General features: G+C 41.0%; 2 protein-coding genes across 2 annotated transcripts in view; both read right to left on the bottom strand.

The window, feature by feature from the left end:
- Nucleotides 1–58307, bottom strand: part of AXDND1 (axonemal dynein light chain domain containing 1) — a 161920-nt gene extending 103613 nt beyond the window's left edge. Inside the window, exons 1-11 of the mRNA XM_030936362.1 lie at nucleotides 58214–58307; nucleotides 55861–56033; nucleotides 54206–54309; nucleotides 44808–44928; nucleotides 44099–44184; nucleotides 40746–40802; nucleotides 39971–40073; nucleotides 38147–38268; nucleotides 29204–29344; nucleotides 28037–28141; nucleotides 17370–17490 (exon numbers count right to left, since the gene is read on the bottom strand). Coding sequence (XP_030792222.1) covers nucleotides 17370–17490; nucleotides 28037–28141; nucleotides 29204–29344; nucleotides 38147–38268; nucleotides 39971–40073; nucleotides 40746–40802; nucleotides 44099–44184; nucleotides 44808–44928; nucleotides 54206–54309; nucleotides 55861–56033; nucleotides 58214–58307 — 1227 coding nt within the window. The remainder of the gene's footprint in view (nucleotides 1–17369; nucleotides 17491–28036; nucleotides 28142–29203; nucleotides 29345–38146; nucleotides 38269–39970; nucleotides 40074–40745; nucleotides 40803–44098; nucleotides 44185–44807; nucleotides 44929–54205; nucleotides 54310–55860; nucleotides 56034–58213) is intronic.
- Nucleotides 58308–70263: 11956 nt separating this feature from the next.
- Nucleotides 70264–133567, bottom strand: SOAT1 (sterol O-acyltransferase 1). The gene is made up of 16 exons (XM_010375680.2): nucleotides 133338–133567; nucleotides 124115–124240; nucleotides 103616–103674; nucleotides 91663–91814; nucleotides 89082–89141; nucleotides 87424–87531; nucleotides 85345–85627; nucleotides 84448–84526; nucleotides 83720–83801; nucleotides 83009–83054; nucleotides 81368–81497; nucleotides 78770–78867; nucleotides 77541–77639; nucleotides 75419–75554; nucleotides 74274–74419; nucleotides 70264–71959 (listed from the first exon to the last, which is right to left on the bottom strand). Exons 2-16 carry the CDS (start codon nucleotides 124230–124232, stop codon nucleotides 71903–71905), a joined length of 1653 nt encoding a protein of 550 aa, XP_010373982.1. The 5' UTR covers nucleotides 124233–124240; nucleotides 133338–133567; the 3' UTR covers nucleotides 70264–71902.
- Between the last annotated feature and the right edge of the window lie 10612 nt (nucleotides 133568–144179).

Below are 144179 nucleotides of genomic sequence, written 5' to 3'. Positions count from 1 at the left end.
TAAAAAACTAGCCGGGCAAGGTGGCGGGCGCCTGTAGTCCCAGCTACTCCGGAGGCTGAGGCAGGAGAATGGCGTAAACCCGGGAGGCGGAGCTTGCAGTGAGCTGAGATCTGGCCACTGCACTCCAGCCCGGGTGACAGAGCGAGACTCCGTCTCAAAAAAAAAAAAAAAAAAAAAATTGGACTTGTATAGTAAGGACATCAACTGACCTTCCTCAGACTGAGGACTGTTCCCAGTATATACATCAAGTCACTGAGGTAGGACAAAAGATTGCTACAGTCCTATTATTATTATAAGTGTACCAGAACTCTAAAAGAAACTTGTTTGTATAATGCTATTCTATCCAAGGTATGTAGCCCAGTCTCTACATGTTATGTTTGTGAAAGAACTATAATAGGAGATCAATGGCCATAAGAAGCCCAAGAATTAGTGCCTACAGACCCAGTTCCTGATGAATTCCTGGCCCAAAAGAATCACCCTGATCATTTCTAGGTTCTAAAAGTCTCAATTGTTAGACAATATTGCATAGCTAAAAAAAGGAAAGAATTCACTCATTCTGTAGGATGACTTAGTTGCCTAGGACAAAAACTGTATAATGGTACCACAAAAACAGTTACATGGTGGAGTTCAAACCATACAGATAAAAATCCATTCAGTAAATTTCCAAAGTTGCAGACCATTTAAGCCCACCCAGAATCGCACCAGGACTAGATGGCCCCCGACTAGGCTATACTGGATAAGTGGACACAGAACCTCTACTAAGCTGCCTGACCAGTGGACCGGTAGTTGTGTTATTGGCACTATTAAACCATCTTTCTTCCTACTGCCCATAAAAACAGGCGAAATCCTGGGCTTCCCTGTCTATGCTTCCTACAAAAAGAAAAGCATAGCTATAAAAAATTGAAAAATAATGAATAGCCCCCTAAGAGAATCATACAATATTATAGGCCTGCTACTTAGGCACAAGACAGCTCATGGGGATACCAGACCCCCATTTACATGCTCAACTGAATCATACAGTTGCAAGCTGTTATAGAAATCATCATTAATAAAACCAGTCAAGCCTTGACTATTCTAGCCCAGCAACAAACTCAGATGAGGAATGCTATCTATCAAAATAGACTAGCTCTCAGCTACTTGCTAGCAACTGAAGGAAGGGTTTGTGAAAAATTTAATCTTACTAATTGCTGTCTACACATAGATGATCAGGGGCAAGTAGTTGAAGACATAAAGATATAACAAAACTGGCACATGTGCCCATGCAAGTGTAGCACGGATTTGATCCTAAGGCCTTGTTTAGAAATTTGTTCCCAGCACTAGGAAGATTTAAAACTATGATAATAGGAGTTATAATAGTAATAGGAACCTGCTTACTGCTCCCTGTTTGCTACCTGTACTTCTTCAAATGATAAAAGCCTCATCGCTACCTTAGTTCACCAGAATGCTTCAGCACAAGTGTACTATATGACTCACTATCAATCTATTGCACGAGAAGACAAAAATAGTGAAAATAAGAGAGAGAACTCCCACATATAGAAAGTGAGAGTCTCAAAGAGGGGAAATGAGGGAAGAGAGAGACCCTCTTATATTGTTGTATATAGTTTTACACTCAGAAAAGGAAAGAGAAGCGAAACTAAAGGCAGGTAGCCCGGTGCCTAGGAACCAGACCCGAAACCAGGCCTGGGCCTACCGGACCTAAGCCTGGCAGTTAAAGATCAACCCCTGACCTAGCAACTGTTGTTATCTATAGAATCCAGACATTATATGGAAAGACACTGTGAAACCTCCCATTCTGTTCTATTTCACTCTGACCACTGGTGCTCACAGCCCCTGTCACGTACCCCCGGCTTTCTCAATCAATCACAACCCTCTCACACAGACCGCCTTAGAGTTGTGAGCCCTTAAAAGGGACAGAAGTTGAGCACCTGACGAGCTCAGATTTTAAGACGCTAGCCTGCCAATGCTCCCAGCTGATTAAAGTCACTCCCTTCACTATCTCAGTGTCTGAAGGGTTTTGTCCGCAGCTCGTCCTGCTACAACCCCAGCACTTTGGGAGGCCGAGGCAGGTGGATCACCTGAGATCAGGAGTTTGAGATCAGCCCAGCTAACATGGTGAAACCCGTTTCTACTAAAAATACAAAAAACAGCCAGGTGTGGTGGCACATACCTGTAATCCCAACTACTCAGGAGACTAAGGCAGGAGAATCGCTTGAACCTGGGAAGCAGAGGTTGCAGTGAGCTGAGATTGCACCATTGCACTCCAGCTTGGGCAACAAGAGCAAAACTCCATCTCAAAAAAAAAAAAGAAGGAAAGAAAGAAACAAGAATCACTTACAAGATGTAGAAAGTTACCTCAAATGACCAAATCTAAGAATTACTGGTGTTGCAAGAGCAAGGGATGGAAAGTTTATTAAAATAAATTATAGGCTGGGCACGGTGGTTCACACCTGTAATCCCAGCATTTTAGGAGGCCAAGGCGGGTGAATCGCTTGAGGTCAGGAGTTTGAGACCAGCCTGGCCAACATGGTGAAACCCCGTCTCTACTAAAAATACAAAAAAATTTGCTGGGCATGGTGGCATGTGCCGGTAGTCCCAGCTACTCAGGAGACTGGGGCAGGAGAATCACTTGAACCCAGGAGGCAGAGATTGCAGTGAGCCAAGATCGTGCCACTGCACTCCAGCCCGGGTGTCAGAGCCAGACTCCTTCTCAAAAAACAAAACCAAAAAATGAAATGATAATAGAAAACTTTCAAAAATTTAAGATATGAATGTCCAGTTGTTATAGGAAGGTCTGAGAGCACCAAACGGATGTTACCCAAACAAGACCATCCAAGGCATACGATAATCAAACTCTCAAAGGCCAAGAACAAAAAGATGATCCTAAAAGTAGCAAGAGTACAGAAATAAATAACATGTTAAGGAACTCCAAGTTGCCTGGCAACAGACTTCTCAGTGGAAACCATACAGGGCAGGAAGGAGAGAAATGACATTTTCAAAGTGCTGCAAGAAAACAAACAAACAAACAAAAAAAAACCCTGCTATCCAAGAATACTATATCCAGCAAAGTTATTCTTTAAATATGAAGGAGAGATAGTCTTTCCCAAACACAAACTGAGAGAATTTACCATCACCAGACCTGTCTTACAAGAAATGCTAACGGGAGTTATTCAATCTAAAAGAAAAAACACCAATATGTAAAAAAAACTTTGAAGATATAAAACCCACTGGTAAAATGATCGACACAGATGAATCTAGAATATGCTAATACTGTAACTGTGGTGTGCAATCCACTCATAACTCTAGTATGAAGCCTAAAAGACAAATCTATCAAAAACAACAATAGCTACAGCAACTTGTTAAGAGATGGGTAACGTATAAATATGTAAATGCAAATAACTAAAAGTCAAAATATTGAGGAGAATAGGGTTAAAGTGTATTTTTTCATTTTTTTATTTGCTTCTATTCTCTTTTTGTAATCTAAGATGAATTGTCATCTTTTTTGAAAAAAAAAACTGTTATATCTATACAATGTTTTTTGTAAGCTTCATGGTAACCACAATGCAAAAACCTATAATAGATTTACTTTAAAAAAAGGCAACAAATTAAAACATACTATCAGAGATAATCACTTAATCACAAAGGAAAACAGTAAGAAAGGAAAAGAAGAGTTGTAAAACCAGATAAAAAGCAACAAAATGTGAGTAGTAAATCCTTACTTATCAATAATAACATTGAATGTAAATGAACTCAATTATCCAATTAAAAGGCACAGAATGGACTGGGCGCGGTGGCTCACGCCTGTAATCCCAGCACTTTGGGAGGCCAAGGCGGGCGGATCAAAAGGTCAGGAGATTGAGACCATCCTGGCTAACATGGTGAAACCCCGTCTCTACTAAAAATACAAAAAAATTAGCCGGGCGCAGTGGCAGGTGCCTGTAGTCCCAGCTACTCAGGAGGCTGAGGCAGGAGAATGGCATGATCCCGGGAGGCGGAGCTTGCAGTGAGCCATGATCGTGCCACTGCACTCCAGCCAGGGGGACAGAGCGAGACTCCGTCTCAAAAAAAAAAAAAAAAAAAAAAGGCACAGAATGGCTGAATGGATAAAGAAACAAGACCCAAGAATATCTGTCTACACAAAATCCACTCAACTATAATAACACATATATACTGAAAGTTAATGGGTAGAAAAAGATATTCCATGCAATTGGAAACCAAAAGAGAGCAGAAGTAGCTGTACTTATATCAGATAAAATAAGTTACAAATCAAAGTCTTTTTAAAAAAAAAAAGATTACTATATAATTATAAAGGATTCAATTCAGCAAAAAGATATAACAATTATAAAGAAGATGTAACTGTTTGGACGAACGGAGGCAAGATGGCGCACTTCCAGGTTCCTCATCACCAACTTTTCCCATGCGCGCGAAAATGCAGCCGGCGCCCGGGAAGGTGCAGATCAACCAGGCATGCGCCAGGTGACGTCAATCTGAAGAGACCAAGATTTACCTGGTCGCACCTACGGAACGCCCCCCGACACACCTGTGCCCCCCGCCTATTGCCCTCCCACTCCCAGAAAAGCCGCTCCCAGTGAGTGCGCCGCATGAACTTCCTCAGCCCCCACTCCTGTCGGGACTGGATCAGGAACTTCGTCCGAGAGCTCCACCAGGCGACTCTCTCGGCCTCCTTTGCCGGAGGCCGACAGACCTCAACCTCCACACCTTCTTCCCTGAAGCTGGGTGACCAAAAATAAATTTGCAGTTTTGCTCCTAGCCTTGCCTACTCGCTGGTTCTTTTGTGCTCGCTCTGGTGGTCTTAGAAAAACAAATCAGTTGGTGCCGAAAACCCAGGAGGAGACCCCTCCTCAGGCCTCTAAGGGTTGAGGAACCTCCTCCTGCTTCCACGCCACGGACGGACCAGGACCTGAGACCCATTTCCCTCACTCTCACGGTCTCTCTGGGGTAAGTCCCCTTGTCTCCTCTTTACCTCCCTCGGCCAAAAATTCTGCGCAGGTCCGAGGCCCACTTTTGAGCCACCAATCGGGAGACCCGTTCAGGATGGAGACGTCCGCCTGAGGTAATCTCCACCTTGGCTCCAAGAGCCTCCAGTCTGTCTCTGGTGGTTCCAAAGGACGCTTTGAAGCCAGGCAGAGATCCACTTCCATTTCCATTGTGTAAGTAAAGAGGAAACAAATGGGAAACCCCCAGTCCAAATTTCCAAAGAGCATCTCCTTAGGGTGCCTCTAGCCAATTTAAAAACCTTACAGCTCGAACAAGACCTTAGGAGGAAGCGGTTAATTTTCCTTGCCACTGTGGCGTGGCCCCAGTACAAACTAGACAATCAGTCTCAGTGGCCACCAGAGGGCACCCTGAACCGCAATGTTCTGATCGACCTCAGCAATTTCTGCCAGCGGCTAGGCAAGTGGTCCGAAATTAATTACATACAAGGCTTTTGGGCCTTACGCTCTCATCCCGACCTGTGTAGCCGGTGCTCTTGGGCCCAAGTTATGCTAGCCAAGGACGCCGGCTCACAGAAACCCGAAAAAGAGGAGTCTTCATTCCTTTATGTTCAGCCGGAGGACCTAGGGTTTCCTTTCGCCTCCGCACCCTCACTCCTGCCCTACACTCCTCCTCCTCCCCCCGTCCAGACTCCTCCTTCCTCCTCCTTATCTACTAGTAATCCACTCGGTCCTGTGCCTCCTTTGGGGCCCCCAACTGGCTGTCTTGAGTCCCCTATCTCTGCCCACACCCGCTCTAAGTGCCCTGCTGATGCCCCCACTCCTGCCCCACACCCTCCTACAGTGTTAGCGCCTTTGTGAGAGGTAGCTGGAGCAGAGGGGGTAGTCAGAGTACATGTCCCTTTTTCACTGGCCGATCTTTCCAAAATTGAGAAGCATTTAGGTGATTTCTCAGCTAATCCTACAATATACATAAAGGAATTTAGATACCTTTGTCAGGCCTATGACTTAACTTGACATGACCTCCAGGTTATCCTAACCTCTACCCTAAACCCTGAGGAGCAAGAGCGCATCCTAGCAGCCGCCAGGCAGCACGCCAACCAACTACATTTAACTGACGCCGCAATTCCACTAGGGGAGCAAGCAGTCCCCTCGGCAGACCCAGACTGGAACTACCAAGTAGGCCAGCCTAGGCGCCGTAGGCGAGACGTAATGGTCCAGTGTTTGTTGGCTGGTATGCAAGCAGCCTCAAACAAAACTGTAAATTTTAACAAATTAAAAGAAATTATTCAAAATCCAGAAGAAAATCCAGCCGCATTCTTAAATAGGCTGACTGAGGTTCTAACCCAATATACCGGGTTAGCTCCGGCCTCCCCCACAGGGGCCACCATTTTGGCATCTTATTTCATTTCTCAATCAGCTCCTGACATTCGCAAAAAACTTCAAAAGGTAGAGGATGGTCCTCAGACACCAATACAAGACCTAGTTAAATTAGCCTTTAAGGTCTATAACTCCAGAGAGGAGACGGCTGAGGCACAGACAGCTGAAAAAGGAGGCACTTGTCTCTTCCTTGGAGAAGAGTGCTGCTATTATGTTAACGAGTCAGGCCTAGTAGACACTAACATTCAAACCCTCAATAAAATAAAAACTGAAATACAGAACCTTAATACCCCAACCTTGCCAGGACCATCCTTCTGGGTTTTGCCCACATTCCAACAAATGCTTCCATTCCTCATTCCTATACTAATACTGTACCTTATTTTATGTTTCGCCCCCATTTTGATCAAATTTCTCCGTGCCAAGATTCAAGAAATCACTCGCGTCACCTTCAACCAAATGCTTCTTCATCCGTACGTCCAAATACCAACCATAGGCCCCGACCTTAACGACGCCCCTTAACAGCAGGAAGTAGCCAGACAGACCACGGCGCCCCTTATCACTATTATCAATAAAAGGTTGGACTGTTTGGACGAACGGAGGCAAGATGGCGCACTTCCGGGTTCTTCATCACCAACTTTTCCCGCGCGCGCGAAAATGCAGCCGGCGCCCGGGAAGGTGCAGATCAACCGGGCATGCGCCAGGTGACGTCAATCCGAAGAGACCAAGATTTACCTGGTCGCACCTACGGAACGCCCCCCCCGACACACCCGTGCCCGGCCTATTGCCCTCCCACTCCCAGAAAAGCCGCTCCCGGCGAGCGCGCCGCGTGAACTTCCTCAGCTCCCACTCCTGTCAGGACTGCATCAGGAACTTCGTCCGAGAGCTCCACCGGGCGACTCTCTTCGGGCTCCTTTGCCGGAGGCCGACAGACCTCACCCTCTACACCTTCTTCCCTGAAGCTGGGTGACCAAAAATAAATTTGCAGTTTTGCTCCTAGCCTTGCCTACTCTCTGGTTCTTTTGTGCTTGCTCTGGTGGTCTTAGAAAAACAAATCAGTAACAATTATACACCCAACACTGGAGCTCCAAACTATATAAAGCAAACATTAACAGATACAAAGGGAGACATGGCCAGGCACACTGGCTCACGCCTGTAATCCCAGCACTTTGGGACTGAGGTGGGCAGATTACTTGAGGTCAGGAGTTCGAGACCAGCCTGGCCAACATGGTGAAACCCTGTCTCTACTAAAAATACAAAAATTAGCCAGGTGTGGTGGCAGGTACGTGTAATCCCAGCTGCTAGGGAGACTGAGGCAGGAGAATTATTTGAACCCAGGAGGCGGAGATTGCAGTGAGCCGAGACTGCACCACTGCACTCCAGCCTGGGCAACGGAGTGAGACTTCATCTCAAAGAAAAAAAAAGGGGGGGGAGAGACAAAATGTAATATAATAATAGTAAGGGATTTTAACACCCTTTTCAGTAATGGACAGACAAGAAATCAACAAAAAAAAAAATGGAGTTGAACGACACACTGGACCTAATAGGCCTAACTGACATTTACAGAACATTTCACCTATCTGTTAAGGAATATACATTCTTTTTGTTAGCCGATGAAACATTCTCTAGAATATACCATATCTTAGGCCACAAAACAAGTCTGAAGAAATTCAAAAAGTAGAAATCATATCAAGTATTTTTTCTGACCACAATGATGGAATAAAACTTGAAATCGATAACAAGAGGAATCTTGGACACTTCATAAATACATGGAAATTAAATAACATTTTCCAGAATGACCAATGGTCAATGTAGAAATCAAGAACAAAATGGAAAATTGTCTTGAAATAAATGAAAATGTAAATCCAGCATACAAAAATCTATGAGATACAGTAAAGGCAGTATGAAGAGATAAGTTTATAACAATAAATTCCTATATCAAAATGATAGAAAGATGGGAAATAATCTAACAATGCACCCCAAGGAACTAGAAAAGCAAGAACAAACCAAACCTAAAATTAGTAGGAAGGAAAGAATACAGATAACAGCAAAAACAAATAAAATTGAGATAATAAATACAAAGAATCAATGAAATGAAAAGTTAGTGGGTTTTTTTTTTTTTTTTTTTTTGATGGAATTTCGTTCTTGTTGCCCAGGCTGGAGTGCAATGGCGCAATCTTGGCTCACTGCAACCTCTGCCTCCCAGATTCAAGTGATTCTCCTGCCTCAGCTTCCCAAGTAGCCGGGATTACAGGCACCTGCCACCATGCCTGGCTAATTTTTTGTATTTTTAGTAGAAACAGAGTTTTACCATGTTGGCCAGGCTGGTCTCGAACTCCTGACCTCAGGTGATCCACCTACCCTGACCTCCCAAAGTGCTAGGTTAACAGGCGTGAGCCACTACACCCAACTAAAAAGTTGGTTTTTTGAAAAGATAAGCAAAATCAATAAAGCTTTAGCTAGACTAAATAAGAAAAAAGATAAAGGGCCAGGCACAGTGGCCCACACCTGTAATTTGCAGGCCGAGGTGGGTAGATCACTTGAGGCCAAGAGTTTAAGACCAGCCTGGCCAACATGGTAAAATCCCATCTCTACTAAAAATACAAAAATTAGCCAGGCATGGTGGTGCACATCTGTATGCCCAGCTACTCAGGAAGCTGCGGCTGCAGTGAGCTGAGATCACACCACCCCACTACACTACAGCCTGGATGACAGAGTGAGACTCTATCTCAAAAAAAAAAAAAAGAATAAAGAAGGAAGGAAGGAAGGAAGGAAGGAAGGAAGGAAGGAAGGAAGGAAGGAAGGAAGGAAGGAAGAAAGGGAGGGAGGGAGGGAGGGAGGGAGGGAAGGAGGGAGGGAGGAAGGAAGGAAGGAAGGAAGGAAGGATACCCAAATAAAGTAAGAAATGAAAAAGGAGATGTAACAACTGAGACCACAGGAATACAAAGAAACATTAGAGACTTATAAACAACTATACATGAATAAATTGGAAAACCTAGGGCTAGACATGGTGGCTCATGCCTGTAATCCCAGCACCTTGGGAGGCTGAGGCAGGCAGATCACTTAAGGTCAGGAGTTCAAGACCAGCCTGGCTAACATGGTGAAACCCTGTCTCTACTAAAAATACAAAAATTCATCGGGTGTGGTGACGGGCACCTGTAATCCCAGCAACTCAGGAGGCTGAGATACGAAAATTGCTTGAACCTGGGAAATGGAGGTTGCAGTGAGCCAAGACTGCACCACTATACTCCAGACTGGGGGAAAATGGAAAAAAAAAAAGAAAAAAGAAAAAAAGAAAACCTCAATATACCAATAACAAGTAATACGATCAAAGGCATAACACAAAGTCTCCCATCAAAGAAAATCCCAGGACCTAATGGCTTCATAGTTGAATTCCACCAAATATTTGAAGAAGAACTAATATTAATTCAACATAAACTCTTCAAAAAATTTGAACAGGAAGGAATACTTCCAAACTCATGAGGCATTACCCTGATATCAAAACCAGACAAGAGCACAACAAAAAAAAAGAAAACTACAGGCCAATATCATGGATGAACATAGATGTAAAAATCCTTAACAAAATATAAGCAAACCAAATTCAACAACACGTTTAAGAAGATCATTCACCATGATCAAGTGGGATTCATCTCAGGGATATGAGGATGGTTCAACATGTGCACATCAACAAATGTCATACATCACATTAACAGAACCAAGAACAAGAAGCACAGCATCATTTCAATAGAAGCTGAAAAAGCACTTAACACTCAACATCCCTTTATGATAAAAAAAAAAAAAACCCTCATCAAATTTAGTATAGAAGAAACATACCTCAAAATAAAAGAAAGCCATATATGGCAAACCCACAGTTAACATTGTACTGAATGGGGAAAAATTAAAGGCCTTTCCTCTAAGATCTAGAATAAGACAAGGATGCCCATTTTCACCACTTTTACTCCTGGAAGTCCTGGGCAGAGCAATTAGGCAAGAGAAAGAAATAACAGGCGTGCAAATTGAAAATAAAGAAATCAAATTAGCCCTGTTCACAAAAGAGATAATCTTATACTTTAAAAAACCTAAAGACTCCACCAAAAAAGCTGTTAGAAATGAAAGACAAATTCAATAAATTTCAAGGATACAAAATCATACAAAAATCAGTAGGATTTATATATACCAACTGCAAACACTCTGGAGATGAAATCAAGAAGGCAGTTTTATTTAAAATAGCCATAAATAATATAAAATACCTAAATTTGGAAAAGAAGTAAAAAGATCTATACAAGGAACACTATAAAACTCTGATTAAGAAAAGACATAAAAAATGGAAATATATTCCATGCTTACGGATTGGAAGAACTAATATTGTTAAATGGCAATATGACCCAAAGAAATTTGCAGATTCAATGCAAGTCCTCTTAAAATACCAATGACATTCTTCACAGAATTTTTTTTAACCCTAAAATCTATATGGAACCACAAAAGGCCCCAAATAACCAAAGCAATCTTGTGCAAAAAGAACAAAGCAGGAGGCATCACACTACCTGACTTCAAAATTTACTAAAAAGCCATAGTAAACAAATCAGCATGGTAATGGCATAAAAGCAGACATACAGACCAACGCAACAATAAAACTAGGCCCCCTATTTCTCATCATATACAAAAATCAAAGCAAAATGGATTAAAGACTTAAATCTAAGACCTGAAACTAAAACTCCTTGAAGAAAACATTGGGGAAAACACGCTAGGATGTTGGTTTTGGCAAAGATTTTCCATGTAAGACCTCAAAAGCACAGGCAACCAAAGCAAAAAGAAAGAAAAAGCAATTACATCAAGCTACAAACCTTCTGCACAGTAAAGGAAACAATCAACAAAGTGAAGAGAAAACCCACAGAGATAGAGAAAATATTTGCAAACTACCCATCTGACAAGGGAGTTATAACCAGAATTTATAAGCAGCTAACAAAAAAAAAAAAAAAAAAGGAGATAATCTGATTTTAAAATGGGCAAAAGCTCTGGATATTTCTCCAAAGAAGACATACAAATGGCCAACAGGTATGTGAAAAACTGCTCAACTATCAGTAATCACCAAAGAAATGCAAATCAAAACTATGATGAGATATCATCTCACCCCAGTTAAAATGGATTGTATTAAAAAACAGGCAACACAGATGCTTGCAAAGATGTGGAGAAAGGAGAACTGTTCTATAAAAGGGCCGTATATGCAAGGAAGTTTCCAAATGCTGAAGGAGCTGAGAAACCAAAAACCAAGGCAGACAAATTCAGTTTGGTGGGTAAAGGGTGTTTTATTGGGGAAACTAACAGAAGCATGGTCTTGGGGAGCCACAAGACAGGTAGATCTCTGCACTGTTACTCCCCAGGCTCAAGGCTTATATATCTTTTATTTATTTATTTTTTTGAGATGGAGTCTCGCTCTGTCGCCCAGGCTGGAGTGCAGTGGCCGGATCTCAGCTCACTGCAAGCTCTGCCTCCCAGGTTCACGCCATTCTCCTGCCTCAGCCTCCCGAGTGGCTGGGACTACAGGCGCCTGCCACCTCACCCGGCTAGTTTTTTGTATTTTTTAGTAGAGACGGGGTTTCACCGTGTTCGCCAGGATGATCTCGATCTCCTGACCTCGTGATCCGCCCGTCTCGGCCTCCCAAAGTGCTGGGATTACAGGCTTGAGCCACCGCGCCCGGCCAAGGCTTATATATCATAAAGAAAGGGTATGCTTGTTTTGTGCAACATGAAAGCAACCCTCCAGAACAGGCAAGAATACTGTAAGCATCACGGCCTTATAATTTGTGTGATAACATCAAGATTGTTTTGTTCTTACACTGAGAAAAGTAAATAGAAATCAGGAGGCATCACTTGACTGGGGCTAATCAGAAGTCAACATGGCACATTAGCATTCAACATGTAGTCACTTTTGTCTCCACTTGTACACTGTTGGTGGGAATGTAAATTAGTATAGCCACTGTGGAGAACATTATGGAGATTCCTCAAAAAACTAAAACTAGAACTACCATATAATCCAGCAATTAATTCCACTACTGGGTACATATCCCAAAGAAAGAAAATCAATATATCAAAAGATACCAGCACTATTCACAATACCCAATATATGAAATCAACCTAAGTGCCCACCAACAAATGAACGAATAAAGAAAACACAGTATATAAACCCAATGCAATATTATTCAGCCACTGAAAAAGAATAAAATCCTATCATTTGCAGCCACATGGATGAAACTGAGGTCATTTTGTTAAGTGAAATAAGCCATATCACAGAAAGACAAATATTGCAAGTACCCACATGTGGGAGCTAAAAGAGTGAATCACATGAAGATAGAGAGTAGAGTCATGGTTACCAGAGGCCAGGAAGGGTAGGAGAGAGAGAAGATAAAGAGAGGTTGATTAATGCGTACAAGTATACGATTTAACAGAAGAAATAAGTCCTAGTGTTAGATAGGTAGACTGACTACAGTTTTCAACAATCTATTGCACATTCTAAAATAGCTAGAAAAGGGTAAATCGAATGTATCTACCATAAAGAAAAGACAAATATTTTAGACGATGTCTATCCTAAGTACACATATGTGATCTTTACAAATTATATGAATGCATTAAATTCTAAGATGTACCCTGGATAGGAAAGAAAGTACATTAATGATTACGTAAGTTGAATGGGTTGCGGGTAATGAGAAGCGACTGCTAAAATGTACGGAGTTTCTTTTGAGGGTGATGAAGAAGTTTTCAGATTGGTTGTGGTGATGGTTTCACAGTTCTGTGAACATGCTAAAAAACATATAATTTTACACTTTAATTGGGTGAATTATATGTCACTAAAGCTACTATTTTTTTGAAAATTCTCATGTAATTTCTTCTGTTTATAATTACATTGTTTTTAACATTTAATTATTCCCTTCTGGGATTTACTTTTTAGGTATCTTTTTAATGAGGTAGGGATCTAAATTTGTTTTGTTTTGTTTTTTGAGATGAAGTCTCACTGTTGCCCAGGCTGGAGTGCAATGGTGTGACCTCGGCTCACTGCAACCTCCACCTCCCAGGTTCAAGTGATTCTCGTGCCTCAGCCTCCTGAGTAGATGGGATTACAGGCACCCGCCAACATGCCCAGTGAACTTTTGTATTTTTGGTAGAGACTGGGTTCCACCATGTTGGCCAGGCTGGTCTCGAGCTCCTGACTTCAAGTGATTCACTTGCCTTGGCCTCCCAAAGTGCTGGGATTATAGACATTGGCCATCACGCCCAGCCGAGATCTAAATTTTTTAACAATTGAATAATCAATTGTGCCAACCCAATTTGAATATCCCATATTTAGGTGAGTCTATTTCTGACCTTTCTATTCTGTTCTGTTGTATTTATCTATTCTAACACAAGTAACACATTTTCTCAGTTACTTTGACTTTATAATACATTCTGATGTCTAAAAGTACAAGTTATTTTTATTAACCTTCTTTTAAAATGTTCTATTATTCTCATATTCAGATTCTTCCAAATGGGTTTTATAATCAACTTGCCAATTCCTAAAAATAAAATTGTTATTGAGATTTTCAGTGGAATTATATCAAATTTAAAGATTAATTTGGAGAGAATTGACATCTATTGATTATCGTTCTCAACCAGTGATATGCTGTACAGCTCTCCTTTTAGTTTTCAAGGTCTTTAGTATGGTTTTAGCATTTTCAAGATATAGGTCTTATCCCTTTTATAAAATTTATTCCCTCTTTGCATTTCTAATGCTTATTATTGGTATATAGGTAACATGTTGGGTTTTTTTGTATTTATCTTGTATTCATCAACCTTATTAAAGGCTAAATAATTCAAATAATGTTTAAATTTATTTTTTTCTGGGTAGAAAATTGCATTATTTGCCCAATGTTTGTTAAAAAATTATATATTTATCTTATATTCGCAACATTATTAAAGGCTAATTAATTCAAATAATATTTAAATTTAACTTTGCTGGGTAGATAATTGCATTATCAGGAAATAATAGTGATTTTGACCATAATGAGATACCATCTCACACCAGTCAGAATGGCCATTATTAAAAAGTAAAAAATAAAAACAGATGTTGGTGAGGATGCAGAGAAAAGGGAGCGTTTATATACTGATGGTGGGGATGTAAATTAGTTCAACCCTATGGAAAACAGTATGGAGATTTCTCAAAGAACTAAATATGAAACTACCATTTGACCCAACAATCCCACTAGTGGTTATATACCCAAAGGAAAAGAAATCATTTAATCAAAAAGACACCTGCACTTACATGTTTATTCCAGCACTATTTATAATAGCAAAATCATGGAATCAACAAAAGTGTCCTTCAATGATTAACTGGATAAAGAAAATGTGGTATATACCATGGAATATTATGCAGCCATAAAAGAGAATGAAACGATGTACTTTGCAGAACATGGATGGAGCTGGAGGCCATTATCTTAAGTGAAAAAACTCAGAAACAGAAAATCAAATACTGCATGTTCTCACTAGTAAGTGGGAACTAAACAATGGGTAAACATGGACACAGGATGAAAATAATAGACACTGGTGACTCCAAAAGTGGGGAGGGTAGGAAAGGACCAACAGTTGACTATTTACATATTGGATACAATGTTCACTATTTGGGTGATGGGCTCACTGGAAGCCCAAACCTTATGATTTACACAGTATATCCATGTAGCTATCCTGCACATGTACCCCTGAATCTAAAATAAAATTTAAAATTAATTAATTAATAAAATAAATATAAACAGTTAATGTGGATATGTTTATTACCTTGATTGTCATGAGGGTATCATGAGTGTATGTAAATGTTCAGTGTCAAACTGAATATAGTAAACATGTGTGGATTTGTTTTTTCTGTATATCAATTGTACTTCAATAAAAGTGTTAAAAACAATGTAATATGTTAATAAAGTAAAAGGAAATCAAGATGTAGTAATCTCAATTGACACAGAAAATATCTTTGACTAAATACACCACCTATTTATGATTAAACTCTAAACAAATGAAAAATTGAAGGGAACTTCCACAACCCAATAAAGGGTATGTATGAAAGCCTACAGTAAATGTTGTACTTAATGGTGAAAGCAGAATGTCTTCCCCGTAAGACTGAGAACAGGAATATTCACTTTTACCACTTCTATTCAACAATGTACTGGGAATTTTTGCTAAAGAAATCAGTGGGAAAAACTCTTTTAAAGAGATTTTGCTGCTTCCTATAAGTAGTTATATCTCTCGATTTTATTTGCATGTTATTACTGAATTAGGGCCTCCGGTGACAGCAGAAATGCTTTCTCCTCTCTTGAATGGAAATGCCTCTAGCATGTCCCCAGTAATGATCTAGATTTCTAATAATTACCTCTAGTAAGCAAATGAACTTTCCTAAATAAACAAGTCTTGATTACACCATCTAGTGTATTAGCTTTCTCTCCAGCTTTAGGACACTTGACAGAGATGCGTTCTACATTTTCTTCCAAATAACTGACAAACTACTACATATGGCAGGCTTAATACAGAGCTCCGATCAGATGTATTAATGCATTAATGCAGTATATCTCCATGGAGAACCCTGTGACCTGCCACCAGTAGACCAGTGAACCAATTTAACTAAACTCATTTTTTAATCTTTTGAGGATCAAAATTTACTGTACCTAGAAGTCCCAGTTGTCAGAATAGGCAACCAACAAGTAAACATTTTAGAAATATCATGTGACTGTTATTTCCCTAAAGTATTACTATAATGGCCCACAGAGTACCATATTTGAATTCATTTGTCATCTTGTGTACCAAATAACAGAATCAGGCACAGTGGCTCATGCATGTAATCCCAGCACTTTGAGAGGTTGAGGCAGGAGGATGATTTAAGCCTAGGAGTTCAAGACTAGCCAGGGCAACACAGAGAAATCCCATCTCTACAAAAAATTAAAAATTAGCCAGGAGTGGTGGTGCACACCTGTAGTCCCAGCTACTCAAGAGGCTGAGGTGGGAGAATTGCTTGAGCCCAGGAGGTTGAGGCTACAGTGAGTTGTGATTGCACCACTTACCACTACACTCCAGCCTGGGCAACAGAGTGAGACCCTGTTTGGTTTTTTTGTTTTTTTTTTTAAAAAAAAGAATCAGAGTGTGATATCCAGTGATCCAAATATGGTCATCTTGTATGAAAAGAAGAACCTCCTTTCCTACTTTATTATTAGTATAAATTGAAGTTGAAATTTTTTTTTTTTTTTTTTTTTTTAGACGGAGTCTTGCTCTGTCACCCAGGCTGGAGTGCGGTGGCCGGATCTCAGCTCACTGCAAGCTCCGCCTCCCGGGTTCACGCCATTCTCCTGCCTCAGCCTCCCGAGTAGCTGGGACTACAGGCGCCCGCCACCTCGCCCGGCTAGTTTTTTGTATTTTTAGTAGGGATGGGGTTTCACCGTGTTAGCCAGGATGGTCTCGATCTCCTGACCTCGTGATCCGCCCGTCTCGGCCTCCCAAAGTGCTGGGATTACAGGCTTGAGCCACCACGCCCGGCCTGAAGTTGAAATTTTTAAACATGTTCCCAAACAACAGAAAAAGAACACTTGTTCATATTTCATAGATTCTGGCCTTAAAAAAAAAAAAAAAAAAGACCCCTTAATTGTGTAATAGCTAGGTACCCAACAAATGCAAGAATAAAAAGAAGAAATCAACTTTTCCTTTTCAAAGCCCACAAAAGTTACATTATACATCAATAAATATACATCCTCATTTTTTTGAGTCTTTGTCTAGATTATTGAAAACAGCAAAACGGGCCAGGCATGGTAGCTCATTCCTGTAATTCCAGCTACTCAGGAGGCTGAGGAGGGAGTACTGCTTGAATCCAAGAGGCAGAGGTTGCAGTGAGCCACGATCACACCACTGCACTCCAGCCTAGGCAACAGAGTGAGTAAGACTCTGTTTAAAAAAACAAAAACAAAAACAAATTTTAAAACTGTAGAATGTATCTTTAGTCAAAAAAGAAGTGTGAGTTGTGAATCCAGATGAACTAACCTTTAGGGCCAATTCATATGTGGCTGAGCTCCAGATATCTCTTTCTGCCATTAACTGTTTCATATCATTCTCCATCCTTTCTCTTTGTAATGTATATAAGTCATGATATTCTTCTACCATTCTATAAAAACAATTAAGAAACAGCTTCATTTAATTTGTACTAACAATATAGACACATATATAATACTATGCAGCCATAAAAAAGGATGAGTTCATGTCCTTTGCAGGGACATGGATGAAGCTGGAAACCATCATTTTCAGCAAACTAACACAAGAACAGAAAACCAAATACCGCATGTTTTCATTCATAAGTGGGAGTTGAACAGTGTAAACACATGGACACGGGAAGGGGAACATCACATATCGGGCCTGTTGGGGGTTGGGAGGCAAAGGGAGGGAGAACATTATGACAAATACCTAATCCAAGCGTGTAGGGAGACCCCCTGAAACTATTGCTATGGAATAAAAGATGAAATGCTCCTGATTATTGTAAATACAAAATTGCATGCAGGATTGTGTAAAGACAATGCCAGGTTGGACTGCCAGAATGAGCCAACGGTGCATGATGTGCTTCCCCCCGCAGAGAGCCTATGAATGGACGTGCAGTCAGGGAGGTTTCACAGTACCAAGATTCCTATCCCAGAAGAGCAGATGTTCATAGTTTTGGGAATGGAATGTGACCCTCGTGGAGAGCCTATAAATGGACGCATAGGGGGGCACCTGTCCATATGGATAAGATAGGGCTACAAACACCCTCATCTTGCCATGGCCTCTTCTAGATCTCTTTAGGGTTAAGGCATACTCCCTTCTGAGAATTTCTGGTCTAACCAGTTGTCTAGTTTCATGTCCTGTTTCTATGGATTGTTTGTAACCAGCTTTTGCTGTAACTGTGACTGCTGATTAATATCTTGCTAATCATAAGTTATGGAAAGACTGTGTTTCTGTTTTAAGGCTCTGTTAGAAATTACTGAGGCACACACTATATTGTAAATTTTTACCCCTGTATACTGTACTTCTGCATACAGATGTTATGTTAAAGACTTACTTCATCCCCATGTGACCCTCTCACCTCATAATCAAATGACCCTAAATCCCTCATTAACCTATCCCCGCCCTCACTAAACTTAATAATAAATGCTTGTATATCCAGTGCATTGGCGGCACTGGGGGACTAGAAGGCGGTGACCCCCCTGGACCCAGCTTTCACTATCTGTGTGTCTATTATTTCCAGACCTGCCAATCCGCCTGGGAACAAAGAGCCCCTGCGCATTGCGGACTGCTGGCCAGATCCTGCAATACATGCAGGACTTGAAACCTAGATGATGGATTAATGAGTGCAGTAAATCACCAAGGCACATGTATGTCTTGAAACAAATGAAGCACAAGGCCTATGGGATAATGCAAACACAGTGCTAAGAGGGAAGTATAGCTATTTAACAAACCTGCATGTTCTGCACATGTATCCCAGAACTTAAAGTATAATTTAAAAAACAGTCTCCCAACAAAGCAAAGCCCAAGACCAAATGGCTTTACTGCTGAATTGTACACAACTTAGAAAGAATAAACACCAATTCTTCTCAAATGATTCCAAAAAATTGAAGAGGAGGGAATTCTTCTTAACTGATTCTGCAAGGCCAACATTATTTTGATATCAAAACCAGACAAAGACACAACAACAAAAAAGAAAACTATAAGCCAATATCATGGATGAACATAGATGCAAAAATCCCAACAAAATACTAGCAAAGCAAATCCAACAACATATCAAAAAGATAATACACCATGATTAAGTGGGACTTATCCTGGGGATGCAAGGATTTTGTTCAATAAACATATTTGAACATTTTTTGGAGATTTGTGACAACTTGAAAAAGCTAAGCCAGGTGTGGGGGCTCACACCTATAATCACAGCACTTTGGAAGGCCGAGGCAGGGGGATCATCCGAGGTGGGAGCTCGAGACCAGCCTGGCCAATATGGTGGAACCTCATCTCTACTAAAAATACAAAAATTAGCTGGGCGTGGTGACGGATGCCTATACTCCCAGTTACTCAGGAGGCTGAGGCAGGAGAATTGCTTGAACCCAGGAGGTGGAGGTTGCAGTGAGCCGAGATTATGCCACTGCACTCCAGCCTGGGCAACAGAGAGAGACTCTATCTCAAAAAAAGAAAAAAAAAAAAAAAAAGACCAAAAGCTCACAGATGAACATAGCCTAGAAACATCAAAAAATGAAGAAAAGTTAGCAATGTCATGAATAGATAAAATACATGTAGATACTGGTCTATTTTATCATTTACTACCATAAAATGTATACTAATTTATTATAAAAAGTTAAAATTTATCAAAACTTACACAAACGCTTACAGACCACACATGGCACATCCATAGTCAAGAGTAATGTAAACAGTATTATATCATAGTTGCATAAAATTAACTATAGTACGTACTGTATTACTGTAATACTTTTGTAGCCACCTTCTGCTGCTATTGCAGTGAGCTCAAGTATCCACTTAAAACACCATGTAGGCTGGGGGCGGTGGCTCATGCCTGTAATCCCAGCACTTTGGGAGGCTGAGGCAGGTGGATCACATGAGGTCAGATGTGGTGGCACATGCCTGTAATCCCAGCTACTCTGGAGGCTGAGGCAGCAATATCGCTTGAACTCGGGAGGCAGAGGCTGCAGTGAGCCAAGATTGCACCACTGCACTCCAGCCTGGGCAACAGAGCGAGACTCTGTCTCAAAAAATAAAATACCATGTAATGTAATCATCACTGCATGAGTACTTTGTCCCTCCAGTCAATTGTGTATTGTAGTAAAAAGTGATCTCTCCCAGTTTTCCTGTAATTTTCATCATGTTTAGTACAGTAACATAAACCTTGAATAACACCATGGTACCTATACAAAGTGTCAGTGGTGATGCTGAAAGTACTCCCAAGAAGCAGAGAAGAATCATGATGTCACAAGAAAAATTAAACACTTGATATGTACTATAGATTCAGGTCTGCAGTTGTGGTTGCCCACCATTTTAGACAGACAGTTCGTCTCGTAAACAGATGATGTAAATGTACAGTATCAATAAATACAGTACAGTACTATAAATGTATTTTTTTCTTATGATTTTCTTAGTATTTTCTTTTCTCTAGCTTACTTTATTGTGAGAATATATTATATAATATATATATAACATGCAAAATATGTGTAAATTGACTGTTTATCGGTAAGGTTTCCAGCCAACCATAGACTACTAATGGTTAAGTTTTGGAGGCATCAAAATTTATACGTAGGTTTTTGACTGTGGGTTTTGGTGTCTCTAACCCCTACATTGTTTAACAGTTGACCATATACTGAAAGACACTGTTTCAAGTAAGATTAACTGGTCCATTGTGACAAATGCTGCTAGTAAGGCAAGTGAAATGAGAATTGACCATTGGATTTAGCAATATGAAGGTCAGAGGTGACTTTGTCAAGTGCCATTTAGTGCCATGGTAGGGATGAGACACAAGTGATAATGGCAAGAGAAGAAACAACGAAGACAATTAGTATGACAACTTTTTGTAGAGATTTCCTGTAAGGAGAGCAGAGAAAAAGGACCATAGCAGGAAGGGAATGTGTAGTTCTAAGAAACCTGGGACATTTTTGTTTGTGTTTTTTAAGATGGGAGTAATTATAGCATATTTGCATACTGATGGGATTAATCAGCTAGAGAGGGAAAAATTAATGATGTAAAAAAGAGAAGGAACGTTTGCTGAAAGTTTCTCAAGTAAGTAACAGGGTATATGAAAGTATACAAACAAGAGATTGGCCTTAGAAAGGAGCAGACCATAGTTAACAAAAAGGAAAATAGAATATATAAGCACAGATGCCAGGTGGGTGGACAGATGTGGGGGTGACGGCTTAAGTTCTCTTCTGTTTGCTTCTACTTTTTAGAAAGCAAGATCATCAGCTTATAATGAGGGTGGAAAGTAGGATTGAAGGTATAAGGATAGAAGACTAAGTATAGAAGTCACCTTGAAAAATAAAAAAGTTATAATACAGAAAAAAGTAGTATATAGAATAGGCAAAAATTGAATAAAGTATCTCATGTTATGTATTAGTCCATTTTCATGCTGCTGATAAAGACATACCCAATACTGTGTATACTGGGTAATTTTTTTTTTTTTTTTTTTTTTTTTTTGAGACAAGAGTCTTGCTCTGTCGCCAGGCTGGAGTGCAGTGGCATGATGTTGGCTCACTGCAACCTCCGCCTCCCAGGTTCTAGCCATTCTCCTGATTCAGCCTCTTGAGTAGCTGGGACTACAGGTGCACACCACCACGCCCAGTTAATTTTTGTATTTTTAGTAGAGATGGGGTTTCACCACATTGGCCAGGATGGTCTCTATCTCTTGACCTCCTGATCTGCCTGCCTCAGCCTCCCAAAGTGCTGGGATTACAGGCGTGAGCCACCTCACCCAGCCCCAAGACTGAATAATTTATAAAGGAAAAGAGGCTTAATGGACTCACAGTTCCATGTGGCTGGGGAAGCCTCACAATCATGGTGGAAGGTGAAAGGCATGTCTTACATAGGGGCAGGCAAAGAGAGAATGGAAGCCAAGCAAAAGGGTTTTCCCCTTATTAAACAATCAGGTCTCTTGAGACTTAATCACTACCACAAGAACAGTACAGGGAAACCACTCCCACGATTCAATTATTTCCCACCAGGTCCCTCCCACAACATGTGGGAATTATGGGAGCTAATATTTAAGATGAGATTTGGGTGGGGACACAGCCAAATCATATTATACTAATAAAGAATAAAATAGAATAAAAGTAAAAATATATTTTTGAATTTCGATTTTGGGCACTTTTGGTTTTTCTTGACATTTAAAAAATTCACTCTTCAAACAGTTTTTTAGAAAGCACAGGAATAGGCTGTATTAACAGAGACATAAAAAAAGATGTAATGTGTGTTCTTAGATTAGATACTGGTTTGGCTACCCAACTGTGAAATATATTTTGGAAAAACTTGGGAAAATTTTAATATCTAGCTAATCTATGAAGTAAAAATTTACTGAAATAGGCAGACATTCTTCTTTTTTTTTTTTGAGACAGAGTTTTGCTTTTGTTGCCCAGGCTGGAGTGCAATGGTGCAATCTCAGCTCGCCACAACCTCTGCCTCCCAGGTTCAAGCGATTCTCCTACCTCAGCCTCCCAAGTAGCTGGGATTACAGGCATGTGGCACCACACGCGGCTAATTTTGTATTTTTAGTAGAGAAAGTGTTTCTCCATGTTGGTCAGGCTGGTCTCGAACTCCCGACCTCAGGTGATCCACCTGCCTTGGCCTCCCGAAGTGCTGAGATTACAGGTGTGAGTCACCGCGCCTGGCCATAAACATTCTTTTTATCATTTGTTTCTGTGTCTTCTCTTTTTTTATTTTTATTATTTACTTATTTATTTCCTAATTTTTATTTTATTTTATTTTTCCATAAGTTATTGGGGTACAGGTGACATCTGGTTACATACGTAAGTTCTTTAGTGGTGATTTGTGAGATTTTGGTGCACCCATCACCCAAGTAGTATACACTGCACCATATTTGTGGTCTTTTATCCCTCATCCCCCTCCTACTCTTTCCCTGAAGTCCCCAAAGTGTATTATTCTTATGCCTTTGCATCCTCATAGCTTAACTCCCATGTATCAGTGAGAACATACAATGTTTGGTTTTCCATTCCTGAGTTACTTCACTTAGAATAATGATCTCCAGTCTCATCCAGGTTACTGCAAATACCATTAATTCATTCCTTTTTATGACTGAGTAGTATTCCATCATATACATATATATAGAGAGAGAGAGAGAGCGCACAGTTTTTTGTATACACTCGTTGATTGATGGGCATTTGGGTTGGTGCTACGATTTTGCAATTGTGAATTGTGCTGCTATGAACATGCGTGTGCAAGTATCTTTTTTGAATAATGACTTCTTTTCCTCTGGGTAGATACCCAGTAGTGGAATTGCTGGATCAAATGGTAGTTCTACTTTTGGTTCTTTAAGGAACCTCTGCACTGTTTTCCATAGAGGCTGTATTAGTTTACATTCCCACCAGCAGTGTAGAGTGTTTCCCAATCACCGCATCCATGGCAACATCTGATTTTGATTTTTTGATTATGGCCATTCTTGCAGGAGTAAGGTAGGTATTGCATTGTGGTTTTGATTTGCATTTCCCTGATCAGTAGTGATGTTGAGCATTTTTTCATATGTCTGTTGCCGATTTGTATATCTTCTTTTGAGAACTGTCTATTCGTGTCCTTTGCCCACTTTTTGATGGGATTGTTTGTTTTTTTCTTACCGATTTGTTTGAGTTCATTGTAGATTCTGGATATTAGTCCTTTGTCAGATGTATAGATTGTAAAGATTTTATCCCACTCTGTGGGTTGTCTGTTTACTCTGCTGACTGTTCCTTTTGCTGTGCAAACACTCTTTAGTTTAATTAGGTCCCAGATATTTATCTTTGCTTTTATTGCATTTGCTTTTGGGTTCTTGGTCATGAAATCCTTGCCTAAGCCAATGTCTAGAAGGATTTTTCCAATGTTATCTTCTATAATTTTTTAGTATAGGTCTTAGGTTTAAGTCCTTAATCCATCTTGAATTGATTTTTGTATAAGGTGAGATATGAGGATCCAGTTTCATTCTCCTACATGTGTCTAGCCAATGATCCCAGCACCATTTATTGAAAAGGGTGTCCTTTCCCCACTTTATGTTTTTGTTTGCTTTGTTGAAGATCAATTGGCTATAAGTATTTGGGTTTATTTCGGGATTCTCTATTCTGTTCCACTGGTCTACATGCCTATTTTTATACCAGTACCATGCTGTTTTGGTGACTATGGCCTGAAATAGGTTGACATTCTTTTTTTTTTTTTTTTTTTGAGACGGAGTCTCGCTCTGTCGCCCAGGCTGGAGTGCAGTGGCCGGATCTCAGCTCACTGCAAGCTCCGCCTCCTGGGTTCACGCCATTCTCCTGCCTCAGCCTCCCACGTAGCTGGGACTACAGGCGCCCGCCACCTCACCCGGCTAGTTTTTTGTATTTTTTAGTAGAGACGGGGTTTCACCGTGTTAGCCAGGATGGACTCGATTTCCTGACCTCAGTGATCCGCCCGTCTCGGCCTCCCAAAGTGCTGGGATTACAGGCTTGAGCCACTGCGCCCGGCCAGGTTGACATTCTTAACTGAAAAAATACTGATTGTAGAATAGTGCATACAGTACAATTTTGGTTTTAACTATACATACACATGTGAGTACATGTACACAGAAACAAGACCCATAGCACCAGCCTGCCTGCTCCCTCCCAATACTGCAGCTTCCCCCAGGCCCATGGCAACACCCCACAGCACTCTGCTGGCCCATGTGTGTGCAGGCAGGTTTTGCTTTCCCTGCCTCACCAGCATGCATGTGTGCATGCACCCTGCCCTGCCACTGATGTGACAGTAGTGCATTCTGCCCTTCCACACCCTCCCCATAGCCCCTGCCACAAGGTTTTGATCCATTACAGTCAGAGCCTTGGTGGGCAGACACCCAGCCAGTCCCACCCCCACCAGTGCCCTGCCCTTAGTGGCAACACTCCCCCAAAAGTAAAACTAAGCTCAGAGAACAGTGTTCTCTCCCCTTCCTTCAAGGAAGCTATGAATCACAATAAAATGATAAATGACAGACAAAATAGCCAGTATAGAAAAGACTGTAACTGACCTGATAGAGCTGAAAAAATGTACTACAAGAACTTCATAATGCAATTACAAGTATTAATAGCAGAATAAACCAAGTTGAAGAAAGAATCTCAGAACTTGAAGACTGGTTTTCTGAAATAAGAGAGTCAGACAAGAATAGAAACAAAAGAATGAAAAGGAATGAACAAAACCTTGAAGAAATGTGGGATTATGTAAAGAGACCAAAATGACTCATTGATGTCCCTGAAAGAGATAAGGTGAGTGTAAGCAACTTGGAGAAGATACTTTAGGGTATTATCCATGAGGACTTCCCCAACCTAACCAGAGAGACCAACATTCAAATTCAAAAAATGCAGAAAACCAAAATACAATACTTTACAAGAAGATCATTCTCAAGGCACATAATCATCAGATTCTCAAAAGTTGAAATAAAAGAAAAAATGTTAAAGGCATCTAGAAAGAAAAGTCAGGTCACCTCCAAAAGGAAGCCCATCAGACTAACAGTGGACCTCTCAGCAGAAACCCTACAAACTAGAAGAGACTGGAAGTCAATATTCAACATTCTTAAAAAAAGAAATCCCAACCCAGAATTTTATATATGTCTAAATTAAGCTTCATAAGTAAAGGAGAAATAAGATCCTTTATAGACAAGCAAGTGCTGAGAAAATTCATTCCCACCAGATCTGCCTTAAAAGAGCTCCTGAAGGAAGCACTAAATATGGAAAGGAAAGACCATTACCAGCCGCTATTAAAACACACATAAGTGGCCGGGTGCGGTGGCTCAAGCCTGTAATCCTAGCACTTTGGGAGGCCGAGACGGGCGGATCACGAGGTCAGGAGATCAAGACCATCCTGGCTAACACGGTGAAACCCCGTCTCTACTAAAAAATACAAAAAAAAAACGAGCCAGGCGTGGTGGCGGGCGCCTGTAGTCCCAGCTACTCGGGAGGCTGAGGCAGGAGAATGGCGTGAACCTGGGAGGCAGAGCTTGCAGTGAGCTGAGATCCGGCCACTGCACTCCAGTCTGGGAGACAGAGCGAGACTCCGTCTCAAAAAAAAAAAAACACACATAAGTACACAGATCAGTGACACTATGAAGCAACCACACAAACAAGTCTACATTATAACCAGCTAACATGATGACAGGATCAAATCTATATATATCTTTACTGGTTTACCTTAAATGTAAATGGACTAAATGTCCTGATTAAAAGGCATAGCGTTGCAGGCTGGATAAAGAAACAAGACCCATTGGTATGCTGTCTTCAAGAGACTCATCTCACATACAATGACACCCATATGTTCAAAATAAAGGGATGGAGAAAAATCTACCAGGCAAATGGAAAAATCCATTCTGAATAATTGATACATAAATTAGATATTTAATGCATAAATTATAATTTAGTCATATAGCTAATATTACAGTGCAGTAAAAATTAATTTGTTCTATATGCATCATAATGAGAAGATCTCAAAAGAATAGTATTTAGTTAGTAAAAGCAAAAAAAAAAATTTTTCTTTTTGAGATGGAGTCCTGCTCTGTCATCCAGGCTGGAATGCAGTGGTGCAATCTCAGCTTACTGCAGCCTCCGCCTCCTGGGTTCAAGCAATTCTCCTGCCTCAGCTCCCAAGTAGCTGGGACTACAGGTGCCACCACCACTCTAGCTAATTTTTTGTATTTTTAGTAGAGACAGGGTTTCACCATGTTAGCCAGGATGGTCTCGATCCCCTGACCTCGTGATCCGCCCACCTCAGCCTCCCAAAATGCTGAGATTACAGGTGTGAACCACTGTGCCGGCCACATATTTTTTTTATATGTAACTATGTATTATAGTAAAATATAAAAACATGGATAGGAAAGTTACATACCAACTATAGATTAGTGATTAACTCTAGGGAGGGAATAAGCAGAATGGAGAAATATAGAGATATAGACATAGATATAGATGCATTTTTTTAAATCTCCAAATATTTTTCTTTTTTCTTTTTTTTTTTTCTTTTTTTCTTTTTGAGACAGAATCTTGCTCTGTCACCCAGGCTGGAGTGCAGTGGCACAAACTCAGCTCACTGCAACCTCTGCCTCCCGGGTTCAAGCGATTCTCATGCCTCAGCTTTCCAAGTAGCTAGGATTACAGGCAAGCATCTCCACACCCAGGTAATTTTTGTATTTTTAGTAGAGATGGGGTTTCGCCATGTTGGCCAGGCTAGTCTCAAACTCCCAACCTCAGGTGATCCACCCACCTCAGTCTCCTAAAGTGCTGGGATTACAGGCATGAACCACCATGCCTGGCCTAAATCTCCAAATATTTTTATAAAATTTTGTTCCCTAAAAATGAGGTGTAAAGCAAGTATGACATAATGGCTGACATTTGGTAATTCATGAAAGGTAAATGAGTACTCACTATAATGCTTCCTTTTTCTGAATGTTTGAAATATTTCATGACATAAAATTTCATTACAAGCTACCAGAATAAGAATATTTCATATTGTCACAGCACTGACTATATGCCAAGCACCATTCTAAGTGCTTTACTTATATTACTTCCTTTAATATTTGTAATAACCCTATGAGGTAGGTAATATTATTATCCCAGTTTTACATATGGGCAAACTAAGGCCCAGAAAAGTTAAGTGACTTCCCCAAGGTCACACAGCAAATAGCATGGTTCCAGAATCTATGCTATCTATGCACACTGCCTCTTTACACTTTCTTGTAGAAAACCAAAAAGTAACAGCCTGCAATCCTGACTCAACAAAATTGATTAATGCTGAAAGCAACAGTATATCTCCAAGAGAAAAAATCATGTTTTACCTTCTTTCCACCCAGAATGAGAAATCAACTAAATTCAGATAAAGTAAGCTATCTATATGTGCTTTTAGAATTCAAAAAATTAGTATCATATATATTATTTCAGAAGTTATATAAGCTTCTTCCCTTTCCCCTATATATGCTACACAAACTCTAAGCAACTCACTTGGCATTCTTTTCCGCATCTAAAAGAGCTTGTGCCAAATCCTTGTGAGCCTTTTCTGTTTCCTTTGTTAATTTTACATCATGTGCCCGAACTAGACACAGTTCCCTGAAATAAAGCAAAGAAATTTTTAATTCATATTTGGAGACTTCCAAAAAGTTTCTACCAAGAAAATCAGATTTCTACTCAGGTATCTTCTCAGTTATCATGTGTACCTCCCTTCCCAGTTTTTCCACCTTATAAACCAAATCAAGAAATTGAGTGTACATTCTAGATGGAATCTTGCCAGGTTTGGAAATGGAATCAGGCTGGCAGGAAACAGGCAGAAAGAAGATGTAGGGGAGATCCTTTAGAATGGAGGGAGGCAGATGCTGACATGCAAGGCCTCCGTGCTGGTCTACCCCACTTTCTGATACGACTATCCTATCTTCTTTATTCTCACCACTAACCATCTTGCTTCAAGGTTAGAAGTTAGATGATCACTAACTTTGATGGCTATATGATACTTACTCTATTTGCGATGTTAACATCCATAATGTTAACATCCATAATTACAGCACTGTTCTATAAATCTGATTAAGGTAAACATCTGTATTTATTTTATTTTATTTTATTTTTGTTTTCTGAGACAGAGTCTCACTCTGCCACCCAGGCTAGAGTGCAGTGGCATGATCTCGGCTCACTACAACCTCCACCTCCCGGGTTCAAGTGATTCTCCTGCCTCAACCTTCCCAGTAGTTGGGATTACAGGCATGTGCCACCACGCTCAGCTAATTATTTGTACTTTTGGTAGAGATGGGGTTTTACTATGTTGGCCAGGCTGGTCTCAAACTCCTGACCTCAAGTGATCCTCCACCTCAGCCTCCTGAAGTGCTGGGATTATAGGTGTGAGCCACCATGCCCAGCAACATCTATATTTCAGAAGAAAGAGCAAGTCTTTTCCATGTCAAATATATACAGAATCTCCATTTTTATGTGAACTTGCATAACCCATTTATCTATATCTATATCTACAATGACATCTAGTTATTTTTGTTCTCTTGCTAAACATGAAAAGGAAACAGAAGAACCTTGGCCTTTAACCATTCCACTTTCCCTAAATATTTTTTACTCCCTTTAGAGACATGACATTGACTTTTGTTTTGTGTTTAAGATAATCACAGTTTTTACCTGGTCAATTCTTCAATAACATGCTTGAAATTATACAATTCTTCTAAAATGCGCTGGTCCATCACTCGCTGAGTTACCAAGTCTTTGTAGAAATCAATCATCTGCCGGGCAGTCTGGTCAAGCATTTGCACATACCTCTCTCTGCATGAAAAACAACCAACAAGCTCCTAGGTCTGATAAATGAATTCAGTAAATTCTCAGGTTACAAAATCAATGTACACAAATCAGTAGCACTGCTATACACCAAGAAAACCAAGCTGAGAATCAAATCAAGAAATCAAGCCCTTTTACAACAGCTGCAAAAAAAAAAAAAAAAAAGAAAAGACTTAGGAATATACTTAACCAAGGAGATGAAAGATCTCTACAAGGAAAACTACAAAACACTGTTGAAAAAAACATTGCATGTGACACAAACAAATGGAAACACACCCCATGTTCATGGATGGGTAGAATCAATATTGTGAAAATGACCATACTGCCAAACTCAATCTACAGATTCCATGCAATTCCTGTCAAAAATACCATCATCATTCTCCACAGAACTGTGAAAAAAAAATCCTAAAATTCATATGTAACCAAAAAAGAGCCCACAAAGCCAAAGAAATACTAAGCAAAAAGAACAAATCTGGAAACATCACATTACCTGACTTCAAACTATACTACAAGGTTATAGTTACCAAAACAGCAAGGTATGGTTATAAAAATAGGCACATAGACCAATGGAACAGACTAGAGAATCCACAAATAAAGTCAGATACTTACAACCAACTGATCTGCAACAGAGCATACAAAAACATAATGTGTGGAAAGGACACCCTTTTCAACAAATGTTGCTGGGATAACTGGCAAGCCATATGTAGAAGAATGAAACTGGATTCTCATCTCTCACCCTATACAAAAGTCAACTCAAGATGGATCAAAGACTTAAAGACCTGAAACCATAAAAATTCTAGAAGATAACACCAGAAAAACTCTTCTAGACATTGGCGTAGGCAAAGAATTCATGTCCAAGAACCCAAAAGCAAATGCAACAAAAACAAAAATAAATAGATGGGACCTAATTAAACTAAAGAGCTTCTGCACAGCAAAAGAAATAATCAGCAAGGTAAACAGACAACCCACAGAGAGAGAGAAAATATTCATAAACTATGCATCTGGCAAAGGACTAGTACCCAGAATCTATGACGAACTCCAACAAATCAGCAAGAAAAAAACAAATAATTTCACCAAAATGTGGGCAAAGGACATTAATAGACAATCCTCAAAAGAAGATATACAAACAGCTAACAAACATGAAAAAATTCTCATCACTAATTATCAGGAAAATGCAATTTAAAACTACAGTGAAATATCACCCTACCATTGCAAGAATGGCCATAATTTAAAAAATCAAAAATAAATGTGGTGAAAAGAGAACACTTTACACTGCTGGTGGGAATGTAAACTAGTACAACCACCATGGAAAACGGTATGGAGATTCTTCAAAGAACTAAGAGTAGAACTACCATTCAATCTAGCAATCCCAATACTGGGTATCTACCCACAGGAAAATAAGTCATTATATGAAAAAAACACATGCACATGCATGTTTATAGTAGCACAATTTGCAATTGCAAAAATATGGAGCCAACTTAAATGCCCATCAAGCAATGACTGGTTAAAGAAAATGTGGTATATACACACTATGGTATACTACTTAGCTATAAGATGAAATGAAATAAAGGCATTTGCAGCAACTTGGATGGAGTTCGAGACCATTATTTCAAGTGAAGTAACTCAGGAATGGAAAACCAAATATCGTATGTTCTCACTTATAAATAGGAGCTAAGCTATGAGGATGCCAAGGCATAAGAATGATATAATGGACTCTGGGGACTGAGGGGGAAGATTAGGAGGGGGATGAGGAATAAAGACTACATAATGAGTACAGTGTACACTGCTCAGCAGGTGATGGGTTGTATTAGTCCATTCTCACACTGCTATAAGGATATACCTGAGACTGGGTAATTTATAAAGGAAAGAGATTTAATTGACTCACAGTTCCACAGAGCTGGGGAGGCCTCAGGAAACTTACAGTCATGGCAGAAGGGAAAGCAAACATGTCCTTCTTCACACGGCAGTAGGAAGGAGAAGAATGAAAGCCCAGCAAAGGGAGAAGCCCTTTATAAAACCATTAGATCTCTGGCCAGGCACAATGACTCATGCCTGTAATCCCAGCACTTTGGGAAGCCGAGACAGGCCAATCACCTGAGGTCAGGAGTTTGAGACTAGCCTGGCCAAATGGTGAAACCCTGTCTCTACTAAAACTATAAAAAATGAGCTGGGAATGGTAGTGCATACCTTTAATTCCAGCTACTTGGGAGGCTAAGGCAGGAGAATCCCTTGAACCCAGGAGCCGGAGGTGGCAGTAAGCTGAGATTGCACCATTGCACTTCAGCCTGAGCAACAGAGTGAGACTCCATCTCAAAAATAAATAAATAAATAAATAAAATCATCAGATCTCATGAGGACCAATTCACTATCACAAGAACAGAATGAGGGAAACAGCTCTCATGACTCAACCATCTCAACCCAGTCCCTCCCATGACATATGGGGATTATGGCAACTACAATTCATGATGAGATTTGGTTGGGGACACAGCCAACCATATCACGAGTACACCAAAACTCTCAGAAATCATCATTGAAGAACTTTTCCGTGTAACCAAAAACTATCTGTTCTCCAAAAACTATTGAAATAAAATAAGAGAAGCAAGGTATCATGCAGAAGGAAAGGAAAAAAAGACAGAAAATATGCAAGAAAGAAAATAATGTTAGAGAATAAAATAGTAAACAGACATTCCAAAAGTTTTGTGAGACGAACAATATATTTAAAAAAAAAAAAAAAAAAAGAAGAAGAAGGCGGGTTGCAGTGGCTTACGCCTGTAATCCCAGCACTTTGGGGGCCCGAGGCGGGTGGATCACCTGAGGTAGGGAGTTCGAAACCAGCCTGACCAAGATGGATAAACCCCGTCTCTACTAAAAATACAAAATTAGCTGGGTGTGGTGGTGCATGCCCGTAATCCCAGCTACTCGGAAGGCTGAGACAGGAGAATCACTTGAACCTGGGAGGCAGATGTTGCAGGGAGCCAAGATCGCGCCATTGCGCTCCAGCCTGGGCAACAAGATCAAAACTCCATCTCAAAAAATAAATAAAAAACAAAAAGCACAGAAGCAGAATGCTTGTGGCTCCATTAAAAAAGAAAAAAGAAAAAACAGGAATCTAGGCTGTTTTCCTGCCATGCCATACAAGTGAGTGAACAATTATAGAGAATTGTAACCAAAGCCCTAATTATCTGGTATATCATATGTGAGATGTAAAACAAAAATAAAAACTTGTTTTATTCCTTCTTCTAGATATAAGTTCTATGAGACTAGAAACCATTTCTTACATATTTGTATTTTTACATCTAACAGCATGACTTACATATAGTGACAGTCTTATGAATAGTTAAATTCATGAATAAAACCACTTTTTTCAAATTGACAACATGTAAAATGACATCAACTATTTAAACATAAACAAAAATCTTTAATACAAAGAAGTCATTTCTTTTGCTTCCAAACAAAACCAAACAAAATATTTGGAAGTGATCACAGATGATAAATTATAAATACCATAACTGAATAGTATTCATTTATATTAACAGTGATATAGGCCAGGCGTGATGGTTCACACCTGTAACCTCAGCACTCTGGGAGGCTGAGGCAAGCAGATCACTTGAGGCCAGGAGTTCAAGACCAGCCTAGCCAACATGGCAAAACCTTGTCTCTACCAAAAATACAAAAATTAGCATGGCATGGTGGCACATGCCTATAATCCCAGCTACTTGGGTGGCTGAGACACAAGAATCACTTGAGCCTGGGAGGCAGAGGTTGCAGTGAGCAGAGATCGCACCACTGCACTCCAGCCTGGGTGACAGAGCAAGACTGTCTTAAAAAAAAAAAAAAAAAAAACTGATCTAGGTGTTATACCATAAGCCTGAGGTCCTAGATTTGTAATATGTCTGAGCTGGACTAGTCATTTAATCTTTCGTCCATTGACAGAAAGAATTATCCAGCCCTTGCTAAAAGGCTGAAAGTGACAGAGAGTTTATCACCTCAAGATGCAGCTCATATATTGGAAAGTATCCATTTAAAAAACATCGTCTTTAGGATTTCCCCCTCCTGACAACATAGGAACTAAATACCCATTACAATCCAACTAGATCCATAAAAGAACACACTTTTCAAAGCATTACTGAGTTTGCGGAAAGAAACAGAAGATTCTAGGGATGAAAAACAAGAACAAACAAAAAATAGTAAGTTAGAAATGGAGTGGGAGTTGTGAGCAGTAAGCAAACCTAAGGTCAGGGTGGTCCCCAGGAAAATACCAACACTGAGAACCAGAGACTAAGTCAGGCTCACTTCAAAGTGGGAGGCATGGGCAAGTGTAGGACTACTGCATGAATCCCAGATTCCAGAAGGGAGCACATGCAAATCTTCTTTTCCAGAAAGCATCCTGGATTCATGCCCTGAGGATCCTATGGCCAAGGTCAGTGAAATATTAGCTCCACAAGCAAAGGCTGCAAAATACTAATGTAAATAAACCACCATGAATGAGACTCAGAAGAAACAACCAATAGCAGATTTTATAAGACTATGCATGAAATGTTTGAGAAATAAAAGATAGAATCTAAAAATGGGCTGGGCACAGTGGGCTCACACCTATAATCCCAGCAGTTTGGGGGGCTGAGGTGGGCAGATCACCTGAAATTAGGAGTTCGAGACCAGCCTGGCCAACATAGGGAAACCCCATCTCTACTACAAATGCAAAATTAGCCAGGCGTGGTGTAGCATGCCTGTAATCCCAGCTACTCAGGAGGCTGAGGTGGGAGAATCACTTGAATGTGGAGGTGGAGCTTGCAGTGAGCTGAGATCGTGCCATTGCACTCTAGCCTGAGTGACAAGAGTGAAACCCCATCTCAAAAAAAAAAAAAAAGAAAAAGAATCTAAAAATGAATAAGCAATAAAATTATTATATACAATGATTCAGATGTGGAAACAAACCAATAGAACTCTTAAGGGAGGCCAGGCACAGTGGCTCACGCTTGTAATCCCAGCACTCTGGGAGGCTCAGATGGGCGGATCGCTTGAGGCCAGGAGTTCGAGACTAGCCTGGCCAATATGGCAAACCCTTTCTCTACTAAAAATACAAAAAAAAAAAAAAAAAAATAGCCGGGCATGGTGGCATGTGCCTGTAGTCCCAGCTACTTGGGAGACTATGGCACAAGAATTACTTGAACCCAAGAGTCAGAAGTTGCAGTGAGCCAAGATTGTGCCACTGCACTGCAGCCTGGGCCACAGCGAGATCCTATCTCAAACAAACCAAAACAAAACAAAACAAAAAAACTCTTAGAGGAAAAATATAATTGTTGAGTGAATAATAGATGGGTTATAGCAGAATAGACACACCTAAAGAAGGTAGTAATGTCCTAGAACAAATTACCCAAAATGTAGGACACAGACAAGAGGGAAACTATGAAAAAGAGATTAAGAGACAAAGAAAATAGAATGAGAGTATCTAGGATATATCTAATCAAAGCTCCAGAAAGAGAAGACAGAATGCAGTACAGACACAAGTCAAAGATCATCACTGATAATTTCCCAAAACTTCTGAAAGATATTAATCTATATAGAGAATTATGGTATAGATATAGGTACAGGAAATATAAAAAGAAATCCAGAGGAACTAAATTTACTTTCCTACCTGAAGTAACAACAACAAAACAAGGACAAAGAATATGAAACAATTTTTAAGACATTGGATATCAGGCAATGAAAGTAAGTGATCCCTGAGAGACCAGAAATAAAGCAAACCCTACAATTATGCCAGCCCAATGCCTTGGGAGAGTTTTCCAGGCCATAGCACACAGAGAGGGAATCCAGGAAGACCCCAGTTGACTCTCTGAGTTAAGGAGACAGAGCTAACAGTCTAGAGATGAAAGCAGCTGGAGTTCAGAGGGCAGAGTAGCAGAGAGAACAGTTACACAGGATATGCAGAAGATCTCCCTCAAGTGTTCAGCTAAGCACTGATCAGAGCATAAATATGAGAAAACTACCCAAGACCAAGGAAAGAACTACCCAAAAGGATCAGAGGTAAGAGTGCTGGAACTCGCATAGAAGTAGTACCAGTTCCAACTAACCAGACTGAAAACTTACGATTCATGGGACATTGGATATGGTACACAGAAAAGTTTTGCCTTGGTATCCAGAAATAATTAGCCCTAAACTGGGCACTGCTCTTGTCCCACCTAAAGACCTAACAGGATCAAATTTTTTTTTTTGAGACGGAGTCTCGCTTTGTTGCCCAGACTGGAGTGCAGTGGCCAGATCTCCGCTCACTGCAAGCTCTGCCTCCTGGGTTTATGCCATTCTCCTGCCTCAGCCTCCCGAGTAGCTGGGACTACAGGCGCCCGCCACCTCACCCGGCTAGTTTTTTGTATTTTTTAGTAGAGACGGGGTTTCACCGTGTTAGCCAGGATGGTCTCAATCTCCTGACCTCGTGATCTGCCCGTCTCGGCCTCCCAAAGTGCTGGGATTACAGGCTTGAGCCACCACGCCCGGCCCAGGATCAAATTTTTTAAAAATAACTTAATTGTGTCCCACAACAAAGCTAAGGAATATTTGTATGAATACAAAAGTATACAGATCCGAATAAGGCATAATTCATGTCTGCCATCCAATCAAAATTACTGCTAGGTTTAAATGTTTGTCCCCTCATAACTGGTGTTGAAATTTAATTGTTGTTATAACAGTATTAAGAGGTGGACCTCTGCCCTGATAAATGAACTAATGCCATTATTGTAGGAGTGGGTTCATTATCGCATGAGTGGACTCACTCCCTCTTTCTCTCTCTCTCACCCTCTCACTTTCTGTCATATTACGATTACCACAAGAAGGTTCTCACCAGATGCTGGCACCTTCATATATTGCACTTCCCAGCTTCCCAAACTGTGAGCCAATAAATTTCTGCTCATTATAAATTACCCCCTGTCTGTGATATTCTGCTAGAGCAGCACAAGGCAGACTAAGACAATTACTAAACATGTAAAGAAGCAGGAAAACACGCCTATGAGGAGAAAAATCAATGAATCAAAACTGACCCAGACCAAAATAGATGTTAGAATTAACAGACAAAACCACTAAAAGTTATCTAACTACATTCTGTATGTTCAAAAAGTTAAGTAGAGACATGGAAGATATTTAAAAGACCCAAATTGACCTTCTAGAGATGAAAGCAAAAATGTCTGAGATGAAAATATACACTAGATAGGATTAAAGTGAGATCCTGTCTCTACAAAAAAATACAAAAAAAATCAGCTGGGTGTGGTGGCACACACTTATAGCCCTAGCTACTTAGGAGGCTGAGGTAGGAGGATCACTTGAGCCCAGGAGGTCGAGGTTGTAATGAGCCAAGATCATGCCAGTGCACTCCAGCCTGGGTAACAGAGCAAGACTCTACGTCAAAAATAATAATAGTAATAATAATTAGATAGGATTAAAAGCAGATTAGATATTATGGGAAAAAAAGATTAATGAACTTGAAGGTATAGCAATAGAAACTATCCAAAATGAACACAAATAGAAAAGAGCAAAAATGTGTACAACATTAGTGATCTGTGGGACAACTTCAGTACTAGTGGCCTAATACACGTGTAAGCAAATTCCCTCAAAAGGGGTGGAGGGACAAAAAAAACACTTAAAGAAATAGCCAAAAATTTTTCATATTTGATGAAAACTATAAAGCCACAGATCAAAATGCTTAATAAGCACCAAGCACAAGAAACGTAAAAAAAACTACACCAAGGCATAGCATAGTGAAATTGCTCAAAAGCAACAGTAAAGAAAAAATCCTAAGGCCAGGCTTGGTGGCTCACGCCTGTAATCCCAGCACTTTGGGAGGCCAAGGCGGGCAGATCACAAGGTCAGGAGTTTGAGACCAGCCTGACCAACATGGTGAAACCCCGTCTCTACTAAAATACAAAATTAGCCAGGCATGGTGGCAGGCACCTGTAGTCCCAGCTACTCAGGAGGCTGAGGCAGGAGAATCGCTTGAACCCTGGAGGCAGAGGTTGCAGTGAGCCGAGATCGCGCCATTGCACTCCAGCCTGGGTGACAGAGCGAGACTCTGTCTCAAAAAAAAAAGAAGGAAAAAAAGAAAGAAAAAAATCCTAAACTCAGCTCCAGGAAAAAGACACATTACATTTGGAGGAATAAAGACAAGGATGGCAGCAGATTTCTCATTGGAAACAATGCAAATAAGAAGAGAGTAGGGCAACAACATATTTAAAGTACTAAATTTAAAAATTGTCTATATCCAGCAAAAATATCCTTCAAAAATTCTCTTATTGCCCCAAGGCCAGGTACCAAACAACCAGGGACAACCCCTATGATGAAGTGCCCAGTGACATTATCCAAACAATCCAATCCTAAGCCTACTTAACCTGCCTCACCTATTCCTTCCCAAGGAAACCACAATAGAGGTGCCTCCCTACAGGTTCCCTCCCTCTCTTTACCTCATGACTGACTTCGTGTCTTCCCTGAATGGCCCTGTATGGCATGCTGCTTCTCCCTAGGGAGCTGTGAGTATAACAAAACTATAAAACTCTTTCTGGGTTATTTCTCTTGATCTGCATCAGGTTTCACTGTATCTCACCCAAGATAATATGGCTAAAATAAAATGAAAGCTATAGGCCCTTTCCATATATTAACAAAAAAAGAAAAAGAAAAAAATGCAATTAGATTACTTATGATCAGTAGAATAGAGAAGTGCACTTTTGTGGCATTCTCAAAAGTAGATATAAAGACAAATCTAATATAAAAATCAAAAGGAAACTAGACCATTCCAATAATAGCACTAACCTGACTTTAGACAGAAGTTCTCCTCTGTCTGCACAGTCCACACTGACTTGTCGGATAAGTTCATGAAATATCGTGTTGTAAATGGTCTGTTCTTTCTTCAACATATGTAGTAGTTTGTGCATCTGTCAGAAGGTAAGTAACATAATCAGTACTTACTACAGTCTTAGTAAAAAACGTTTTAGGAAGTTAACACCCTAAATGTAAATAAGTTTTAGAAACATGTTGATTAATTTATTTCACTTACATTTTCATTTATATATATACATACAAAAGTGATATTTGATTTTTAAAAGTTGGTCTGCCTAGGCGCAGTGGCTCACACCTGTAATCCCAACACTTTGGGAGGCCAAGGTGGGCAGATGGCTTGAGGCAAGGAACTTGAGACCAGCCTGGGCAATATGGTGAGACCCTGTCTGTACAAAAAATATAAAAATTAGCCAGCCATGGTGGCACATGCCTGTAGTCCCAGCTACTCGGGAAGCTGAGGTGGGAGGATCACCTGAGCTCAGGGAGGTTGCAGCTGCAGTGAGCCATGATCACAGTGTACTCCAGCCTGGGTGACAGAGTAAGACTTTGTCTCAAAAAAAAAAAAATTGGTTTAATCACATGCCTCTTTATCTGATGCACTGAAAAGGTCACAATGTCACTTCTATGTTATACCTGCCAAAAATAAAAAACCTCAATCTAAAATCATGACTATACATACATCTGACAAACCAAAATTGAAGAACATTCTACAGAGTAACTGGCTTGTGTTCTTCAAAACAACAAGGTCAAGAAAAACAAAGAAAGGCTGAGAAACTGTTTCAGATTAAAGTTGTCTAAAGAAACATGACAACTAAAAGAACTGTGTGATCCTTGGATTCTGGACTAGGAGGAAAAAATAGCTATTTTTAAAAGTCATTATAGAGACAATTGATAAAATATAAAATTTAAATGTGGTCTGTGTTAGATAATACTATCATATCAACATTAAATTTCCTGATAACTATATTATGGATATATAAGAGAATGTCCTTGTTTGTAGGAAATATATCCTGAATATCTGGATGTTAAAAAGGCTTGATATCTCCAACTCACTCTAAACGGTTCAGAACAAAACGATGCATATGTAGACAGAGAAGGAGAGAGAAGGAGAAAGCAAATAGGGCACAATGTAAATAACTAGATGGAGAATCTGGGTAAAGGTTACATAGCATTGTCTTGTATTGAACTTTTTCTGTAAGTTTCCAATTCTATACAAATGAAATATATAAAACAAAAAAGAAATAGCCCTGATAAAGAAAAAAGTCTCTATCTATGTAAGACTAAAAGAGTTCTTTCTTAAGTAGAAAATAAAAATTACAAGTGGTGGGCCGGTGCGGTGGTTCATGCCTGTAATCCCAGCACTTTGGGAGGGTGAGGTGGGCAGATCACTTGAGGTCAGGAGTTTGAGAACAGCCTGGCCAAGTGAAACCCCATCTCTACTAAAAATATACCTGGCAGTGTTTTTTAGTGTTACATAAAATAATAAGGGTCTTACAATCAATGATACCTTATATTTGGTGAAATAATAATACTAACAATTAATTATACAGTGTCTATCACATGCCAGGAACTGTTCTAAGCACTTTACATTTATTATGTCATTTCATCTCCACAAAAACCGTATGAGGTGACATTATTATCTCCAATGTTCAGATGAGGAAACTGAGGTACAAATACATTAAATGACTTGTCCAAGGCTACCAGCAAATATACAGCAGGGTCAGAATTCTAACCCAGGCAATCTGCCTCCTGAGTGTATGCTGTTAGCCACCAGGTTGCATTCAGCTTTTCAATTACCTTAGTTGGTCCTGTATATTCCTGATTTTCCACACCAGCCCTCTCTAGCATAGTATCCATGACATCATTCAGCTGGGCCACTTCTACTCTTTTATTAGGTTTCCTAAAAAATTGAGGTGGCAGACTTATGCAATTAACATTGCAACAAGTAATTCTCAAATGGCAAAAAGAATATAATATGTGTAAAGAGAATATATACGCTCTCTGGGATATTAATGGCATTTTGAGCATTGGACCTAATCTATTGGGAGACCAATAATACAGTAGAAAAAAGCAAGAAAAATGCAAATAGTATGATTCTCCTCTTCATAAAAGAAAATAATGCTTCCCCCAAAAAAATTCTATATACCTATCACATAGGAGTGTAAGAACATAGCAAAAGAAAAAATGTGGGGAGATAAACATCAAATTTTTAACATTGGTTACCTCACAATGTGAGAGAAGAAAGGGACAAAGAAAAGGAAAAAAAAAGACTATAGCAAAATAGAGAAATACTAATGGTTAAACATACAATATAAAAGTACTTTATAGTATTTAAATATTATGCTGTATATGTAAACATGTAAAATTGAATATGCAATTAGACAAATGAAATTCATAAATATTGTATATACAATTGTAAAAACGAAAACACTGATTAGATGATGAAATTGTAGGCAATTATTGTCTTGGGTTGCTGCTATAATTTTAATAATTTTGTTTAATAAAGTACCAAGAAATATGTATGTATATAGCTATTCTTCCTAGAAAGATTTGAGAAAATAAATGTACTTACATGGACGGGAAGAGCAATAGCCTGTTTTCACTATCTGTGAGGAGAGTAGTGTATTTGCTACAATAAATAAGATAGGTAAATGTTATTTTAAGAAAATTTTCTAGCCTGTTTATCAATTAGCACAACTAACCCCCATAATCTTGGTTTCTAAGTACCATTCTCCACTAAAAGGAATCAGTACTCCTTGGAGAAGTGACTCACCACCCATTCCAGGGCTGGAGTTGGAAAATACAAGACGAACCTGGAAATCTTATCGAGCCAGAAAATAAGTGTTCAAATAATCATGGGGACATGTGCAAAGAACACAAGAGACAACTCAAAGGAGCGGCGTTTGGCCATGGGCCAAATCTGGAAAAATTTGAGCATCAAAATAATGGGCTGGGCACGGTGGCTCACACTTGTAATCCTAACACTTTGGGAGGCTGAGGCAGGCAGATCACTTGAGGTCAGGAGTTTGAAATCAGCCTGGTCAACATGGTGAACCCCCCTCTTTACTAAAAATAAAAATAAAAATAAAAAAATTAGCCAGGAATGGTCGCGTGTGCCTGTAATCCCAGCTACTCGGGAAGCTGAGGCAGGAGAATCACTTGAAACCAGGAAGTGGAGGTTGCAGTGAGCTGAGATCACGCCACTGCACTCCAGCCTGGGCAATAACAGCAAAACTCTATCTCCAAAAAATAACATAACATAACATAACATAACATAACATAACATAACATAACATAAAGATAGTAAAGAATTAAAATCCATCAAATAAAATAGAAATCCATTATTCCATATGGTAAAAAGGCCAACTAACAAATTGGCAGAAGAAATAATGATCATACAGAAGAAATGATGAAAATTTTTAAAATTCATCAAGACTGGGTGCAGTGGCTCACATCTGTAATCTCAGCACTTTGGGAGGCCAAGGTGGGTGGGTCACCTGAGGTCAGGAGTTCGAGACCAACCTGGCCAAAATGGCAAAACCCCATCTCTACTAAAAATACAAAAATTAGCTGGGCGTGGTGGCGGGCATCTGCAGTTACAGCTACTCGGGAGGCTGAGGCATGAGAATTGCTTGAACCCCAGGGGCAGAAGTTGCAGTGAGCCAAGATCACACCACTTCATTCCAGCCTGAGTGACAAAGCAAGACTTCGTCCCAAAAAAAAAAAAAAAAAAAAAAAATCAGCCATGCACGGTGGCTCATGCCTATAATTCCAGCACTTTGGGAGGCCAAGGTGGGCAGATCACCTGAGGTCAGGAATTCAAGACCAGCTTGGCTAACATGGTGAAATCCTGTTTCTACTAAAAATTCAAAAAACTAGCCGGGCATGGTGGTGCCTGCCTATAATCCCAGCTATTCAGGAGGGTGAGGCAGGAGAATTGCTTGAACCTGGGAGGCGGAGGTTGCGGTGAGCCAAGATCGTGCCACTGCACTCCAGCTTGGGCAACAAGAGCAAAACTCTGTCTCAAAAAAAAAAAAAAGTCATCAAAAGATCTAAAACCAATGGGTTGTTAGGAAATACACACTGAAGTATTTGGTGGTAAAAGTATTTTGAAAATATTCAAAATACTTGAAGTATTTGGTGGTAGTTTGAAAATATGTATGCATGATTGTGTATGTTTAAGAGCAAATGAGACAAAGTGTAAACAACCAGTGACTCAAGGTAGAGGAGGTAGGTATTCCTTTTCCCATTTTTGCAACTTTTTGTGCCTGAAATTACATTAAAATAAAAGGTTACCCAAAAAATGGGCAAAATATCGTTCTGAAGCATACCATCACAATGAAATGCAATGTATTATAACATACATATTGGAAAAGACAATATCAAAAGAGTGATAGCCGCTGGATATTTTATCATAAAATCTTAGTCCAAAGTTCTTGTTTTCTAAACTACAAAACATTCAAGTGTTGTTTCAGAAAATAAAAGCAAGATCCTATTTTCAATCCCATAAACAGGAATCAAAGACGACAAGATAATGAGTCTGCAATGTGGAGCCAAGCCCTGGAGCATGGATTATGAGATGCTGGCTCAGAGGGCTACTTTCCTTTGTCTCCATGATCATTGCTCAAAATCATTCCTAAACGGCATAGTCACGCATTCAAAACAAAGTCCCATTTTTAAAAAAATTCAAAATTAAATGGCAGGAAAAAAATATGAATAATATCACTAACATCCCAAACTCTTTTAAGTACTTTTAGTTTTTTTTTTTTTAATTTGTATCTTTCTTTTTAAAATTATTTATTTATTTATTTATTTTATTTTTTATTTTTATTATTTATTTTTTTTTTTTTTTGAGACGGAGTCTCGCTCTGTCACCCAAGCTGGAGTGCTGTGGCCGGATCTCAGCTCACTGCAAGCTCCGCCTCCCAGGTTCCCGCCATTCTCCTGCCTCAGCCTCCCGAGTAGCTGAGACTACAGGCGCCGCCACCTCGCCCGGCTAGTTTTTTGTAGTTTTTAGTAGAGACGGGGTTTCACCGTGTTAGCCAGGATGGTCTCGATCTCCTGACCTCGTGATCCGCCCGTCTCGGCCTCCCAAAGTGCTGGGATTACAGGCTTGAGCCACCGCGCCCGGCCTAAAAATTATTTATTTATTTATTTATTGAGATGGAGTCTGGCACTGTCGCCCAGGCTGGAGTGCAGTGGCTCAATCTCGGCTCACTGCAAGCTGCCCCTGCAGTGTTCACGCCATTCTCCCACCTCTGCCTCCAGAGTAGCTGGGACTACAGGCGCCCGCCACCACGCCTGGCTATTTTTTTGTATTTTTTGTATTTTTAGTAGAGACACAGTTTCACTGTGTTAGCCAGGATAGTCTTGATCTCCTGACCTCCTGATCTGCCTGCCTCGGCCTCCCAAAGTGCTGGGATTACAGGTGTAAGCCACTGGCCCCAGCCAATTTGTATCTTTCTTAATTGTATTAGGATGGCTGGCTCAAATGTTTCCTCATTTCAGTTTATATATTGCTCAGGAATATGAGTGTACTATTCTCAGGTTCTTCTATATATGAGAAGGAGGAAACAGTTCAACTTGTCAGGTATTCTTTCTTGTTTTTGTTGAGATGGAGTTTCACTCTTGTTGCCCAGGCTGGAGTGTAATGGCACAATCTTGGCTCACTGCAACCTCTGCCTCCCAGGTTCAAATGATTCTCCTGCCTCAGCCTTCCCAGTAGCTGGGATTACAGGCACCCGTCACCACGCCCAGCTAATATTTTTACATTTTTAGTAGAGATGGGGTTTCACCATGTTGACCAGGCTGGTCTTGAACTCCTGACCTCAGATGATCCACCCGCCTTGGCCTTACAAAGTGCTGGGATTACAGGCATGGGCCACCGAGCCGGGGCAGGTATTCTTTACATATCATAGTACTCACTCATCATAACACTCCAAACCTGAAACTCCCGTACTTGACACAATATGAAATTCTTCAGGAATCAAAGTATCTGTTAGTGTCTTTGGCTTAAAAGAAAAGAAAAACAAACAAAAAAAGAATGAATACATTAATAGAGAAAAAATTCACTTGCACAAATCCTAATTCCTAACCCAAAGAGATACTATGTTTTAAGATGAGAAATTTTGACTGGAGAAATAACAATATTAGTAATGTGGGTCACAGCAAATGACAAAAACTAACCAGAGCACACATCTCTAAAATAACCATAAATTAAAGAATAACCTTGGTACTAGTATTAGTCACATGTGTCCCATATATTCAGAAGTTTATTGATTCTTTTCCTTTAAATTCAGCAGGGAATTTAAAATTCAACTTAGCAAGATACCAAAGATAAGAATCCTACAACTTTATATGTGGATTTCTAGGGGAAAAAAACAATCTAATCTCCCACGCTGTGTTTTTTAGATTAAAACAGATTAACTGTGGTTTGCAAAATGGCTTAGAATAAGATATTTTGATCTTTTCCTGCTAAATACCCTTTTCCTGTTTCAAGAAGTAATTTCAAAATGCTATGAAGATTGGTGAGCAATGCAGGTTGTTATAGTATGACATTGTCTTATATTTTGGAGAAATGATTTTTAAAAGTAGACAGAGGGAGAGAAGATTATTTGTCAAATACTTTACTTACCTTATGCGGCACAATGACACCATCATGTGACTGTAATGAACGGGCCAAATGTGGGGGACAAACTGCCTTCTCCCTAGTCTGTCCTTTGGTATATTTAACATCATACAGAAAAGAAATATCCCTACAAAGTAAGAAAAATATATTCAAAAAACAAGTTTTCTATCTGGATACCACATAACAGCAGGTGAGATCTGCACAGATCCATCTAATGGGTAAGATGGTCCTCTGTGTCAGCAAAACTGATCTCCTTAAGTAACACTTTACTAAGCCTGAGGCATTAAACATGAATTTTCCCAAATTCTTTCTCTTCTCCACCTGAAACTTCTCATTCATATCACAAACTCTTTCCTTCAGTATCAGGTTAAAATATATTCTCTTTCCTGTGGTTATTCCCTCCACTTAGGTGCTTGATTCCATCTTTGCCCATATCCTCAGGAGTCACATTCCATCAGTCCTAACTTCTGTGTATCTCCAACTCTACTGGAACATCCCATTTGATCTATAATAAACTTTTTCCCCTTATAAAAATCTCTCCTTGAACATGCATTGCTGTCATGTTGTGATTATTATTATCATTATTACTATTACTATTATTATTATTATTTTGACACAGAGTCTCACTCTGTCGCCCAGGCTGGAGTGCAATGGCGCAAAATCTCAGTTTGCTACAACCTCTGCCTCCCGGATTCAAGCAATTCTCCTGCCTCAGCCTCCTAAGTAGCTGGGATTACAAGCACGTACCACCATGCCTGGCTAATTTTTTGCATTTTTTAGTAGAGATGGGGTTTTGCCATGTTGGCCATGCTGGTCTCGAACTCCTGGCCTCAGGTAAGCCACCCGCCTCAGCCTCCCAAAGTGCTGGGATTACAGGCGCCACTATGCCTGGCCACTGTCATGTCATTATGATCTATCAATGGATCAATCGATCGATCATCGCTCACTTGTGTTAAACATCAGACTTTCTGAAATTGTCGTGCAATCTGATTTCCACCCATACCTCTCTTCTGAAACAATTTTCTAGAAAGCTGATGATGACCACCACTGCCAAGTTAAACACTCTCTTAGCAGTTATCTTCTACCACACTTCCCTGGAATGTTTTCCAGGGTTGATCACATTTGCAACTTTTCTGTGAGACTTTAAATTATTTCAAAATAAGAAGTTTAATAAAACAAAATAAAGAAAAGTGGAGAAAAAAATCCTCTGGTAACCAACATGTGGGCAAGTGGTCTAAGCTAGGCCAAATATACTCTCCCAGGAGACTGAATTCTGAGTCATTGACTCTTTTAAGATTTCCAAGACAGAAAACAATAGGCATAAACATCACCACAATGGTACCCTGAAATGATTGTCCACTATATCTTTCTATAAACTCCAAATGTATTTACTGGTTTACATAGTAAAGAATAATTCAGCATCTACTACATACCAGGCACTATTCTGGGAGCTAAGAACATTAATAGTGAAAAAAGCAAATAAAAAGTTCCTACCTTCATGGAACTGATTCTAGTGGTGAAGAATGACAATAGAGAAATATTACAATTTCAAGGTCAGGTGCAGTGGCTCATGCCTATAATACCAGCACTTTGGGAGGCTGAGGCGGGCAGATCACTTGAGGTCAGGAGTTCGAGACCACCCTGACCATGATGGCGAAACCCCTTCTCTACTAGAAATACAAAAATTAGCCAGGCAGGGTGGTACATGCCTGTAGTCCCAGCTACTTGGGAGGCTGAGGCAGGAGAATCACTTGAACCTGGGAAGCGAAGATTGCAGTGAGCTGAGATCATGCCACTGTACTCCAGCCTGGGCGACAGAGTGAGACTCCATCTCAAAAAATAAAAATAAAAAACTACATTATTAAATTTGGGTGCCCTGGGTTCTAGGATTGTTCATGAACGTGCCTAAAAGTCATTAATTTGCTCAGCAAATATTTATTAACCATATTATAAGTGATAGAAAATATGCTAGATGAAAGGAATATAGAACTATTTCTTAAAATAGACACAGTCCCTACCACGGGGGAGCCTTCAATACAGCGGGGAAGATTCGAAAACCAAAGAAAAGTATAATATGAAGACTACTGTAACAAAGAATAGAATATTATTGGAACAACTAATAACAACACCTCAATACAGTTTAGATCAAGTCAGGGTAAACCTCAGGAGGCAGTAACAATTAGTAAGAACAAAAAACTGATTTGGATTTAGGTAAGCAACCAAAAAGTGTAGAGAACAGCATATGCATAGGTCCTGAGACACAACAGCACATGGTGACTTCGGCGAACTGAAAATTTAGTATAGTTGGCCCTTGAACAACACAGCCTTGAACTGCCTGGGTCTGCTTATACACAAATTTTTTCAACCAAACACTGACTGAAAATACAGTATTCACTGGATACGAAACCCTCATATAGAGGGCCAACTTTCCATATACATACATGAGTTTCTGACTCATATATGGCTGACTGCAGAAATTGAATATACAAAGATTCTGGTATCTGCCAGTGTCTGGGAACCAATCCCCCACATATCCCTCAGTATGAGGGATGACTGAATATACGGTTGAAGTATGAAGAATAAAATTATTGAAATTAGAGAACTAAACACAGAAAGCCTTGCAAATCATGCTTAACATGTTGGGCTTTAGTCTAAGAGAAGCCAGAAAGGTTTTATAAATGAAATGAAATTTTAAATTATTTTAGAATGACTATAATGGTTGCAATATTGTGAAATGGTGGTGTGCTTTGAGGGCAGTGTCATTTGGCAGCTGATGTGGCATATGAGGTTGGTGGAAACAGGCCAGTTCTGGTGTCCCAGGAAGATCCTGAAATATACAACATTGACCATAACGATTTTTAAACATATATATTGGTAGCAAAAGACATCAAGCTATTGATGTTCTGCACTGTGATATTCTGGTTCTATTGGACATGTCCAAGGGAGAAATGTTAGAGCTTTATTTTCCAATCCTCCGGATTCTTTCTCTGTTCCACCCTCTTACAGGCTTTAGATAGTCACAAAGATCTGAATGAGCTGCTCTCAGGATGATGCAACAGCAGTTCCTATCACATCAATAAATACTGGAGCAGTTGGCCATTACAATTGTTTTGTTAGCTAAAAATGATGAATTCTTCATGTATATATATGTATCTGTGTGTATGTATATTATATATTATATACATATATGTACATATATGTATGTACATATATATGCACAGTATATAGGTATATACATATATATGCACAGTATATAGGTATATACATATATAATGCATATGTATGCATCATACATTGTTATACATTACATATTTTATATAATTATACGTATATTATACACACAATATTTTATGCATATATACACACACATATAATTATCTAAAGAATATGTTGGGGCCGGGCACGGTGGCTCACGCCTACAATCCTAGTATTGTAGGGGCCCAAGATGGGCAGATCACCTGAAACCAAGCGTTCGAAACCAGCCTAGCCAACAATGGTGAAACCCCATTGCTACTAAAAATAAAATTAAAAAACTAGCCAGGTGTGGTGGCTGGCACCTGCAATCTCAGCTACTCAGGAGGCTGAGGCAGGAGAATTGCTTGAACCTGGGAGGCAGAGGTTGCAGTGAGCCGAGATTGCACCATGACACTCCAGGCCGGGTGACAGAACAAGACTCCATGTCAAAAAAAAAAAATTTTTTTTAATAAATAAAGAATACTTTAATTTAGTAATCATCACTCAAATTTCCTCAAGAAGCTACTTTAGGAGACTTTTGTATTTCTTTTTCTATTTTTTAATTAATTAATTAATTTTTAAATTATACTTGAAGTTCTAGAGTACATGTGCACAATGTGCAGGTTTGTTACATATGTATACATGTGCCATGTTGGTGTGCTGCACCCATTAACTCATCATTTACATTAGGTATTCCTCCTGATGCTATCTCTTCTCCCTCCCCCAACCTCATGACAGGCCCCAGTATGTGATGTTCCCCACCCTGTGTCCAAGTGTTCTCATTGTTCATTTCCCACCTATGAGTGAGAACATGCAGTGTTTGATTTTCTCTCATTGCAATAGTTTGCTCAGAATGAGAACATGCAGTGTTTGGTTTTCTGTCCTTGTGATAGTTTGCTCAGAATGAGAACATGCAGTGTTTGGTTTTCTGTCCTTGTGATAGTTTGCTCAGAATGATGGTTTCCAGCTTCATCCATGTCCCTCCCTACAAAGGACATGAACTCATCCCTTTTTATGGCTGCATAGTATTCCATGTGTATATGTGCCACATTTTCTTAATCCAGTCTGTCACTGATGGACATTTGGGTTGGTTCCAAGTCTTTGCTATTGTGAATAGTGCCGCAGTAAACACACGTGTGCATGTGTCTTTATAGCAGCATGATTTATAATCCTTTGGGTATATACCCAGTAATGGGATTGCTGGGTCAAATGGTATTTCTAATTCTAGATCCTTGAGGAATTGCCACACTGTCTTCCACAATGGTTGAACTGGCTTACACTCCCACCAACAGTGTAAAAGTGTTCCTATTTCTCCACATCCTCTCCAGCACCTGTTGCTTCCTAACTTTTTAATGATCGCCATTCTAACTGGTGTGAGATGGTATCTCACTGTAGTTTTGATTTGCATTTCTCTGATGGCCAGTGATGATGACCATTTTTTCATGTGTCTGTGGGCTGCATAAATGTCTTCTTTTGAGAAGTGTCTGTTCATATCTTTTGCCCACTTTTTGATAGGGTTTTTTTTTTTTTTTTTTTTTTTTGAGATGGAGTCTCGCTCTGTTGCCCAGGCTGGAGTGCAGTGGCCGGATCTCAGCTCACTGCAAGCTCCGCCTCCCGGGTTTACACCATTCTCCTGCCTCAGCCTCCTGAGTAGCTGGGACTACAGGCGCCCACCACCTCGCCCGGCTAGTTTTTTGTATTTTTTAATAGAGACGGGGTTTCACCGGGTTAGCCAGGATGGTCTCGATCTCCTGACCTTGTGATCCGCCCATCTCGGCCTCCCAAAGTGCTGGGATTACAGGCTTGAGCCACCGCACCCGGCCGGGGTTGTTTTTTTCTTGTAAATTTGTTTAAGTTATTTGTAGATTCTGGATATTAGCCCTTTGTCGGACAGTAGATTGCAAAAATTTTCTCCCATTCTGTAGGTTGCCTGTTCACTCTGATGGTAACTTTTTGCTGTGCAGAAGCTCTTTAGTTTAATTAGATCTCATTCGTCTATTTTGGCTTTTGTTGCCATTGTTTTTGGTGTTTTAGTCATGAAGTCCTTGCCCATGACTATGTCCTGAATGGTATCACCTAGGTTTTCTTCTAGGGTTTTTACAGTTTTAAGTCTAACATTTAAGTCTTTAATCCATCTCGAATTAATTTTTGCATAAGGTGTAAGGAAGGGATCCAGTTTCAGCTTTCTACATATGGTTAGCCAATTTTCCCAGCACCATTTATTAAATAGGGAATCCTTTCCCCATTTCTTGTTTTTGTCAGGTTTGCCAAGGATCAGATGGTTGTAGATGTGTGGTATTATTTCTGAGGGCTCTGTTCTGTTCCATTGGTCTATATCTCTGCTTTGGTACCAGTACCATGTGGTTTTGGTTACTGTAGCCTTGCAGTATAGTTTGAAGTCAGGTAGCGTGATGCCTCCAGCTTTGTTCTTTTTGCTTAGGATTGTCTTGGCAATGCGGGTTCTTTTTTGGTTCCATGTGAACTTTAAAGTAGTTTTTTCCAATTCTGTGAAGAAAGCCAGTGGTAGCCTGATGGGGATGGCATTGAATCTATAAATTACCTTGGGCAGTATGGCCATTTTCACAATATTGATTCTTCCTGTCCATGAGCATGGAATGTTCTTCCGTTTGTTTGTGTCCTCCTTTATTTCGTTAAGCAGTGGTTTGTAGTTTTCCTTGAAGAGGTCCTTCACGTCCCTTATAAGTTGGATTCCCTAGGTATTTTATTCTCTTTGAAGAAATTGTGAATGGGAGTTCACTCATGATTTGGAGGAGCCTTTTGTATTTCTATGCATTATTAAAGTATTGGGTATTGCTATGGTTTGAATGTGTCCCTTAGAAATTCATGTGTTGGAAACGTAATTGCCATTTTAATAGTATCATTATGAAGTGGAACCTTTAAGAGGTGATTAGGTTATTTTTTTTTAGAAGAAGCCTGTTTTATTTATTTGTTGAAATATAATTTTTTATTAAAAATAATTAGAGGGCCAGGCACAGTGGCTAACGCCTATAATCCCTGCACTGTGAGAGGCCGAGGCTGGTGGATCACCTGAGGTTGGGAGTTTGAGACCAGCCTGATCAACATGGAGAAACCCTGTCTCTACTAAAAATACAAAATTAGCTGGGCATGGTGGCGCATGCCTGTAATCCCAGCTACTCGGGAAGCTGAGGCAGGAGAATCACTTGAACCCGGGAGGCGGAGGTTGTGGTAAGCCGAGATCCTGCCATTGCACTCCAGCCTGAGCAACAAGAGTGAAACTCCGTCTCTCAAAAACAATGATAATAATAATTAGAGATATGCTTTGTTTCTTCATAAAATTCTGTGGTAAAACACCAGCTTCCACCCTTCTGAAAAATCTATTTTTATTTAAAAATAAAAACAAACAACAACAAAAAAACAACTTTGATTCTTAACCATAACATAATAACTGGATTTTATTTATCTGACTTTAAGAAATCCTCCAACTCATTCTTCAGCCCCCAGATTATTAAACTGAGCTCATAATTCACACTTTTCTGCAAATCATCATTGGTTATGTGTATATATAAAATGTCTTTTATCTGAAGTTGTCAATTTCACCCTGTTCTGGGAGTTATTCCCACAGGCACTTCTTCATACCAGCTCCTTTAACCCTTCCAACAATTTTGTAAATACCCAATGTTCTGCATTTGATTCTTTCCTGCTTAAAATATCTAGACTGATTTATTTTCTGCACTGAACTCTGCTGAAAGAGTTGTCGAAAAATATGACTCAGAGAATATTTGCTTGCTTTGTTGTTTATATTTTACTGCTGGGTTCTGGGTGATTGAGGTTGCTGGACAAGTTATCTCGTTATGAACATGATTAGTTGTCCATTAGTGCATTAGTTTTCTATTGGTGCCATAACAAATTACCACAAATTTAGCATCTTAAATAGCACAAATTTATTATCTTACTGCTCCATAGGTTAGAAGTCCAACAGGGTCTCCAAGGGCTAAAATCGAGGCGTTGGCAGGGCTGTTTCTTTCTGGATGCTCTAGAGGAAGATCCATTTCCACGCTCATTTGGATTGCTAACAGAATTCAATTCCTTAAAGTTGTAAGACTGCGATCCCTGTTTCCTTGAGAGTTGGTGGCTGAGCTGTCATTAGAATTCCTAGCTTCTATAGCCAAATTCATTTATTGACTGCTTTTCCCCTTCCTCCATCTTCAAAGCCAGCAATGGCAGGCTGAACTCCTCTCACACTTCAAATCTGTCCTCTTCCTTTCTCATCTCTCTGACCCACTTGACCACCTTCCTTTTCCACTTTTAAAGATTCAGGTGTCAGGTTGGGCCCACCCTGACAATCTAGGATAATCTATCCATCTCAATGTCCTTAACTTACATCATATCTGCAAAGCCCCTTTTGCCAGGTTAGGTATATATTCACAGGTTCTGAGATTAGAGTGAAAATGTTTTAGTGGGGTTGAGGGGGCATTATCCTGTCAACCTGACTTCACACTTAAAAAACTCCAACTCAGAGTCATTTGACATTAAAACTTTATTTTTTTGTTTTGTTTTGTTTTGAGAGGGAGTCTCACTGGATCACCCAGGCTGGAGTGCAATGGCATAATTTCGGCTCACTGCAATCTCCACCTGCCGGGTTCAAGCAATTATCCTGCATCAGCCTCCCGAGTAGCTGGGATTACAAGTGTGCGCCACCATGCCTCTCTAATTTTTGTATTTTTTGTAGTGACAGGGTTTCACCATGTTGCCCAGGCTAGGCTTGAACTCCTGACCTCAAGTGATCTGCCCACCTCGGCCTCCCAAAGTGCTGGGATTACAGGAATGAGCCACTGCACCTGGCCAACATTAAAACTATAATGTCAGCTTATTGCCACATTGAGATATAGCTAATTAATTTTCAAAGTACTTCAAACAACTCATAATACTAATTATTGCTACTAATAATTATAACCATGATCTGGAGGCATAGAATAAAATATAAAGCCTCAGGACATAAAAGTCAATAGGACGGCCGGGCGCGGTGGCTCAAGCCTGTAATCCCAGCACTTTGAGAGGCCGAGACGGGCGGATCACGAGGTCAGGAGATCGAGATCATCCTGGCTAACACGGTGAAACCCGTCTCTACTAAAAAATACAAAAAAACTAGCCGGGCGCGGTGGCAGGCGCCTGTAGTCCCAACTACTGGGGAGGCTGAGGCAGGAGAATGGCGTGAACCCAGGAGGCAGAGCTTGCAGTGAGCTGAGATTGCACCACTGCACTCCAGCCTGGGCGACAGAGCGAGACTCCGTCTCAACAAAAAAAAAAAAAAAAAAAAAAAGTCAATAGGACAAGTTTCTACCAGTTTTTCTTGCACTGAAGCATAGCTGAGTAATAGCATATAGTTTTACAAGTGCTCTTGCATCCATTATCTTATTTGTGCTTTTCAATATCCCTGGGAGACACACAAAACTGGGCAAGTCTATTATTCCCTTTTTACATATGAGAAAATGGGGCTTCAGAAAGACTACATAACCTACTCAAGTATGTAAAGTGTAAACATTTCTTTCAAAAGAAGTGACATTTAAGTGAGGGGACATGCATGGAATAAATTGGTAAGTGGACAATACATAGAAAACCAGCAGGTCTCAATCTTCACGAGGAAAATGTTGACATTTAGAATATTTGTAGGAATGAGACAAAAACAAATAGTATTTGCTGACTTGATCTGAAACAGTATAAAGATGAAGGGCTCCCTTTGGAGAGATACAGAAATTAAGCTTTTGTTTTTCAAGGTTTTCCACATCATGAAGCTGTTACCTAGTTCTTTCTTCTAAAGATGTCCACAAGGAAGACATACACACAGATAAAAGGGGCACTAAAGGCATTCTGCCTGTTGGATCTTGTCCCTTTTACTAGGGTACAACAGGGAATAGGAGAGTATAGGGACAAGTATACAAAGGCATGCAAAAAACAAATTTAAACCAAAAGTATGTAAAGCCAGCACCTATTTCCATCCTACTGATAATAATTATACACAAAAAGATGGTCTTTGGCCCTTCTGGATTGTATTCTGATTCAAAGATACTGTAAATTTTATCATCTATGATTCAGTGATTTTTCTAATGCTGCCCCTCCCAAGGTAATCATACCAAATGAGAAAACCAACTCTATTTATCAGCATCTACCCTACTATCTTCCTTCTTTACCTTCCAGCTCCCGTGAGGGAGACGGGATGGTCAATCAGGTATTTGAATTTATTCCTTCGAACAGGGTGATGCCAGACATGGTCTACAAGGCGTGGAAGAGTGCCCTGGGAAAAAGCAAATATACAATCTAATCAAATAAAATTTATTAATAGTTTTGAGTAAGTACTGTATTTACATTACTGTATTTACACTAAGGTCACTTGGGTACTCTAAGGAAAAAAGAAAGAGCAGAATTCTTATTAAATAACATAAAGACTAAAACTAGAATAATTCTATAGTGAGTGAAAAACATTAAGGGTAGTAATGATCATTTTAGTAAATCCACATAAAAACAGGTCAATGGAAATACTCAAGCCTTGGAAACAATTTATACAAAAGACTGGAGTTTTCTTTTTTTTTTTTTTTTTTTTTTTTTTTTTTTTGAGACGGAGTCTCGCTCTGTCGCCCAGGCTGGAGTGCAGTGGCCGGATCTCAGCTCACTGCAAGCTTCCGCCTCCCGGGTTCACGCCATTCTCCTGCCTCAGCCTCCCGAGTAGCTGGGACTACAGGCGCCCGCCACCTCACCCGGCTAGTTTTTTGTATTTTTTAGTAGAGACGGGGTTTCACCGTGTTAGCCAGGATGGTCTCGATCTCCTGACCTCCTGATCCGCCTGTCTCGGCCTCCCAAAGTGCTGGGATTACACGCTTGAGCCACCGCGCCCGGCCAAGACTGGAGTTTTCAATCTAAGAAATTACTTTAAATTTTTTTTTTTTTTTTTTTTTGGAGACAGAGTCTCGCTGTCTCGTCCAGGCTGGAGGGCAATGACACAACCTCGGCTTACAGCAACCTCTGCCTCCTGGGTTCAAGGGATTCTCCTGCCTCAGCCTCCCGAGTAGCAGGGACTATAGGCACGTGCCACCATGCCCAGCTCATTTTTGTGTTTTGTTTTTGCTTTTGTTTTTTTTTTTTGAGGGGGAGTCTCACTCTTGTCACCCAGGCTGGCATGCAGTGGCGCGATCTCGGCTCACTGCAAACTCTTCCTCCCAGGTTCCCACCATTCTCCTGTCTCAGCCTCCCAAGTAGCTGGGACTACAGGCGCCTGCCACCTCGCCCGGCTAATTTTTTGTATTTTTAATAGAGACGGGGTTTCACCATGTTAGCCAGGATGGTCTTGATCTTCTGACCTCGTGATATGCCCACCTCAGCCTCGCACAGTTCTGGGATTACAGACGTGAGCCACCGCGCCCGGCCTAAAAAATGTTCTTAAGGCCAGTCATGTTGACTCACTCTTGAAATTCCAGCACTTTGGGAGGCTAAGGCAGGTAGATTGCTTGAGCCCAGGAATTTGAGACCAGTATAGGCAACATGGCGAAACTTCGGATCTACAAAAAATTCAAAAATTAGCCAGGCGTGGTGGCACAGACCTGTAGTCCCAGCTACTCAGGAAGCTGAGGTGGGAGGATCACCTGAGCCAGGGTAGTCAAGGCTGCAGTGAGCAATGATCAGGCCACTACACTCCAGCCTGGGCCACAGTAGTAAGACCCTGTCTCCATCAATCAATCTTAAAATTTTTAAGGCTATCTGGAATATATAATATGTGCACAATAAATACTTAAAGAATAATCAGATTCCAAAAAATAATGTTCCCCATTACTCTACATATGTACATACAAACCTTCAGGGTTTTAATTTTCTTAGGAGGCAGTAAGTTTTCAGGACAAGGACCAGCATTGGCCGCATAGGTCAGAGAAAGAAGAACTTCTTTAGGAATGAACTCATTCAGAAGGGAAGTAGGAAGGGATTTTGAATGATCCACCATGTTTTTTTTCTCCTTTAGCTCAGGAAGTCCTAAGTAAGTAGTGGAAAAGAAAAGTTCTTACTATATATATATTTTTTAAGCTAGATGGAGCTTCTCAGACTGCCTCATCAATCCCATCTATTTGTTTCTAACAGGGAGAAACATTGCTTCTATTTGACAAGGATAGTAACAAATAATATTTAAAACAGTGAACATCATCTAGTCAAGGAAAATAACACTCATCTTGCCTACCCTACTCACATTACATCAAACACAGTTTCAAAAACTCAGGTACTAAGATGAACCTGCATGATTCTCAATTCAAAGTTGAAAACTAAACTCATTTCACTTGCTCAGATAACTGGAAGAGCCTTAAGAAGATAGGAATGAATGTCTATCTTCCCTTTCATATTAAAATCACAAATCTCTCCCTGCAAGCTGTTAAATTATTTAGTAATTTTTTTCTTACATGAATTCAAAGGTGAGAATAATTACATTAAATCCAGGCATTTATAGAGTGGAAAGGGTCTGGGTTGGGCTTCAAAGTAAAAATGGAACTGGGATTGTTGCAAATGAGAGTGGAACAATCTGAGCTGACAAATCTGTGGAATGGGAACTATAAAAAGAATGTTACCCTGCTTGACTAGGGCAGGGGAGTAATACAGGCAGGTAGTTGGGCTTATATATAGGAAAAGCCCTCCTATGAAGTCAGGTAGAGTTGAGTTTTTATTATTCTTAATCTATGCCCCTAACATGGTATGGTTTACATTTATTTCTATAAGGAGGTATCATGCTTTGATTACTGTCAAAAGTTGTTAGGGTTTACATTACCAAATCTCCCAAGAGCTTGAGATCAAAAGAAACAGAAAAAAAAAAAAAAAAAAAAGTTGGGTGGGGCTTGGGGCTTTAGGACAAGGGGCAGGTGAGATGGGAAAAGCTTTAACAGAACAGAGGGTAAGGATAACACTAGCTGACTCTAGTACAGATCCGCATATGAATGAAAATCTTAAGGAATTACTCTAATTTACAAAAATTACTAAAAGCTAATACAAATTGGCACGTTGTATTAAATTGTGTTTCTCTTATCTCTGCTATTGCTTTTTATTGTTTTATTTATTTATTTGAGACTCAGTCTAACTCTGTTGTCCAGGCTGGAGTGCAGTGGCAAGATCTTGGCTCACTGCAACCTCTGCCTCCAGGGTTCAAACAATTCTCCTGCATCAACCTCCCAAGTAGCTGGGATTACAGGAGCGTACCACCACACCTGGCTAATTTTTGTATTTTAAGTAGAGACAGGGTTTCACCATGTTGATCAGGCTGGTCTCGAACTCCTGATCTCGTAATTTGAGACGGAGTCTCCTTCTGTCTCCAGGCTGGAGTGCAGTGGTGCAATCTCGGCTCACTGCAACCTCCGCCTCCCGGGTTCAAGTGATTCTCTCCTGCCTCAGCCTCCCGAGTAGCCCTACAGGCGCGCACCACCAAGCCCAGCTAATTTTTATATTTTTAGTAAACAAGAGTTTCACCATGTTGGCCAGCATGGTCTCAAACTCTTGACCTCGTAATCCGCCAGCCTCGGACTCCCAAATGGGATTACAGGTGTGAGCCACCGCGCCCGGCCTATTTATTTATTTTGAGATGGAGTCTTGCTCTGTCTCCCGGACTGGAATGCAATGGCACGATCATGGCTCACTGCAACCTCACCTCCTGGGTTCAAGCGATTCTCCTGCCTCAGCCTCCGGAGTAAGCTGGGACTACAGGTGAGAGCCACCATGCTCGGCTAATTATGGTATTTCTAGTAATGACGGGGTTTCATCATATTGTCCAGGCTGGTCTCAAACTCCTGACCTCAAGTGATCCGCCCACCTCGGCCTCCCAAAGTGCTGGGATGACAGGTGTGAGCTACCGCGCCTAACCTCACTATTACTTTTTCAAAGTTCCTTAAAGCCAAAGACCAGGAACCTATTGATATTTAAAATAGGGTGAATTGAAAACCATATATAAATCAACATTTGAAAAAAGTTATAAACAGTATTTAGATGGAGTAGTGAAACAGGACTCTGACTCAAAATACTGTAAAAGGAATGACTTCTTGCTTTATTTAAGCAAGCGTGTTAGAAAAATGTAGCCAATCAAGGTATTCTGAGTATCCGATTTAAAAAACCAGTGAATGGAAGGTGATTTCAGTCTTACGGCCATGGCTGTTTATGACTTCAGAATCATCGAAGTTTACCTCTCGTCCCTTCCTTGGCTACAGACACTAACTTTTTGCTCTCAGACGTTGATGCAGAGTTTAGCGGGGTGGAGGGCGTTTTCGGGAGAGACATAATAAACAATGCCTCCTATCTCTTTAGTAATTTGAAATAGGCCTCCGGAAAGCTAATTTAGACACAAATCAGCGCCGCACTGGGACTTGCAGGCTGCCACATAATCCTGCAGGGAGAGGAAAAAAGAAAAAAAGATGACACCCATTGAGTACTTAGGTTCAGATCGCAGTTTAGAATTCATCTAGCATGGTTTTCCTTCTTCGGGGCGACCTCTATGTTCTGGGGTTATCTGTCGCGACTGAGAGGCCTCAGTGAACCGTCAGGTCAGGGTCAGGGAGCAAGGCAGGACCCCGCAGACCGCCGGCACCCCTGGTGGGCGACACTCGCTGCAAGCGGCTCGGCTGGGGACCCCGACCTTCCACACAGGCAGCGTTCTCGCGCGCCAGTTCCACAAACTCGGGAGTTGGGCAGGCCTCGCACTGTTTCTTGGTTAAAAATGACTGCAAAGGGACACCCGCTATCCTACCCACACATTGCGTACCCGCCCAGCATCCGGTCACTACCTCCTTTGCTGGAACGCCTGTTTGTCGTCATAGAAACCCAGGACCCCGAGGTTTAGCGCCCTCGATAGGGGCTGCCTTCAGCGGTGCCGGCGGAGGAGGCAGACAGCTAAAACAATCCCTACAGCCTCTCGGAGTTTCTTGTGTTCTAAATCACAGCATAGATTCAGTAGCAAAGGAGAAGAAAAACGTTTAATCCGGCCGTTTGTCACGGAATCCGAAACTGTCTCACCCCGGGGCTTCCTGCTGAGGGCCAGGCCAGTAAGCAGGGGCCGGCGGGGGTTAGCCCGAGGGGTCGACACCTGTAGCCCGTGATGCACGCGGGTTAAGTAAGGGTCTTCTAAGAGTTGTTTCCATCTTTCTAGGTCTCTTTTATGTTGCTTTGCATATTTTTCTCGTTCTTTTTCCTTCCATCTTTCCTGCCTTCCTTCCTTTTCCCTTTTTCCTAAGACGGAGTTTCGCTCTTGTCGCCCAGGCTGGAGTTCAATGGCGCCACTCACTGCAACCTCGACCTCCTGGGTTCAAGCAGTTCTCCTGCCTCAGCCTCCCAAGTAGCTGGGACTACAGGCACACGCCACCATGCGCGGTTAATTTTGTATTTTGTTTTTTTGTTTTCGTTTTTGTTTTGTTTTGTTTTGAGACGGAGTCTCGCTCTGTCGCCCAGGCTGGAGTGCAGTGGTGCGATCTCGGCTCACTGCAACCTCCGCCTCCCAGGTTCAAGCGATTCTCCTGCCTCAGCCTCCGGAGGGACTACAGGTGCGCGCCGCCATGCCCGGCTAATTTTTGTATTTTTAGTAGAGACGGGGTTTCACCATGTTGACCAGGCTGGTCTCAAACTCCTAACCTTGTGATGCGCCCGCCTAGGCTTCCCAAAGTGCTGGGATTATAGGCGTGAGCCCCCGCACCCGGACGCTTTGCATATTTTTCTAAAAGCCAGACTCAGGGGGTATGTTGGATAATAAGAAACTCTGGGTCCCTTATTGGGTAAGCCGTTCGGTGCTTTACATTTCGGTCATGTCTTCCTTGGACCCTTAAACGCCTCCCTTCAGAGCACAAGGAAGGTCTCCTGGGTCCAGATTTTTCACCGCCTTGGGGCCGGGAAGGAGGATTGAGGTTAGGTGGAACCAGCTCAGGTATAATTGTCGGGGCTTCTGGCGTAAAAACCTGCCCTCAGGAAAGAATACCATCAGCGGCCTGGCGCGGTGACGCCTGTAATCCCAGCACTTTGGTAGGCCGAGGCGGGTGGATCACGAGGTCAGGAGTTCGAGATCAGACTGACCAACATGGTGAAACCCCGTCTCTACTAAAAATACAAAAATTAGCCAAGAGTCATGGCACGCGCCTGTAATCCCAGCTACTCAGGAGGCTGAGGCAGGAAAATCGCTTGAACCCAGGAGGCAGGGGTTGCAGTGAGCCGAGCTGGCGCCACTGCACTCCAGCCTGGGCAACAGAACGAGACTCCGTCTCAAAAAAAAAAAAAAAAAAAAAAGAATAACATCAGCGCCTTCGCAGTGAACTGAGGCTCGGTTCGGTGAGGAATCGTTTCATTTTTTTTTTTTTTTTAGGACGGAGTTTCACTCTTGTTGCCCAGGAATAACCATAGTTCCTTAGCACCAAGTGCCTGGACAAACATGAAAATCGGTTGGACAGTTCTCTTTTGTGTTGACAGAATTGTGCTGTGGTATGGTGATCATAGATAATGTCAGAGGAGTTTGAACCACAGCAACTCCATCTTGAATAGGAGCTGGGTAAAATAAGGCTGAAACCTACTTGGCTGCATTCCCAGACGGTTAAGGCATTCTAAATCACGGGATTAGATAGCAGGTCATAAAGACCTTGCTGATAAAACAGATCGCAGTAAAGAAGCTGGCTAAAACCCACCAAAACCTAGATGGCCATGAGAGTGACCTCTGGTCGTCCTTTTGCTATACTCCCACCAGCGCCATGACAGTTTACAAATACTATGAGAATGTCAGGAAGTTACCCTATATGGTCTAAAAAGGGGAGGAATGAATAATCCACCCGTTGTTTAGCATATCAAGAAAGAACCATAAAAATGGGCAACCAGCGACCCTCAGGGCTGCTCTATGGAGTAGTCATTCTTTATTCCTTTATTTTCCTAATGAACTTGCTTTGCACTGTGGACTCACCCTGAATTCTTTCTGTGCGAGATCCAGGAACCCTCTCTTGGGGTCTGAATCTGAACCCCCTTTCCTGTAACAATACCATTTACTGAGACTGGAAACAAAGGAGGAAGACCAGATTTGGAGGAGGACTTTGGAGAAGGCTCCGTTTAGTACTTGTGAATATATTAAGTTTGCAGTAAGATTGAGATATCTGGGTGGAAATGATAAGTAACTATTTGATTATACATTAATACATGGGTCTGAAGCTCTCAGCAAAGGCCTGTGTTAAAGTTGAACAGATGAGGTAAGGCATGGTGGCTCATGTCTGTAATCCCAGCACTTTGGGAGGCTGAGGTGGGTGGATCATTTGAGGTCAGAGACCAGCCTGATCAACATGGTGAAACCCTGTCTCTACCAAATACAAAGACCAAATACAAAAATTAGCCCAGCGTGGTGGCACATGCCTGTAGTCCCAGCTACTCAGGTGGTTGAGGCAGGAGAATCGCTTGAACCTGGGAGGTGGAGGTTGCAGCGCCATCACATTACAGTCTGGGCGACAAGAGTGAAACTCCCTCTCAGGAAAAAAAAAAAAGTTGGATGAGTGGCTGGGTGTGGTGGCTCATGCCTGAGTAATCCCAGCACTTTGAGAGGCTTAGGCTAGAGGATGGCTTGAGGCCAGGAATTCGAGACCAGCTTGGACAGCATGGCCATCTCTACAAAACAAAATGAAAAAAGTTGAATAGATGAGGCATAAACCAAAACAGTACAATAAGACTATCACTATCAAAAAATACAGTTGCTACTCATAGGGTAACTCCTCTCCTAATTTTTAATTATACCATGAGAATCTTAAAATGGAGTAATACTATTAAGGTCTTTGATGGACAATACCATAGCAAAATGTAAGCTGAGTAGGTAAGAATCTTCCTAAACAGAAAACCTCAAGATGTGTAAAAGTGATGGTCAGAGTCAATTTTTTTTTTTTTTTTTTTTTTTTTTTTTTGAGATGGAGTCTGGCTGTCGCCCAGGCTGGAGTGCAGTGGCGTGATTTTGGCTCACTGCAACCTCTACCTCCTGGGTTCAAACGATTCTCTGGAGCCTCGGCCTCCTGAATAGCTGGGATTACAGGCACCTGCCACCATGCCAGCTATTTTTTGTATTTTTAGTAGAGAGGGGATTTCATCACGTTGGCCAGGCTTGTCTCGACCTCCTGACCTCAGGTGATCTGCCCGCCTTGGCTTCCCAAAGTGATGGGAATACAGGCATGAGCCACCACACCTGGCCTATCAATTCATTTTCTAAGTGCGTGGGCAGGGATTTATACACACATCTGCAGGCACTCAGAACATGCAAAGCTCCCTAAAGGAATCTGCAGGGGAAGTGAGCCAGTGTTTGTATTTAACGTAGCTAAAAAAAGAAGGTACCAGTTAGAAACTTTCATTTTTTTCTTATTATTTTTGACACTGTCACTCAGGCTGGAGTGCAGTGGTGCAATCTAGGCTCACCACCTCCCAGATTCAAGCAATTCTCCTGCCTCAGCCTCCCGAATAGCTGGGATTACAGGCACGTGCCACTATGCCCTGCTAATTTTTATATTTTTAGTAGACATGGGGTTTCACCAGGTTGGCCAGGCTGGTCTCAAACTCCTGACCTCAAGTGATAAGCCCACCTCGGCCTCCCAAAATGCTGGGATCACAGGTGTGAGCCACCACACGGGGCCTCCAATTAGCAACTTTTAAAAGCAGACACAGAAGGAAATCTAGGCATTACTCAAACACTTTCCAAGGGAAAGAGTAGCTTCTAGTATTGCTTCCACACAAGAAGGGCATCCCTAAAATTGAATGATGTCTGACTTTATCATTCAGTTCACACATGGGCGTGCCTACAGGAAGAAATATGCTTTTGTCTTGTTCATATGTCCTCAGTACATACATAGCACAGTATCTGACAAACGATTATGCAGTCTGTGAAAATCAATTCATCTTCCTCATTGTATACTAAGTTGGGCCTTTACAGAGAGCAAATTCAATGATTATGCCAACCTTGAGTATGCTACTCTGAGTGATTTCTCAGTAACTTTACCAAGTTACATGTTTTATAAATCAGATGCATGAATTTGGTTGAGTTCAAATGATAGCCATCCAAGCCTAAAGTGACAAAACTCTAAGCTTTCATAAATTCATCAGAAAAAATTCCAACACTATTGCTTTGCTTCTAGCAGCAATGAACAACAGCCACTGGGTCCAAGAAACAGGGGCAGAGTTAACTTCTGAAAGGATTTCCCCCTTCCCACTCCTTTGGCATTGCAGAGCCAGGTGGGTATAGCTAGGTCATCAAGAGTAACTAGACAGTATTCCTTGACTGTTGCTATCATATGTGCTTCCACCAACAAAATGTTGCAATGTCAAGTATTCCTCATAATAGGTTCCTATTATGAGTAGATTCTTCGGAGAAAGGGTGTCTTCATCTGAGCTGCCATAACAGAATACCCGGGACTGCGTAATTTATAAAGAAGAGAAATTTGGCTGGGTGCAGGGGCTCATGCCTATAATCCCAGCACTTTGGCAGGCCGAGGCGGGTTGATCACTTGAGGTCAGGAGTTCAAGACCATACTGGCTGACATGGTGAAACTCCGTCTCTATTAAAAATAGCCTGGGCGACAGAACAAGACCCTGTCTCCAAAAAATAGGCTCTGCCTGAATAACAGCACATTGGCAATACCTGAATTTTGGAGAAGACATATTCAAACGATAGCAGGGGGAAGCAACCCTATCTTGCTCCAAAACTGGTTTCCCTTAGTCTTAAAAGGCTTATCTTCTAGCCAACCGCTTTCACCTTTTGTCATGCGCGTCCCTGTGAAGAGACCACCAAACAGGCTTTGTGTGAGCAATAAAGCTTTTTAATCACCTGGGTGCAGACGGGCTGAGTCCGAAAAGAGAGTCAGTGAAGGGAGATAAGGGTGGGGCCATTTTATAGGATTTGGGTAGGTATAGGAAAATTCCAGTCATAGGGGGTTGTTCTCTGGTGGGCAGGAGTGGGGGGTCACAAGGTGCTCAGTGGGGGAGCTTTTTGAGCCAGGATGAGCCAGGAAAAGGAATTTCACAAAATAATGTCATCACTTAAGGCAAGGACCGACCATTTTCACTTCTTTTGTGGTGGAATGTCATCAGTTAAGGCGGGGCAGTGTATTTTTCACTTCTTTTGTGATTCTTCAGTTACTTCAGGCCATCTGGGCGTACACGTGCAAGTCACAGGGGATGCGATGGCTTGACATGGGCTCAGAGGCCTGACACCTTTCATTAAAAACCTAAAGTTCCTTTCTACCCATCAGAGGTAGAGCAATGCTTTCTTAGATACCATCACAGGGTTTTGTTTTGTTTTTGAGACGGAGTCTCACTCTGTCACCCAGGCTGGAGTGCAGAAGCATGATCACGGCTCACTGTAACCTCTGCCTCCTAGATTCAAGCAATTCTCATGCCTCTGCCACCTAAGCAGCTGGGATTACAGGTGTGTGCCACCGAGCCCAGCTGATTTTTGTATTTTTAATAGAGACATGGTTTCACCATGTTGGCCAGGCTGGTCTCGAACACCCCACCTCAAGAGATCCAACTGCCTCAGCCTCCCAAAGTGCTGGGATTACAGGCATGAGCCACCGTGCCCGGCCCCTTCACAGGTTTTACAAGGCCAAGAGCAAAAGGAATTAAGCAACATATAACGGCCTCAAGAAAGAGAGGCAGCAGAAGAATCACTGTCACTGCTTTTCTTGAGGTAAATACGAAGTCACAATTGAGCCCCACAATTGATTTGTAACCTTTAACACAGTCCCCTTCATTAGCCTGAACAAGAAAGTCCTGGTCAGTTGTTTGCCTTCTCTTTTGGCTATATTCAGCATATAAAGTTGCCTGGTATCAAGATGAACAGCATTTATGAACATGAACCATAGAGTTTATACTGAATACACTCGAAGTTGCTTTTAAAACAGACTTCTGGCCAAGTGCAGTGGCTCATGCCTGTAATCCCAGCACTTTGGGAGGCCAAGGCAGGCGAATGACCTGAGGTCAGGAGTTCGAGTCCAGCCTGGGCAATATGGTGAAACTCCATCTCTACTAAAAAATACAAAAATTAGCCAGACATGGTGACACATGCCTGTAATCCCAGCTGCTGGGGAGGCTGAGGGAGGAGAATCGCTTGAACCTAGGAGGCGGAGTTTGCAGTAAGCTGAGATCACACCACTGTACTCTGGCCTGAAATGAGACTCGGGCAACAGAATGAGACTCTGTCTCAAAGATATAAAAAATAAAAAATAAACTAGGTTTCTTCCAAATATATTTACCACATTCGCATGTGCAGTATTTTGCCGTTTTTGTATAGTTTTAAATTTTAAAATGTTTAAGTTAATGCTAATACAACTCATACTAAAAGTATTGGTACCAGTGATCAGACAAGGACTTGCAGGGGGGGAGGTGGGAATAGGAATTCAGGAAAATAACATACAAGAATGAATCAGAAAAGACATCTTTAACTATAGAAAAACCTTTAATAACAACTTCAGATTTACATGACCCTTCCGCTGCTCAGAACACTATGGATTAACACACACACTGGAAAGATACAGACACAGGAATCTGCTACACTACCCCAAATGGCAGAGTCTTGACTGGGGCTTCAGCTCCTTTCCCAATCCAAAACTGGCACCTTTACCCATGGAAATTCAAACTGCATCTCTAAATGATGGGGTGCATGAACTGTCTGCTTCAAAGGTATTTAAAAACAAACAGGAAGTACAGCTACCATTTCATTAAGCAAACACTACCACAAATGGTGCAGTATCTACTAGCTCAAAGTTTATCACTCCATTAGGGCTTATTGGCAGCAGAAATGTGAATGTAGTCATGTAGAAATAAGGAAGAGTGCACTGAGGAAAAAAATAGTACATAGTAAGTTTTAGAGTTTTTTAAACTTTAATAATATGCTTGACTAATATAGTCAAAAGTGATATGCGCTCGTGAAATTAACCCATTTTCTCAAGTCCAAATTAGCTATTAAAGTCTTTATATTTTACCAAAAACATATAAGGATTTAGTATACTATATAGATTACATGGTTTTCCTACCAACCTAAAGCTTATCAACTTTATTATGGTCTACTGACTTTCTACTAGGCATTAAATTGAGGGTGGGAAAGAAGTGATACACTCTGTTTCAACTAGGGTAGTTGCATGTTATCCTCTCTTCAAACCGGGCTTATACGTAAGTTTTTGTTTTTGTTTTTGTTTTTTTTTTTTTTTTTTTTTTTTTTTTTGAGACGGAGTCTTGCTCTGTTGCCCGGGCTGGAGTGCAGTGGCCGGTTCTCAGCTCACTGCAAGCTCCGCCTCCCGGGTTTATGCCATTCTCCTGCCTCAGCCTCCGAGTAGCTGGGACTACAGGCGCCCACCACCTCGCCCGGCTAGTTTTTTGTGTTTTTTTTAGTAGAGACGGGGTTTCACCGGGTTAGCCAGGATGGTCTCGATCTCCTGACCTCGTGATCCGCCCATCTCGGCCTCCCAAAGTGCTGGGATTACAGGCTTGAGCCACCGCGCCCGGCTGTTTTTTGTTTTTTTAAAGACAGGGTCTCACTCTGTCATCCATGGCTCTGAAATGGAGGGAACTGGGACATAAATGTTTTGAGGAATAAAATGATGTGATCACAGGTCACAAGTCACTGAAGCCTCCATCTCCTGGCTTGAAGCTATCTTTCCACCACAGCCAACTGAGTAGCTGGGACTACAGGCGTGCACCATCATGCCCGGCTAATTTTTGTATTTTTTGTAGTGACAGAGTTTTGCCATGTTGCCCAGGCTGGTCTCAAACTTCTGGCCTCAAGCAATCGTCCTGCCTTGGCCTCCCAAAGTATTAGGATTAAAGGCATGTGCCACTACACGCGCTATATGTAACTTTATTTCAACAAAGGACCCCAACACTGTATTACCTGATAGAAACTTTAATGATGTTAAAAAAAAAAAAAAAAAGTCAATTCCTTATATAAACTTCACCCAAAACATTCACTTTGGCCAGGCACATGGCTCATGCCTGTAATCCCAGCACTTTGGGAGGCTGACGCTGGCAGATCATGAGGTCAGGAGTTCCAGACCAGCCTGACCATCATGGTAAAATCCCATCTCTACTAAAAACACAAAAATTAGCCGGGCGTGGTGGCAGGCAACTGGAATGCCAGCTACTCGGGAGGCTGAGGCAGAATTGCTTGAACCCAGGAGGCAGCGGTTGCAGTGATCCGAGATCACACCACTGCACTCCACCCTGGTGACAGAGCAAGACTCCATCTCAAAAAACAAACAAACAAACCAACACTTTATTCCTCAGAACATTTATGTCCAGTTCCCTCCATTTCAGAGGCATAAAGCCCAGAGATAAGATACATGAAACAACAACCAGAACAGACCTTTGTGTGTATACAGTGTACGTATACATACCATATGTAGCATGGGTTATGTAGGACTACATAAATTAGATGAAATTTTGCATAATATTAGTAAGCAAGTCACTGAAACTTTATTAACAAAAGTATGGGCCTGGCCTGGTGGCTCATGCCTGTAATCCCAAAGCTTTCAGCAGTGGGACGTTTGCTTGAGGTGAGGAGTTGGAGACAAGCCTGGTCAACATGGTGAGACCCCATCTCTACAAAAAAACAAATCAATTAGCTGGGTGTGGTGGTAGGCACTTGTAGTTCTAGGTACTCCAGAGCACTATTTGAGTCCAGGAGTTTGAGACTGCAGCGAGCTATGATCATGCTACTACCCTCCAGGCTGGGCAACAGAGTGAGACCCTGTCTCTTTAAAAACAAAAACAAGGGGCCGGGCGCGGTGCCTGAAGCCTATAATCCCAGCACTTTGGGAGGTCGAGACGGGCGGATCACGAGGTCAGGAGATCGAGACCATCCTGGCTAACACGGTGAAACCCCGTCTCTACTAAAAAATACAAAAAACTAGCCGGGCGAGGTGGCGGGCGCCTGTAATCCCAGCTACTCGGGAGGCTGAGGCAGGAGAATGGCGTAAACCCGGGAGGCGGAGCTTGCAGTGAGCTGAGATCCGGCCACTGCACTCCAGCCTGGGCGACAGAGCGAGACTCCGTCTCAAAAAAAAAAAAAAAAAAATACAAAAAACTAGCCGGGCGAGGTGGTGGGCGCCTGTAGTCCCAGCTACTCGGGAGGCTGAGGCAGGAGAATGGCGTGAACCCGGGAGGCGGAGCTTGCAGTGAGCTGAGATCCGGCCACTGCACTCCAGCCTGGGCCACAGAGCCAGACTCCGTCTCAAAAAAACAGAACAAAACAAAACAAAAAGTATGAACTATCTTCCATTAAAATACTGATTCTGGAGCCAGGAGCCAGGAGCTGTGGTTCACAACTGTAATTTCAGCACTTTGAGAGGCTGAGGCAAATAGATCCCTTGAGTCCAGGAGTTTGAGAACAGCCTGGGCAACATGGTGAAACCCCATCTGTACGAGACAAAAAAAAAACTGGCCTGGGTGACAGAGCAAGACTCTGTCTCAAAAAAAAAAAAAAAAAAAAAAAAAAAAAAATTAAGGCAGCCTCAGTTTTCTAATTAAATTCTAACATGAGGCAAGCAACTTTACCTGGACAGTTTTAGTACATGAATCTACCAACAAACAAAACAAAACTCCATTTTGCATCATTATCCAAGATAGAGAATAAAAGGATCTAACAAATTTATCCTCATACATAAAGGTACTAGAAGATCAAGTTAGAGATCTAATGAGAAAGTGAAATACATACTACATAGTTGTTCTGTTGGTTAATATGCCCAAAATAATAGTTACTATCATTACATCTTACAGAAACAAAAGCTTTAAGCTTATTACTTTAAAATAAATCTTCCTGAAACATTAGCAAGAGATTTTAGTTTTTATTTCTTTAAACAGAATGGAGGTGGTTTCTTTTTTTTTTTTTTTTTTGAGACGGAGTCTTGCTCTGTCGCCCGGGCTGGAGTGCAGTGGCCGGATCTCAGCTCACTGCAAGCTCCGCCTCCCGGGTTTACGCCATTCTCCTGCCTCAGCCTCCGGAGTAGCTGGGACTACAGGCGCCCGCCACCTCGCCCGGCTAGTTTTTTGCATTTAGTAGAGACGGGGTTTCACCGTGTTAGCCAGGATGGTCTCGATCTCCTGACCTCGTGATCCGCCCGTCTCGGCCTCCCAAAGTGCTGGGATTACAGGCTTGAGCCACCGCGCCCGGCCGGAGGTGGTTTCAAGAAAAGACTTTTGCTAAAAGTAGCTGGCAATAAGATTATGGCTATCAAATCAGTTTCTTTCACAGAAAGTGACCATTCCTTGAAGTGCTACTGTTTTTGAAAGTTTCTTAGAACAGTCTCAGCATTCTAAACAGTCTATATAGTTCTACATATTTGTTGTCGCAATCTTGGGCAGAAAAATCACTAATAACCGGAAACAGAAGCCGGGCACGGTGGCTAACGCTTGTATTCCCAGCACTTTGGGAGGCTGAGGCGGGCAGATCACAAAGTCAGGAGTTTGAGACCAGCCTGACCAACATGGTGAAACCCCATCTCTACTAAAAATACAAAACTTAGCCGGGCGTGGTAGCGTGGGCCTGTAATCCCAGCTACTCAGGAGGCTGAGGCAGGAGAATCGCTTGAACCAGGGAGGCAGAGGTTGTAGTGAGCCGAGATCACGCCATTGCACTCCAGCCTGGGCAACAGAGCAAGACTTCGTCTCAAAAACAAACAAACAAACAAACAAACAGGAAGCAGAGAGCTTTTTGAAAAATAGCCTTGATCAATCCAACAAATACAGTATTCAGAAACACTACAGAGCAACAAAGTCTTCTCATAAGAGTCATATTTGGCCGGGCGCGGTGGCTCAAGCCTGTAACCTGTAATCCCAGCACTTTGGGAGGCCGAGACGGGCGGATCACGAGGTCAGGAGTTCGAGACCATCCTGGCTAACACAGTGAAACCCCGTCTCTACTAAAAAATACAAAAAAAGCTAGCCGGGCAAGGTGGCTGGCGCCTGTAGTCCCAGCTACTCGGGAGGCTGAGGCAGGAGAATGGCGTAAACCCGGGAGGCAGAGCTTGCCGTGAGCTGAGATCCGGCCACTGCACTCCAGCCTGGGCGACAGAGCAAGACTCCGTCTCAGAAAAAAAAAAAAAAAAAAAAAAAAAAAAAAAAAAAAAAAGAGTCATATTTATAGTATTTCTTAACAGAAATATAAACCTAAGAATTCCATTCTCTAGATTCAAAAGATTGGCTTGCTCATAACCAGGTCTTAGAGCAATCTGTTCCCAATATATTTAAAATGCAGTTATAAATTCAAGAGATTGATTCATTTTAAGAAAAATGTCAAGAATTACAAGCCATATTAAAGCAAACTAGTTAGGTTATGATTCCATTACAATTACAGTACTGTTGTGCAGAACATTACTGCGGGAACATGCAGAACACTTTTTTAAAAATAACCTCCTTTGAGGTGTATTTGTGTCCACTGAATTTGGATTTAATGTTTGAAAATTACCTAAACTCATCAGTTGTATCATGAATAAGATACGTGATTAAGCTGGATACTTGTGGTTCAAATTAAGTTGTGACTATTAAGAAATTCTACTTACCTTCTTGTGAGACTGAAACTGACTTTAAAACAATTCCGAACAATACCAAGAGAGCCTCTCAAGTGGCTATTCCAAGTAACAAAAATCATTTAAATAATTCATAAATTTTACTTTGAGTGGAAAGTTGAACTACATGGTCTCTGATACCCCTTCCAATGCTCAATCTTTACAATCATACCTCATACATACAAATAATTTCTACACACATTGTATTAGAAATGGGCATCTTATAAAATGAAAGTATTACATAATAGAGTATATTTCCTTGAAACCAATCACGTATTAATTTATTCCACCTAAAAACCTACTATCGTTAAAAGTATAATAACCGAGCAAACGCAGAAGCCAGCTTCTGGATCCTTAATGATCACTTTAATATGAGTGGAAGTGATTAATACTTATGTTACAGACTCACTAGTCTGCAAAATAATTCAAGATAAGTCAATATTTATTAGACAATAATTGTTCCAAAGGATATTTCTAAATAACTTCAAAGAAGTTATTACCATAAAGTTAAAAAGGAATATCGTCCATGTTAAGTTTGTGATAAAATAATTTAAACACATGATTGACTCTACAAATCTTTTTTACAAATTACTTTGGAAGTTATAAGAGGAAATGTTTTTCTTTTTCCTCTGCTATCTGTTATTTTTTCCTTCCTACTTCTGATCCCCTTAATATATAATATTATTGATGTAAACTCAAGAATTCATGGTAAAGGCATCTTTTTGCTTCACAGAAATCATGACCTATAGAGAAAACAAGGTAAAAACTGAGGAAAATTGAACTTTTTTCAAAAAAAATTACAAAATAGGATGTATAACATTATCTTTGGAAAACAGACTTTTTTTTCTACTAGAAATAGCAAAAATCATTCTACATTTTTTCTTCCCCAATTGCATGTTTAATTAGCATACATTCCAACAGTGTGCATGAAAAAAATTCTAAGCCAGAGGTATTTAAGTGATTTCTTCCTAAGTGTTTTGGCTAATTCAGTGGCCAAGAAACAATGATGTTTATTCTCTGATTGGACGGAGTCAAGAAACAAAACAGATATAATTACCAAGGGATAAAGCTGTCATTACTTCAGCTACTAGTCTGCCTTCTCCCCTGACCCAGCTCCACAAAAAAAGTTCTGCTCTGCTTAAGTGTACAGGACTCCAGTGAACTTCCAACAGTTTTGCTTCACGTGACCTAGGAATGGAGTAGTGAGTCATCTGTAAAGCCTGGAGTGGTCCAAATAACACAGATAACTTCAGGAGCAACTGGAAACTGCTGGCTCCAAATCAGGGAGAATACTCAATCTTCAGTGACAAGGAGGAAACAAAGTCCAAGCTTCTAAAACACGTAACGACAAGTCCAGGAACGTGGCCGGACGTAATCCAAAAATGTGGGCTGCAGTGGGGAAAAATAAGAATGGAAAAATAATTTATTTGTGTACAGAGTAGAGGAGGTGTGGAGGTAGACAGGGGATGTTAATATGATACATTGTACATCTCTAAAATGCCTTCTGCCATTTCAATAACCCTCAAGGTATAAGCAGCTCACTAATTCAAAAGATGTTCAGTAATCTATAACACAGATTTATTTAATTTAGATGCTTCACATAAAGCTTTTAAAGTCCAGTAAACTATACACAATTGTGTGGACTTTGACCAGTTTCTAAATAGGCACTACTTCTTTCTGTATCTTTTATTTTAGCACAGCCCTACTTTTAGTACCTTAAAATCTAAATGGTGGTTAAGGATGACAAATATATATATATATATATATATAAATGACTAATACAAGGTTTAAAATTACTGAACTGTCGAAAGGAGGAGCAAAGGAAGCACTACAAAAGTTCAGAAATAGGAAAGAGAGGGAAGCAGGCATTTGAAAAATCATCATGGAAGATGTGGCATCCAAATTGGATTGTGATAGGAGAATAAAATCTGATATGTGGAATCCAGGTGAACAGGGACAGTCGAGAGCAATTACTTCAGATGAACAAAGGAGATCAGTATGAAATAAAGAGGGGGAGTTGAGGCAGCCTAACAGACATAGGATACACAGAAAGAGGGGAAGCTTTGGAGATTTCATTATGGACATCTTCAGTTACAGTTGCCTATGAGAAATACCCAGGAAATATATCAAGAAGGCATCCCCTCCAAACCTGGAAGGTTGTAGGGATTGAATGACTTAGTAGGGCCACCAAATTTAGCAAATGTAAGTACAGGATGCCTAGATGAACTTGAGACAAATAGCTCTATCTGCCATATTTTTTTGTAATTTACTGAAAAAGGCAGAATATAGGACATTTGGGGTGTTCTAAGAAACCCCATACAGGAGGCAGGACAAAAGTATTAAATACAGGACATACTCTATATACACAAAAAGCTTGGCAATCCTACTTCTTAGGGTGTTTCCATCATGAAATTCTATCCATAACTATAAGCAGTACTTTCAGCTAGTGCTAATAGATTTAATTAACCAGATCACATCAATTAAATTAACCAGAATGTTTGCTGGAAAATTCCTAAGTCTATGTCCTATACTAAGTTACTGGAAAATAAAATTCTTAAAAAAAAAAAAAAAAGCCATCCTCCTAAAAAAAAATCTGTACCCATGTATAGCTAAAAACTAAAGTCCTAAGAATAAATGAAACCTGAATATAATTACCCAAAAACAAAAACAAAAATAGAATCAAGAGTAATGGAAGGCATCTCAGTGTTGTCCAAGAGTTTATTTAGAAGGAAGTTGTTTTAATAAAAAAAAAAAAAAAAAAAAAGAGGCCGGGCGCAGTGGCTCAAGCCTGTAATCCCAGCACTTTGGGAGGCCGAGACGGGCGGATCACGAGGTCAGGAGATTGAGACCATCCTGGCTAACACGGTGAAACCCCATCTCTACTAAAAAATACAAAAAACTAGCCGGGCGAGGTGGCGGGCGCCTGTAGTCCCAGCTACTTGGGAGGCTGAGGCAGGAGAATGGCATGAACCCGGGAGGCGGAGCTTGCAGTGAGCTGAGATCGGCCACTGTACTCCTGCCTGGGTGACAGAGAGAGACTCCGCCTCAAAAAAAAAAAAAAAAAAAAAAAAAGAAGATATGTTTTAGGTGGTGGTAGTAGGGACATACATGGCATTAGGAAAACCCTGGAGAATACTTAGAAGGGGCTGGCTGGACGCGGTGCCTCCAGCACTCTGGGAGGCCGAGGTGAGCGGATCATGAGGTCAGGAGATTGAGACCATCCTGGCTAACATGGTGAAACCCCATCTCTACTAAAAATACAAAAAAATAGGGGGCGTGGTGGCACGCTCCTGCAATCCCAGCTACTTGGGAGTCTGAGGCAGGAGAATCACTTGAATCTGGGAGGCGGAGGCTGTAGTGAGCTGAGATAGAGCCACTACACTCCAGCCTGGGTGACAGAGTGAGACTCGGTCTCAAAAAAAAAAAAAAAAAAAAAAAAAAAAAGAAAAAGAAAAAAATTAGAAGGCAGTAAAAGGAGAAAACCAAAAACTAGGAGAGTTAAATGTGAAGAAAACTAAACAAAAGGAAAAACTTCAAGTACAGTAAGATCAGATAATAAACAAATGCTTTTACTCCTCATTTCCCTCTCTTTAACACTAATTCATCATAATCTCCACTACTATCCTCCTCAACATTGCCCACCAACTCTCACAATCAGAGAATAAACAGGTTCTTTTGCACTCCAACCAGATTGGTGACTCACATTTTTCAGAGGACAGTGCTGACGTGCGTACCACTCTTGAGAATAAAAGCAGAGTAAGACTCCATTGCCCAAGAAAAGAGAAGTCCACATCATAACATTCCAAATTGGCTTTTTCCGACTATCATTGACAATGAAGTTGAAAGCCACTAAAGATAGAAAGGCAACAAAGAAATATACAGTTATCAGAGGTCAGAAGTTTGAGACCAGCCTGGCCAACACAGTGAAACCCCATCTCCAATAAAAATAAAAACATTAGCCAGGCGTGGTGGTATGCGCCTGTAATCCCAGCCACTCGGGAGGCTGAGGCAGGAGAATCACTTGAAGCAGAGAGGCAAAGGTTGCAGTGAGCTGAGATCGTACCACTGCTCTCCAGCCTGGGTCATGACAGTGAAACTCTGTCTCAAAAAAAAAAAAAAAAAGACAGACAGACAGAAAGACAGACAGACAGACAGACAGACAGACAGACAGACAGAAAGAAAGAAAGAAAGGAAAGAAAGAAAGAAAGAAAGAAAGAAAGAAAGAAAGAAAGAAAGAAAGAAAGAAAGAAAGAAAGAAAGATAGAAAGATACAGGTATCAAAACATAATTTATCAGAAGATGAGGGGCTTCAGATATATCTGCTGTTATTTCATAATCACAGTGAACAACAACTGTTTATATATTTTTAAATTCTGGTCACTGTTTCTATAAAGAAAAATAAAGCTTCAGTGTTAAAATCAGTAACTTACAGGAAATCAGTGTTTTCAGAACGTGTGTATATATATTTCATGGAATTAGAATATTCATATTCCAACTTTTCCCTCTCTACTCACTCAAAAACTTGTCAGTTTTCTAGGGGGTGCATAATCACAATGTATATGAATGGGAAAGCTGTTTATATAGATAACTTTTATGACCTACCAAATCAGTGTCATCAATGGTCTTCATGAGGTTACCTAGTTCATTTCTCTACTTCAAAGTGTAAACATCTTGAGACAGAGCTGTGTATAATTATTAAAAGTCAATATTCTGACCATCTGATAAACAAGTACTACCTTAAAATGTTACTACTATCTAGTTCTCCTACATTGATTTTATAGTTTCCTTTCTATCTGGTTTTCTTTTTTAGCATAGTACCCAGTACTCACAGCATGCCAAGATACTTACTTCCAAAGAACATGAAGAGCACAAAGAGCACGGGATAGAAAAAGCTCAAGCAAACAGCCAAGGCATATTCGTGTACTACAGCAGATACAGCAAAGACAGCCAACATGGCAGCAGATTTGAATCTCTTGGAGAAAAACTAAAGAAAAAGGAAAACATTACAAAGTAATTTTTAAAAATGTAAAGCAAGCATGAATTATATAGGATGTAAAATTATATGCCAAAGGCACCTATTATATTTGTACTTAGCTTTCTAAGTCTACTCCATGGATTAATCTAAATCTATTAAAATAATTACAAATCATATATACTTACAAATACTTATTTTTCAAATGTGAGTCTTTTCAAAAATATCAATAATTTATATTTGTAAGTTATTACAACTGACAAAACATAGTTTTCCTATATAAATGAAACATATTGAATTTCAGTCTTTAGAGTAACACTGTATGGTAGATGGGGCAAGTGTCCTCTCCATTTTTACACATAACAAAACTAAGACTTCAGAAGGAGAAGGGACTTGCCTTATCCATATGTGAAACTACACCTGAATGACAGAATTAGCACTCAAATATTAATACAATGCTATTTCCACCATAAGATGCTGTCACTAAGACAAATGGTGCCCTCACTTAATAAAAACTGTAATCCAGACACCAGTGTTAATCAACCAGGAGATTCAAGATTACATCTCATCAGTCTAAGTATATTCTGCTCTAAAGAATATCTGAAAGCCAGGTGTCACTGATTGGAGAGATACAAATCCACACAAAGGTGTTTCTCACTGTAAAGTGCTTCTCAGCTGGGCGCGGTGGCTCACGCTTGTAACTCCAGCACTTGGGGGAGGCCGAGGTGGGTGGATCACCTGAGGTCGGGAGTTCCAGACAAGCCTGACCAACAACATAGAGAAACGCCATCTCCACTAAAAATACAAAATTAGCTGGGCTTGGTGGTGGGCGCCTGTAATCCCAGCTACTTGGGAGGCTGAGGCAGGAACATCACTTGAACCCGGGAGGCGGAGGTTGCAGTGAGCCGAGAACATGCCACTGCACTTCAGCCTGGGCAACAAGAGTGGGGGAAAAAAAAATGTGTTTCTCCACTTTCAACCAAGAAAAACGAATGAAAAAGACCATAGGGAGATTTGTTGGCAATGAGATTCATAAGAAACTATCTAGGCCGGGCGCGGTGGCTCAAGCCTGTAATCCCAGCACTTTGGGAGGCTGAGGCGGGTGGATCACGAGGTCAGGAGATCGAGACCATCCGGGCTAACATGGTGAAACCCCATCTCTACTAAAAATACAAAAAATTAGCCGGGCGTGGTGGCGGGCGCCTGTAGTCCCAGCTACTCGGGAGGCTGAGGCAGGAGAATGGCGTGAACCCGGGAGGCGGAGCTTGCAGTGGGCCGAGATCATGCCACTGCACTCCAGCCTGGGCGACAGCGTGAGACTCCGTCTCAAAAGAGAAAAAAAAAAAAAAAGGAACTATCTATTATTGGTGGATCATTTCAACTCCAGCTTCCACACATTCTTACTTTGTTACGTAAGACAAAATTCAGAGCAAAAGACACAGTATTAGACCTACTACTCTACACAGTGGTTTCTAAGCAGCACCATTCAAAGCAGGTTTCTACATGTAAATTTCTCAAAAGAAAACTGAAAATAGGCCGGGCGCGGTGGCTCAAGCCTGTAATCCCAGCACTTTGGGAGGCCGAGACGGGCGGATCACGAGGTCAGGAGATCGAGACCATCCTGGCTAACACGGTGAAACCTCGTCTCTACTAAAAATACAAAAAAAAAAAAAAAACTAGCCGGGTGAGTTGGCGGCGCCTGTAGTCCCAGCTACTCCGGAGGCTGAGGCAGGAGAATGGCGTGAACCCGGGAGGCGGAGCTTGCAGTGAGCTGAGATCCGGCCACTGCACTCCAGCCTGGGTGACAGAGCGAGACTCCGTCTCAAAAAAAAAAAAAAAAAAAAAAAAAAAAAAACCAAGAAAACTGAAAATATACTATCACCTTTTCCTCATGAACAATTAAATATAACTTCTTTACATACAGCTGTATAATACTCATACTTTCTGAAAAAGAATCTCTATTTCTTAAATAACATTAACTTAAATCTTGCTGCTTACCCAGAGAAAGTCCTTGTAAGCATAGTAATATAGCCAGTCATGGACCACCACATTCCAGGTTCTATAATAGTTAGAGTATGACGTGGAGTTCCACCAATCCTGAGGGAAAAAGTAAAGGTATAAAACTATACACACACACACACACACACACACACACACACACACACACACCACCCATCCTGACTTTCCCAAAGAACACATGTAACAGAAAAACCAAAGTACACTGTGATAAACTGTTGGTTCATATGCTGATGACAGAAAAATCTTCAAAGGCATTTTGGTTATTAGTGTTGAATCTGACAGGAATTCTCGTACTATGTATGATTTAGTTCCTAGGTTCATACACAACACACAGAATCATTTAAGTCTATGTTCATCTGAACAGCAATCAGTAAGCCCCACCCCCTTTACCTTGCTAGAATGTCATGAGAAAATTCTATGGTCATGAAGACCAGATAGAGTGCTAACACTAGAGAGCTGTCAGATGGTTACCAGAAATGGCAAAATTACCCAAAGAGTGAGATGGTGGCCACCTCAAAGTCCTAGTATCCCTATATATATTTCTTGCTCCCAATTTTAAGATCAGATGAATGAAATCAGCTATCTAAAATCTGCAATCCGCACTTAATGTTTGAGAAAGAAGTTGGTAGACTTGGAGTGTTGCTAAAAACAACCAAAACTCAAAGAGAGCTTTAGGTAGAGTTAAAGAATGCTATGAGCCATTCTGACTCTAATTCTAGAGCTTAATTCCAACTTTGGAAGCGTAAGGATACTATCTGAAGCAAAATTAATACCTTTCAAAACAAAACAGGGAAAAGTTATTTCCCACGTGAACTGCTCAGCTGTCTTAAATGGAATAATTTGCTGAGGTCACTCCTACAGAACTAGACGGTCCATTTCAAATGAATGAACACTCAGGGAAGTCTCATGGTGTGCTCTGAACCAATAGTTTCCTACTGGAATCACCAATACATCCTCGCAGGATCCAGCAGAAACCATGTGTTTATGATAAGGGAGCAGACATTAGAGACAGAAGAAAACACAAGGTTATTTATACTAGTTATATCTGTAAGTGAATTTCAGAGAATATTGGTAAAATTTGTAGAAAAGAAAATTATTTCACAATGTTTGTATGAAAGGCTGGTGACATTGGCCAACAATGTCGAAATACTTAATAATGAGGAAGACAAAAAAATGTGAAAAGAAAGCTAAGTCTAAGTATATACTACCTTATAGAACATCCTGTCACCAAAGCGTAACATCTCAGCAAAGGCATTGAGCCAGCAATGCAAAAAGGCAAAAAAAGTAAGGAAGAGAATCAGCACACCTAAAAATAAGATTAACAATATTAACAGTCTTTCCAAATAGCTCACATGCCAAGCAACTAATTATATCACATCATTTTATTTAGCTGGTATTATTTTGTAAAATATAAGTTATTATTCCAGTTTACCCATTCCAGAGATGATATACTTTTGGAGTTAATTATCTTAATTTTAAAACAGTAACTTCCTTCAAAGTGGGTTCAACAAATGACATTACCTAGTCTGGGGTTTTTTTTTATTTTTTTTTTTGAGACAAGAGTCTCACTCTGTCACCCAGGCTGGAGTGCAATGGTGCAATCTTGACTCACTGCAACCTCTGCCTCCAGGGTTCAAGCAATTCTCCTGCCTCAGCCTCCCGAGTAGCTGGGATCACCGGCACGTGCCGCCATACCCGACTAAGTTTTTGCATTTTGAGTAGAGACGGGGTTTCACCATGTTGACCAGGCTGGTCTCGATCTCCTGACCTCGTGATCCACCCACCTCGGCCTCCCAAAGTGCTGGGATTATAGGCGTGGAGCCACCACGCCCAGCCTACCCAGTTTGTTTTTGAGAAATGCCTAGATATATGGCTTAACCTGGTACCCAAGGCCCTTTAAAAATCTGGTCCCTATATCCCTGTCTTCAACAATTGTTTAAAACTGGGGAGAGACTCTGGACCCTCTCCCCCACAGGACATTTGAAATTCTAGAGACTTTTTGTTTTTAAGAGACAGGATCTCACTATGTTGCCCAGGCTGAACTTCAACTCACAGGGCTCAAGTGATCCTCCCACCTCAGCCTCCAGGGTAGCTGGGACTACTGGTGCAAGCCACTGTACCAGTGCTGTGACAATTGGAGGAGAGGGAGTTGTGCCACTGGTATCTAGTTGCTAGAGGCCAGGATGCTGCTAAACAGATTATGCCACAATGCAGAAGACTGCCACTCCAAATAAAGAATTAACCAGTCCAAAACGTTAACAGTGACATGGTTAACATAGTGACACAGATAACATTCTAAACATATCTCCAAGGATTCTATCCTCTAAGTGTTGTAAGCATCATCCACAACTGGATTTATGCCATTCCAGAATGCTCCACTCCCTTGCATCCATCCCACTACCTAGAATGACCTTTCCACCAATTCTCTGCCAGGCAAATACCTACCTATTTTTCAATACCCAGTATTAAATGTTCTCTCTAATACGAAACAAAGGCCATAAGCATTTTGTTTATCCTACTTATGTAGTACATATTACAATATATTGTAAAATATCCATTTATATGTCCACCTCTTTCACTCATTTATTAAAAAATATATATTTATAGAGCATCAACTATGTACCAGACAATATGAGAGAGACTGTGATTGGCTATAAAAGACAATCCTTGATCTCAATAACTTTGCAGCTAGTGAGGAAGACACTCAAGTATGTAACTCATATTCTATTTTAGGAACAGATACAGAGTTCATTCAAATAAGTCTTGGGGCCAGTGAGGGAGGGTTACTGTAAGAGGAATGCAAGAGAAGAAAAGAAAGGGAAGGAAGGTGATGACACAAAACATTACCAACACTCGATGAGTAAAGAAAAGAGGAAAAGTAAGGGAAACTATAAAAATTCCCAGAGTGTAAAGATAATACACGTCTTGTTCACTTCTGAGTCCTCTGCACCTAGCATAGTACTAGGTACTCATATATCTTTATAATAGACCAAAGAAACGCAATAAATAAATTTAAGAAATCAAGGTATGGCCAGAAAGACAGGAGGAAAATAAGAAATAGTGGTAAAAGGCCGAGCATGGTGGCTCAAGCCTGTAACCCCAGCACTTTGAGAGGCTGAGACAGGAGGACAACTTGAGCCCAGGAGTTTGAGAACGGTCTGGGCAACACAGGGAGACCCCGTCTCTCCAAAAAATAAAAACTTGGCCAGGCGTGGTGGCATGCACCTGTAGTCCCAGCTACTGAGGCGAGAGGATCACCTGAGCCCAAGAGGTCAAGACTAGTAAGCCATATCACACCACTGCATTCAGACTGGGTGACAAAGAGAGACCCGGTTTCAAAAAAAAGAGCAAGAAAATAGTGACAAGAGAGATTTCAAAATGTCATCAGCAGCACCCAATGCTTCATGGAGGTCAACTTGGATAAGGGTTAAAGTACGTCTTAATCCATCCACTGGATTAGAATACGGAGGTTACTAGTAATTTCAACGAAGGGCATTTAAGTGGCTTGGTGGAATCAGGAGCAAGATTACAATGAACTGAATAGTGAACAGGAAGACACAGCATGAATGTGGACTGTCCACTGTCAGAGAAGGCACAACTTGAGTGAAAGCCAGAAGATGAAAGACTGACCTGAGACTGGAAGAAAGATACTTCATTTATAAAACAGATGCAAAAGAGGTCAAGATGGGTATAGATGTACAGAAGTTTAGATGAAAAAGTAGGCAAACCAAAGGTGCTCACAGGCAATAGCTTTGTATTTACCTCGTGAATTTATGCATGACCAAATTAACAAGTACCCAAGTTACCTGGTAAGATGGAGTTAAATACACATAGGACCAGAACGCGAGCGCTGAAGGGCTCCTGTTTGATATTCCGAAACAAGGGGGCACAAAGTCTTTCAAAGATGTAGTACACATAGAAGAAGCAACCAAAGACCTGGAACATAACAGAGACAGAATTATAATAACGATGGCTTAATAAGATGGAGGGCGATGTTTTTCTCTCCAAAAGAAAGTGCAGATGTGACCCTTAAAGTAACGTTCACATAACACTAGTATAGAAGACTGCTATAATCCTTCAGAGGGATTACTCAAGCCTAGTTTCTACCATCACTTTTCCTAACCCTTTACCAAATGATATTTTTAAAAGAGCTTACTCTTAGAACCTGTTTTTCCTGCTGCTTAAAACCCGTAACATGGTCGAGTACAGTGGCTCACTCCTGTAATCCTACCACTTTGGGAGGCTGAGGCAGGTTGATGACTTGAGGTTAGGAGTTCGAGACCAGCCTGGCCAACATGGTGAAACCCTATCTCTACCAAAAATACAAAAATTAGCCAGGCATGGTGGTAGGTACCTGTAATCCCAGTTACTCAGAAGGCTTATGCAGGAGAATGGCTTGAATCCGGGAGGTGGAGGTTGCAGTGAGGCAAGATTGCATCACTGCACTCCAGCCTAGGTGACAGAGCGGGACTCTGTCTAGAAAAAAAAAAAAAGAACCCTTTTAACGAAAGAACTTATTTCATAAATGGGCATTTCATTGAGACAATGATTTAAAATGGGATCTTCCAGGATTAATGATTCTGATGGATACATATACGCCTCCCCCAAAAAACAGGAAGGGGGAAATTAATGTTTACTGAAATTACTGAAATTACCAACTAGAATTACTTTTTTTTTTTTTTGAGACAGAGTCTCGCTCTGTCGCCCAGGCTGGAGTGCAGTGGCGCGATCTCGGCTCACTGCAAGCTCCGCCTCCCGGGTTTACGCCATTCTCCTGCCTCAGCCTCCCGAGTAGCTGGGACTACAGGCACCTGCCATCTCGCCCGGCTAGTTTTTTGTATTTTTTAGTAGAGACGGGGTTTCACCGTGTAGATCAGGATGGTCTCGATCTCCTGACCTCGTGATCCACCCGTCTCGGCCTCCCTAGAATTACTTTATAAAATAATACATTCTTTTTTTTTGAGATGGAGTCTTGCTCTGTTGCCCAGGCTGGAGTACAGTGGCGTGATCTCAGCTCACTGTAACCTCCGTATCCCAGGTTCAAGCAATTCTCCTGCCTCAGCCTTCCAAGTAGCTGAGATTACAGGTACGTGCCACCACGCCGGGCTAATTTTTGTATTTTTTAGTAGAGATGGGGTTTCAGCATTTTAGCCAGGCTGGTCTCGAACTCCTGACCTCGTGATCCGCCCACCTCGGCTGCCCAAAGTGATGGGATTACAGGCGCGAGCCACTGCGCCTGGCCTAATATATTCTTTTATTAAAGAAAATTACTTCTGATGTTGGCAAAACAAACACCATTTACTATACTGGAAATAGTTTAAAAGACTGCATAATGTCAAAAGAAAGCATTCTTAGTTCCCAATTAGATTTAGGTAAATTATATTATTATCGTAAATATGAATCCCCATCTCCTAATCAACATACCTTAGACAGTTACAAAAACTTACCTGTGCAAACTGCATAGCAACATAACCCCATCTTACAGTGGGATTCCTGAAAAAGAAAGAAACAAAAATAAGGTTTCTAAATAAAGTAACTGAACTTGAATAAAGACCCTCACAATTAATGTTTCTTGGTCAGGCGCGGTGGCTCACATCTGTAATCCAAGCACTTTGGAAGGCAGTGACCAGGAGCTCGAGACCAGCCTGGCCAATATGGTGAAACCCCGTCTCTACTAAAAATACAACAAAACTAACTGGGCGTAGTGGCGCACACGTGTAATGCCAGCTACTTGGGACACTGAGGCAGGAGAATCACTTGAACCCAGGGGGCAGAGGTTGCAGGGAGCCAACGTAGCACCACTGTGCTACGTTGCAGCCTGGGTGACAGAGCAAGACTCTCATCTCAGAAAAAATAAAATAAAATAAAATAAAATAAAATAAAATAAAATAAAATAAAATAAAATAAAATAAATTAATGGTTTTACACACAGAACACCATTTATGACCATATGAAATACTTTATTATTCTGTCAAGAATTACTATAACCAAATTAAACTTCTCTATTCACCATGTGAGGCTTCCCAGGTCAGACAGAAAATGAAAACTCATTCTATATTTTCTATGTCCCTACATTAACTGGTCCCTGTTTACCTATCCTACCTCACTCATGCCACACTTTTGGTGCTTACCACATTTCTGCTTCATAGTACCATTACCTGGGATAGCTGTCACGGTAGATAAGGGTAGGAGCAAATAAGAAGTACAAATATTGGTTGACTGTAGGTATTGGAACAGTGCCTAGAAAAGGCAAACTACAGTTAGATCAGAGGCTCTTTGATTTTTCGCAGCAAAAATAAAGGGGGGGGGATACAAGGAAGCACATAACAGGGAAGAATAAAATGACTTATCAGCTCATGTTCTTTTTTCCTGACCTCTGGAATGACTTCTTATTCTTGCACGAATTGAATATTACCAATCTCTTTAAACCAAGTTATTCCTGTGACTGAGATAACTTCTAGAGTGTGAAGCAACAATGTGCAAACAATAGGCAGACACAGGTGTAATGAGGCTATTAACATTCCATAAAAATAATTCAAAGTTACAAAAGATAATCAATTTTTTAAAAACTGTAGGTCCAAGGGCAAAGCAGGAATAGTCAGGAAACAATGAAGTAGTCCTCAAAATCAATATAGATCATATATATTTGAAATAAAACACAATCTCTGCAATATATAATGTGACACCCCAGTAAACAACAAAGGGTGAAATATCCAGTCAGTAATCCTTTAAACTAATGAAATTACACAAAGAAAAGAAAAGAGAGAGAGGAAGGAAGGAAGGAAGGAAGGGAGGGAGGGAGGGAAGAAAGAAGGAAAGAAGGGAAGGGAAGGGAATGGGATGGGGGGAGGGGAGAAAGAAAGAATGTACAAAAGAAATTACATACTTGATTTCTCCTTAGCTGAATTTAGTACCCGAGGCACGTTCTCTCTGACAAATGAGTGGGCCTTCATTACAAAACGAATCTACAAAAGCAGGAGGAAAAAGATGTCTGTTCAAAGAAAGTCTCCTGCAAGTGTCCTTTCCATTAGTCAAACACATTATAGACAGCCAATAAAGTCAGAAAATCCTGATGAGTGTAGAAACAAATCAAAATAAAACCTTTATTTAGATAGAAATAGTTACATGACAAAACAACGAATCCAACATTTCAAAAGTGAAGTTTTTAATTACGAAAATATTTTATAATTTAAATGACTTTTACAAAAAGTATTCAGGAACAAAATCTTGATGCATCAAAAATAGTTCAATGTGGCCAGGCCCAGTGGCTCACACCTGTAATCCCAGCACTTTGGGAGGCCAAGGCAGGCAGATCATGAGGTCAGGAGTTTGAGACCAGCCTAGCCAATATAGTGAAACCCCGTCTCTACTAAAAATACAAAAATTAGCCAGGTGTGGTGGCAGGCGCCTGTAGTCCCAGTTACTTGGGAGGCTGAGGCTGAAAAATCGCTTGAACCTGGGAGGCAGGGGTTGCAGTGAGCCGAGATCATGCCACTGCACTCCAGCCTGGGTGACAGAGCGAGATTCTGTCTCAAAAAAAAAAAAAAAAAAATTCAACGTAATTTATTTTATTTATCAAAATTCAGAGAACATGGAAGCTAGCATGAAACTTAAGAGGTGAGAAGATTCTAGTTTAACAATTTTATAGATAATGGCAAAAGGAACAATACGTGAAAATTTATCCAAGCTAATACAGCTAAAAATAATAGTATCAGTATGTCATCATCGTTATTATTATTTTAGCTGAGAACAGCATCGCCTTGGGTAATACTTAAAGCCTTACCTGCTCGAGTATAATGATGAACCGGGAGGCTGGTGGCAGTGTATATGCTAACACAACGTATGTTGGTCCAAAACCTAGAACTCCAATCTGGAAGACCATGAAAAGAAAGCCATGGAAGAGAGAATTGATCAGCGGATGAGAACTCTTGCTATAGCCAGTGGCCCAACGTTGAAACAGAAAATAGGGAACTGAAAATGTAGACAGGAACATGATCCACCAGGTCCAAACAACGGTAGGAAATTTGCCAAAAGCATAAGACAGGAGGCTGAACTCAAGCACCAGCCTGGGGAGAAAGGGTACAGAAAAAAACATAGAGGTGAATTTTTAATATACACTGACTTCACAGAATTTAAAACTTTCAAACACCAAACTTTCAACCTTATGAAACACCACAACATTAATACGCTAAAATCATGGATGTAATAGTTCTGCTAGTTAGAGATCTGCTTCTAACCATCTGCTTTACAATATATATATCAACAATATATGTTCTTTAGAAAGAAGTTTTCTAAAAGTCCTAAGTTAAATAGAGTCTTCAAACTTAAGATATCTAAGATAACTGGACTTTGAACTTCTGAAAGATTAGATTCTCACATAAATTTTTAACTCGAAAATATTCAAAGAGCAATCATTCTTATATACAAAAGATAATTTTTCAAAAGAAATATGTACAATTAAAAAAATCTGTTAATATACTATACCATTATCTCTAAATTTAATTTTCAAAAAAAGTACATAATTCAATCCATGATTACCACACACAAATTTTAAGCTACAATTTGAGTTTTGAAATTTTATTTTGAGATCGGGTCTCCTTTGTCACCCAGGCTGGAGTGCAGTAGTAGCACAAACACAGTTCCACTGTAGCCTCAACCTCCCTGGCTCAAGTGATCCTCCCTTCTCATCCTCCTGAGTAGCTGGAACTACAAATATGCGCCACCATGCCTGGCTAATTTTTAAATTTTTTGCAGAGCTGTTGCCCAGGCTGGTCTCGAACTCCTGAGCTCAAAAGTGATCCTCCTGCCTTGGTCTCTCAAAGCGCTGAGATTACAGGCATGAGCAATCATGCCTGGCCTATAATTTGACTTTCACATTAAAAAGAAATATCAAATTTTTCTACCTTCAATTTCAATAAGTTACTTGTTTTAAGTAACCATCTTAAATAAAGACAATCAAAAAGTTAATCAATCATATACAGTTATCCCTCCCTACATATAGGGGATTGGTTCCAGGAAAGTGTGCAGACACCAAAATCTATGCAAATTCAAGTCCCACAGTTGGCCCCGTGGAACCCACAGATATGAAAAATCTGCCATTTTTTATGTATGTTTCACATCCTGGAATACTCTAGATCCCAATCTGCCTTTGCTTGCAGATGTAGAACCTATGGATACAGAGTGCTAAACATATTGATTGAAAAAATTCCAGCCAGATGTGGTGGCTCACGCCTGTAATCCCAGCACTTTGGAAGGCTGAGGCGGGCAATCACCTGAGGTCGGGAGTTCGAGACTAGCCTGACCGACATGGAGAAACCCCGTCTCTACTAAAAAAAAAAAAAAAAAAAAAACAAAAAATGCGCCAGGCGTGGTGGTGCATGACTGTAATCCCAGCTACTCGGGAGGCTGAGGCAGGAGAATCGCTTGAACCCAGGGGGCGGAGGTTGCGGTGAGCCGAGATGGTGCCATTGCACTCCAGCCTGGGCAACAAGAGTGAAACTCCGTCTCAAAAAAAAAAAACAAAGAAAAGAAAAGAAAAAGAAAAACTTCCGCATATAAGTGGACATGCACAGTTCAAACCCATGTTGTTCGTAAGTCAACTGTGTACAAAATTCTCCCATTTGGGAAAATTACCTAGAAATTGAATTATGATCTATTCAAATAAACCATTTTGAAAATAAAAGTAATGAAATTTCTAATTTTCTCATCAGTTAAACTTTTCAGGGCAGAGGAATATCACCCTCAAATCTGCTGCTTTAGGATTTCCTGAAGCAATTTAATCAATTTACCCTTTACCAAAATTTAGTGAAAACCCCTAACTTCTCATGCATCAACTAGCCAGCCATCTTTTTTGTTGTCTTACCTTCCTTCATCAATGTAATCTACTACAAGTGTGCTCAGGATAAAGAGAATGAGGAGGGCAATAAACATGTGATATATTGTTCTGATGTGGTCCACTTCAAGCAGCTCACTGTAAATGTAGTTCAAACAAAACAAGTTAATAATCTATATTTAAATTTAAAACACCATATAGTAAAGTCTTTTCTTAAAGCAGTTAACTTAAAGCCACTGAGAAGGTGCTTAATCCACTCACCAAAAACATCTCAAAAAAGAATGGTCTACATTCTTTAAAACCTACCAGAAACGGATGTTTTCTAAGTAAACAAAGGCCATTCACTAGAAACAGGAAACAAACTATTTCAAATGCTAAGAATTTTTTTAATCCTATGCATACATTCTACTCTCTAAATTTAATATATATTAAGTACTATCTGTTCCCAAAATGTTAAAATTGACATGAATTTCTATAATGTTGATCATGATGATGATGATGATAACCAACTACTACCCTACACATCTATAAAACTCAACCATTTACAAAGATTTTACCTTCTCTTCATTGACTTTTGTATTTAAGACTGGTCTAATTTTCTTTTAGAACGTAACAATAATGTAGATGACTTTTCCTAAATAAATCTTTTATATCTGACTAAAACAGGTTTTTTAACTTGTTTTAACTTGTTTTTGGAATGATAATGCTAACCTTCTAAATGATTTTTAGTAATCTAATATACTACTACTCGATCTCTGGACTAAGGATCTCCACAGTCTAAAAAAAACTCATCTGAGCTACAGAAAGCATGTTCTATTTCCTTGGCTAAAATTTTCTTTTTTAGTTAATGTGTAATTTTGTTTATTTTTCATGTATAAATTCTATCTCTAAAATCCTAATTATAATGTTTAAAATAAATTTTCTTTTCCCTTTTATGTGAAAAACCTGCGTTTTCCCCCAGATGTAAATTTTAAAAGATTAATTCCTTCAAACTACAGTGTGACAGAACACTGAACACTATACATTACATGCTTAGAAAACAGGCCTTCTTATCTAGGGGAAGTAGTAAACATCAATTTGACTCACAGAAAGTAACTTTTGATAAGCATAAGATGTTTTTTTTAAAGAAAAGTACACTTTTTTTTTAATTGAGACAGTCTTGCTCTGTCACCCAGGCTGGAGTTGCTGGGTGTTGCACCTGTTGCTCGGTCTGGAGTGCAGTGGCACAATCTTGGCCCACTGCAATCTCCACCTTCCCGGGCTCAAGCGATCCTCCTGTCTCAGACTCCTGAGTAGCTGGGATTACAGGCATGCACCACCAAGCCTGGCTAATTTTTTGTATTTTTTTGTAGAGAGTGTCTTGCCATGCTGCCCAAACTGGTCTTTGGCAAACTCCCGGACTCAAGCAATCTGCCTGCCTCAGCCTCCCAAAATGCTAGGATTACAGATGTGAGTCACAGTGCCAAGCGCAGGTAACCATTCGTATCCCTAAATCCTCTTTCGAAACTAGATACAGAACCAGAAGATCAGAAAGGAGCAAGAGAGAACATACAACAAAAAACCCACTAATGATTTATACAGATACAGAACAAACTCATTACATATCCATATACTAAGCAATGATTCTATAGAATAGCTTTTTTTAAAAAATCAAACATATTTAATTAAAAACAACTAAAAATACTCACTCTAAGAGAGATCGCCTTGCAATAAAAATCTTTCCTTGTTCTGGAGGTGCTCTCAAATCCCTGAGAAGAGGAAAAATTAAAGATATAAGTACTTCAAGTATTATAAGAAATCCAATCCCACAGACAAGAGAATATACCAATAACACCATCTAACATTAATTGACCAATGACCTTTCCATTACTAGGATTACAGGTGCCTGCCACCATGCCCGGCTAAAACAGATCCAAATACTGTGTTACAGTTTTTACGTATGTTATTTCATTTACTCCCTCTGAACCATGCTGTGAGGTAGGTACATACACAATTCTTTTTTTTTTTTTTTTTTTTTTTTTTTTGAGACGGAGTCTCGCTCTGTCACCCAGGCTGGAGTGCAGTGGCTGGATCTCAGCTCACTGCAAGCTCCGCCTCCTGGGTTCACGCCATTCTCCTGCCTCAGCCTCCCGGGTAGCTGGGACTACAGGCGCCGCCACCTCGCCCGGCTAGTTTTTTTGTAGTTTTTAGTAGAGACGGGGTTTCACCGTGTTAGCCAGGATGGTCTCGATCTCCTGACCTCATGATCCGCCCGTCTCGGCCTCCCAAAGTGCTGGGATTACAGGCTTGAGCCACCGCGCCCGGCCCACAACTCTTAAGAACGGAAAGTTCGCCACCCCCAGCCCCTATGGACTTTGGCAATCACTTTTCCTTCTTGTAGAGAATGGAAAGGTCACCACACCCAGCGCCTGTGGACTTTGGCAGTCGCTTTTCCTTCTTGTAGAGATCCCCTGAGGTCACAGACAGGCCTCCAAGCACCCTCTACTCCAGGTCATATATACTGTTATTGATCTGTCCTCTGAAACTGCACTGATGTTTACCATACCCTTCCTGATATCAAAGTACTTCCAGCAACTCCCAACAGCCTCCTGATCTTAAAGGTTGTTGCAAGTTACTAAAAACTTCCATTTTAACATCTTGCTCATCTTCTTTAGGGCTTTTGTTACTACTACCAGCACTTAACTATAATTGGTCAAAACTATTCTCCAGAACATGAGTCTATGCCTCCCAACAGGGGCATAACATTGAGAAGAGCATGGAATGGCAAGTTAACACATATTAGCCTTTGATAGCCTTCACTCGATTATTCTGGATGAACCATCAATTAGAAAAGCATATACTAATGGCACTGTACTTTATTACAAGTACTGTATACAGTGCAATAGAGAGGCACGCAGTGACATGATTTTTTTTTTTTTTTTTTTTTTTTTTTTTTTTTTTGAGTCAGTCTCACTCTGTCGCCCAGGCTGAAGTGCACTGGTGTGATCTCAGCTCACTGCAACCTCCTTCCTCCAGGTTGGAGCGATTCTCCTGCCTCAGCCTCCCAAGTAGCTGGGATTATAGGCACTTGCCATGGCACCCGGCTAATTTTTGTATTTTTAGTAGAAACATGGTTTCACCATCTTGGCCAGGCTGGTCTTGAACTCCTGACCTCGTGGTCCACCTGCCTTGGCCTCCCAAAGTGCTGGGATTACAGGCATGAGCCACCGTGCCCAGCCATGATATGATTAAGAGCAAGGACTCTAGAGCCAGACTCTAGGTTCAAATCCCTGCTATGTAATTTTGAACATTTAATTAAGCACTCTGTGCTTTAGCTTCCTAATCTGTAACACGTGGATAGTTACAGTTATCTGTCTCATAGGATCACTGTTTGGTTTAAATAAATTCATGACGTAGAACACTCAGCAAGTGTTGGCTGTGTTGTTTTATTAGTCAGTCTTTTTTTTTTTTTTTTTTTTTTTTTGGAGACAGGGTCTCTGTCACCGAGGCTGGAGTGCCGTGGCGCGATCTTGGCTCACTATAACCTCTGCCTCCCAGGTTCAAGCGATTCTCATGCCTCAGTCTCCTGAGTAGCTAGGACGACAGGCGTGCATCACCACATCCAGCTAATCGTTGTATTTTTTGGTAGAGACGGGGTTTCACCATGTTAGACAGCCTGGTTTCAAACTACTGACCTCAAGTGATCCACCCACCTTGCCCTCCCAAAGTGCTGAGATTACAGGTGTGAGCCACCACGTCTGACCTTATTAGTCAGTGTTTTTCTTTTTTTTTTTTTTTTTGAGACAGACTCTCTCTCTGGAGTGCAGTGGCACAATCTCTGCTCACTGCAATCTCCGCCTCCCGGGTTCAAGTGACCCTCATGCCTCAGCCTCCCAAGTAGCAGCAATTACAGGCGCCCGTCACCACGCCTGGCCAATTTTTGTATTTTTAGTAGAGACAAATGGTTAAATAACCATGTTGGCCAGGCCAATCTCGAACTCCTGACCTCAGGTGATTCACCTGCCTCGGCCTTCCAAAGTGCTGGGGTTACAGGCGTGAGCCACTGTGCCAGGCATCAGTCTTAAAAGAGGTATGTATGTATGTTATAATTTATACGTAAAGACAAAACTCCACTCTCCTTCAAACGGTTAAGTAACTTTCCCAATGTAACACACAGCCAATAAAAAGTGGCACCAGGGTGTGAACTCAAGCATATCTGCTGCAGTCCATTTTGACCACTAAACTATACTGAGTAAATGTTTGCATTAAAAGAAAATAAGACACACTTACTTCACTCTATGGTTGTTTTTCTCTCCTTCAAGAATAGAAAAGGTTGTGAGAGCACACCCACCATTATCTAATGATGCTGATTTTTCAATGAGATTGGTCACAAAATCATCAAAGTGACTGCCAACTTCCTTCATAAAAAATGGCTTCAATTCCTAGAATTTTAAAACAAAGAAAAACATGGGGAACTAATACATGCTTGTGAGTCATTAGCATTTCTCTAAAGGGCTCCCTTAAACAGAGATGGATCAAAAGAAAGGCACAGTGAGTTCACAGGAGTAAAAGCAAAAAATCAATTCCTGTATCTGACTTAGAAGTTTCAGAAACAGCTACCTAAAAAGCAACATAGTGATTTATACCCTTTTAAAATGTATACCCCTTGTAAGCATAAAACAAAATACCTCAGCCTCCCAAGTAGCTATGATCACAGTTGTGCGCCACCACTCCCGGCAAATATTTTATTTTTTGTAGAGACAGGGTCTCCCTATGTTGCCCAGGCTGAACTCTAGAGCTTAAGCAATCCTCCCACCTCAGCTTCCCAAAATGTTAGAATTACAGGCAGGTGCCACTGTGCCTTATCCCCACGTTATAATTACCATGATTCTAAGTTCTTTTTTTTTCTTTCTTTTTTTTTTTTTTGAGATGGAGTTTTCCTCTTGTTGCCCAGGCTGGAGTACAATGGCATAATCTCGGCTCACTGCAACCTCCGCCTCCTGGGTTCAAGCGATTCTCCTGCCTCAGCTTCCCGAGTAGCTGGGACTACAGGCCACCACACCCAGCTAATTTTGTATTTTTAGTAGAGACGGGGTTTCTCCATGTTGGTCAGGCTGGTCTCAAACTCCCGAGCTCAGGTGATCCGCCTGCCTTGGCCTCCCAAAGTGCTGGGATTACAGGCATGAACCACCGCGCCCAGCCCAGTATTGTAAATTTCTTTCACAATCTCCCTCATCTATGACCCCCAACCTCTGACACCTCAGACGGTACAGAATATTACTTATAAGGTAACTATTTTAATATGATCAATTCATGTATTTTCTTTTCTTGAAGTAACATTCATATGTGAGTAGTTTAGGTATCCATATGTGAGACAAAATAACAAACAAAAAAGCCATATTTACTCATTTCTGCTTGCCAACACAATTTCACAAAGTTCTTGACTCTATGACGATACACAGCTTTCCAAATACTTTTAAGACAAAATAAAACACACACTCCTCCACATCTCTTGCCTAAGTCACTATATTCCTTGAAGATAATAACCCAAGCCTTGCCTTTTCCTATAAATAAAATGACAGCAATTATACTTCTATAATCTATAACCAAATAAACTCTTACGCCAAACCTTAACATATTTCTACTCTAATATAACTTCTAAACAAACGTAACGTAATTTTACATATGTGAAACCCCCACCACCTATATATAAACAGTAGACTAAAATACAGTGCCAGAACAGGCTAACAAAACCTCCTATAAGACTACTCCCAGGCAGTAGGCTCTGTCTGCAGTTCTCAATAAGACTTCTAAATACAATAACTTTAAGTCTTAAAAAGTTTTCCTTTAGTTGACAATCACGGCGACTATGAAGGGGCTCAAGAATAGACTACCCAGGGTAGTCTGGAGCATTGCAGGGAACTGGAGCCTTGGTATAGCACAGGCCCTTTGAGCCCCTCTGACTCCACCATGGTTGCAGACGACCGGGTGAGCTTCTGACCTCCCACTTGGTTGACAGTCCTGAATATTATTCAGCTAGCTGCTTTCACCACTTGACAAAAAAGTGAGTTCTTCCTTAAAACGTTTTTTTTTTTTTCAGACAGAGTTTCACTCTTGTTGCCCAGGCTAGAGGGCAACAGCACCATCTTAGCTCACCGCAACCTCCACCTCCCAGGTTTAAGCAATTCTCCTGCCTCAGCCTCCCAAGTAGCTAGGATTATAGGTATGTACCACCACACCCAGCCAATTTTTACTTTTAGTAGAGACAGGGTTTCTCCATGGTGGTCAGGCTGGTCTCGAACCTCAGGTGATTCACCCGCCCCAGCCTCCCAAAGTGGTGGGATTACAGGCGTGAGCCACCGTGCCCAGCCTGAAACTTTTATCTTTTTAAATAGAGATGTGGTCTCACTATGTTGGCCAGGCTGGTCTTGAACTCCTGGCCTCAAATGATGTGCCCACCTCAGGCGCCCAAAGTGCTAGGATTACAGGTGTACGCCACTGTGCCCAGCGAAGACTGTATGTGTGTGTGTGTGTTTTGAAAAGGGGAATATCCTAGTCAAAAGATACTACAAAGAAAAAGATACATGAGGCTGTCTGGACTGGCTAGGTGATACAGGTGTTTTCCCTTTCAATTTGATTCTATAAACAAAGCTCGGCAGGATAGAAACTATTACACATGGATAACGGTCTGGAACTGAAAACACACAGGATGGCACCTGACACAGTTAATCACTCTCCAGGTATTCGTTGTTCCAACCTCTCCCCCTCGGTCTGAGCTAACCTATGAGGAACAATAAAACAATGTACAATAAAAATTGTAATTTAAGCAAATCCTACCATTTAGTGCTTTTATTATTAACAGGTAACTAAACCTACCACATTCCTTTACATGGCATTATAATTACATGCCTAATATTCATTTCCTAATGCCCTTCTCCTCTTTCTCTGAGGAATTGAAGTTGATAGAAGGTGCTGCCCCCGGGGCACAAGGAAGAAAGAACTCTGCTCTGTGGATGCTTATGTTTCCTGAATCTCCTCCTTCCACAGATCCTAGCAGTGATGACAATAACGAGTGACTGCTTATTATTGTTACTCCCTTTGTAAGAGGGAATATTAAGAAATACAGTACAAGAAACAGTCCACTTCTGCCTTCTATCACATGAAACTTGTTAATTAGAACTCAGTATGCGATCACTAATAAATCTGAATAATGTCTGGTATCAGTAACTTGAAAATAATGCTGAGGTTATAGGCTTTCTAATTTGCTTATCTTTTCAATCTCATATCTACTGATATTAATTTCATGCAGCCAGTGGACTCTGACTATATTTTAGAGCTTAAGGAAACCTTTTGTATTAAATAAGCAGCTGAATTAGATAACCTCTAAGATTCCAAGAATAGGGATCAACCATGATACAACGACCCTATGGTTGGAACACATAGTTAAAGGAACAAATGATAATGATCAGAGATAAGTCTGGAAAAGCAAGTAGGGACTAGATCACGGACCTTTAAGCCATTTTAAGAATTTATTTTATCCTAAAGACATCTGGAAACCAATGACATTTTAAGCACAAGATTTATAAACATGTTCAGATTTGCATTTTAGAAAGATAACTCTTCTACCTAAAAAGGCTTCCAGGCAGAGATTACTTTGGACTGAGTATTAAAATGAAAAAAGGTCAGGGTCATTTATGAGTAAATAACTCTTTCAAAGGTACAGAGACATAAAACAATCTTAAAGTATGCTGAAAGAAAAAAACAAAGTAAACCAATCAGTAAATAATATTTTCAGTGTCTCAAAAAAAAAAAAATATAGGTCCCTTGATCACAATTTCTTCAAAAATGGTTTTAAAGAACATTATAGTCTAACCCCACAAGGTCATATTAGTGCTAGTCTAAAAATTATTTCTTTCTCTGATTTGCTGCCTGTCTTTGCACAGATAATCTTTTAATCTTGGTGGCACGGTACCAGAAACCTGACCTTTCTGAGCAAAACAAGTAACACAATGGAACAGGTAATACAGTGCTTAGGACTTATACTAAATTGACTCCTCAAAAAGGTCTCCCGATAATTCACTCTAAAGTTCTTTCTATTCTCCTCTCTTACTGAATCTCATTCTTTTCCTTCATTGCACTTACTTTGAAATTCTATATATTATTGCTTTTTGGCATCTCACTGTCTGCCCCCTACCCAACTGATTTCAAACACCATATCTTTTTGTTAACTGATAACTAATTTTGTATTTTTAGTAGAGACAGGGTTTCACAATGTTGCCGAGGCTGGTCTCGAACTCCTGGCCTCAAATGATCTGCCTGCCTTGGCCTCCCAAAGTGCTGGGTTTACAGGCGTGAGCCACTGTGCCTGGCCAAAGAACATTTTTAAGGTATATAATTAAGTCACTGTTCCCCTTGCTTATGCATTTTATATATAGTGTTCTCAGCATGAGAACAGAAAATACAACTTTTTAAAAATCCCAGCACTTAATGTAGTACCTGATAGACAAAGAAACCAAGTAGGCATTCATTAAATCGAACTGCTAAACATTCAAGGGCAACAGGACAGGTACCTGTCTACCTTTTGTAAGTGATGAAATCATAAAGCACAATAATAAACTGACTTTCCCAAAATTCTTCAAAATAGACTAGAGATTCTTACATTTGTGCATTTAAATAAAATGAGGAAAGGCAGAAAGGAAAATATCAGAAAAATGCATAGTCACACTTGCATAGCAAAAAGGTGAAATTTGACCAGTAGATTGGGGCAGCAAAGAAAAATAGACAGCCATAGTAGAAACTGTTATCTGTCAACCCTATCAGTGCCTACCCCCTTTCTTAGTACCAGAATCCCTGATTTCTATCTGGGCACATGACTGCTTAGAATAAATAAACTTCCCAGTCTCTCTTTGCACCTAGGTAGCCAGTAAGATACAGGTGGAAAAGGTTTGTCAAAGTCCACAGAAAATTTCCTTAACAGACAGCAGATACCTGTTCCTTACCCCTACTCCTTTCCTTCCCTCAATTTTGCCACTTGGAACTCAGATGAAATGACTAGAGCCATTTGGGCAATGAGGAGGACCACAGCCTATGAATGTAAAACTGCCTTTGCAAAGACTATGACAGTGAGAGATGTCTAGCATGTCTGACTCCATCATGCTTCTAGCCTCACAGGCTGGCCATCCTCACTCATTCCTGAGCAGAGGCCAATCTAACTCTGGGAGAAATTCATAGTTCAACTTTGATGTAAGAAGGTAATAGTCCCTCGTTGGGAACTGAAACCACCTTTGTAACACTAAAGAAATGCCACAAAATTAGGATTATAGGAGGGACCTGAACATCTTTTGAGATGTTTTTCTGATCTTTGGATTCTGGCAACTGACCAGCTTACCCCCTAAACCCATGACCGGTCCTGTTACCCCCATCCAGAGGCTGACTCTGTGTGTGAGAACTGTTTTCCACACCCCTATGATTTCAACCCCAACTAATCAGCAGCATCCATTCCCTAGAGTCCTGCCTGTCAACTTATCCATAAAAACCCAAGCCTCTGAGTTCTCAGAGGCTGGAGCGTATAACAAACTCCTCTCCTTCCATTTGGCTAGCTTTGCATTCAACTCCTTCTCTACTGCATTACCGCTGTCTCAGTCCATTGGTTTTGTCTGTGCCGAGGGTAAGAAGAACCCATCAAGCAATTACAAATGGTGAGGTAGGGAACTAGAAGGAACCAAACCAGGGTCCTTGAGGACGATGGAGTCAGTACCAGCTATGGACCTCCTACCTCTGAATTGCAGACATGAGAAAAAGAAATTACTAATCTTGTATAAGCCCCTATTATTTTGTTCACTATTACAGCAAAACCCATTCTTAACTTATACAATAATCAAAGGATTTCTGAGCAGAAAATACTTAGACTTGTCTCTCCAGCAGTCGGCCAATAAATCAATAGATAAGCACTATCCAAAAACGTTTTTTTTTCTCTTTGAGATGAAGTCATGGTCTGTTACCCAGGCTGGAGTGCAGTGGTGTGATCTCAGCTCACTGCAACCTCCAACTCCTGGTTCAAGTGATTCTCCTGCTTCCAGAGTACTTGAGACTACAGGCATGTACTACCAGACCTGGTTAATTTTTTTGTATTTTTAGTAAAGATGGGATTTCACCACATTGGTTGGGCTGGTCTCTAACTCACGTGATCCGCCAGCCTCAACCTCTCCAAGTGCTGGGATTACAGGTGTGAGCCACCACGCCTGAACCAAAAACTTTTTTAGAAGGTGTTACTCAAATGACTGAAAAACCATGGCGAGAAACTCTTATTTGCAGACATGACACCTGAGTCTTTTTATTTATTTATTTTTTTGAGACAGAGTTTCACTCTTGTCTCCCAGGCTGGAGCGCAATGACATGATCTCGGCTCACTGCAACCTCTGCCTCCTGGGTTCAAGTGATTCTCCTGCTTCAGCCTCCCCAGTACCTAGGATTATAGGCATGAGTCACCATACCCAGCTAATTTTTGTATCCTGACTCTTACTCATCACAGTTTGATCATTTAATTGCTGGACAATAGCATAAGGTACTGATGTGAAAAAACAATATTTGCAATGCTACATGAGAAGCAAACAGAATATGTTGCTACAATTTTTTTTTTTTTTTAAGACAAAGTCTGGCTCTACCACCCAGGCTGGAGTGCAGTGGCACCATCTTGGCTCATTGCAACCTCTACCTCCTGGGCTCAAATGATCCTCTCACCTCAGCCTCCTGAGTAGCAGGACTACAAGCACACACAACCATGCCCACCTAATTTTTGTATTTTTTTGTAGACACAGGGTTTTGCCATGTTGTCCAGGCTGGTCTCAAACTCATGAACTCAAGTGATCCACCTACCTTGGCCTCCCAAAGTGCTGGGATTATAGGTATGAGCCAATGTGCCCAGCCCAAAAATGTATTTTTAAGAAGTAGAAATAGAAAGTAATTTTTTTCATCCTTCTAATATTCACATGAGACCTAACATTCCCTCTATAAAGTTGTGTACATTAACAAAAGTTCAACAAACATCAATTAGTAAAGACATTCCCTTTGCCCGTCTTAACATATTCATTTTTCTCTGAAAACTCCTCTCAGAACCGAGAACAGGCATCTAATGTCCAGGCCAGGGCTATACTATATGACCTTGTCCTTCTGGCCAAAATTCAATTATCTTTCTTATAATAAATCTGATGTTCTGAGCTTTGAAAGAAAGTGAGTGCAAACTTTATTATATTGAAATATCTAAAGTATCTAAACTCTTCCTTCTAAAATCCTTACTCTTTCCAGAGCTTGAATGTTCATCTTCTCCTAAGATTTTGTGAGATACATTAATATCATTTGAATATATTTTCTTTTATGCCTTCAGGAGTTTGAGACCAGCCTGGGCAACATAGTCTCTATTAAAAACAACAACAACAAAAGCAAAGCTAATTAAATTGTTAATGTAAGTTGGTTGGGACTTAATCATATGAATCTCCCTTGGACTGTTCTAAGATCTTTTAAAGTCTTGTTACAACACAATTCTAAGGATTTCAAAAGGTCATAACTCAGAGTTACACAAGTTTGTATGACCCCACTGGCATTAGATAAAACTTCTTTTAACAACCATGTTAGACCTTGAAGAGACCTTAAGAGATTCAGTCAGTTCAAACCACTAATTTCAACACACTCACATCATCACTTCCCTCACTCCTCTTCCCTTTAGACCAAAAGGTTTGCTCAATGCTTGACGAACTTCTTCACGCCTGTCCTTAATAAGAGCTCCTCTAGCTACACATTTAACTTTCAGAGTTCTTTGTTGGTTGCCCAATTTGGCAAATAATACAGGACACTATATTTAAATTTAAATTTCAGATAAATAACTTTTTAGTCTGTCTCAAATATTGCATGATTACTAAAAAAGTATTCATTGTTTATCTGAAATTCAAATTCGATTGGACATACTGTATTTTACCTGACAACTCTAGTTCTGTGGAGCTGAAACAGCAGCCAATGAGATTTATCGACTATTTCCTTTACAATAACAAGCAGTGAATTCTGAAAAAGCTTTAGTCAGCTACACAATTATGACATAAACCTTTAGAGCTAAAAGGGACCTTGGAGACAACTAGTGCAATGCTCTCACTTTAAAGATCAAGGAAAGATGAAGTGACAACTGGGAGGAACATGACACAAATTACAAATGACCAGAAAGATTCCTAACTTTCAGTTTTCAAAACTTATATGAAAAAACCCACAACAGAAAAGGAATTAGTATGTGAAAAAACAAACCAAGTTCATGGCTCTGAACAATGTTCACATACTTATTATCTCAAGTCCTTCCATGTTAGTAAATGTCAACCAATAAAGCAACAACTAAAAAAAGTGAGCAATTAGAGCTCTCTTATAAATGGGATGATTTAAGTAACATTATGTATATAAAGTACGTAGTATAAAAGCTTAGCCTGTAAGAGGACTTCTAAATGTAGTTTCCTTCTCCTACTGGCTCATCTGTTTCCTGAGTCTAAAATACTAAAATATTACAACAGCTCCCTATCAATTCTGACTGTCTCCAAACTCTATATGCCATCCTGAACTTTCACATCAGAACAGTAGTCCTACTATATCTTGTTCAAAAACACTGCAATTGGCTGGGCGCGGTGGCTCATGCCTATAATCCCTGCATTTTGGGAGGCCGAGGGAGGTGAAGCATTTGAGGTCAGGAGTTCCAAGACCAGTCTGGCCAACATGGTGAAAGGCCGCCTCTACTAAAAATACAAAAATTAGCTGGGCGTGGTGGCGCATGCCTGTAATCCCAGCAGCCGGGGAGGCTTAGGCAGGAGAATCACTTGAACCCAGGAGGTGGAGGGTGCAGTGAGCAGAGATTGCATCACTGCACTCCAGCCTGGGCAACACAGTGAAAACTCTGTCTCAAAAAAAAAAAAAAAAGAAAAAAAAATTACAATTAATAAACAATGGTAAAATAGTCAATCTCATTAGACAGCAAATAATTGACAGTTTTAAAACTTCTAAGTCAAATCACCTAAAGTTCACCAAATGACATTTGGTGACTCATTCAGAATAATGTACGGTCTAATACATATAGAGTATATAGTAGGCATATAAACTAAGTAGTTAGGAATATAGAGTAAAGAGGACATCATTTCAACTGGAATGTTCAGAAAACTGTAGAAACAGCAAGATTTGACCTAAAATTTGAAGGATATACATTATTTTGATTGGTGGATGGAGAAAGAATGAATTTCAGATAGAAAGAGCTACATGAATGAGGGCATAAAAGTTGAGAAAAAATGTTTTATAATCTAGCCTCAGTTTTTCAACTTTTTCTTGCCATTGTGCCCCAATAGAGACACAGATGCCCATTAAGTGCCCTAAAATACGTACAGTGTAAGTTTTCCAACACCATTACCTTTGTTCAGGCCAATACTTCCCTTAACATCAGGGAACAAGTCTTGCACAACTCTGCAATCCTTATGCCACTTGCACAATACACATATTAATATGAGCTAAACCAAAGTCCGCCTTTCTTTCAGCTTTTCCCTTACTTCATTCATTACTTTCTTCTTCTAATCCTCCTAAGTGACCAAGCTAAAAGATTTCATAATTTTATTAATATATAAAGCAGACAAGTAGAATATTCTTTAAAAAGTTTTAACTTAAATCCTTGGAATATCCCCCCATTCTCTCTCTTCCTGCCACCCCTTTCTGCCCCTTTTCCGTAAAACCTCTACTTTCTACCCCAAACTCCCTCTCGCCTTTGGGTTTGTGCTTCTGTATGAGAAGTTCTCCTCCCACTTTAGATTTTTCAATAGAGGAATGAAAGCAGAGACAGACTTACTTTTCACCTATTTGAAACTTTCCCTCACAAATAGAACATAATAAGGTTTTGTGTTCTTGATAAGAAGGGCAGGAACAAAAAAGGACAAAGGAAGAATTGAAAAAGGAATAACAAAAATGTAGGTATCCAGCCTGACTAGAGAAATAAGAAGGGTCAGAAACACTCTAGTAAACCACAAAAACAAAATTTATTTTAGGCCGAGCGCGGTGGCTCATGCCTGTAATCCCAGCACTTTGGGAGGCCAAGGCAGGCGGATCACGAGGTCAGGAGATTGGGACCATCCTGGCTAACACAGTGAAACCCCATCTCGCCCTTTAGGCCGGAACCACCATCTTCCAGTAATTCACCAAAATGTCGAACACAAAGGGAAAGAGGAGAGGCACCCGATAAATGTTCTCTAGGCCTTTTAGAAAACATGGAGTTGCTCCTTTGGCCACGTGTATGTGAATCTACAAGAAAGGTGATGTTGTAGACATCAAGGGAATGGGTACTGTTCAAAAAGGAATGCCCTACAAGTGTTACCATGGCATAACTGGAGGAGTCTACAATGTCTACAGCCAGCATGCTGTTGGCATTGTTGTAAACAAACAAGGGCAAGCTTCTTGCCAAGAGAATTAATGTGCATACTGAGCACATTAAGCCCTTTAAGAGCCGAGATAGCTTCCTGAAACGCATGAAGGAAAATGATCAGAAAAAGAAAGAAGCCAAAGAGAAAGGTACCTGGGTTCAACTGAAGCGCCAGCCTGCTCCACCCAGAGAAGCACACTTTGTGAGAACCAATGGGAAGGAGCCTGAGCTGCTGGAACCTATTCTCCACGAATTCATGGCATAATACAGGCTAAAAAAAAAATAAAACACCTATGGGCTGGAAAAAAAAGAAAAGAAACCCCATCTCTACTAAAAATTACAAAAAATTAGCCAGGTGTGGTGGCACGTGCCTGTAGTCTCAGCTACTCGGGAGGCTGAGGCAGGAGCATTGCTTGAACCCAGGAGGTGGAGGTTGCAGTGAGCCGAGATCGTGCCACTGCACTCTAGCCAGGGTGACAGAGAGAGACTTGGTCTCCAAAAAAAAAAAAAAAAAAAAAAACTAGCATGTGTCTATACATTAAATATTTTTATTTTCTTAGCCAAAATTATAAATTAGTCATCAGATAAGAAGTTGCATAACAAATCATTAAACAATCTCTTATGATGGAGAAACAAAGCACTAATTGGGAAAGACATTCACCAGAAATGACCTTCATCACTGTAGTGCTGGAGGCTTACACGGGTAACTTAATGGAATTAGGAAAAATAAAGTTTAACACCCTATTAACTAGGAGTCTATACCCACAATTTCAAGTGCAGTAAATAAATCTTTTGCGTACCACTTTATAAAACAGTACCATAAGGGATTACATTGTAGTCATCACAAATATGCCTATAGGATGATGGAAGGAGGAGAGGGTAGATCTCTTAATGTTAAGCAAATATGTTCTTTAATAAATTTGCTGTGACAGCATCATCCTTGGACTCAAACAGTACCGATTTCCAACAAATGAGATGAAAGTACAAATACTACGCCCCTGGCCTTGGATGATAACTAAAAAACTAGGTCTGATAATAACAAAGTTGACATCAAAGTGAGTATAAATAATCTGGCATACATTTCATGAAATACGATTACAAAAACATTTCTAAATCGAGATTATTCTATAAATGCATATGTACATATGCATGTAACTAAATAAATAAAACAGGGCTACTTCATCTTCATCACTGGATGTTTATACAGTCAAACTGGCCAATAAATTTTGGAAGTGATCTTCTCCTTGGGAAAACAGGAGTTTGCTTTGGATTTTAAGTCAACTTACATCCAGGTATTAGATCATAATGTTTTTTCAAAATATGTTCTTTGCCCTCCACAATTTCCTGAGGGTACTGAGGAATTCTGGTTTGTAGAACTATTTATCCCCACTTGAAATGATTTCATGATTTTTTTTTTTTTTTGAGTTGTTATTTCTATTTCTTCGACAGGGAATCTACTTCTAGATTCAGATTCAACGTTTATTGGAGGGCTGCTATTTACTGTGAACCATGACAGATACTTTCATAAAGCACTAATAAAGACATTCAATGCTATCAACTATTAACCATGGGTCACTAAAACCAAGATTTGCTGGTAAGTGCCAGAAAATGCCAGTGATAGATGAGATGGGAGAGAAAAAGGTAATCTGAATCCTTATGCAGGATGACAAGTCAGCCGATCTTATTTTCTTGTTCCACAGGATAATGGCAACGGATGAATTGCTTAAATAATTATCTGAGCAATTTATCATTAAAAATGTTACCAAACAAAACTCTATCTAAAACTCTACATTTTTGTTTCTAGTAGAGGGAGTTACTTGCCTCTGCCTCTGCTGTCAACTTTATCTTCTTTGCTATCAACTGTTTTATGTCAATTCGACCTACGGAAAGAAAAAAACATGACTTTTAAGTTGATGGATACAGCTACCTAGCAGCACTATCTAAATCATAAAGTTGAAAACAAACAAATACAAAAGTAACCGCGTAAACTATGGTACAACCATAAAACATGACAGCATGGTCAAAATAACTAGAAGGAAATGTATACATAAAAATACAAAGAACAAAGCGAGTAAATGTACACACAGTAATTACAACGATGTTAATTATGCAATGCTATAGATCCAATTCTGACAGCATGGAAAATCAGATTCCCTGAATAGATTCTACAATTGAGACCACTAAGATGCTGGGTAAAATATTAAAAACCAAAAACCTTTTAAAAGTTATTGCCAAGCTAGCACAAATCCAGAGGCAAGAAGGAAGGAAGAAAGGAAGGAAAGAAGGAAGGAAGGAAGGAAGGAAGGAAGGAAGGAAGGAAGGAGGAAGGAAGGAAGGAGGGAGGGAGGGAGGGAGGGAGGGAGGGAGGGAGGGAGGGAGGAAGTGAAACTGGAATTCTAGGGGATATATGAGAAATCTAAGTATTCTCGCCAAATCCTAGAAACCTTGAGCTTCTACACGGACAGCAACACAGGGTACAGTATTTTTGCAGAATAGTACACACAGGACAATACTTTACAAAATGGCAAAGTCTAGGGCCTGCCCAAAATGGGAAGTCTAACAGGATACTGCCACATAAAGCTAGGGACCACACATAAGGCTACAACCTCAGTGTATAAGAAAGAAACCAAAACAGAAGGAAATGTGTCTGTCTCTACTCGATGCTGTGCAGAGAGGGGAAATTTGCCCCAAGAAATCATAACCCCTCACTAGAGTTTGCAATCTAAACTCACACTATCTATGTGGTCTGAAAAATCTGAGATAAATATGTTCTAAAGCTAATCCAGGTTGGGTCTCCAGGCTACTGGCAGACACAAGTGAAATTCCTCCCTGGAAGATTACAATATCAATCAAGGCCGTACAGAATTCCAAAAGATAAAGTTACCATAAAAAGGAGAAGCTCGTCCCAGCTAGTCGGGAGGCTGAGGAAGGAGAATCGCTTGAACCTGGGAGGCGAGGTTGCAGTGAGCCGATATTGCGCCACTGCACGCCAGCCTGGAAGACAGAGTGAGACTCTGTCTCAAAAAAAAAGAAAAAAAAGGAAAATAGTCAAACTTCATAAAACATACTAGGAAACTAGGCAGAATAAATGGGAAACAGCAGAAACAGCTAAGAGATGCAGCACTGAAAAACTAAAGATAATGGAATTGTTACTTTTAGGACAAAAAAAATCCGAATGATTAATATGTTAAGGGAAATAAAAGTGAAACTTGAAAACATAGAAAAGGAAGGCTGGGCGTGGGGGTGCACACTTATAATCCTAGCGCTTTAGGAGGCTGGTGGGGAGGATTGTTTGTTTCCAGGAGTTCAAGACCAGCCTGAACAACATAGCAAAACCCCATTTCTAAAAAAAAAAAAAAAGTTTTAAAATAAGCCAGGCATGGTGGTGCACGCCTGTAGTCCCAGCTACCTGGGAGGCTGAGGTGGGAGGGTCACTTGAACCCAAGAATTTGAGCCTGCAGTAAGCGTGATAGCACCATTGCACTCCAACCTGGGCAACAGAGTGAGACCCTGTCTCAAAAAAAAAAAGGAAAGAAAAAAAGAAGGAAAACATAAGCAAGGACAAGAAACCATTTAACCAAACAGATTTGAAAAAAACCAACAAGATTTCTCAAAACAAAAAAAATTGAAGTTTCAAATTCAATGGATAAATTAAACAGTAGATCAAACATGTCTGAAGAGAGTACTAGTAAATGGGAATATAGATCAAAGGAAATTATACAGAAGATAGTCCAGAGAAATAGTGACAGAGAATAATAGAGAGGTTAAAAGACATAGAAGAGGTCCAACCAAACAGCCAATTGGAGATGGGAGCCAACCACAGCTGCACTAGAGATGGAGGAAAGTTCCACAACAAATACTTCTGACTTGAAATTTCTGCAGACTATAATGGAGGAAGTCATTATGTTATACAGCCTTAGGGTGAATATGAATGATCATAAAGATATAATGATTCAGGCTAGGCATGGTGCCTCACGTCTGAAATTCCCACACTTTGGGAGGCCAAGTGGCGAGGATCAGTTGAGCCTACAGGTTTGAGACCATCTTGGGCAATGTAGCAAGACCCCATCTCTACAATAAATGTTTTTAAAAATACAATGGTTCAAAAGAAAGTCTCAGAGGATATTTGCCAATGTGCCAAGAATAAAGAAAAATGCCATACCTCAACCAGAAATGATTACAAAGGATGACAAAGATTATGTCCAAGAATATGAGTTCATGGCTGGGCATGGGGGCTCATGCCTATAATCCCAGCACTTTGGGAGGCCGAGGCAGGCGGATCACCTAAACAGGAATTTGAGACCAGCCTGGCCAACATGGCAAAACCCCACCTCTACTAAAACTATAAAAATTATCTAGGCATGGTGGCAGGCACCTATAATCCCAGCTACTTAGGGGGCTGAGGCAGGGACAATTGCTTGAACCCAGGAGGTAGAGGTTGCAGTGAGACGAGATCACGCCACTGCATTCCAGCCTGGGAGACAGAACGAGACTCCATCTCAAAAAAAAAAGAAAGAAAGAAAGAAAAACAATTTGACAGGCCGTGGTGCTGTGCGCCTGCAGTTCCTGACACTTGGGAGGCTGAGGCAGGACAATCGCTTGAATCTGGGAGGTAGAAGCTGCAATGAGCCGAGATCATGCCACTGCACTCCAGCTTGGGCAACAGAGCGAGACTCCGTCTCAAAAAAATAAATAAATAAAATGAAATAAAAGAATGTGAATTCATCAACTTTATAATATCTGATGCAAATAAAAGGTGCCATGAAGAAAATGGAATAAAAATTTAACTAAATAAGTCTAAAGACATCCCCTATTCATTGACTAGAAGATTTAATATTGTTAATATGGCAATGCTCCCCAATTCTTCCATAGATTTTTTTTTTTTTTTTTTTTTTTTTGAGACGGAGTCTTGCTCTGTCGCCCGGGCTGGAGTGCAGTGGCCGGATCTCAGCTCACTGCAAGCTCCACCTCCCGGGTTTACGCCATTCTCCTGCCTCAGCCTCCGGAGTAGCTAGGACTACAGGTGCCCGCCACCTCGCCCAGCTAGTTTTTTGTATTTTTAGTAGAGACGGGGTTTCACCGTGTTAGCCAGGATGGTCTCGATCTCCTGACCTCGTGATCCGCCCGTCTCGGCCTCCCAAAGTGCTGGGATTACAGGCTTGAGCCACCGCGCCCGGCTCTTCCATAGATTTAAAGCAATCCTCACCAAAATTTCACCTGGCTTCTTTGCAGAAATTGACAAGCTGATCCTAAATTCAAGAACACAGAATAGCCATACAAATCATGAAAAAGAAAATAACAAAGCTGGAAAACTCAACACTTCCCAATTTTAGAGATAGACACATAGATATCAATGGAAAAGAACTGAGAGTCCAGAAATAAACAAACATTCACCTTTATGATTATTAATACCTGATTTTCGACAAAGGTGCCAAGAAAAATGCAGAAAGATTCTTCTTTTCAACAAATAGAGCTGGGACAACTGAATAGCCACATGAAAAAGCATGAATATGGACCTAGAACTCACACCATATGTAGAAACTAACTCACAAAGGATCAAATACCTAAAAATACAGAAGAAAACAGAGGCCTTGGACTAGACAATGACTTCTTAAACACCAAAAGAATGATCAACATTAGAAAATATAGATAAACTATATTGATAGAATCTATCAAAATTTAAGTCACTTTTGTGCTACAAAGAACACCATCAAGAAAGTAAAAAGACAACCCACAGAATGGGAAACAAAATTGCAAATCTGATTAGGGACTTGTATCCAGAATATATAAAGAACTCTTACAACTCAACATTAAAAAGACAAATAGGCCAGGCATGGTGGCTCACATCTGTAACCATAGCACTTTGGGAGGCCAAGGTGGGACAATCACTCAAGCCCAGGAGTTTGAGATCAGCCTGGACAATATGGCAAAATCCCTTCTCTACTAAAAATACAAAAGTTAGCTAGGTGTGGGGATGTGCACCTACAGTCTCAGCTACTTGGGAGGCTAAGGTGAGAGGATCACTTGAGCCTATGAGGCAGAAGTTGCAGTAAGCCAAGAATGTGCCACTGCACTCCAACCTGGGCTACAGAGCAAGACTGTCTCAAAAATAAGGTAAAATAAAATAAAAAAATAAAAAGCCAAACAGTCTAATTAAAACATAAGCAAAGTAGGCCGGGCGCAGTGGCTCATGCCTGTAATCCCAGCACTTTGGGAGGCCAAGGCAGGCTGACCACCTGGGGTCAGGAGTTCGAGACCAGCCTGACCGATATGGAAAAACCCCGTCTCTACTAAAAATACAAAATTAGCCAGGCATGGTAGCACATGCCTGTAATCCCAGCTACTTGGGAGGCTGAGGCAGGTGAATCACTTGAACCCAGGAAGCAGAGGTTGCAATAAGTCGAGATCACGCCATAGATCTCCAGCCTGGGTGACAGAGCGAGACTCCGTCTAAAAAAAAAAAATAGGCAAAGTAACTGAACAGAACAGATATTTCTCTTTTAAATAAAATGCCCAGGCCAGGTGCGGTGGCTCAAGCCTGTAATCCCAGCACTTTGGGAGGCCGAGACAGGCGGATCACGAGGTCAGGAGATCGAGACCATCCTGGCTAACCCGGTGAAACCCCGTCTCTACTAAAAAATACAAAAAACTAGCTGGGCGAGGTGGCGGGCGCCTGTAGTCCCAGCTACTTGGGAGGCTGAGGCAGGAGAATGGCATGAACCCGGGAGGTGGAGCTTGCAGTGAGCTGAGATCCGGCCACTGCACTCCAGCCTGGGGCACAGAGTGAGACTCCGTCTCAAAAAAAAGCCCAATAACCACATGAAAAGACACTCAACATCCCTGGCCATCAGGAAAATTCAAATCGAAACTACAATGAGATATCATTTCACCCCTACTACGATGGCTATAATCAAAAACACAAACAACAACAAGTGTTGGCTTGAATGTGGAGAAAGAAACTTCAATTATCCAGGACATTGCTGGTGGGAAGTGTAGTGCTTTGAAAAACAGTCTGGAAGTTCCTCGACAGATTAAACACAGAGCCAACATATGACGTATTAATTCCACCCCTAGGTATATACGCAAGAGAAATAAAAACATGCCCTCTCAAAAAAGAAACACTAATACATGCTATAATACGGGTGAAACAAACATTTTGCCAAGTGAAAAGAGGAAGTCACAAAAGACTACATATTGTATGATCCTATTTACATGACGCTGTCCAGAATAGATAACTCTACTGAGACAGACAAAACGCTGGTGGTTGCCTAGAGAGTGAGGCGTGGGGTTATGGCAAAAAGGGAATAACTGCTAATGGGTACAGGGTTTTGGGGAGGTGATGCTAAAAATATTCTAAAATTCATTTCATTCTAATTTCTCTGTTCTGAAATATTCCTTTCTGTATATTAAGTTACAGTAATATAGTTTCCTGGTGTTTAACTTGACTAACTGCAGTATTCTGACTGAGAATCTTTTTTGTAATTTTATAACAAAAATTGGATTTGAAAGGTATGACAGTATTTTTTTATGAGAAAGTACTGCTCTGTGTAACTCCTGTGTATGGTACACACTGAGCTTTATTATTATTGTCACAGATTTAGAGACAGTTTCTTATTTTCACACTGAATCATGGTACCACTACAATTTTAAAAGCAGTTGGATTAATTGATATCTGCCCTTTTAATAAAATATGGGTAAAGTTTTTTGGGCTTTTTTTTTTTTTTTGAGACAGGATCTCACCCTGTCACCTAGGTCGGACTGCAGAGGCACAATTACAGCTCACTGTGGCCTCTAACACTTAAGCTCAAGTGATTCTCCTGCATCAGCCGCCCCGCTAGCTAGGACCATAGATGTGTGCTACCACCACACCCAGCTAATTTTTTTTAAGTGTTTTGTAGAGACAGGGTCTCATTATGTTGCCCTGGCTGGTCTTGACTTGAACTCCTGGCCTCAAGCAATCCTCCTGCCTCAGTCTCCCAAAATGCTGAGATTATAGGCATGTGTCACCATACCTGGCCCAGGGCATTAATTTTGAATGCCATCTGCCATTATTCACAAATGAGCTTGTGAATAACGAGATACTCAATATCTTTATCCTATCTTTTTAATGAAGTGTCAAGTTATCTGTTACATTATGGGAACCGAGAAACATCAGACATCCTTATGTGCACAGACCTACACAGATAAGCGAATGAAAGAGAATGGAATGAGTGCTGAAAAGCGTGAAACAGAAAACTACAACGTCTAGCTTGCTGTCTTCATTCAAAAAAAACCAAACCTATGATAATGAACTATCATTTTGGCAGATGAATTTTTAAAATTGAGAATTTGTATTTTCTCATTTACTCTACATGGTAATAGCTTAAGTATTTTTATTTCAGCATTGACAATTGCTATTGTATATTTTGCCTAAAAAGGATGATTAAAAGCCATTCAAATTTATAAAAGCAATTTCCCAGAAAAAATACACTGAACAGAAATATTTACTTTGCCAAAATGAACTCTGGAGGCATATTTGGGGTAATTAAAGCTTAATAACCCCTTCCTTTAAAAACAAACCATAAAAACATAAAAACAAACTCACATGCATACTGTTTTATTATCTGCTTTTTTCACTTAATATATTGTAGACATTTTTCCCTGTCATTACATATTCTTCTATATTATTTTCATTGCACTATTACTCTATTTTTATGGTAGAAATATAATTTAATCTTCTATTGGACATTTCTTTTCATAGTATGTTACTTGAAAAAATACATGAAGAATGAGAAGGTACAAAATGCATCTAATCAGAGCTCTATAAGGAGAGACAATATTTGAGGTGATTATAGCTGATAACTGGCCAGAACTATTGAAAGATACAAATTCTAGGATAAAGTCAAATAATTCCAAGCAGGATAAATAATCTACTTAGGGCCAGGTGTGGTAGCTCACGCCTGTAATCCCAGCACTTTGGGAGGCTGAGGCGTGTGGATCACCTGAGGTCAGGAGTTTGAGACCAGCCTGACCAACATGGAGAAACCCTGTCTCCACTAAAAATACAAAATTAGCCAGGCATGGTGGTGCATTCCTGTAATCCCAGCTACTCGGGAGAATGAGGCAGGAGAATCGCTTGAACACAGGAGGCAGAGGTTGTGGTGAGCTGAGATCACACTTCAGCCTGGGCAACAAGAGTGAAACTCCATCTCAGAAAATAATAATAATAATAATAATAATAATAATAATAATAATAATCTACTTAGACATATCACAGTGAAACTGTCTAACGCAGGGGCTAAAAAAAACTAAAAGCACCCAGAAAGAATATCAACTACACAAGTACTGCAATTACAACGCGTGCCTGACTTAACATTAGTGGAAGCCAGGAGACAGTGGAATGTCTTCAATTATCGATAGTGGCACAGTTTATGACTGGGAAGCAGATTAGAGGTCATATAATAACAAGGGCTTTGAGGAAACTAAGAATTTTATGCAGGAAAATACTGAGCTGATATTGGAAGATGGAAAGGATCACATAACAGAGAAATGTAACAAATACAGACAAAAAGTGATGTTGTAAATGGCAAGGAGAATGGAGAGCAGAGGATTAATTTAAGATATTTACAAATTGGTAACTGATTAAGAAATATAAGGGTAAGACAAATGTCCATTTAATTTTTCAGTAAGTTTTATGAATATATTTTTAATTTAGTTCTATGACCAGACCATGGTTTCATAAATAAACTATTTCATAAATAAATGAAGACAAAATGTCAAAAAAAAGTCAAAAGAATGCCTAAAAGCTAATATTCAGTTTTTTTTTTTTTTTTTTTTTTTTTTTTGAGACAGGTTCTCACTCTGTTGGCCAGGCAAGGGGGCAATGGCTATGGCATGATCATAGCTCACTGTGGCCTGGAACTCCTAGGCTCAAGGGATCCTCCCACTTCAGCCTCCCAAGTAGCTAGGACTACAGGCACATGCCACCACACTCATGTGCCACCACACCCACCTAATTTTTTTAAAAAAATTTTTGTAAAGACAGAGCCTCGCTATGTTGCCCAGGCTGGTCTTGAACTCCTGGCCTCCAGCAATCCTCATGCCTTGGCCTCTGAAATTGTTGGGATTACAAGAATGAGCCACCATTCCCACCCATATCCAATGATTTGAAGAACTATTTACCAGCACTCAACTCAAGGCTTCTCAAGTTCTAGAACACTGACCCTGAAACAATGATAAGCCAGGACTGAGGGTGATGTCATTTCTGAATTATTTGCCTTACCTCTAGTAACACACTAACTGCTAACGCTAGGAGTCAGTTATTTGCTATCTGAAACTTAATAGAACCCCACATAATTCCATAAGGAAAACTATTCAACATTTTTTCCCCTAACTTTCTGATTTCTAAAAAAATTAAGCTTGCAATATTTATCTTCATGAATAAATGCTATCTCTTTTAAAACCTACTATATTTAATGGGCATGTTTAAAATTTATTCCTTGACACGTCAAAAATCTTATTTTAACCAGTTTTGATGAAAATTTTTGTAAAATTATGAATGCTTTGCCACCCTAAAAAAAAAAACACCAGACTCCAGGCATGCTGGCTCACACCTATTATTATCCTAGCACTTTGTGAGGCAGACAGGAGGGTCACTTTAAGCCAGGAGTTTGAGACCAGCCTGAGCAACAAAGCAAGACTCCCATTCTCTACAAAAAATAAAACAAAAATGTACTTTACCCTACATAATCTTCAGGACAAGTAAGAGTGATCCACTGTTGTACTATACTATTATAGTGATACCTTTAACAAAACCGGAAATGTAGAGCGCAATCAGGCCCCACTCAACAGCCCGAGGGAGCTGCGCCTTTCTACCTAGGCTGCTTCCACAGTGCTCTCCCTAACAATCCCACACTTCTATTACTATAGTCGATTTACTGCCAAAGTTACACAGAAGAAAAGAGACAAATAATCAGGCTTGTTAAATTGGTAACTAATTTACTCAATTGATGTACTCATGCATTAAGTAAAAGCCCACTGAGGACCCAATACATGCAGGGCAAACCCTCCCTTCAGGATCTCAGGAGAAAACTACAAATAGGGAAAAGGACAATACAGAGAAGCGCTGTGGAAGAATGAGGCATGTAGGAGGCTTTTGCAGAGGAGTCAATATTTGAACTGAGTCTCAAATAATAAAGAAAAATTATGGTGAACAAATGCTAGAAACATTATTCCAGGCAAAGGAATGAAGCCATGAAGACTTGTTGGATTTTTCTGAGGCCTGAAGCTCAGTCAGATGCCTCTAAATGCCATGCTCTCTTTTCTTGACAATATTGTATTTAATAGGCTTTTGTCTAAGGGAAGTTTATCTACTTACTTTCTAGGCCACCAGTTACATTCCTGATCAGTATTGTCCTATAAACACATAATGTGTGGCTGGGTGTGGTGGCTCACACCTGTAATCCCAGTACTTTGGGAGGTCAAGGCAGGCGGATCACCTGAGGTCGGGTGACCTCATGTGATCATGAGGTCTAACCAACATGGAGACCAGCCTGACCAATATGGAGAAACCCCGTCTCTACTAAAAATACAAAATTAGCCAGGTGTGGTGGAGCATGCCTGTAATCCCGGCTACCTGGGAGGCTGAGGCAAGAGAATCATTTGAACCTGGGAGGCAGAGGTTGCGGTGAGTCGAGATCGCACCACTGCACTCCAGCCTGGGCAACAAGAGCAAAACTCTGTCTAAAAACAAAACAAAACAAAACAAAACAAAATTATATATATATATATATATATATATATATAATGTGAATCACCGTGTGTAATTTTAAAATGTTTAGAAGCCACATTAAAAAGTAAAATGAAACAGGTGTAAGTAAGTCTCTGAAATCTGACATATTACAACTATAGTGTTTCTCAATCCAGACTAGCCACATTTCAAGTGCTCAACCAGACTATATTAAACAGTGTACTTCTAGTGGCAGCCATATTGAACAACGTAATTCTAGATCAGGAGTCAGAAAACTTTTTCCATAAAGGGCAGTATAGTCTGCAACTATGTAACAACTACTCAACTCCACTGTTGCAGCATGAGAAAGCACTACAAACACAAACGAATGAACATAGCCACTTCTGCCAACTTTGTTCTAGATGGCCAAGTTTACCGTAAATCTGGTTGGCAAATAAAACAGACAAGTACGTACACATTATTTTTTATAATACAACACAGCTATGGTGAACACTGATGGTTGCTTCCCAAATAAGGACATGCATGTCACTGCCTTTGCCAAAAACTGACTTAAAAATGGGCCTGCGTATCAGGTAGCAAAGAGATGACCCACTCAAGCTTATTGACTGGGAAAAATTTAAAGAGGTCCTTTTTGTAAGTGTGTGGTCAGAGTTTAAGAAAACCAACAAAGGATGGTAAGGATGATATGGAATTCTAGGGCTAGTAATAAACATCATGAAAGCTGTTACTATCCTGAGGCCAGAAAGGGCAAAGCGGGGAAAGGGTTGGTGGAACCCAGAGAGAACTCTTTGGAGAGAAATATTAGAAAGGAGTGATGGTTACCTACCAGGGAGAGAAACTTAGTTACAAACACACCCACCTTACTCTCTGCTCTTAGATCTCCTGAAGTTCTCCCACTGGCCAAGCCTACCAGAACCACACAGGGCACTGGAGACTACTGTTGCAGTTCTTAAGGTTAGTCTCCCAGGAAACAAAGTAGGGTAGAAAAGACTGGAGAGGCAAAAGGTAGATAGCTAGCATAAATTGTAATCTAACTCTGGCCAATGAGACATAAGAAGTCTGTTGGGGAATTTCTAGGGAATTTCATCGCTAAAGAGAAAGACAGGGAAAGAGACAGTTTCTCTTCTGATAGAAGTCATTGTTTTGGTTTTCTAGTTTTCTCAACCAGAACAGACTTACTAACCCTCTGTCATTATTTCTATCTGTCCCTTATCACCACCACCAATTTCCTGGACCCATCGTGCCACACACTGACTCCAGATATTACCTGCTATCTGCTTTCTGATTCCAAATTGCCATGCACTACAGAAAAAATTAGGAAAATGGGCCCATTCTAAACTGCTGCTGTCAAGCCTCAGGCAGGCCTGCAATGAAAATATGCAGTCTTTGTCTTTGCCTCTTGATGAATTTCTGTGACATTCCTCACAAAAGTGTTTCGAAACCATTTCCATTTTCAAGTCCCAGCCCCACCAAGTAACTTTTTAGTTGTTCAGTTTTGCTACCAATCCTTAAATGTCTTCTATGTTTCTTAATTTTCGCTGTCTTTCATCCTCTTCTCCAACATTTCTGTGTCAGAGGAAAGAGTAGCCCATCTCTTTTTCCAGACTAACCCTGCAAACTATTATTATCTTGATCTTTCCCTATTCAGAAAGTTCAACCCACTGAGTCAGTAATATTGTCCACATTTACATTTCTGAGACAATTTGTTCTTTAAAAATGTTTCAGAAATTATGACATGGATGTCATCAATTATATCGAAAATAAAATCTGTGGTTTCCTAACACTTACTTATCAAGTATTACATACTAAATTTGTTTTAAGGCCGGGCGCGGTGGCTCAAGCCTGTAATCCCAGCACTTTGGGAGGCCGAGACGGGCGGATCACAAGGTCAGGAGGATCGAGACCATCCTGGCTAACCCGGCGAAACCCCGTCTCTACTAAAAAATACAAAAAACTGGCCGGGTGAGGTGGTGGGCGCCTGTAGTCCCAGCTACTCAGGAGGCTGAGGCAGGAGAATGGCATAAACCCGGGAGGCAGAGCTTGCAGTGAGCGGAGATCCAGCCACTGCACTCCAGCCTGGGCGACAGAGCGAGACTCCGTCTTAAAAATAAATAAATAAATAAATAAATAAATAAATAAATAAATAAATAAATTTGCTTTAAAAAAATAAGTAACTGAACATCAAACCTATGATTTAACAATTTATTACTTAGGTTGAAAATAAATTTTTAAGTGAATTTTTAAAAGTTACATAGTAATAGTAATATAATGGCAACATAACTGAAATTTGAGAAATGATTTTTTTTTTTTTTAAAAAAAAAACAGTCCTTTTGAAGATCACTTAACCCTCATGACATGCTGTACTTTTCCTTCTAATATAAAATGTTCTGAGAAAGAAGTTTATACTTCTTATCTTTGCTTTCTTGCTAGCCAATATTTTCCACCCATTTCTGCAACTCTTCTTTCCCTGAAGACATTACGGCCTCCAAATTTCTAAATCCCCATCCTTGTTAAATCTGCTACACATTTTAACATATAGTCTTGCTCTGTCACCCAGGCTGGAGTGCAGTGGTGCAATCCCAGCTCACTGTGACCTCTAACTCCTGGGCTCAAGCAATCCTCCCACCTCAGCCTCCTGAGTAGCTTGGGCTACAGGCTCATGTTACCATGCCCACCTACTTTATTTTATTTTTGTAAAGATGGGGTCTTGCTATGTTGCCCAGACTGGTCTTAAACTCCTGGCCTCAAGCAATCCTTCCACCTCAGCCTCCCAAAGTGCCTGGATTACAAGCGTGAGCCACCAATCTGGTCTCATTTCTACTTTTAAGATAAAGAAACTGAGATTCAAAGAAATTAAACATCTTGCACACTGTCACATGGCCAATAAGTAACTGAGCCTGAAGAAATCCATGTCTTCTGACCCCTAGCATTAAAAAAAAAAAAAAAAAAAAAAGCCAGCCAACCTATGTGATTATACTCCTAAAGATGACTAAGGAATACTAATCAGTGACTAATAACCAATTTTCAAGTTTCAGTTCTTTTAACAAATGTTATCTTCATCTACTTGTGGCAAGAACAGAACTAGCTAACGTGTAGGCACTGACTAGTTTATTGCCTAGAAATTCAAACTCATTTTAAAATCCTGATTGCTTTCTAAAAAACTCTTACTGACCATGTCTTAGAACACCTACATTCCAGCTTCACTTTCTTCTCCACAAAGCAATACAAAAGTCATTTGAAAAATCACCTTTATGTCCACAGTATGGTTAGGCTTGGGAGTATTTCTTGAGTCAATCACTTTTCGATCTTAATAATAAAAGGGAAGATAGTAAAATCCAACTGTAATCATCTATTGCTCCACTGACCACGAAAACTTTACAAAGTTCTCAACTACTCACATGTCTGCACTACTTCAGAAAAATGGAATCTGAGCTAGAAATGTGGATTAGTATATGTTCATACAGAAACAGAGACTTAATGTTCAAACAACTAGCTAGCCATTTTGGAAAACTAAAAATTTAGATTCCCCAATGATGAATGCATCACTCAAAAATAAATTTCACGTGGATCAAATATGTCAATATAAAACACCACAAAAGTAAACAAAAGTCATGTTTTCTTTTTTTCATAATCTTGAATGATTTCTAAGCATGATCAAAAAAACCTATAAGCAGCCAGGCGTGGTGGCTCATGCCTGTAATCCCAGCACTTTGGGATGCTGAGGTGGGTGGATCACTTGAGGTCAGCAGTTCGAGACCAGCCTGGCTATGTGGTGAAACCCTGTCTCTACCAAAAATACAAAAATTAGTGGGGCATGGTGGCACATGCCTGTAATCCCAGTTACTCAGGGGGCTAAGGCAGGAGAACTGCTTGAACCCGGGGAGGCAGAGGCTGCAGTGAGCCAAGATCATGCCATTGCACTCCACTCCAGCCTGGGCAACAGAGCGAGACTCCATCTCAAAAAACAAAAACAAAACAAAACAAAAAAAACACTATACCAATTAAAAGAATATCTGATATATAAAAACAAAACATGGCAAAGCATACATACATAAGCAAAGTCAAAAGACAAATCACTAGTTAGAAAATATTCAAAGTACACAATCAAAGGATTAATTTCTTTAATATAGAAAAAGCTCTTAAAAATAATAACCACCAGATAAGGAATAAAAGCAAGCAAAGGATACAGGACTTTTAAAGAAAAAAAAACATGGTCAATAAATATGAAAAAATTTCCACACCTCACTTAAAATTCATGAGAACAAATTTATGCTATACGTATACTGTCTTTCACCCATCAAATCAGGAATTTTAAAAGACTGGTAAGATTATTGTAAAGAGTGTGGTGAAACAGTATAGATAGGAATACAAAGTGGCATAACATTTTTTAAAGGAAATTTGATAATATCTAAATTTTAAATGCAAAAGCCCTTTGATCTAGCAATTTCACTTTTAAGAGTGTATCCTGGCCGGGTACAGTGAATCACGCCTGTAATCCTAGCACTTTGGGAGACTGAGGCAGGCGGCGCAGTAGGTCAGGAGTTTGAGACCAGCCTGACCAACATGGTGAAACCCTGTCTCTACTAAAAATACAAAAATTAGCCAGGCATGGTGGCGTGCCCCTGTAATCCTAGCTACTCAGGAAGCTGAGACAGGAGAATCGCTTGAACCAGGGAGGCGGAGGTTGCAGTGAGCCGAGATCGCGCCACTGCACTCCAGCTTGGGCGACAGAACGAGACTCCGTCTCAAAAAAAAAAGAATGTATCCTACAGGTACACCAGTACAAGTAAGCAATGATGCTGTTTCAATAATGCTCTCTGTAGCACTGTCTGTAATACTGCAACTCTGAACCTAAGTTTCCATCAATAAGGGACAAGCTAAATAAACCGCCAAGCATCTGCACAGCAGAAATACTACACAGGTACTTAAAAGAATCACATATACTAAATGAAAAGATATCTGAGACTTACAAAGTATAGAAGAAACAAATTGCAGATGAGATCTTAAATATGATCCCACATGTAAAAAAAAAAAAAATGTTACTTGAGGGAGGAAGTACTTAATAACTTTCTATGGTGTTTGAATTTTTTCAATGAGTATTACTTTAAAATATAAAAAAATTTATATTCACATTTTAGCAATTTGTTTAATAAAACCAAACTTTTTTTTTTTTTTTTTTTAAGACAGAGTCTTACTCTGTCGCTCAGGCTGGAGTGCAGTGGCGCGGTCTCGGCTCACTGCAACCTCCGTCTCCCAGGTTCAAGCGATTCTACTGCCTCAGCCTCCTGAGTAGCTTGGATTACAGGCACCCACCACCACGCCCAGCTGATTTTTGAATTTTTAGTAGAGACAGGGTTTTATCATGTTGGTCAGGCTAGTCTCGAACTCCTGACCTCAAGTGATCCACCCACCTCGGCCTCCCAAAGTGCTGGGATTACAGGCACGAGCCACCATGCCCAGCTATCTGGGAACTATATTACTCAACTAGAGTAACTTTGGCTTATTTTTCTTTTATCACCACGTCTGTATCAACTGTGTAGGCTAACTATATATGCAAGAAGATAATTTGCCTTATTACCACTGAACTGTTACAACATCATATTATCTTGTTTTAAATCAAGAGATAATTACTGGTAGGAATATTAGAGGATTTCATGTAGATTATAATTCTCAGTTGATATACAACAGGAGATTATAAAAGCTACCTTAGGAACTGGGACAGAAGAGTCGGCAGCACTGCCAATAAGATAATACCTTAATGAACACAGTGCCATACACGCAGAAAGTGCTTTCATATTGGCTATCCTTGACTTTGCACAAAAGGCAACCTAAGCACTGGCAAGCTGTAAGATTTGTCCAAAATCATTAACATAGGTAGGTCATCAGGCAATGACAACATATACAGTAAGACTTCGAGTCCTTTTTTTTTTTTTAAGTCTGCAAATCTTCCAGTAGTTAAGATCATTTTTTTTTAAGAGATGGGGTCTCACTATGTTGCCTAGGCTGGACTCCAACTCCTAGGCTCAAATGGTCCTCCCAAGCAGCTCAGACTACAGGTGCAAGCCACCACATAGAACATGTCGACATGGTATTTCTGAGAACTGACATCACCTTTACAACAAAACCAGAGCCCCTATCAAGCATCCAGAATGCTACAGTAATCGAACACTGACCATTTCTTTTCAGGTATACAATCATTTCTGACCAGCCGTCTGTTTTGGCAAACGGTGTTTTCACTCACAACTGCCAACAGCACAGATGTCTTCATTTTGAGGTATTAAAGGTGGTCTTTCTAAATCCAGAAAACCTAGACGTCTTTCATTTAACATTAAGTATGCAAGGCACTGTTTTTAGTGCCAGAGGTTTAAAGGGAGTTGACTGAAAAAGGTTGAGATGTGCTGGTTTTGAAAAGGAAATGTCTTTATTATTTCCTACTACAACAATCCTCTCTGCCTTGTCACACTAGCATTTGTGACTCCTTGAAATACTTGGTCTAAGTCAGCATATGGTGGTGCTACTTCTTTTTTTTTTTTTTTTTTTTTTGAGGTGGAGTCTCGCTCTGTCGCCCGGACTGGAGTGCAGTGGCCGGATCTCAGCTCACTGCAAGCTCCGCCTTCCGGGTTTACGCCATTCTCCTGCCTCAGCCTCCCGAGTAGCTGGGACTACAGGCGCCCGCCACCTCGCCCGGCTAGTTTTTGTATTTTTAGTAGAGACGGGGTTTCACCGTGTTCGCCAGGATGGTCTCGATCTCCTGACCTCGTGATCCGCCCGTCTCGGCCTCCCAAAGTGCTGGGATTACAGGCTTGAGCCACCGCGCCCGGCCGGGTGGTGCTACTTCTAATGCTTCTGGAACCCTCATTAACAAATACCTTCAGTGTGTGCCATTTTACAATGAATTTAGCTAATTTCCACCACCTCAACAGCAGTAAAAGAAGGAAATACTGCCCCACTCATCAAATGTATACCAATTACAGCTTGCTATTTGGCACTATCTGCTTCTATGCTTCACATAAAGTCCTTTGACTTGCTTCAATGTGCATGTGTCAAATTTAAAGCCACTTTTGTCCTCCTGGGCCCACTGGAGGGACCCCAGCAAGGGCCACTATCCACCAGCTGTCAGGGCAGTTGGCTGGGTACCGAGAGGCTGTTGGAGCCTTATCTTCTTACTTACTTCTGGCCTTTCCAATTTGCTCTATATTCCTATCCATGAAAACCAACCACAAATCCATCTGTACTACCGACCCCTCATCCTCTCTAAAAGCAAACAAACACCACACACACAACACTGTACTGTCTTAAAGTCTTTACAAACGCATACCTCTGTGGATTGAAAGCCCTCTCCCAGTCTTCTTATCTCAAAGGCCAAACTCTAAATCTACTTCAGTGAGACTTTCCTCCATTCTAAAGCAAGGGCTCCCCCCACCCCATCGGTCTCTACTTGGTTACTATAACTCACTTAGCTTCTATTTATAACAAAAGATTGTTTTCTATTTGGGTATCTTATGCACACCAACTTCAAGCCCCCTATTAACAAACCTGGTACACTGTCTTACATTTAGATCAAAGGTGCTTAATTGACACCAGATTATTAATCTGCTGGCTGGAAGGCTATCATCAAAAGACAGATAATAACAAGTCTTGGTGAGGATGTGGAGAAATTGGAACCCTCATATATTGCGGGTGGGAACACAAGGAGTAGCTGGTTTGGCAAACTATAGCAGTTCCTCAAAAAGTTAAACATACATTTACCATGACTCAGCAACTCAACTCTTACATATATACCCAAGAGAACTGAAAACATATATTCCATAAGCTTCTACACAAATGTTCATAGCATTATTCATAAGAGCCAATCATTATAAATTCATAACTCCCAAAATAAATAACAACTGACAGATAAGCAAACTGTATCATACCTATACAATGAAATATTATTCAGCCACAAAAAAAAAAAATGAAGTACTGATACATCTTAAAACACACTGCTCAGGAGGCTGAGGAAGGAAGATCACTTGAGGCCAGGAGATCGAGGCTGCAATGTGCTATAATCATGCCTGTGAACAGCCACTGCACTCCAGCCTGGACAGCAGAGCAAGATCCCGCCTCAAATAAAAAAACCAAACAAACATGGAAAACATTATGCTAAGTTCAAGCAGCCAGACACAAAGGCCACATGTTCTACGAATCCCCTTATAAGAAATGCCCAGATCAAGCAAATCCAAAGTGACAGGAAGTATATTAGTGGTTGCTAGAGGCTAAGAGAGGAATGGGACTTCTTTCTGGGGTGATAAAAATGTTTTGGAATTAAGCAGCAGTGATGGTTCTACAACCTTGTAAATATATCAGCAACCACTGAATTGTAAACTTTAAAATGGTGACTTTATTGGTACGCAAATATATTACTAAAAAATTAAAAGAAATAGAGACCTGGCATGGTGGCTCATGCCTGTAATACCAGCGCTTTGAGAGGTCAGATCACTTGCCAGAGTTTGAGACCAGCCTGGTCAACATATTGAAGCCCGGACTCTATTAAAATACAAAAATTAGCTGGGCGTGGTGGCACATGACTTTATCCCAGCTACTCGGGAGGCTGAGGCAGGAGGATCAATTGGGCCTGGGAGGTGAAGGTCACAGTAAGCCAAGATTGCACCACTCCAGCCTAGGCGACAAAGTGAAACTGTCTCAAAAAAAAAAAAAAAAAAAATTAGGAGGAATGGAAGGAAAAAGGAAGAGAAGGGGATGGGGGAAAAGGGAAGAAACAAAGAAGGAGGAAGAGGGGAAGAAAAAGGAGAAAAAGTGCTGGGCATGGTGGCTCACACCTGTAATTCCAGCACTTTGGGAGGCTAAGGTTGGTGAATTACCTAAGGTCAAAAGTACGAGACCAGCCTGACCAACATAGTGAAACCCCATCTCTACTAAAAATACAAAATTATCTGTGCGTGGTGGCGCATGCTTGTAATCCCAGCTACTTGGGAGGCTGAAGCAGGAGAATGGCTTGAACCCAGGAGGCAGAGGTTGCAGTGAGCCAATATTGCGCCATTGTACTCTACTCTGGACAACAAGAGCAAAACTGTCTGAAAAAAAAGAAGAAAAGAAAAAGGAGAGAAAGAAAGGGCACCTAGACCAGCCGGGGCACGGTGGCTCACACCCATAATCCCAGAACTTTGCGATTACTCCCAAAGCACTTACTCCCCAAGGTTAACAAATGTTACAATATGTGAAGAAATATTTTCAAATTAGCATTACTTACATTAAACCAAAGAGGCTGTTAATACTTCTCGATTTAAGCTAACCAATTCAATTTTTAACACCTGCACTAAAACCTGGATTGACTAAAACTTAATGAACTAGGACAATAAAGAACACTGAAAATAATAGAAATTAGAAGAATTTAGAATCTTTTTAAAAACTTGGGACGTAAAGAGAATGATCACATACAGTGACAGAAAGTTTCAATTAAAATAACTTTTCTGTCCCGAGAACTGGAAGGAACAAACAAGTATGAAGTTTCCAATGTGTGAAAATGCAGGCAAGGGAAACAAGCTGGGTTATCACTAAGTCCCTAAATCATGGAAGGAGAATTCTCCCCAGTATTAACTCATCCTCCTTTGCATAAATCTCACATTTTATATCACACTAAAACTAGCCCATATGCAATATAAATATGTCATATATAGCTAAAAGCCTATCAATAAACCTCATTATGCCAACTCAAGCAGCAATATTTACATTCCTGGTGGGATCCAGCTGTTGATATTTAAGTTAGTTAAATTTAGGTAGAAAAAAACAAAACTGTTTCTTTATGAAAAGAGATGAAATGCCAAAGACAACCTGTCTCAGAAAGTTCTGCACCTATTTGTTAACTAAACAATCCTCAAATTTCAAATCCTTGTTGCAATCAAACCTTTACAAATGTCACTGCAAAAATAAAATACCCTGATGCAATAGATGACATCAATTAGAGTTGTGTTTACAAGTCTATCATTCATAGTTATAAACCTTGACCTTAACAACAAAGGACTATCGTATTCCTCTTCGTAGTCAGGCATTAAGCAAATGTGGACACAAGAACTAATAAAACTCCCTAACTACTACTCCCCTCCCAAGATTTATAGCTCAGTATTGAACTGGATTAGGCACCCTGCTAATTACTCACATTTTACTCATTATATCTATTATGAGTAGTTAATTATAAGAATATTACACTGTGATAAATCTAATTATGTGTATAATTTTGGAGGTTTTCTCATTCACTTAACTTGGAGCTCCATAATGGCAAACAAATCCATACTGATCACTGCTATAGCGCCAGCATCCAGCGGGGGACCTCAGCAATTATTGGTAGGTTAGGTGACTGAATGAATGGTCTCTAAAACACAGCAGATACCAATAGATGTCCACTGGATTCATTAACAAGAAAGGACGTATTTTCTAATTGCTTTGTTACTAAACATATAAAACTCTATCAATACCTATTTACAATAAAGAATTAAAGAGATGGCAATACTTAATCTATAACACTGTATTTGTTCTCTATTTCACTAATTCCCCTAAAAAAAAAAAAAAAAAAAAAAAAAAACATTAAGCCTCACCATTACTAGGTGCCTCTAGGGACTCCTTTGCAGGTTTTCTGTGGTCTTCATCTTCCTCAGGATTCTCCCTGGACTTTGACAGCCGGTTTCTTAGAGACATCTTCTCTTCACCCACCATTGTGTTGTCTAGGAAAGAAGGCGTAAAAAGCTTTGTATTAGTCCGTTTTCACACTGCTATAAAGACACTACCTGAGACTGGGTAATTTATAAAGGAAAGAGGTTTAACTGTCTCACAGTTCCGCATGGCTGGAAAGGCCTCAGGAAACTTACAATCATGGCAGAAGCCCAAAGGGAGGCAAGGCATGTCTTACGTGGCAGCAGGACAGACAGAGCAAGGAAGTGCCACATTTAAAACCATCAGCTCTCAGGAGAACTCCCTCATTATCACGAGAACAGCATGGGGGAAAATGCCCCCATGATCCAACCACCTCCCACCAGGTCCCTCCCTTGACACGTGGCGATTACAGTTAGAGATGAGATTTGTGTGGGGACACAGAGGCAAACCATATCAGCTTTGAACTAAGCATCTGGCTTACGTGAATTTCACAATACCACTATATTTAGGATAGGTGAAATTTGATGATATATTCTCTTCCTTTTGCATTAATCACTTCAAAGCATTTTCTGGGTACAAGATACTCAAGATAACAAATTTGAAGAAATCAGGTCCTATAAAGTAATTTGACTGGTTTCAAAGCCCCTTTTTAAACATAGACCCCACTCTTAAAGAACAATTTAGTTGAAGAAAGCATTATGTAAAAAAAAAAAAAAAAAAAAAAAAAAAAAAGGATTAAATAGTAACAGGTAACTTACAAAGATGCCACAAGGTGGAGTATGATTTAATAACAAAGTCAATGGTAAAAACAATACCTGAAGTTCAGAAACAGCAGAAATCAGCAGAAGACGTAAAAGTTTCACAGAAAAGAAGGTATTTTAGACACAGTCTTGAAGAATGAGAACTGTGCATTCCATGTGCAAGAAAGGATTAAAACAAGGACCTTATAAGCCCTGTTCAGGGAACCATGACTGAACTGAACTACAACAAAAACAAATTTTTAAGTATCTACAAAGTGCAAGGACCCTGCCAGGTGCTTTAAGTTTTCTCATTTGATCTTCATAACAATTCTGGAAAAAAAAAAATATTACCCTCAGTTTTCACATGAGAAAACAATCATTTAAAGTAGTTACTAGCAGTGTCCTCCACCCATGTACCAGGAATACACCTGCAGTTGAACAAGTTGAATTCATAGAAATGCACACCAGAGCTCCAGGTACTAGAGTCTCCTTTTCTTCTCATTACAGTAACTTGCCCAAGACCACACAGCTAACAACAGAGCCAGACTTGAACTGGCATTAGTTGGATCCAAACTACAAAGACCACTAACTACTGGGGGAAAAAAGTTGGTAACAGAGAAATGTGATGAGGGAAAAGACTAGAAAGGAGGACAGGAGTCAAACTATAAAGGCCTAAGAAATTAGAAATTTTTCAGGAAGGCAGTAGTGAGACACTGTAAGCACTAAAAAACATGATCAAAGTCACAAAGATCAATATCAAGACAGTACAAGGTTTACTCTAAAGCCATGTGTTTCACTAGCATGGTGGCAAGCAGCTATAGTCCCAGCTACTTGGGAGGCTGAGGAGGGAGGATCACTTGAACCCAGGAGTTTTGAGTCTGGCGTGGGCAACAGAGCAAGACCACATCTCGAAAAACAATTATTTATGTATTTATTTGTTGAGAAGGAGTATCGCTTTGCCCAGGCTGGAGTGCAATGGCACGATCTCGGCTCACTGCAACCTCCGCCTCCTGGTTCAGGCGATTTTCCTGCCTCAGCCTCCTGAGTAGCTGTGATTACAGGCGCCTGCCACCACACGTGGCTAATTTTAGTATTTTAGTAGAGACAGGGTTTCACCATGTTGGTCAGGCTGGTCTTGAACTTCTGACCTCAAATGATCCGCCTGCCTTGGCCTCCCAAAGCGCTGGGATTACAGGCATGAGCCACCGTACCTGGCCAAAAAAACAATTTTAAATAAAAAGTAAAGCAGTGTTTCACTAAGTGATAAAGTTTTCAAGAGTCTAAAGCAAGAAGAAAACAACTGTGAAATACTCATTACATTATTCTAAAGCTACATATCATTTCTGAGACTACAGTCTTTCCTAATTTTTATATTAAAATATCCTTTTCTGTATAAAAGGATGAAATATAGTACATGGCTGGGTGCAGGGGCTCACGCCTGTAATCCCAGCACTTTGGGAGGCCGAGACAGGCGGATCACGAGGTCAGGAGATCAAGACCATCTTGGCTAACACGGTGAAACCCCGTCTCTACTAAAAATACAAAAAATTAGCCGGGCGTGTGGTGGGCGCCTGTAATCCCAGCTGCTCGGGAGGCTGAGACAGGAGAATGGCGTGAACCCAGGAGGCGGAGCTTGCAGTGAGCTGAGATCGCGCCACTGCACTCCAGCCTGGGCGACAGAGTGAGACTCTATCTCAAAAAAAAAAAAAAAAAAAAGAAATATAGTACATGGTTAGTTTGGTTGTTTTTCAACTATCAAAACTTGGCAGAGTAAAAATCTGACAAATCTAGATCAGCTTTCTTCTAATTATTTCTGAAATCAAACAAATGAAACAATTGTGGAATAGCAGATGAATGTATCAAGTAGAAATGATATCATAAGATCTAATTAAGAGGAAATGAAAGGAAAAGTCAGGGCTAACTAATCACAAGACGATGCCCAACTTACAAGGGTCCAATTCTGTGTAAAAGCGACAGAGGAAGCCACAAGAGCATCCATCTCTTCATCAGAAATGATGAGAGAAGTGAGAACTGAAAACTAAACTTTGAGGGATGGCCTCAAAGTGGAAGAAATCAGAGAAGAAAAAGAAAGATGCAAAAGGAACCAAGATGTTTCAGTAAGAGAGGAATTTTACAAGGAATAACGGAAATTTTTTTTCTGGCCAGATGATGGGGAATTTAAAGTAGATACTCTTTTAAAGAGCATATAGCAAAAGTTTAAAGCATAAAAGACAGCAAAATGAGGCCAGGTGTGGCGGCTCAGGCCGGTAATCCCAGCACTTTGGAAGGCTGAGGTGGGCAGATAATGAAGTCAGGAGATCGAGACCATCCTGGCTAACACGGTGAAACCCCGTCTCTACTAAAAATACAAAAAAAAAAAAAAAAAATTAGCTGGACGTGGTGGCGGGCGCCTGTAGTCCCAGCTACTTGGGAGGCTGAGGCAGAAGAATGGCATGAACCAGGGAGGCAGAGCTTGCAGTGAGCTGAGATCACGCTACTGTACTCTAGCTTGGGCGACAGAGCAAGACTCCGTCTCAAAAAAACAACAAAAAAAAAGACAGCAAAATGATTAAAAAATAAATGCCAGATTAAAGTTTGTTACCCAAACCCTATGAAACAGTATAGCACAATGCAGTATTTCTCAAAGTAGAATACTAACAGCTGATTTTTTTAGTGCTTATGTGTTCTACATGTATTATTTTCATCTCAATAGAATCAAGACAGATACTATTGTTATTCCCCAAATATTCTTTGGCCACCAGGGGGTCCCATATACTCTTCCCTGTCTATAGAAAGCTATTTCGCCTCTGCCCTTTTATCTAGCTAACTCCTACTCGAGCCTTCAAAGAATCACGGCTGCAGCGGTAATAGAATTAATACCAACAGTTCTGATTTAATGAGCACCTATTATGCACTGTCAGGCACTGTGCTGCTAAACTTTTTACATTATATTTAATCTTTACAACCTTAGATAAGTATTATATCCTCATTTTACACATGAGTTTAGGGAAGTGATTTAACTTGTCCCGAATCATATAATTCTCCAACAGCAGAAGTAGAATTCAAAACAAAGACTATCAGATTCTACAACCTGCCCTCCTAATCGCCGGACTGCCTCCAACTCACACCCTCTGAAGTTTCCTTTACCACCGCCTCTCATCTTACCCTCTCTGTGGTCCCACTACACTCTGTGCATCCTGTCACATGTTACATTGTCCTATAATCAGAGAGCAACACTCTCTGTCTCTTACATTAGGCTTAAGTTCTCAAAGACAGGGATTACATAGTATTTTCTGTAAGACTCCCCCAAATCTAGCGTGGACTACCTGGAGTACAACAGGCAGGCATTAAGAGAGAAAGCGAATGTATCAGTTAACATGTAACCAATTATTCTAAGCACAAGACAGTCCCCAACTTATGATGGTTCAACTTAAAAAGTTTTTCAACTTTATGATGGTGCAAAAGCAACATGCATTCTGTGGAAATCATATTTAGAGTACTCATACAACTATTCTACTTTTCACCGTCAGTATAGTATTCAATAAATTACATGCAATTGTGAACGCTTTATTGTAAAATAGTCTGTGTTCAATGATTTTGCCCAACTGTAGGCTAATATTAAGTATTTGGAGCATATTTAAGGTACACTAGGCTAAAAATACAAAAAAAAAAAAAAAAATTTAGCCGGCCGTGGCGGCAAGCACCTGTAATCCCATCTACTCAGGAGGCTGAGGCAGGAAAATCGCTTGAACCCAGGAGGCGAAGGTTGCAGTGAGCACAGGTCGTACCACCGCACTCCAGCCCGGACAACAGAGTGAGACCCTGTCTCCAAAAAAAGAAATACAAAAAGAGGGTCCTTAGTAATAAGATGAGGAACCATCAAGCTACCTTAGAGGAAACCTTACATCAAAAGCTAAAACAGGGCTGGGCATGGTGGCTCACACCTGTAATCCCAGCACTTTGGGAGGCCGAGGTGGGCAGATCACAAGGTCAGGAGATGGAGTCCATCCTGGCTAGCCTAGCACGGTGAAAGCTCGTCTCTACTAAAAACACAAAAAATTAGCCAGGCGTGGTGGCAGGCACCTGTAGTCTGGGAGGCTGAGGCAGAAGAATAGCTTTAACTCAGAGGCAGAGGTTGCAGTGAACCTCGATCGTGCCATTGCACTCAAGATAAGTTAGATCAAGTCACTTCACAACTCAAACCCCTTCAAACATCGTAAGTCCTTACCATGATCTAGTAACTCCTGCATTACCTGCCACTCACCACCAACTCCTTAAATACCATCAATTTTTTTTTTTTTTTTGAGATGGAGTTTTGCTCTTGTTGGCCAGACTGGAGTGCAATGGCACGATCTCAGCTCACTGCAACCTCCGTCTCCTGGGTTCAAGCGATTCTCCTGCCTCAGTCTCCAGAGCAGCTGGGGTTATAGGCCATCACACCCAGCTAATTTTGTATTTTTAGTAGAGACAGGGTTTCTCCATGTTGGTCAGGTTGGTCTCGAACTCCCAACCTCAGGTGATCCACCCGCCTCGGCCTCTCAAAGTGCTGGGATTACAGGTGTGAGCCATCGCGCCCGGCTTTTTTTTTTTTTTTTTTTTTTGAGACGGAGTCACCCTATGTTGCCCAGGCTGGAGTGCAGTGGCATGATCTTGGCTCTCTCATTTTCTCTACTCATTACTTTGGCCTTCCATTGTTTCTTAAACAAGCGCACTGGCTCACGCCTGTAATTCTAGCACTTTGGGAGGCCAACGTGGGTGGATAACGAGGTCAGGAGTTCTAGACCAGCCTGGCCAAGATGATGAAACTCTGTCTCTACTAAAAATCCGAAAAATTAGCCAGGGGTGGTGGCGGGTGCCTGTAATCCCAGCCACTCGGGAGGCCAAGGCAGAGAATTGCTTGAACCCAGGAGGCAGAGGTTGCAGTCAGCCGAGATCATGCCACTGCACTCCAGCCTGGGTGACAGAGCTAGACTCCATCTCAAAAAAAAGAAAAGAAAAGGAAAGGAAAGAAGAGGAGGACAGGACATGGGATATTTCACAATTGGGGGACATGAATAGCTACGATTTGATTACATGCACAGTTTTAGGAGGAAGGACAAAGAAATATAGTGGAGTATGCTGCAAGTAAATTGAGGAAGTGAAAACAGCGATCATAAGACTAGTCTCTTAAGAGGTCTAGCAGTGAAGGAATCGCTAATGTTTAGGAAGCAGGTAACAAAGTGCTGAGTGCAGGAGGTGTAGCACATATCTCATTTAACATGTCCATTTTTAAAGATGCAGGAGATTCAGAAATGCTAACAAACTTATTCAAAGTCACAGGTAACATAAAGCTAAGTAGACAGCTATTTATACAACACACTGATTGAACAAGAATTTCTTAAGAATCTAATCTGTGCATGCAATTACATTATCATACAGTGTGATAAGCATCTAACTTATCTTAAGAAAGCAAAACAAAAAGAATTGCTTTGAGAAACAAATGAACTTGGAAAGACATGTCAACTTTAGCCTGCTCAGTGTTCCCATTAATAAAGCTTTCAAAAGAGCCCATAAATCTGAATCACAAATACTGAGTGCCCACTCCAGGTGAAGAACTTTGCCACATCACCCTTAGATTCAGTGGGGGAAAAGGGACACAACTGTGGATAGAATTTACAACCCAGAGCAAAAAAACTTTCCCTCTGGCACCCAAAGGTTTGCCCTAACACAGCATTACAACTTTTACATGTCACAAAACTGGGTCATTAAGTAATTAGCAGAACTAAAGAACAGGAACAAATTCTCATTTACATCTGTATGGTTAGTATAATCTCTTAACCAATGTGGCAAAAAAAAAAAAAAAAAAAAAAAAAAAGCAAAACAAAGCCATCCTCTTAAAAAAATGAACTTGGCTAGTCTTTGTTAAAAACTTTCTCCATTTTTTTTCCCGTAGGAAAAAGGGACTCTTCCCTGGTTAATACAGTAGTTCTGCCATATCCATGGGGGTTACGGTCCAAGACTCCCAGTGGATGCCTAGAACGGTAGATAAGAGTGAACCCAATACACGTTGTTTTTTCCTACACATACCTATTATAAAGTTTCATCTACAGGCCGGGCACAGTGGCTCATGCCTGTATTCCCAGCACTTTGGGAGGCCGAGGCAGATGGATCACCTGAGGTCAAGAGTTTGAGACCAGTCTGCCCAACATAGTGAAACCCTCCCAGTCTCTACTAAAAATACAAAAATTAGCCAGGGGAGCCGGGGGCGGTGGCTCATGCCTGTAATCCCAGAACTTTGGGAGGCTGAGCTGGGGATCACCTGAGGTCGGAAGTTCGAGACCAGCCTGATCAGTAAGATATGACCAGTCTTTACCAAAAAAAAAAGAAAAAAGAAAAAAAAATTAGCCACGTGTGATGGCAGGCGCTTGTAATCATAGCTACTCAGGAGGCTGAGGCAGGAGAATCGCCTGAACCCAGGAAGCGAAGGTTGCGGTGAGCCGAGATCACGCCATCGCACTCCAGCCTGGGCAACAAGAGCCAAACTCCATCTCAAAAAAAAAAAAAAAAAAAAAAAAAATTAGTCGAGCATAGTGGGACACGCCTGTAATCCCAGCTACTTGGGAGGCTGGGGCATGAGAATCATTTGAACCTGGGAGGCAAAGTTTCAATAAGTTAGGCATAGTAAGAGATTAACAATATATTGTATTAAAATTCACTTGGTCTCTCTCGAAATGTCTTATTGTACTCTTGTTTCCCACCTTAGGTAGCTGACACTACAGAAAGCGGCTAAGTGGGGATCACTGTATTTCTCATTCAAAAGTTCCTTCCTCTGTCTACCAACTTACTCATTCTTTCATTGGGCCAAGTGCTGGACCAGACCCTGAGAATAACAGATAGCTAAACCAGCCTTCATGAAATGTACTAGCAGAGGAACAAAGCAACTAATTCATTACAATTAATGTTCAACTTCTGCTAAGGAGAATAAAGAGTTCATGGAGGGCTTAATGGGGATGGGGTGATTTCCAGAGGAAGCGACATGTGGGCTGATATATGAGGCAGGTATTAGAGTTGGAGGGAGGGAGAGAAAACAGCATTAGAGGTGGAGGAAACTCCCAAAAGTCAGGAGATAGGAAAGAAAATGTAGCTTTCCAGTAACAAAAATAAAGCCAGTGTGGCATGAACCTGGAAAGCCAGAAGGAAAGTGGGCCAAATGAACCAGAGATAGAAAGAGTGTGCTCACTCAGTAGGTCTTTATCCTAAAAGATTGCGAAACCTCAGATGGGTTCTTAGCACGTGATTCACTAAAACACGTGCATTTCTAAACGACAATTCAATGCCACAGAGCTCCTTCCAAAACCCATTCTCACACCCAGACAACACACAGACTTCCTTAACAAGTCATTCACCGACACCGCCCAACTTTTAAAAAGCACACACACACACACACACAAAGCTTCAAATTGAATTCTACTTCAAGGAAGCGGAAACCAAGTACGCTGGGAAAAAAATGTGGTTTAAATAGGTGGCAGTCACTTAAACATTAAAAAGTGACCAACAGGCCGGGCGCGGTGGCTCACGCCTGTAATTCCAGCACTTTGGGAGGCCGAAGCGGGCGGATCACTTGAGGTCAGGAGTTCGAGACCAGCCTGGTCCAACATGGTGAAACCCCGTCTCTACTAAAACTACAAAAATTACCTGGGCGTGGTGGCGCACGCCTGTAATCCCAGCTACTCGGGAAGCTGAGGCAGGAGAATCGCTTGAACCCGGGAAGCGGAGGTTGCAGTAAGCCGAGATTGCGCCCCTGCACTCCAGCCTGGCGACAGAGCGAGACTCCGTCTCAAACAAACAAAAAAAAGTGACCAACGAACTTAACCTGTATATAAATACAGAGAATAAAGTTTATATAGTTGTTTCTCACTTCGAGATAGTCGTTCAATACACATATTATTTAAATTACATGGCCATTAACACTTGGGGAAAACAGAAACTTACCTACATCCTAATATTTTAAAATAAAACATAAGCTTGATTAAAGGTTCTGGTGCCCATTCAGATTTTCATGTCTTGCTAATGCCATCCTTCCCTTCACACATTTTCTCTAAATCATTAAAAAGCTGACTTCCTGAGTGCATTTTTGGTTTCGCTTTTAAAGAATAAAACGTCTTCCAATTCCTAACTTTCTTTACTACCGACTTGAGAGATGCCACGAGATTTCGGGAATACCAAACCAGCGTGCAGGGTTTAAAAGGCTTCCCGTGACCCGGGCGCCTGACGGTAACTTTCCCGCCCTCTCCTCCCCAACTCCCCTGCACTCGCCAAGCCTCGCCTTCACCGCGGCACAGCCCAGGACAAGGCCGAGTCGGAGCTGCTGCCGCCACCGCTTCCCTGCGGGCTGAGGCCGGTGGACCCAAGCGAGAAGCAAGGAGCGGCGCGGGAGCACTACCGTTACCTGAGGCCCGCGCCCGGCAGCGGGGACTTCGGCCAAGAGGGCAGAGCCGGGAAGCAGTCACAGAGCTGCCAGCCGGAAGGTCGGCTCCGGGAAGCTCTCCTGGCGCCCAGCGCCCGCAACGTCGCCTGCTGGGCGGCAGAGAAAGATAAAGCGCCTAACAGCCCGGCCCCTACGCCCCCTGCCTCCGAGCTCCGCTGCGTCACGCGCAGGGCCAGCTCCGGCTGAGCATCCTATTGGTGGTCCCGAGGTTGCCAGGCTCCGCCCACCTCCCCGCCCCTTCCCGGACGCGCGGGTTCCAGGCGCCAGTGCTCTTACCTGGCCCTGGCAGCCTGCCAGGTAAGCTTCTCACCCGGGCATCATGACACCAGCGACAACATCTTGCTTGACACTTCCACCCTAGCTGTAGAAGGTGCAGCCAAAACCAGACTGCGACAACTCCCTGCAAGTCCGAAACGGCATCCTGCGTGGTAGCATGGAGCTGCGGGGTCGTTTGGCTCCTAGGCCGACTGGAATAAGCCACTTCTGGAGCTGTGGATCATTGCAGTTTGAACTGACCATCCAGGAACAACGTAGAACTAGCCAGAAGCAAGAATCACTGACTTATCTACACACCAAGATTCGTACTTTATCAGGAGATTCCTTAGGCTTTGAAAACCAGCGTCCTTCAGCAACATTCAAACTAGGTAAGGGGACAAAACCTGCACCAAATAATAAAACACACCAAATAATGGGACAACTAAGTAATATTTAAGGGCCCTTGAGGCCAGGCGCGGTGACTCACTCCTGTAATCCCAACACTTTGGGAGGCTGAGGTGGCTGGGTCACCTGAGGTTAGGAGTTCGAGACCAGTCTGACCAACATGGTGATACCCCGTCTCTTCTAAATGCAAAAAATTAGCGGGCGTCGTGGCGCGCGCTTGTAATCCCAGCTGTTCGGGAAGCTGAGGCAAGAGGATTACTTGAACCCGGAAATCGGAGGTTGCAGTGAGCCTAGATTATACCATTGCACTCCAGCCTGGGCAATAAGAGCGAAACTCCTTCTCAAAAAAAGTTTTAAAAACAAAATAAATAGGGCCGGGCACGGTGGCTCACGCCTGTAATCCCAACACTTTGGGAGGCCAAGGCGGGCGGATCATGAGGTCAGGAGATCGAGACCATCCTGGCTAACACGGTGAAACTCCGTCTCTACTAAAAATACAAAAAAATTAGCCGGGCATGGTGGTGGGCGCCTGTAGTCCCAGCTACTCGGGAGGCTGAGGCAGGAGAATCGCTTGAACCCGGGAGGCGGAGGTTGCAGTGAGCCAAGATCGTGCCACTGCACTCCAGCCTGGGCGACAGAGCGAGACTCCGTCTCAAAAATAAAAAAAATTTTAAAAAATTAAATAAAATAAATAAAGGGCCCTCGTGACTTCATAATCAAAAGAAGAATGATGCAGAGAGATTTGGGACAGAGATTAAATACAATAGTTAATCGCTTGGATTTTGTGAAGGCAGAGGTATAGGTGAATTTAGGGTAAAGGTAGGTGAAAAGGCAATGATGAGAGGAGCAGAGACTGAAGAGTCGCACTCACAGCCTGCAAACTAATACCAGCTAGCCTGGCCTGACTAATTATGCTTCTTCCCCACTCCTCCCCAGGACAAAAATCCCCAAAGAAATAGATGAGGTTTAACAGAACTGACTACTTCTGTGGTCCTTTAAACAAAGTGGATTTGTACACGTTCCCTTGGCCACCCAGCAGGCTGCACTGTTCACTCAAAGCAGAACTGGCCCTCAGTGTCCAGTTGAGTTTAGTTCTGGCTGTCATTGGCAGAACTGCTCCATTTGGCCTCTTCTACAACTGTGATTGCCATGTGTGCCAACTGGTTGGTGACAGGGTCTGGTAGACCCCAGCTGCTTCCCCTCCCCACTCCCACTAGTTATAGAACAGTAGTAGGAATGTAGGGACTCATTTCTGTTGGGATTCTGTTGGCTACCTTTTATATACACCAAGATGACCCGCTTTTTCACTGTTTAATTCATTCATTCAAAAAATATTGATAGTATTCTTGGTGCTAGAAATACAACAGTGAATAAACAGAAGAAACCCCTGCACTTAGAGGCTTATATTCTGCAGGACTAGGTATGAAAGGAAACAAACGGGTGGCTCAAGCCTATAATCCCAGCACTTTGGGAGGCTGAGGCAGGAGGATCACTTTGAGGCCGGGAGTACAAGACCAGCCTGAGCAGCATAGTGAAACTCCCTCTCTACAGAATTTAAAAACAACAACAACGACAACAAAATTTGCTGGGAATTTTGGCAGGCCCCTATGGTCCCAGCTACTCGGGATGCTGAGGTGGGAGGATTGCCTGTGGTGGGGGGTGGGGGGGGGGGGGGTGGGGGGTGAGGGACGGAGGATGCAGTAAGCCAAAAAATCAGACCACTGCACTGCAGCCTGGTCGACGGAGTGGGATTCTGTCTCAAACAACAAAAGCTTATGTTTCTAATGGAGAACATAAATAATAAAACAAATAGATGAGCTAATCACTGGCAGTGATAAGTATTGAGCAGAAAACAAAACAGAATGGTCAGGGAAGGACTTTCTGAGGAGACAATTTAGGAGCTAAGACCTAAATGACAAGAGGGAGCCAGCCAAGCCAACCATGGGGAGGAAGAACATTCTAGACAGAGGATAATGGGTGTGAAGGCCCCTATGCTGAACTGTGGCTAATGCTGAAGCGTGGCTGTTTGAGGAACAGGCCAGGAGGCTTCAGCATGTTAAGTAGGGGTTTGAAGTTGAATTTGGAGCATTAAGCAGGAACCTAATCACGTTGTTTGGATTTGTCTGTTAAGTGCAAGGCAAGATAATGAAGGGTTTGGGTTTTTGTTGTTTTGAGATGGGGTCTCACTCTGTTGCCCAGGCTGGAATGCAGTGGTGCAATCAGGGCTCACTGCATCCTCTACTTCCCCAGGCTCACTAAGTCATCCTCCCACCTCAGCCTCCCAGGTAGCTGGGACTACAGGCAGGCGCCACCACACCGGACTAATTTTTGTATTTTTCTAGAGACGGGTTTCGTTGTATTGCCCAGGCTGGTCCTGAACTCCTGGGCTCAAGTGATCCTCCCGCCTCAGCCTCCCGAACTGCTGGGATTACAGGCATGAGCCACTGTGCCCAGCCATTGGTTTATTTATTTTTTTTAATCAACCTATTTTATAGAGAATGACTTGAAGGGAGCAGAAATGGAATAAAAGGAGCTGAAGAACAATATAAAGTTATTGGGCAAGTTCATGGGATAGATGGTAGTACCTGGACTAGGCTGGTTGGTGTGGAAATAGAAATTGAAATATTTCAGGATATTTTCCTGAGGTGCAGGTGTGAAGAAAGGTAGTAAACAAGATGACTCCCAGGTTGTTTCCTTAAGCAATTGAGAGGATGGTGATACCATTTAGTGCAAAGGCAAAGATGATATATGATTGGAGTGACTCCAAAGCCTCTGCTCAGACTCCAAGCCTCTCTCATCACTGCACTGAAAATCTCACATTACTCAATCCTTGGGAATCAAGATTTGGTTAAATGCAAGTGTTGACTTCATCATATTAAAAAAAAAAAAAAACAGGTATACAGAACTTGTATAGTTGCTAGTGCTATGAAGATGAATAAGACTATCTATTGGAGACACTAATAAGTATAAGCCATTTCAAAACAATGAGATAAGTGTTACAATAAAAGGATGTTAAAGGCCAGGCACGGTGGCCAATGCCTGTAATCCCAACACTTTGGGAGGCCAAGGTGGGCAGATCACCTGAGGTCAGGAGTTTGAGACCAGCTTGGCCAACATGGTGACAACCTGTCTCTACTAAAAGTACAAAAAAATAGCCAGGTGTGGTGGCAGACGCCTGTAATCCTAGCTACTTGGGAAGCTGAGGCAGGAGAATCTCTTGAACCTGGGAGGCGGAGGTTGCAGTGAGCCGAGATGGCACCACTGCACTCCAGCCTGGGCGACAGAGCAAGACTCCCTCTCAAAAAGAAAAAAAAAAAAAGATGTTAAAAAAAATTGTTTACTGGCCAGCCACAGTGGCTTACGCCTGTAATTCCAGCACTTTGGGAGGCCGAGGTGGGCAGATCACTTGAGGTCATGAGTTCGAGACCAGCCTGGCCAACATGGCGAAACCCCATCTCTACTAAAAATACAAAAAATTAGCTGGGTGTGGTGGCAGGCACCTATAATCCCAGCTACTTGGGAGGCTGAGGCAGGAGAATCGCTTGAACCTGGGAGGTGGAGGTTGCATTGAGCAGAGATTACATCACTGCACTCCAGCCTAGGTAACAGAGGGAGACTCTGTCTCAAAAAAAAAAAGTGTCTACACAACACGGTCATTGTGTGGATTAAATGGGTTAATGCCTTCAAAGCTTCACATATATTTTATTTATTTTTATTTTTATTTTTTATTTTTTGAGAGGGAGTCTCGCTCTGTCCCCCAGGCTGGAGTGCAGTGGCGCGATCTCGGCTCACTGCAAGCTCCGCCTCCCAGGTTTACGCCATTCTCCTGCCTCAGTCTCCTGAGTAGCTAGGACTACAGGCGCCCGCCACCACGCCCGGCTAATTTTTTTTTGTATTTTTAGTAGAGACGGGGTTTCACCATGGTCTCGATCTCCTGACCTTGTGATCCACCCACCTCGGCCTCCCAAAATGCTGGGATCACAGGCGTGAGCCATCATGCCCGGCAAAGCTTCACATATAGACACTGGTATATAGAAATGCTCAACCAATTTTAATAGTTATTGTTATTTTATTTTTATTCTTATTTTTGGAGACAGGTTTCTTGCTCCATCACACAGGCTGGAGTGCAATGGCATGATTGTAGCTCACTGCAGCCTCAAACTTCTGGACTCAAACTGTCCTCCTGCAGCAGCCTCCTAACTAGCTGTGATTAAAGGTGTGAGCCACGAGGCCTGCCTAACTGCTATTATTATTGTTTATGTTATGATCTTCTGAATACAGTGGGAGCAGGTTAATGATTATCACAGCCGGCAGTTGGAGGAGAGGGAAGGGAGAATGGAAGAAGGCTAACTGAGCCCCAGTAGGAGGAGTTTTTTTGTCAGGGTAGAGAGGAGGAACATTCCAAACAAAGGAAACAAAAATCAAGGTCAAAGGCCAAAAGGCAATAAGGAGACAGAACCATCCAGAAGACATGAAGGAAGTCATGAGTATCCTTAAAGGGGCCAGAGGTAAAGCCGGTGTCAGGACTTAAAAAGTTTGTAGACCATGTTGAGACATTCTGAGCCATGCTCCCTTTTTTTTTTTTTTTTTTTTTTTTTTGATGGGGTGGCGTGTGGACAGGGCCTCACTGTCATCCAGGCAAGGGTGCAAATCTGGACTCATTGCAACCTCTGCCTCTCAGACTCAAGCAATCCTCCCACCTCAGCCTCTCAAGTGGTTGAGACCACAAGCACCCACCTCTATGACTGACTAATTTATTTTATTTTATTTTATTTTATTTTTGAGACAGAGTTTTGCTCTTGTTGCCCAGGCTGGAGTGCAGTGGCGCAATCTCAGCTTACCGCAACTTCTGCCTCCTGGGTTCAAGCAATTCTCCTGCCTCAGTCTCCCAAGTAGCTGGGATTACAGGCATGTGCCACCACACCCAGCTAATTTTGTATTTTTAGTAGAGACAGGGTTTCTCCATGTTGGTCAGGCTAGTCTTGAACTCCTGACCTCAGGTGATCTGCCTGCCTCGGCCTCCCAAAATGCTGAGATTACAGGCGTGAGCCACAGCGCCCGGCTTAATTTTTTTTTTTTTTTTTTGTAGAGACAGGGTCTCACTATATTGCCCAGACTGATTCATATTCTTATAGATAGTGGGGAGCCAGTGACAGATGTTAAGTAGAGGGGAGTTATGATTTAGGAGACTGTACTGGAGGAGATGCAACTGGAGGTGGAGAGATCAATTAGAAGGGTGATGTGGTAATGCAAGTGAGAGATGATAAAAGCCTAAACTAAGGCAGTAGCAAATAAGAAAGAGAGAGAGAGAGAGAGAGAGAGAGAGAGAGAGAGGAGGAGGAAGGAAGGAAGGAAGGAAGGAAGGAAGGAAGGAAGGAAGGAAGGAAGGAAGGAAGGAAGGAAGGGGGGAAGGAGGGAGGGAGGGAGGAAGGGAGAGACATATTTGAAAGATAGTTAAAGTGACAATGGACAGAATTAGATAGTGTTTGGATGGTGGAGGGAGGTATTAAGGATGTATCCAGGATTTATGACTTAGCAGTCCAGGTGGTTAGAATTAATGCTGACCGAGATAAGAAAATACATCCTGGAAAAGGAGCCAGAATAAGGTTTACCTGGGTTAATATTTAAACTGCATTAGTTCACCTTCTACTAAAACCTGAAGGAATTGAACAAGAAGCAATGAACTTTCGTTCTGTTTTGACAATAAAGTAGCTTTCATGTGTTTTCTATCAACAATGCATACTGTTGGCAGAAAATAAAATCAAATACAGAAAAATACAAAGATAAAAGCCATCTAATACTCTATCCAGAAATGCAGCTAAATGTTGCTGTGGAGAAGAAAAAGAACAATGGCTAAGGCCTAGAACTGAGCCCTACTGCCAGAAGGCACTGGGTTCTACAGGGGAGACAAAAAGGGAAACTGAACAAAAATCAAACCAGCCTTTTTAAAACACAAACAAAACATCTCAGTTCTTCAAAGGACCACAACTCCCTTAGGGATACCACACAGGCAATAAATCTTTACCCCATCCCAAGTATGTATAATTTCACCATTGGCGTTCGCTCAAGCATAGGGAAAACAGATTAATCTGGAGTTAAGGTTTTGTGATTAAGTAAGACGAGGCAAGGGTGTAAACCAGGACACAGACCTTCATTGGAATGTTTCTGAAAACTCTTGAAGGGCTGGAATCCTGTCTTGTTTATATCCCAAAGCATCTAACGCAATATCTATGGGTTACCCAATAAAGGGATTGAATGAATTAAGAAAGTAACTGAAAGCATGAGGTCCTAGAGTGTGGGTCAACCTTGAAGATAACAGGGGTCTGACACATTCCTCTTCTCAGTGATTCTCTCTTCCTTCCTTCCTTCCTTCCTTCCTTCCTTCCTTCCTTCCTTCCTTCCTTCCTTCCTTCCTTCCTTCCTTCTTTCTTTCCCTTCCTTCCTTCCTTCCTTCCTTTTTTTTTGAGAAAGAGTTTAGCTCTTTTTGCTCAGGCTGGAGTGCAATGGCATGATCTTGGCTCACTGCAACCTCCGCCTCCCGGGTTCAAGTGATTCTCCTGCCTCAGCCTCCTCAGTAGCTAGGATTACAGGCATGTACCACCACACCTGGCTAATTTTTTGGATTTTTAGTGGAGACAGGGTTTCACTATGTTGGCCAGACTGGTCTCGAACTCCTGACCTCAGGTGATCAACCTGCCTCGGCCTCCCAAAGTGCTGGGATTACAGGCGTGAGCCATGGCACCCAGCTGACCCAGTCATCTTTCAAGCTATATCATCACTTGTTTTTCTGCAAGCAGAAGTCTTTATATACAAGGGAGAGAGCAATCTATGCTGGTTAAGAAAATCCATCTTGCCTACATGAATTTTCTCTAGCTCTAAATAGCAAAGTACATTCTAGGCACTACCAGAGATGTAATGATAGTTCAAAGATGTACACACATAAGGAAACAGCATCAAGAGTTTCTCAAGCACCACTGGTGAATGGATTCTCCCACCTGACTGTCCCACATAGGAATGGAATAGCTGCCACACAGCTGTGCTTGCCAGTGACCCAGTTCATCTTTTCTGACACTACCAGAATTTATTCCCTATGATTCTTTCTCCAACAGGAAGGGGCTAATTTTCTTTATTAGCCTAATATGTATTGTTTTTATTTCCAAGAGGAAGACAGATGTATTCCTTATTAGATAAATAACACAAGCTTGGCCAGACACGGTGGCTCACATCTATAATCCCCAGCGCTTTGGGAGGCTAGGTTGGGTGGTTCACTTGAGACCAGGAGTTTGATACCAGCCTGGCCAACATGGCAAAATCCCATCTCTACTAAAAATACAAAAATTAGCCAGGTGTGGTGGCTCATGCCTGTAATCCCAGCTACTCAGGAGGCTTGAGGCATGAGAATCACTTGAACCCGCGAGGCAGAGGTTTCAGTGAGTCAACATTATGCCACTGCACTTAAACCTGGGCAAAAGAGAGATTCTGTCTCAGAAAACAAACAAACAAATAAACGAAACCACAAGCTGGCTGAAAAAATTCAGAAAACATATATAATTATTAAGGAAGAAAATAAAAATGGCTCACAATGAAATAATCACCTTGAACACTTTAACATTTTGGTGTCCATCCTTTCACACAATTCTTTATGCACACAGACACATTCAAATACTGAATTTTTTCACTGACGATTTTGCATTTGTGAATTCTTCTTAATACACTCTTTTTTTTTTTGAGATGGAGTCTCGCTCTGTCGCCCAGGCTAGAGTGCAGTGGCATGATCTTGGCTTACTGCAACACCTCTGCCTCCCAGGTTCAAGTGATTCTCCTGCCTCAGTCTCCCAAGTAGCTGGGATTACAGGCATCTGATTCTCCTGCCTCAGCCTCCTCAGTAGCTGTGGTTACAGGTGCATAACACCACGCCCGGCTAATTTTTTTTTTGTATTTTTAGTAGAGACGGGGTTTCACCGGGTTAGCCAGGATGGTCTCGATCTACTGACCTCGTGATCCGCCCATCTTGGCCTCCCAAAGTGCTGGGATTACAGGCTTGAGCCACCGCGCCCGGCTCCTCCAACATTTTAATATATAATGTGAACATGGAAATACACAGGAAAAACATTGGGTTTACACATCACTTTGTAGAGTAATACCAATCTGATAGGAATAAAAAAAAAAAATGAGCTGGTTGCAGTAGTGTACACCTGTAATCTCAGCTACTCAGGAGGCTGAGGCAGGAGGATTGCTTGAGCCCAGGAGTTTGAGTCCAGCCTGGGCAACATAGTCAGACCTAGTCTCACTATGGTGTTTTTTTTGTTTTGTTTTGTTTTTGTCGTTTTTGAGACAGGGTCTCGCTCTGTCACCCAGGCTGGAATACAGTGGTGCGATCTCAGCTCACTGTAACTTCCGCCTCGCAGCTTCAAGCAATTCTCCTGCCTCAGCCTCCCAAGTAGCTGGGATTACAGACATGTACCACCACACCCAGCTAATTTTTTTATTTTTAGTAAAGACAGGTTTTGCCATGTTGGCCAGGCTGGTTTTGAACTCCCAACCTGAAGTGATCCATCCACCTTGGCTTCCCAAAGTGCTGAAATTACAGGCATAAGCCAGTGAGCCCGGCCCCATGATGTTGATAATTACTTTTTTTTTTTTCTCAAGAGAGCAACTTCCTTAAGAAAAAAAAGGGAAAAAGCTCAAGAAACTGGCTCAGCAAGTAAAACTGAGCTTCAACATAGAAAACTGTGAGTTAGACTGAAGGGAAAATTATACTCGTAATGTAGTTGGGCTCTGAGATATAATTTATAATCCTAGAAACATGTCTTAGAGTCACTGTCAACAGCTCAATATTTTCCTGTGGCCTCAAAGGACCCCAAGGTTAACCAATATTGGAAAGGCACAACAAAACAGACAGAAAAATTTGATCCTACCATTATACTATACCATGGTGCATTAAATCATCTAAACCTTAAGGAAAACATAATTGCCTAAAGATATGAAGATGGTCAAGCAGGAGGCAGAGGTTGCAGTGAGCCAAAATCACGCCACCGCACTCCAGCCTGGCGACAGAGTGAGACTCTATCTCAAAAAAAAAAACAAAAAAAGCCAGAATGTCTAGCTTTCCCTATAGTGTGAGGTATCCACTGAAATGTAAATAGAATGTATTGGATGGGTTTTCAGGAAAACTGTAAAGGGGTGATAACTCATCTGGGAATTGCATATTTTTGTGTCTCTACCCCTTTTTCTTTATTTGTCTAGGAAATAAATATAATATTTGGATCCCCAGCCACCATTTCAGACCACAAGGAAACTATGAGGATGAAATTAATGACTAAGAAGAGTAGAACAGAAAGAATGAGTAAGTGACTGTGGAGTCTTGATGGGAGTGCTGAGTTGTCTATCTCCAGACTGCTTTATACGACACAGAAATAAATTCTAATTTTGTTTACCCATTTATATGACTCTTCTTTTTCTTTTTCATGTTTTGAGACAGAGTCTTACTCTGTAGCCCAGACTGGAGTGCAGTGATACAGTCTCGGTTCACTGCAACCTCCGCCTCCCAGGTTCAAGTGATTCTCCTGCCTCAGCTTACCAAGCAGCTGGGAGTACAGGCTTGCACCATCACATGTGGCTAATTTTTGTATTTTTAGCAGAGACGAGGTTTCACCATGTTGGCCAGTCTTGTCTCAAACTCCTGACCTCAGGTAATCCGCCTGCCTCGGCCTCACAAAGTGCTGGGATTACAGGTATGAGCCACCATGCACGCCAGGGCTATACACTGTATTTTTTAGAGCAGTCCTTTTTTTTGTTTGTTTCATTTTTGTTTTTGTTTTTGTTTTGAGATGGAGTCTGGCTCTGTTGCCTAGGCTGGAGTGCAGTGTTGCGATCTCGAGTCACTGCAACCTCCGCCTCCTGGGTTTAAGTGATTCTCCAGCCTCAGCCTCCTGAGTAGCTGGGATTACAGGTGCGCATCAGGACACCTGGCTAATTTTTGTATTTTTAGTAGAGACTGGGTTTCTCCATGTTGACTAGACTGGTCTCAAACTCCTGACCTCAGGAGATCTGCCCGCCTCGGCCTCCCAAAGTGCTGGGATGACAGGCGTGATGACACCGCGCCTGGCCTTGTATGGCTCTCCTTTTAATGCAACTGGACCT

Source organism: Rhinopithecus roxellana, chromosome 8 (assembly GCF_007565055.1).
Source record: "Rhinopithecus roxellana isolate Shanxi Qingling chromosome 8, ASM756505v1, whole genome shotgun sequence".
Lineage (NCBI taxonomy): Eukaryota > Metazoa > Chordata > Mammalia > Primates > Cercopithecidae > Rhinopithecus > Rhinopithecus roxellana.
This window is presented reverse-complemented; position numbering and strand designations above follow the sequence as displayed.

Coding starts and splice junctions, on each gene's coding strand:
- SOAT1 (XM_010375680.2), bottom strand. CDS start 124,232: ATGGTGGGTGAAGAGAAGATGTCTCTAAGAAACCGGCTGTCAAAGTCC. Junction 103,675..124,114: donor CCTAGAGGCACCTAGTAATG/GTGAGGCTTAAT, acceptor TTCTTTCCGTAG/GTCGAATTGACATAAAACAG. Junction 78,868..81,367: donor ATTTAACTCCATCTTACCAG/GTAACTTGGGTA, acceptor TCTTATTTTTAG/GTGTGCTGATTCTCTTCCTT.